The following is a 124919-nucleotide window of genomic DNA, read 5'->3' on the forward strand; positions in this document are numbered from 1 at the left end:
AGCCTTCCGAGACTTTTTTTTAAATTTCTTTTTATTGAGTTTCTCTTAAAAAAACCAAAAGAAAAAAAAAACAAGTCAACAAATTCAAAAGAAATATCCATACATAGCACAAAAATAACATCCATTACAGTTCTTTGTCTTCTTCCTTGAATTTTTATATCTTTAGATATTTAAACCTTTCCTCTACACACCCATTGACCTCCTTCCCTCCCGATTTCGGGCTTCTTAATAAAAATTCTTTCTTTTTTCTGCAGCTATTAATTGTTAATGGTTTACGCGTCGTAAGACTTATATCAAACCTGCGATAGTTTTTAGGTCTCTATAGTTTCCTTCAATGTATACCATAAATTTATTCCAGTCACTAATAAACTTTGTATTTTTTTGGTTTCTGATTTTTTGTGTCATTTTTGCTAAATCAACATATTCATATAATTTTGTTTGCCAATCTCTGATCGTTGGGGTATTTGGACTTTTCCAATTTTGTGCAATTAATATTCTAGCAGCGGCTGTGGCATATTGGAATAATGTCTTATCTTCTTTTTTGATTTCATCCCCAATTATTCCCAGTAAGAAGGCCTCTGGTCTTTTAGGGAAGGTATATTTAAATATGTTTTTTAACTCATTATAAATAAGTTCCCAGAACTTCTTCATTATTTCGCAGGTCCACCACATATGGTAGAAATTGCCTTCTTTGATTTTACACTTCCAGCAAGCCTTATTTCCTGTTTTGTACATTTTCCCTAGTTTTGCCGGTGTGATGTACCACCTATACATCATTTTTTCCAAATTTTCTCTGAGTAGGACACATGCCGTGAATTTCATTCCACTAGTCCATAATTTCAACCACTTATCCCAAGTCCATTGCCCATTTTGTCATGACCTCCTTTATTTCTTCATCTTTAGTGTCCCAATCTAATAATATGTTATACATTTTAGATAATAACTTGGATTTACCTTCAACTATTTCTATCTGGAATTTAGATTTTTTCTCGTTTATCCCTACTTTTTTGTCTTCCATACTGCGTTTATTTGATGAAATTGCAGCCAGCCTGTTAATTTGTCTTTCAACTCCTCATATGTTCTCAATTTCCATCCACTCGCTGATCTTATCAGTAGGTCTTCATATGTCAGTCTTTCTCCTTCCATATTTGCTTTTTTGGTTGTTAAAATATCAATTGGTGATAACCACCAGGGTGCTTTCCATTCCAGAAGTTTTTTATTTTTTTCCCAAACTTCATATAGTGGCCCTCTAATAATGTGGTTTGAAAAACCTTTATGTACCTTTTCTTTATTTAGCCACAAATAGGCATGCCAACCGAATCTGTTGTTGAAGCCTTCTGAGTCTAACAGATCGGTGTCTTCCAAATTAATCCAATCTCTGATCCAGCAGAGGCAGGAGGCCTCAAAGTATAATTTCAGATTGGGTACCGAGAATCCCCCTCTTTCTTTCCAATCTGTAAATAATTTGAATCTAATTCTCGGTCTTTTCCCTTGCCATATAAATTTCGAAAGAGTTTTTTGCCAATCTTTAAACATTGAGGAACCTCTAATCACTGGGATGTTTTGGAACAAAAATATAATTCTTGGGAGTATGTTCATTGCCGCCATCCTTCCCGCGCACGAAAGTTTTACTCTGTTCCACGTATCTAGATCTTTTTTAATCTCCTTCCATGTTGTGGAATAATTATCCTGAATTAAATTTATGTTTTTTGTGGTTGGTGAAGACTCTTCTAGGAACAAAAAAGGAAGGGAAAGGTTTAAAGAAGGTGTGCAATCCACTAGGAAACTTCCTGTTTTGGATAGTAGACGCCTCCTCTGTGATTCGGTACTTTGCAAGGATTATAGGACTTGCTGCAACATAATGATTTGCAAAGATTTGATGCCAATTGTTTTGACAATCCCAGCATCAGAACGGCTTTTAAAATGTAAGCTGGGTTGTTTAGAACACGATTTGTGGGTGTGTTTCTGGGCTACAGAAGCCTTTGTCCCAGACAGCCAGAATGGCTGATGGGAGTTGAGATAGCCCAACAATCTCTGACCTACAGCTTTAAAGTTTAAGCCAGTGCTGTCCAAACTTTTTTCAAAGAGGGCCAGATTTCATGAAGTGAAGGGCCGTGGAGCTGACCAAAGTTGTTGACCTTTTTTGAGGATTGGAGTTTGGTATTTTTAGGATTTTACCCCAGGAAATAAACTGCCACAGAGGTTGGATTAAACCGACCAATGAGCCACATCAGGCCCCCGGAACAGACTTTGGACATGCCTGGCTTAAGCATTTCACTAAATATCTATTTGCCTAGAAGACTATACCAGCTCTGTAGTTGCACTTGGGACCAGTTTTTTGTGGTTAGCCAAATTCCCAAATATTTTATTTTTTTTGCCACCTTGATTCCATTCTGTATCTCCAGTTTTTCTCTTTCATCTTTTCCCAAATTTTTAGTCAACATTTTTGTCTTTAATTTGTTTAATTTAAAACCGGATAGTTTGCCATATTCTTCTAATATCTCCAAGGCCTTACTAACACTTTTCTGCGGTTCTTCTAGGGATAATAATAATAATAATAATAATAATAATAATTTATTATTTATACCCCACCCATCTGGCTGGGTTTCCCCAGCCACTCTGGGCGGCTTCCAAAAGAATATTAAAATACTGTGATACATTAAACATTAAAAGCTTCCCTAAACAGGGCTGCCTTCAGATGTCTTCTAAAAGTCTGGTAGTTGTTGTTCTCTTTGACATCTGGTGGGAGAGCATTCCACAGGGAGGGCGTCACTACCGAGAAGGCCCTCTGCCTGGTTCCCTGTAACTTGGCTTCTCGCAATGAGGGAACTGCCAGAAGGCCCTCGGTGCTGGACCTCAGTGTCCGGGTAGAACAATGGGGGTGGAGACGCTCCTTCAGGTATACTGGACCAAGGCCGTTTAGGGCTTTAAAGGTCAGCACCAACACTTTGAATTGTGCTCGGAAACGTACTGGGAGCCAATGTAGGTTTTTCAAGACCGGTGTTATATGGTCTCGGCGGCCGCTCCCAGTCACCAGTCTGGCTGCTGCGTTCTGGATTAGTTGTAGTTTCACCAGATCACCAGATCATCTGTGTATGCTTTTAGTTTGTATTCCTTCGTTCCAACTTTGATCCCTCGAATCTCTGGTGTTGCTCTTATTTTGTTCGTAACTACCTCTAATACCATAATGAATAAAAGCGGGGATAGAGGGCATCCCTGTCTTGTTCCTTTTTCAATTTTGAATGAATTTGTTAGATTATTGTTTATAATCAGTTTAGCAGATTGGTTCGAATAAATCGATTTTATTACTTCCATAAATTCGCCCTCTAGCCCTGCTTTCTCCATACTTTTTAATAGGAACAGCCATGAGACGTTGTCGAATGCCTTCTCTGCATCGATGAAAATCAGCACCGCAGGTACCTCATTCTTACACTCCAGATATTCAATGATGTTTATGATATGCCTTACATTGTCTTTGAGTAACCTATTTGGGAGGAATCCTGCTTGATCTTTATGTATTAAATTTACTAGGGATTTTTTGAGTCTGTTTGCCATCGCCTCTGCGAAAATTGTATAATCGTTGTTTAATAGTGATATAGGTCTATAGTTTTTGATATTTAATTTATCCGTGTCCGGTTTAGGGATCATCGTAATGTGGGCCTCTTTCCATGTCTCTGGTATCCTACCTCCTCTTAATATATTGTTTATGATGTCACATAGCACTGGCGTTAGTTTTCTAATACTTTATAATATTTAGCTGACAGTCCATCCGGTCCCGGGGCTTTCCCTGGTTTCATCTTCCTTATCGCATCCTGGATCTCTTCTGCTTTTATAGGTTTATTTAATTGAGTTCTTTCTTCCTCTGTTATGGTCTTCCCACTGTAGTCTTCTAAATATTCTTCTATCCGGGTTATCTCTTCGTCTTCCTTTTTGTACAATTTCTCATAAAATTTGAGGAAATTTTCCTTTATTTCTTTTGGATATTCTATCAATTGTTCTTCTATTTTTATCTTATTCATTGCATTTTGTTTTTGCCTTTTTCGCAGTTGCCAAGCTAATAGTTTACCTGTTTTGTTAGCTGATTCAAAATATTTTTGTTTCATTAACTTAATTTTCCATTCAATTTCTTGACTTGTTAGCATTGAATACTGTGTTTGTAACATTTTTATTATTTGTATGTTTTGTTCATCTTTCGGGTTTTTTATTATTTTTTTCTCACATTCTCTTAGCTGACTAAGGATTTCCTCTTTCTTTTGTTCTCTTACTTTCCTCTTATAGCTATTTTGCTGAATAAGAAACCCTCTTAGACCGCCTTGCTGGCATCCCAGACTACATCTACACTTCTTTATTGAGATTCAGACTGAAATAGTCTTTTTAAGGTTGCTTTGGCCTTTTCAATAACATCTTCACTCTCTAATAAATATTCATTCATTCTCCATCTGAACCCGCCCTGTGATACACCTTTTATTTCGAAAACTATTGAATTATGATCAGAGAGGGTTCTAGGTTGGATTTCGCACTTTGAAGTTCTTAATGTGAGTTCTCTTGAGACCCAGATTTGATCAATTCTGCCCCAGCTCTTATGTGGCTCTGAAAAGAAGGTGAATTGCTTCTCTATTGGGTGTTTGTATCTCCAGATGTCTACTAAATCTAAATTTTCCTCCAGATTGTTAAAGGATATTGGCAGTTTCCCTTGATTACATTTTTTATTTTCTGATTGTCTATCATTTTCTGGTGCCGGCACTCCATTGAAGTCTCCCAATAATATTGTCTTGTTACACTCTAGCTCTAGTAATATTAGTTCCAGTTTCTTAAAGAACTCCAATTTATTCAGGTTCGGGGCATATATGTTTATCACATTAAGTTTTTCACCCTGGAAGTTAATTTGTACCCCCAAAATCCTTCCTTCATCGTCTTTGCAGATTAATTTGGGTTCCCATTTTTCTTTGACATATATCGCTACCCCTCTTTTTTTCCTCAATAGAATTTATAAACTCAACCCCTAATTTTTTATCAGAATATGTTTATGCTTTTTAGTCACGTGTGTCTCCTGTATACAGATTAAATCAAGATTCTTTCTTTTCAAAACATTAACGATTTTATTCCTTTTGGTTTTTTCATTCAAACCGTTCACATTCCATGACAAAATTTTCAGATTCATTATTGTATTTACTTTCCAATCTACAAATAACGAATAATTTAGATTTGAGTGGTTTTGTTTTCTGTATCCTCTTCCTCTTCTTCTTCTTCTTCTTCCGCTGCTCCCTCTTCCTCTTCCTCTACTTCTTCCCTTCCTTTATCTTCCTGTTCTTTTCCTTTCTCCTTTTTCCTTCTTCTCTCCTCTGGGTCTCCGTTTCTTCCTCCATATCTCTCCTCTACTTTTCCAAGATCTTTCTCATATCTACGCAGAAATTTCCTCACTTCTTGGGTCTCAGTAATTCTGAATCTTTTTTCTTTATAGAAAAAGGAGATCCCCTCAGGGAACTCCCATCTATGTTGCATACCATTGTTTTTTAACACACTTACTAGCTGTTTGTAACCTTCTCTTTTGCGTAGGAGTCTAGTTGGTATCTCTTTAAAGATGATGATTGGTCTGCCTTCGATGATTAATTTATTTTGATAACTTGTTCTTAATATCATATTTTTCATCTCCATCGAATTAAATATAACTAGGCAATCTCCTGGAACTTTTTTTTTATTTTACTTGTTTAGACCTTATTTTTATTCTAAAGGCATTTTCCATCATATAGGCAACCTCCTCTTCTTTCAGTTCTAACCATTTCGCTAGCTCTTTAGTCATTTTTTCTTTAATATTCTCATTTGTTTCTTCTCCTACTCCTCTAAATTTTAAATTTAGCTGCTTCTGTTTCATTTCAATCATCGCTAAATTATCCAAAACTTGATCTTGATTTCTATTCAGTTCTCCTATTTCATCTTTTATACTATCTGTCTCCTTCCTTTGTTCTTTCATATCTTTTTGTATTTTTTGTTTGTTTCTTCCATGGTCTTTGACCGAACTGTCAAGTCTTTAATTTTATTTGACAGTTCTCCTACTGCTCCCTCTATTTTCTTATCTATCAACTCATACATCTCTCCTAGCATTTTCTCCACATGTATTTCACTCTGTTTGAATTCTTCCTTTATTTTTAGCCATAGGATATCTAAGTCCTTGATTTCTTCTTGTCGGGATGCTTTCCTATCTTTTTATTTTATTTTATTTTATTTTATTGTTAAAATAATTCAACATTAATACACATACAAACATACAAACATACATTTCATACAACATACCTACATACATACAACATACCTAGGGATGCTTTCCTATCTAATGGTGTTCCTCCTATCTTTTTCCCGTTTTTCCCAGACATTTTCTCCTTCTCGACTTTTTAAATTGAGTTTCTTGTAATATTTGTTCTCTCCCCTAGAGGGCGCACAATCTTAACCAGTTTTAATTAATTATCAGACAATATATTCAACAGCATTTTCTTAAACAATCTAATTCCAAAAAAAAAAATAATTTACTAATAGAAATCAAAAAAGAAACGTATAAGGTAGTTCTGTGAATATGACAAATCAGGTTGTTCTCAGTCCCTTTAGGTTCTTACAAATATACAAAGATGCTATTCATTCAAAATTAGCTTGTAGAATTTCCGACTCCAAATCTAAAGTCCCAAATATCAATTAGTTTCCCAAATCAAAATCCCAATTTATAAACTTACAATCTGAAAACTCCGAATTTAGGTAAAGTCCAAGGTAAATTCACAATTAATACAGGTTAATTCAAATTGATTCAGTAATAATCTTATTAAGAAATTATTATTTATGCAATTATAAGGGCCTTATATGAAGACTGTTAATAAAATATTAATCTTACAAGAAAGACTTTATGTAAAGTAACCATTAGAAAAATCATAAATTTAACATATATCTGACTTTGTTTTAGATAATGGCTTCCTGTTCTTTCTTTTACTTGATCTTCAGCCACTTGGTTAGCTTAATCCAATTCAAATATTTTATCAAGAGAGGGAATCCGTATTTGGAAATCGGTCTAAATAAATTTCTTCTGTATCCAGAAAGGGACAAAAAGCGCCAACACAGTCCGTAGAGAGAGAAAAATGGATGGGTAAAAAATAAAAATAAAAAATAAGCGTAGTCTCTAATGTGCGGTCTGGTAGGTTCCAAACAGTTAGGCCTCCAAAAAAAGGAAAAGGTAGAGAAGAGAGGGTTGTTTATTTTAAGTTCTAAGTTCTATGCTCTTCAGCCACTTGCTGGCTTAATCCAATATTGAGTTATGTTGAAAAGAGACGCAGAGATCCAAAATCAGTCTATCAAATGGAGGGGAGTATATACCCCAGTAATCTTAAATATACCCCTCTATGACTTAGTTCGTATATAATTCCATTTCAAAAAGCTCCAACCTTTGAGAGTCTGGGGTATTCAGAGTTTAATCCAATCAGTCAAAGAGAAAAGATAAGTATCCAAATAAAGATATGTATATAGCCCTATAAGTTCAATTCATGTAGGGTTCCAGGTGACTCAGAAAAAGGAAGTGAAGAAGAAGTCAAAAATCTAAATTCTTTGGGGGGGGGAGGTTAAAGTCCAAAGTTGAGGTTTGAAAAAAAAAGAAGCAAAAATTTACACTCCTGTTTATCAATTAGCAAGCTGTAATATAGGGGGTTTAGGATTTAAAACAAACAAACAAACAAAAAATAAGTGGAGATTATTATTTAATGTCTATTTTAAAGCCTTTGTGTTTTATTTTGTCTTCTTTCTTCTCCCCTCCTTCCCCCTTATGTTTCCGTATTAAGGATTAAGGCTTCAAAGTATTTCACTCTTTGTAACCACTCTGTTCAGATCTTTTTCTTATCTTTTAAAGCTCTCCCCAGAAAGAATACAAAGTCTCTAAAGGTCTTCTTCGTTACTTTTATATTATTTAGTTTCCTTTGCCTTGCTTAAAAGTTGCTGAGGACTTTCACTTTTCTGTTTCTACAGCGGGTGACTAATCACTTCCTTTCTTCACTCTTACGGCTATATATCCTGCGCCATTTTCACTCCGAAAAACGGGTCGGGCTCCTCAATTAAATCCTTTTACATCCAGAGTTCACTTACTGTATAATCCAAATTTTTAGCCAAGAATTATTCCAAAAACACTAAGGGTTCTGTTCTTAAAGTTACGGAGGTTTGTCGCTTTTCCAGTGGGAGCTAGAGGCATCGCAACACGGGGTCCGCAGAGCTTACCATTCGCATTTCTCAGTCCCGTCGCTCTCGAGTCCTTTTTTTAAAAAAAACCCGGAAAAAACGTCGGAACTACTCCAACGCTGCTGGACAGCTTGTCCCTCAAAGGTGTTCCCCTTGAGATTTTGGGGGTCGCAGTGCCCTTGCGTTGCCTCCAAGCCCCCGTGAGGCTCGGAAAAGCCCTTCAGCGGCTTCTCCACACTCCCTGCTGCTTGCGATCTAAACCGGAAGTCCCCACCCACCCCATTTCCATCCTGCAGGCTTCTCTTCCCGCCTTCCTAGACTTAAAAGAGCTTCTGACCCCTGTGATCTACTTTGGCACAAATAATGTAAAATGGGAATTGACCAATGCCTGCTGTTTTTAATTTAAAAATTACATACTGCTACATTCTGTCAAATTAAATGTAACTCTAAAGGCAAGCTGATAAAAAGAATAAATATAACCAAAGGAGTAAAGCAAGGATGCATCTTGGCACCCCACTTATTAAATGACCTGGCTCATCACTTTAAGGATGTAAATGGGCATCCACCGACATTATGCTAACATAAAATAAAACTGTTTTATATGCGGACAATACTACAATTCTTTCTCATACCCAGGTCGGCCTTAGAAGATTTCTGAACTTGTTTTCTTCCTTCTGCCAGATCAACTCCCTGGGAATTAATTACGAAAAATCTAAAATTATGATTTTTTTCTCAAAGTCGTCAAATTGTCAAATGGAGACTAGATAAAGTAGGTAAAATATTTCAAATACCTAGGGATATTCTACCAGTCAAATTTAAACTGGACAACACACAGATGCCGAATGATCATCCAGGCAAAATGCACCACATCTGCAGTTCTTCATTTTTTCTTCCTCAGAGGCAACCAGGTGGTCTCTGCTGCAATAAATATTTTTAATGCCAAGGTCCTTTTTCAGTTATTGTACAGCATTCCAATTTGGATACAAGCATTTAATAGAGAAGTTGAACAAATTCAAGCGACTTTTCTTCGTAAGATCCTTGGGGCCCCTAAATGCATGAGTTACTTAACCTTATGTGTTGAAACCGGTCAACATCTGATGGAAACCAAAGCATGGCTGAATACAATCAAGGCCTGGCTGAAAGTTCACTTCAGAACAACATCTAACTCCTTCTTAACCTCTGTGCTTGAAGATTTCATCTAGATGATATAGAGCAATTCAAGATAAAATTCGTAGTTTGGGCATTGCTCTCAAGAGCCTTGAAGTGTGTGACAAAAGTTACCAAATAATCAAGCAGCTGCTCTACGACCACGAAAGACAGCGCTTGTTACCTCATACTCCAAGATTCTGTTCTCCGGAGGCCTTAGGTATCACAACACCCTATGGAACCTGTGCCAAATATCTAAAGGATCTACTACTCCCCTCCTATTGAGGAGCCTTTATGCTCATGAGATTAAACGCTTTCCCTTCTGCAGTGACCAAAGGCAGATTCTCACATACTCCATATCAAGCCCGTTTGCGTGCCTGCAGCCAAGGAGTACAGTACCTGATTCAATGGACCACATTCTCTTAGATTGCTCTCTACACAGCAGACTTCGCCAACTGATGCTGAGCAAAATGTTGGACTTCCAGCCTATAACTCCGAGAAGAAGTCAAATGAGGCTTCTCCTGGCAGATCCTGGGACAAATATATCACTGCTTTAGTAGCCTCCTTTTTAGCCACAATCTTACCCGAAAGGTTTCCTAACGATTCATCCTTTTGGGGAACAGACAGGGCAAAGCAGAATATCTAAGTGCACACAATCACAGTGTGACTTTATGACCCTCAGCAACTTCACCCTTGTCCTTTTAATTATCCCAGTGACTTGAAATGTTTTATACTGTGATGCCAATAAAGGTATTTGATTTGAACAATAGCCTGATATTGGAAACAGTCCCTAGAAATCCCCATTGAAGTCTACTTAAATAGTATTTGGAATGTGGCTCTACCAGAACGCCTTACTCACCACAGAAGGGTAATTAAAGGCACTTCATGGATGGAAACCTTTGGTGGGATGCCGACTTCCTTTCTTTTCCTTTATAAATGAGACGGAAAATATTTTAATTCCACCATCATCAACACCAGAATCTCTGCGGAGAGGCTACTTGAATACATAAATAAATGTATTGCTTGTGTACTATGTACTGCATATGAAACTTAATAAGAATGTACCATTGGGCAAGGTACTGTAGTTATAGGTTGTTCTTGTATTTAAATGAAAAACAATTAAAATTATTGGGGGAGGGGTGAAAGTCGCCTTCCTATTTAGATAACTTTTTTAGCTGCAATAATGCATCAGAGTCCCTCTCTCACATACCCTCCAATATCTCTCCAATGAAAATAGGGACGTATCATCAACATCATCATGTACTTTTTTCTTTAAAATGTTTAGGGGTACTCTCAATTTCCTACTCATACAGTGGTACCTCGGGTTAAGAACTTAATTCGTTCTGGAGGTCCATTCTTAACCTGAAACTGTTCCTAACCTGAAGCACCACTTTCGCTAATGGGGCCTTCTGCTGCCGCCGTGCCACCAGAGCACGATTTCTGTTCTCATCCTGAAGCAAAGTTCTTAACCCGAGGTACTATTTCTGGGTTAGTGGAGTCTGTAACCTGAAGCGTCTGTAACCTGAGGTGCCACTGTATTGAAATACTGCCCCTCAATGAGGCCAAACTTAGATTCACAAAATGTTTAGGGGTATGCATCCCCCTGCGTCCCCCTAGAAAAAAGCACTGATGATGATGATGATACTATTTATATTGTGTCCATCTGATAGGGTTGCCCCAGCCACTCTGAGCAGCTTCCATCATATATAAAACATTAAACATTTTTTTTTTAACTCCCCTATATACAGGGCTGCCTTCAGATGGGAGTTGGCTAAGAAGAGGCAACTGTTAGTTCTACAGGTCATGGGAGCAACCTGAAGGAAGGGAAGGGAATGCAAGTCACTGCCTAGTTTTCTTGACAAGAAGCACCTGGGCAAGGAGGTTGCAGAGTTGGGGAGATTATTGCTGCTATCACTAGGGTTTGGTACTGTTTGGTAAATTAACCAATTAAATGTTGGCTGGTGGGGAGCCATTTAATCAAGGAGGGCTAAAGTAAATTGATGAGGCTGTCTCTATACTTAAATGAGGACACACTATTATCTTCTTAAGTAGATTTGGTTTAGAGAGGCACAAATACAAGATGGGTGACACCTGGCTTGAGAGCAGTACATGTGAAAAGGATCTAGGAGTCTTGGTTGACCACAAACTTGACATGAGCCAACAGTGTGATGCTGTAGCACCCTGCTTGTGGTTAACACTTAGCTGGAATGAAATATTCAACGCAGCAATAGAGAAATTAAAATAGTAATTTATTTGTCAGACAAATAAATATGAGGCACAGTGGTATATGGTTACCAAGCTCTGGCCTGGCCTCCTGCCATTCTGGCCAGCACTTATATTTCCTTAATCCAGCCCCCTTGCTCCTCCTGTGGCTGCCTCTGTCCAATCAGCCTGGTTGAAATTCCTATTGGCTATTTGCTAGAACCAATCACAGAAGATACACCCATTTCCTTCTGTCCTTTTATGGAAATCAAAAAGCTATATATTCTTCTATCTATAAATGACAAATAAGTAGTAATATATCTTACATGTGTCTCAACAAGGAATCTTAATTACCAGCTCACCTCTTGCCATCCTTGCCCTATTGCCTTCCAAAACAGATGGTTAATCTTGAATTTTTATCTTAAACATATGTCAAGGATTTTGAGTTCACATCAACATTGAGAGATCTCCTTCATTTGAAGGTTTCTAAATAAAAGGCCTGACAACCATATATCAGGAGTGCTCGATGGCGTCTCCTGTCTGGCAGGAGGCTGGTGGCTGATGGCTGACTTAATTTCAGGATAGTTACAACTCTTACAACTATATGAAATAAGAATCTAGCATTTCTTAAATCCTTTGCATAATTATATTTAAGCTAATATATTTAATACATAAATAACCTTTTAAAAGGAAAAGAAATCTTAAAAGGATCTTAGTTTAAGAAAGAAACAGCTTTAGAAAAGACTTCCCAAAAATGTTCTCTTTCTGCCAGCCAAGCCAGTTGTCTTTTTCACTGCTCTTGACCTTTTTAACCTTAGGAAGAAGATATGGCTCATTTTACTATTTATCAACCCTTAATTTGTAGGGTCAGTGTAACCTTGGCTGTCAGCCTGTAATTCCCTTTTTACGACTTTGAGAATTGTTTTCTGCTATAAATCAGGGGGCCCCCTTGTCTAGGAGAAAAACATTGCCAAGGTTCTTAGGCAGCTGCTCTTCTGCCTGGCATGAACATTTGAAAATCTTTAAGCTTTTTAAGATACAGGCCCTGATTAAACATATAAGCTTTAATAAAAATGCAGGCTTATGATTAGATGCCTCAATGCGGCAGCTAAAAAAGCCAATGCAATTCTGGGCTGCATCAATAGGAGTATAGCATCTAGATCAAGGGAAGTAATAGTGCCACTGTATTCTGCTCTGGTCAGACCTCCCCTGGAGTACTGTGTCCAGTTCTGGGCACCACAGTTCAAGAAGGACACTGACAAACTGGAACGTGTCCAGAGGAGGGCAACTAAAATGGTCAAAGGCCTGGAAACGATGCCTTATGAGGAACGGCTAAGGGAGCTGGGCATGTTTAGCCTGGAGAAGAGGAGGTTAAGGGGTGGTATGATAGCCATGTTCAAATATATAAAAGGATGTCACATAGAGGAGGGAGAAAGGTTGTTTTCTGCTGCTCCAGAGAAGCGGACACGGAGCAATGGCTCCAAACTACAAGAAAGAAGATTCCACCTAAACATTAGGAAGAACTTCCTGACAGTAAGAGCTGTTTGACAGTGGAATTTGCTGCCAAGGAGTGTGGTGGAGTCTCCTTCTTTGGAGGTCTTTAAGCAGAGGCTTGACAACCATATGTCAGGAGTGCTCTGATGGTGTTTCCTGCTTGGCAGGGGGTTGGACTCGATGGCCCTTGTGGTCTCTTCCAACTCTACGATTCTATGATTCTATGATGCACCGCACACACCCCATTTAAATAGCAATGCCCATCAACTCTGGGGGGACCTTGCCCCCTCATATATTTTATTGGGGAGCAAAGGGACCTTAGCCTCTAGGAGTTGGTTCCTACGACAGGAAAATGTTAAAGATGACTTCCCTTTTAAATGTTAAAGACGACTTCCCCAGCATCTAGCAGACAAAATGCATATGTTAAGATTTTCAGTATAATCCTATGCACTTACTCAAAAGTTAGCCCACTGTTTCCATAGTGTGCATGTGTTCAGAACTGCAGTTTTATGTGGGCAACTGGAGTGCAATTATATGCTTGTCCACTCAGAAGTAAGCCCAACTGAGCAGTTTAAAATCATTATTAAATATATATACACCCAAACACACCTGCCTGTACCCTATGTTCATTGTCAAAACACCAAGCTGAGGGCAGGTGGTATGGCAGGGATTGGAACCTGTGATTCTTCAGGCGTCTAGATTCCAGCCCCCGTCAACCCCAGCCAGCATAAGCAAGAGTCAGGGATGATGGGAGCTGGAGTCCAAGAGCATCTGGAAGCCTTCAGGTTTTCTGCCCCTAATCTCTGGTGTGCTCTTCCCATAAAACCCACCTGACACCTGTTTTTGTGGGGTGGTGGTATTGGTGCCAGAAAACCCCCCTTTTATTTCCTCAGGTTATCTCAAACATTAACTGAATTTGGTTTGATTCTGTGTTTTTAATAGTCTGTTGCTTTACAACTTCCAGATGCTGCTGTTGTATTTTCTTGACTTCATTTTATTGTAAGAAAAGGCGGCCTTCCTTTTATTCTAAGAAGGGATGGGCGTAGGACATCATACGCTTTTGTGGAAACTCTTAATATTTCAAGTATTCCCAATTTTGCTTTTTAAAATAGTTTTGGCAGTTAATTACATGGATTACTTGTTCACCTTGAATCTCTCAAGTACCGATAGAATGTTGAGAACACCCTTCATACTTTTAGTTGGGGTCATTTATCTCATTTATCTCATTGACCATTTCACATTGTCCCTTCAGGTTTCTAGCCTGTGGAAAGAAGGGTGAACAAGAGACCCTTTGACCCTCTTGTTTGCTTGACCAATGTTGTGATTTTTTTGTTCCACTTGCGGATTAGTTTATGATTTTTTTGTACTCTGTTGAACATGTTGTTATAAAATGCTGTTCACTATTTCAGGGGCCTTTGAGCTTCCAACGTGGTATGTAAATAAAATGCAATAATAATGAGTAATAAATCTGCCCTTGAATAAGATAGCTGATATAGAAAGAGTAGGTTTTAGAAAAAGGGGGGTGATAAATTGGGGTGCCTTCTAACACACTTAAAAGTTAATTATTTTCAATATAAATATAAATACAGCTGATGGCAGGCGCTGTCTGAAGAGTTTTCTCTTCATACTTGCACTGGAAGGAATTGCCGCTTCTAAGATGTTGCCTGCTGCCACACAAATATAAAGCTCTTTTAAAAAACAAAACAAAACAAAAAAGTTTTTCCTCTTCAAAACTATCATATAAAGCTACCCCCCCCCAACTTTTAAGATCTTTGTAGGCCCTGCACCCAGTGTCCCTGTCAAAGAAAGCAAGGGAGCTAATCACCAGGGGAAAAGGTCTTTTAGGTAGTGGCACCCCAGCTACAAAACAGCTTCCCTGCCACTATCCTTGTTGTCTTTTCTGTGCCATGTGAAGATATTTAAATAACTTATACAGCCTGTTTTATTTTTTATTTTTTTTTGGGGGGGTGAGTAGTTGTTGTCTTTTGCTGCATGCATGTAGCTTTTGATTTTATGGGGTAGGGGGAATTGTATTTAATTTTTAAAAATAAATTCTTTATTTTAAGGTGCCCAAAGAACTTTGTTACTGAATGGCATACAACTATGGCAGATAATGAGTCATATGAAAATATATGTAAATTTAATTAATATTTATTTGATTAAATGACAAGAGATTTCTGTGATCTGCTGTCAAGCCTACTTGAAAAAGCTATAAAAATGCTAAATATCATTATCATTTGGGCTGTCATCCAAAATGTTGGTTGATTGCTCAATTAATTAAGCCTGCATTAACATGCATATTAGAAAAATCGTGATCACATTATTCTGGGGCTCTGTCATCTGCACTGGTTTCCAGTCCAATTTTGGGCCCCATTTTGCTGGTTTTAACCATTAAAGCCATAAGCCAAGGTGGAGAACCTTCTCAGCTGAAGGTAACATTCCCTCATGGACAGGGTTACCTGTTCCGGGGTTACCTGTTCCTCTGTTGGTGCAGTGCCCTCAGGCCCCCTCCAGAACAGGTGACCCACTGAATTCCTGGGCTTGGGAGCCATCAGCCCACAGCATCTTGTCAGGATTTACCTCCAGTTGGTTTCTCATTGTGTGGCCCATCACTGCCTTCAGAGATTAAGTAGCCTCACCTGATTCCAATGAAAAGGAGAAACCGCTGGGTGTCACCTCCAAATAGCTTTGTGTAGATGTTGGAGAGCAAGATGGACCCCTACTGGGACAACTGCCAAGGAGTTGAGTAGAAGTCACCTCTAGGTTGGGGCAGAACCACCTGAAACTCTCAACCCGTACAGCGCTTGAGGAAGATACATGCTCAATGGTATGAAACCCCACTGAGAGAGCAAGGAGAAGACTCTCCCTGTCTTCCCACTGCAAGTCATCTATCAGGGTTACCAAAACTCTTTCATCAACAAACCCTTGTTTGAAGCTAGGCTGAAATGAGTCAAGGACAACCAGCTTCTGCCAAGCCGAATAGAAGCTACCTGCCCCACCCTCTCAAGGACCTTGCTGCAAACAAGATGTTAAATATTTAAGACTCGGTCATGTTTTGTGTTAATTATATAAATTAATTTCCATATTAATTTCTGGTATTGATTGATAAATTTACAAATAGATGACCAAACAGGTGATAAAATAAAACTATGAGAAAATAAAACTATTAGAACAAAACAGATAGGTTCTGAAAGTGAATAAAATATAAAAAGCAAAGGATTTGGTACCACCCACACAAGTAGCACGACATTTTTATTTATAGCCTACTGTGTTTATTATTTAATATCTTTAAAGCCTTTCCCGTATCCTAAACCATGGTTGCATGTATTTATTTTAAATTGTTGCAGATATTGAGCTTTTTTTTGTATTGGTGGGGAGATTAAACAACCAAGCAGTATGTACACGTTTTTCAACCGTTCCATGCCCACCCTTTAATCTCTCTTCCTCTGCTCCCTAATTTTCTGAAACATCCCTCCAAGACTGGCTGCATCGGAAAACTTCTTTCCAAAATTTTTGTTTTTAAAACTCTGAAAACTTATTTGAAGGGGGTAAAAAAGCTGATGGTCATAATAAAGCTTGCACCTCTCTAGGCAGTAGATGGAATTCCTTCCTTCCAATAATAAAGGAGGGAGGGAAATCTTCCACGTTTTGTGCACGGGATTCCCGAACTCCCTGGGCTGAGGTTCAACTTTTCCCTCCTCCTCTCCCCACTTTTCGTCCCCCCTTCCTCCTCCTCCTCCTCCTCGCGATGCATGGATGCGATCCTGCGCTGCCCAAGAGCGAGCGGCAATCTGTGTACATATAGATGTCTCTCTCTCTCTCTCTCTCTCTCTCTCTCTCTCCATATGTGACGCGGCCATATTTGCGGCGTGCGCTTGTCTCTGGCAGTAAACAAGCCCCAAAGTCTCGGGCAAGACAGACGGAGCGACGGACAGGCGGACGGAGCCCGAGGGAGCCGCGCCGTGGAATTCCAGGACATTTCGCCGCCTCCCCTCGCCGATGTCGCTGCTGCTGCTCGGCATGTCTTACAAGCCAAACTTGACCGCGCACATCGCGGCGGCTCCCCCCATCAGCCAAGGTAAGGCGCCAACTCCGCCGGTCCCTCTCCGGGGCTTCTCGGCGCGGCGGCTTAAGCGCACGCAGGATCGCTCCTGGGCACCGGCTGGCCTTTTGCAAGGGGGTGGGGGTGGGGTGGGGAGCGGAGCCCCGCTGGCCCCGGAGGCGAAGCGAGCGCCGCGCTGCGCCCTGGCTACCTGCGCGAGCCCCGCCGCTGCCCGCTTCCCCGCTCAGGTCAGATCCGCCGAGCTGATTCATCTCCGCCATTATGCACTTTGGGGGGCGCCGGCGGCGGGGGGCGCGGGGGGGGGGAAGACGACACCCGAGCGGGTGCAAAGTTTGGCTGGGCGGCCAAGCCCCCTCCCCCGGGCAGCCCGGACAGGCTGCGCCCCGGGAAGCCGGCAGCGGCGGCGGCGGCGGCGGCGCCTGGGCGAGGGGGACCCGGGGGCTGGGCGGGGGGGGGGAGGGGAGGGGATCAAGGAGCGGCGGGGGGAGGATCGGTCCTGACGCCTCCTCCCCCCCCTTCCCCTCCATGATCGCCTCCCTAGAGCGGCTGATTGATTCGGATCAAGGCAGGAAGCGAGGCGCGCTGCACGCCTCGGCGAGGGCCGCTGCTGGTGGCGGGGCGCAAGTGCGCGAGGAGCCGGGCGGAGGAGAGGCGCGGGCTTCGGGGAGCCGGGCACGTGCATGCGCCCCGCAAATCGTACGCTTTTTATTTATTGCTTATATATATATATCCCACCTTTTCCTCCAAGGAGCTCAGGGTTCACTGCCAACTCTCCGCGTTTAACTTCCACAACAACCCTGGGAGGTAGGCTCCCCAAGGGTCGCATCCAGTGAGCTTCTTCGTGGCTGAGTGGGGTGGAGGGGATTCGCACACTCTCACCACTACACCACACTGCCTCTGATCTCATGCACCTTCCTGAAGATGAGAGCCTTTGGAAGCGGCCTTATTGCGAATCACTATGTCTTCTGAGCGGCAGTGACTGCAGGCTGTTGGGTAGGGAATAATTTTCTCCTCATCAGCTGGTACCTGAGAGCCTCTTAACTGAAGGTGCGGCAGACGGGACCTGGGACCTGCATGCAAAACGTTTGCTGCGACCCAGGGTTCCCCCAGCTGCTTCAGTCAGCAAGCTTCATTCAGTGTGTCCATGGATTTGTGATTTAAGAGCATATTATTATTATATTGCATTTCGCTGTGTTACAATTTGAATTGCTAGGACAGGCCAGAAAAGCATTAAGTAGTTCACCAAAACTGTCAGCAGTTTTCAAGTGGTCCCTTTAGCAGAAAAGTTTGGGAACTGGTGCTCTGAGACGCCTTGAGAGTGGCATTCTGCAAGGCAGGCTCCCTGCTTGTTGAGTGTGCCCTTCAAGAGACGTGTGCATCTCTGACTGATGGGCATTGCCCCAGGTGAAACTTCATTGTCACCAATATCTACTTCAGTGCATGTTCTCACATCCAGCTGCCTGTTGTGACCAAGTGATGTTCATGGATGTGTAAACTGTCCCTTAAACAAGACTTTACTGTTTAGAAAAGCTGGGTGTTTTGACCTTAATCATCTTATCAGTTAAACCTGTCATTTGTGTGAAGAGAGAGCCTGGGTTGTTTTCAGTGTTAGTCATACTCCTAGTAGTCCCATTGAAATGAATAAACATTACAAAGATCCATTAATTTCACTGGGTCCGCTTTTGAGTAGAACTTCATTGGAGAAAACCCTGTGTTTCACTTTCACTTTTGTTTCTACTGTTTTACTTTATTTTGCCTTTCTCTTCCACATCTTCCCCTTCCACAAAAAAAAAAAGTTTCCTTCGGTTTAACTTTGCCTCTTGCAAACTGCAGAAAATTCTCTGTGTTTTACAATACTTATATCCAGTGCTATTTTTCTGGAGAAAAAGGTGCTGGAACTCACCTCATTCTCTTAGAATGGTAATGGCGACCACCTGAGAGGTGCTGGAAATTCCTGCTGAAAAAAAGCCGTGCTTATATACCACTTGAATAAAACACACAGAACATGCAGAATACACACAGAACACACAGAATAAAACACACAGAACCCTGATCTTTGTTTTTAAACAATACAGAATGTCTTTTACACATGGCTCTGGTTGATTGATCTTGAGTTTCCAGCAAAAGACAAAGTAAATACAGCAGGCCTAAAATTTCCCGACTCCTGGTTTAGCATACTTGAGTCCTGAAAGACTCTCACAACAGCTTTTCCAAAGATCCTCACACTAAAAATTGCGTTTGCGGCTGCTATTGGGAACAGAAATAGTGTGGTGTCTCTATGGCTTATTCATGTGGGATTTCCAACCTCTGCTTACTAGGCAGCAGAGTCCCCTGAAGTCCTTTGAGGCAAGGCGGGGGGCAGCTGAGCTGTGGAAGCTGCTTCATGAGGGCAAATGGGTCACTGCCCCACCAGCCTTGTATCTCCCTGCAGTTAGAATCCTAGAATTGTATAGTTGGCAGGGTCCACTGCCAGTCAGCTTCCTCAGCAGGGAAGAAGGTGGGCAGAAACCTAGAACCAGTTGGCTCTGCCCCTCCTTGGCTTCACCCTCCTGTCGGTTCCCCCCCTTCTGCGCTGCTGGTCCCAGGGGGGGTCTGGCCATCACTCCAGCTGGAAGCTCTTCAGGCCGAGAGAGAGGCAAGCCTGCTTTTGCTGGGAATTGTCAGGCAACCGCTCCCACTGAGATCCTCTGAGGCAAGTGTAATTATTTCTGTGGTCATCCAGACTTTAAAGAGAAATTGCTCCAATCATAAGCAAAGGGGTGGGGGAAGTGTATGCAAAGTTGCTCCGGGGGACATCTTGGTGGACAATTTCCATTTGCCTCCATTTCTTGGCTGCTGCCTGAGAGTCTTGTCATTGGAGAGGCTGAGGATTGGACCTGGGGCTTTCTGTGCGGAAAGCCTGTTCTCTGCCCCGGAGCCCGGGTCCCCTGGCCTGGCCTGGCAGCGCTCTCTGCCATGCACAGCTCAGCCCTCTGCATGGGGACTCAGAAGTAAGTTCCGCTGTGTGGGCAAAACCAGGCAGGTTCAGCAGAGTTTCTACGATAACCAGATCCCCTGTCAGATGCAGATTTTTGTGACTGAAAGAGGACCCTGAGAATGAATATCTGCCTCAAATTGCCATTTGGGATTTCCTCTGTCGCTCTGTCTCCAAGGCTAAATTGGTCTGGCGTTTTGGTGTTCCTACAACTCTGAGGCAAATTAGGATTGGAGAGAGTGGTGGGCCTGTGACACGCAGTGAGCTTTACGGCTGAGTTGGCATCTGAGTCACATTCCCCTGAAGTCTGAGTCCACTATTCCACCTCTCTTTCCAAAGCAAGCGGAATCGCTTTTTGAAGCATGTCCTTGAAGGCACGTGTGGAGAACCTTTGTCCCTCCCGGTGTTGCTGCAGCTCCCACCATCCCTGGCCATTGGCCATGCTTGCTGGGCTGATGGAACTTGTAGTTCATCAGCAACTGGAGGGCCAAACAGTCCCCACACCCGCTGTGAGGCAGTGGGTCAGGACTTGCCAATAGGCCTAAATGCCACAACCTGCCCACTTGCCCACAGCTTTTTGGCTGGAGCTGTGCCAACACCAGCAACTCCTTCCATGCTGAGGAAAGGTGGTCAAGAGACAGAGAGGCTTAGGGGGAGACTGAGGGAAAAGGGCCAGAGGAGGTGTTGAAGGAAATTAGGAAGTGAGAGAAAACACTAGTATTTAATAATAATAATAATAATAATAATAATAATAATAATGCCACCTTGGCTGTTATTTAGCCACCCTTGGCCTGAAGGTCCGAGGGTGGGTCTCAGCAATTTAAGATACAACATCAAAAACAGTTTAGAACAAATTGCAATCGCAAGAATAGGATGGAGTCAAATACATAAGGAATTGAAAAGAGAACAAGAGGGGGAAACTCTAATAGAAGAAATGAATGAATGGAAAAGGTGAGGAAGGTGGAAAGACTGACAGTTTTTTTGAAGAGGAGGGAATAACTTACAAGTTGAGTGTGAAAGGAAAATGGGAGAAGAAATTATAGGACATGGGTAAAAAATACTTTGAGAGGTGTGGGGTGGGTGGGAAGGGGAAAATATAAAAGAAAAGCTGCTCCATTTACTGCCTCTGGCTCAGAAAAATCTGCTCAAAACTGAGGTTGGGTTGTCACAGTAGCTCCAAAGCAAGTGTTTTTGAAGAAAAAGCAGTGGCAAAGAATTTACCAATTTCCAAAGATGGATTGGGTATCTGTAGAAAATTCTATCGGTAGTCGCCAGGGCACGGCTTGATTAGCCCTGCCCTCCATGTGCCAGCATCTTGTGACTGCTGTTTTCAGCTCTCTTAAGTGGGCCCTGGAGGTAGAAAGTTTGCAGACCCCTCTGCTTCAAGGTTTAAGCTGTCCTGTTGAAATTAATAATTGGGACTATCTATTGTTGTAGCAGAAACTTAGACTTTGGTTTCTTAAAGCAAATGCTGCTGATTAAAGAGTTGTTTGAGCACATTTGAAAATTAATTTGTAGTTCTCTCTCTTTCACTCACTCTGTGTGTCTAGTTGTTTGTTTACTATGCATTTGAACACCCCTTAAGATACCATAACCAAATGTTGCATGTTGGCTCCTAAGATCAACCTGCAGGTTTTCACCCATGTTTGGATTCAGCTGGACACCGTTTTGAATCAAGATGGTTGACCGAACATTTTCAGTCTGCACTGATTTGAACCAGTGATGTCCAAAGGGACCAGGCAGACGGCCTTCTCGGTAGTCGCGCCCTCCCTGTCGAACACCCTCCCTTCATGCGTCGTCCTGGTAATTTGCAATGGGTTTTGTGCAGGAGAACGTCCTGACGGGTTGTGCCCTTCAAGACCCCTTGTCTGAGCCTTGTGTGTTCGTATGCTCGGAGCCTTGGATTCGCAAATGTTTTTCTTCAGATGCCTCATTTTGGCTTTGGAGCTTCTAAATAGGACCCCTTACAGTGAGCAGAAGCAACATTTTATGTCTTTAAAAAAAACACACCTAAATCTGAGTGGAAACAAGGTATTTGGAGAGAAGATGTGTGGTGGCAACAGAGTCTCTTGGGCGTCAGTGGAAGCCTGTTTTTAATTCCGGTTTCTTGTGTAGGGATGCTGGTTTGGTTGCCCATCTATCCCCCCGCCCCCAGCAAAACATTTGCTTTTGTCCTGTGTTTTGGACAGAAGAATAATTGTGATGTTTTAGATGTGCTTGGAGCATGGGACATCCTGCAAGAGTTGACCGAGGCAACTGGAACCAGTCGCTCCCCAAATCTCTTATGCTCTTTAACGAAACCTGATAATATAATAATTGCATTGTTATTGAAGGCCCTTCCACAACCATTTCTAGGGATGCTCAGCCTGTCCCCATTTCACCTGTACTGCTTCTTTGTGCCTCATCCATTCTATAGAGAAACTCTTTAGGTGGAATTGGGGAGGGGGGAAGGGAAGTAAAGAGCACTCATCAGTTTCCAAAATGGTTTCTCTGTCTGCTTTGTACACCAGCCCTTCCTCTCGCTAAGCGCTAATGCCAGCACCCTGGCGTAAGGCCAAGGGAGTTAGACAAAGGAGCCCTGGCAATTGAATATCTCGGATTCTCAGTGATATGACTGCAAATGCTCCCTGTCTCTGATTAGGCAGCTTGGCTTGAGCGTTCAGGGCTGGAGGGGGGCCTCTCTCAGCCATCCAAATGAAATACTACCCCCCCTTAACACACACACACACACACACACACACCCCAGATTCAGACCTGTAAACTCTAACTTTGCTTGCAGATGTGAAGGCAGATTTCGCTTTTTAAATGTAGCAGGAATTAAGAATGATTGCTGTGGCTTCCCTTACTCTCTTAGCCTGAAAAAGGCTGAAGGAAGAATGGTTTCCTGGTCAAATTTCTGCCTGTTGTGCTAATATTAAAGACACAGGATTTCTGGTTTTCGGGGGGGGGGGGACTTAACCCCAACCCCTTCTTCTAGCCAAATGTGTGGGAAATCCAAAGCCAATAATCATCAGCTGTGACCCACCCACTGCTGTGGGGCTGGAAAGATTTGAAGGCCACTGTAGGCTCAGTAATGTCTTTTCTCTCCTCTACCCCTGTGTCATCGTGCATCTACCAGTAAGTGTCCTTATGCATTCCAGGTGGCTATGATGTGTGTGAGGGGGGGAGGCTTTTAAAGGGCTTTTTTGCTGCTGTTAATTACCCACTTAACTTTGATTTCCCCATCAATTAGGAAGCAGAGAGAAGGCAGCTCCCAAGCTCTGCAGAAGGGAACATTTACTATACTGATGTGTATAACCTCTCTTAGGAGTGTCCCCATTGGACCTTGATGTATGCTCACCCCCCTGCCCCCCCCATTGGTTGCCCATCACTCTGGCAAAGTTCCTCATTAACACCAGTTTGAGGTGCCAACATTTAAAAAAATCCTGCTCCTGTGGCTTTATAAACAGCCCAGCATATGGAAATTAAGTGGGGCTTTTCTTGGCAGGGAGCAAAACAATGGAGAGGCAGAATTTGTCTGTATCGGGCTGCTGTTGAAGGCACTTCAACAGCATCAACACTTAACAGTAAAAAGAAATAAAAGCTGGCAACTTCAATACCAGTTCTTTTCCTTCTCTTCATGGTTCCCCTGCAAGAATAGCCACTTTTCGTTCTGGCAGGACTCCTGAGCCTTAGGGGGAGAAATGCAGCAGGCAGACCCTTTTCCATTGCTACACTGCAGTTGTTTGATAGTAAGCAACACCTGTGGAATATATCTTTCATATTATTTTCTTAAGTCACATTGAGTCATGCGCATTTGTATAAATAAAGCATCTAGCAAATTTCTTGCCTTGGTCATGGCCTGGATGAAGCTCAATCCAGATAAGACTGAGGCGCTGCTAGTTGGTGGTTCCCTAGACCAGATGGCGGAGAGGTGGTCTGCTCTTGATGGGGTAACACTGGTTCTGAAGGAGTTGGGTACACAGCTTGGAGGTCCTCCTGGATCCTTTGCTGTCACTTGAGGCTCAGGCAGCCTTGATGGCACGGAGTGTCTTCTGTCAGCTTTGACTGATGGCCCAGCTGTACCCTTATCCAGACAGGGACAGCCTAACTTCTGTTGTCTATACTGTGGTAACTTCTAGGTTAGATAACTGCAATGCCTTTTAAGTAGGGCTGCCTCTGAAGATGGTTCAGAAACCATCTGGTGCAGAATTCAGTGGCCAGGTTGCTCACCGGGCCGGACGGTTTCAACATCTAATGCCAATGCTGGCCCAAATGCACTGGCTGCCATTTAGTTTCCTGGTCCAATTCAAAGTGCTGGTTTTGATCTATAAATCCCTAAGCAGCTCAGGACCATAACACCTCAAGGCCTGCCTCTCCCCATATGAACCGACCTGGACCCTGCAACCATCCTCCGAGGCCCTTCTTTGTGTGCCTTCCCTACAAGAGGTCTGGAGGGTGGTAACAAATGAACAGGCCTTTCCTGTGGTGGCTCCTCATTTGTGGAAATCTCCCTGAGGAGGCTCATCTGGCGCCTTCACTACATATATTTAGACGCCAGGTGAAAACATTTCTCTATGACCAGGTGTTCGGCTAATTAACATTCTATGGTTCTTAAAAATGTGTTTGTGGGAGAGAGGAGTTGTGGTTTGTTTCTGTTTTATGATGTATTTTGTGTTGATAAACCTGTGATCTTCAGATGAAGGGTGGTATACAAAAGATACTATTACTATTAATGCTACTGCTACCAATGTAATACATGCCCTGGGAACTTATGGTGAAGGACAGGTAATTAACAATAATAATTTGCCAGTCATGTGGCTGTTAATAGCACAGGAACCCTATCAAAAAAGAGAGTGGAAATTCTAGCTGGAAGCCACTAACTATGCTGCCTGCCCAAATTATTTATTTATTAGTTTTATATACCTTACCTTTGCCTAAGGTATATTTCCGTGGACGCGGATTCCCCACTGGAATGAACTGACTGGTGCACCTGGCGAGGGGAGTGGGCTCCTGTCCTCCCTCTCCACCTTGGCCCCCTTGCTCAAGAGGGGTTTGTTTTGTTCCTCCCAGCAGTAGATTTGGACATGCTTCATTCTGGATTGCTTGGGACAGAGTGCCGGCTGGCTTCTGGGTCTTGTACCAAGTAGCCAGGGGCAAGTGGGGGTGGGGCTCCTGCACGTTTAATAGGCAGCTACACCAGCGGAAATTCCCAACTACAATTTAGGTAGTTGTAAGTTGCCAACTTTTAAATGCTTGCTGAAACCTTTTCTATTCCTCCAGGCTTAAGCACGCAGATGAGAGGTCTACGGATGTTTGTTTTTCATTTCTCTTTGCTTTTAACTTTTTTTGATTTTATTGTCTGGCTTCATGTTTTTATATTGTTGTAAACTGCTACGATATATTTTTATGATACAGTTGTATATTATTTTTAATGATATTTTGTATTTTATGGTTATGGATATTGTTTATGTATTTTGTTACGCAAATCACTTGCTATGGATCTTTCAGATAGTAAAGCGGTCTATAAATGGAAACAGCACCAATAATAAGAGAGCAATGCCCCAGTGTATGGGATGTTAGGCTTCCCTCTGGTAGTACTTCTGGTGGGGGACGCGTCATTCTCCTTCTGGGGTGGTTTGTCCACCAGTGGTCCCCACTCTGCACTCAGCTCTCACCTGTAGCTCCTGGAAGCTGTCAATATGCAACAGCTGCCACAGCCCAGGAATGGCTTTGACTGGTTTGCTAAACCAGGCCAGGTTAGCTGATGCGTCACAAACCCTCAGTGAATTAGGGACTTCTCTGCATGCAAAGACAGACTCTGGCGGATTGAGTGGACAAGACCAATAGTGGGTCCAACCATGGGCGTAGCAAAAGGGGGGGGGCAACTACCTCCCTCTAAATCAAATCAATAATAATAATACTTAACTAAGTGACCAATTGTGTCGCAGATAGCTTGGTTCTGCCCCCCTAACATTGATGCTGCCCACCCTAATATGAATCCTGGCTACACCCAGGTCCAACAGTCAAGAAGGTGGTTTCTGCACATGCTGTAGTGTAGAGAAAAATGAGGGTTTGTCCACCGGGATGGTGCCTTGTATGCCTCCTTCCAGCACCTCCTGCAACCAAGCTGGTGCCAAATGTCTGGCTTTCCTTTCCTTTGGACCACATCAGTGAGACCCGAGTGTGTGTGTGTCTTGTTGTCTGGGCAGCCTGCGACCTCCACATACTGCCCAGGTTTGTTCCCCCAGGAGGTTGCTTTGGTGCCGCTGATATAGCCGTTTGCTTTGATTCCTGGAGGCGCAGTGCATTGTCTCGAGACAGACAGATGTCAAAAACAACAGTGCCCCTGAGCTATGACCATTCTATGAAAGGAACATAGGAAACTGCCTTAAGTCAGACCATTGGTTCCTCTCGTTCAGTGTGGTCTCTGCTGTGTGGCAGCAGCTTGCCAGAACTTCAGGCTGGGTTCTCTCCCAGCCTTTGCTGGGGCCTTCTGCATGCAAAGGATCAGGAGTAGCTGATGCTCGTTGGGACTGGTGGGGCAGAAGGTGGTGAGCTTAAATGGTAGGCAGCACCTGAGCAAATGCAGGCACAGGCAATTCATGCTACCTTTGTCCACGGGGGGGGGGGGGCTCCTTTTCCCTGCTGAGTTCTGCAAGGGCAGCGCTGAGGCTGATGAGACAGCAGCCGACAGGGAATGCCAGTGCCAGCCCCCCCCCCAAAGACTAGCTGTAAGGAGGAAGGCAAGCAGGTGGGGGCTGGGTGAGGGCAGACTGCCACCGAGCGAGGGGCCCTTCGCTAGAGCAAAGCCAAGCCCATGCTATGCCTTTGACTGCAGTTGGCAATTCACTGCCAGAAACCACCCCAAATCTGCCTCGGGACCTCCTACCATACCTTGCTGCTTTCCAAAGCTGGCCACATCTCGGAGCAGGGTTGCCCTTTAAAAGTTTGGCCTGGATTTGATGTCCTTTTTGGGGTGCAGGAACCCTTTCAAGATCCGGGGCTTTCAAAGCAAGCATGGCTATGTTTTTCTTTCCTTCCTTCCTTCCTTCCTTCCACCCTCCCACCCGCACCCTCCATCTGAGCTGAGCTGGCACAGCGACTAATGCGGCCATCTGCACTGTGCAAGGAGGGCTGGCACCGCAGCCAAGTCCAAAACGCTCCTTTTGTTCTCGGGGCCTGCTGCTGCGGTGCTGATAAGGCGCACTCTGTGTTGGCCACTATGTCTTACTACGTCTTCGAGGCAGACGGCAAAGGATCAGGTAAAGGCACCCAAGGTTACCCAGTGGCTTGGCATTGGGGGGGGAGCTTTGGGGGACAGGGACGCTGGCTTAAACTCATCAGCAGCCTCTAGGGCAAGCTTAGGTGCACTATGGGGGAAGACGGCCCCAGGAGATGGTGCAGGGGGAGGAGATGTCGTGCCAGTCCGGTTGGAGATCCTCAGGGCCTCCCTTCTCACCGTGTGGCCTCCCCCACCCCACATGTTTCCTGAACATTGCATGTTGCGCTCTGTTTTACAAAGGGAAGGGGCCTTAGCTCCTTATTGGTGAAGAGTACAGTGGTACCTTGGATTACACACACTTCAGGTTACAGACTCCGCTAACCCAGAAATAGTACCTCGAGTTAAGAACTTTGCTTCAGGATGAGAACAGAAATTGTGTGGTGGCGGCGGGAGACCCTATTAGCTAAAGTGGTACCTCAGGTTAAGAACAGTTTCAGGTTAAGAACGGACCTCCAGAACGAATTAAGTTCTTAACCCAAGGTACCACTGTATCTGCTTTGTCTGCAGAAGGTCGGGGGTTCAATCCCCAGCCTCTCTTGGTGGGGAGATCTGCTGACCATCAGCATGGCTAAGACTGAGTTAGACAGACCAGTGGTCTGTTTTGGTCTTCATGTGTGTTGCTGAACAACAGGCTACCTATATGGGCACACCTCTCCAACAAATGGCTGGTGTTCTCCATTTTGGCAGCACTCATTGGCAGTCTAGGGGAAGGGCTATCCTGGCCAGGTGAGGAGTTTTGCAGTGATAGATCAGGGGATAGCGAAGCAGCACCCAGTCTGGGACACAGATGCCAAGGCTACAAATAACGTTTTATTTATTCCCATCCACTTCCCTTTCCCCTTCTGCTCCTACAAGAGACCAGCATTTCTGACAAAGGCCTATTAACCTTGCCACATCAGTTAAATAAAAAAACGGTTATTTTTATACCACATATAGACTTTAGGTGAGCTGTTCACTTGTTGGACTCGGTCTCTCCATCTGCAATATGGGGAGAATAATGGTGACCTACTTTACAGGGTTCCTGTTAGGATGTCCAATATAATCTATGTGAAGAACTCTGAGCGCTTGGGAAAAGTTTTCATAGACAGCAAATGTCAATGTGTTACGATTGCCATGGTGTCTCGTGCTTCTACTGATCAGGACAATGTGGCGTTTATTTTTACCACTGCATTAGCATAGCTGGCAACTATTAGCGGAATGAGGAAGATAGGTACTGACCTTTCAAAACCAGAATGTTTAACCTGCTAGTTTTGTATCTTACTCAACATTTGGTAATCATTCTCACTTTGTACGTTTTCTTTTTCCAAAGCTGGGAACGTCCACTCTCCTTCCACAAGCATGGCAGGCTCAGGGCAATACAGACAGCTTATAAATGACTACGGACCCCCATCTCTAGGTTACACACAAGGAGTGCAGGTAAAAACTTCCAACATTCTGGGCTGCCAGCAGTGTGTCTCTTATGCCATTAATTCATTCATTTATTTTGTTTTTTTGTTTGTTTTTTTAAAATATATTTTATTAAGGGTTTTCTTGTTTTACAGTGTAAGTGTAATGCCTCGTATTTTTCCCCCCCGTGTAACATTTTTACAAATCCATTTCATTTGTTGAGGCATTAGGGGGAGAAGAAAAAAGAAAATAAAATAAAAAGAAAGGAGGGTGGAGGGAGGGGAGATGGATGGGGGTGGGGTGGGGTAGCGGTGTTTCTATTATGCTTAATGTATGTAGTTTGGTGTCAGCGTGCTTGTGTTGTTCACTTGTGTTCCTTTGGTGGTGAGAGAGGTTGGGGTTGGCCTAGGATGTGATTGTTTGTTTGTGATTGGCTGTGGTGATCTTTGTTTTCGCATGTGAGTGAGGTGGGTGGGTGTTTTGGGTCAAGTTAGCCATATTGATTTGTATGTTGTTGGTGGATTATTGTCATTGTCCTGTTGGGCTGTGTATGTGATAAAGGGGAGCCATATTGGGGTGAAGGTGTCTTCTTCTGTTTGTCCCCGTGTCAGTTTCAGTTTATTAGTTAATTTTTCTAGTAGGGCTGTTTCCCATACTATTTGGTACCATTGGTCCATGCTTACTCCTGACAGGTCTCTCCAGTGTCTGGTTATGGTGTTTCTGGCTGCTGAAAGTAGGTGGGTTATGAGTTCTTTGTGGTGTAAATGGGCATTGTTGTCTTGGAAGATGTTTAGTAGGGCCAATTCTGGGGTGAAGTCTAATACTTGCTTTGTTATTTTACATATTTCTTGTATGGCTGTTGTCCAGAATAGTTGGATTTTGGGACACTCCCACCACATGTGAAGGTATGTCCCTGTGGAGGTGCACCCTCTCCAGCATTTTGGTGAGGTTCCTGGGTGTATTAGCGCTAGTTTCCTTGGTGTTAGGTACCACCTGTAGGTGAGTTTCAGTGTGAGTTCTTTTCTTTTCGTTGATATGGATTTAAAGGGGGGTTTGGACCACATTCTGGTCCATTGAGTGGGGTTAATCTCATAGCCTATATCATTCTCCCATTGTTTTTTGATTGCGTCTAGGGGATTTGCGGGATTTTGGAGTAGTATTTTGTATATTGCGGATACCGTCCCTTTACCATTTCCCTTTGTTGTTAGGAGGAGGTTTTCAAAGGTTGTCAGGGGCCTAGTTGCTGCTGATTTTACTGATGGGTTGTTTAAGAGGGCATGTAGTTAACCAGGGCATTTGGGTGTTGTCAGAGCTGCCTCCAGGTCCCAGCTCACAGAGGACCAACGCTAGGCTGTAGTTATGTACAAAAGTCTTTATTGAGGTTCAGTTTCCATTTTAAAGCCGCAGCGCGCAGCTCTACGTCTCGACCTTAGACCGGCGAAGTCCCGTCTGAGTCTCCGCCCCTTCCACACCAGTTTAAGACTCTCGCTTTGCTCCACCTCTTCCTAAGTTCCTTTCTCCTCTGGGCCCTCCTGCCCGCTAGGGTTTCATCCTTCCTGGACTCCTCTGACGCTGACCCTGATGATTCTTCCCCCTCCTTCCGGCGGGCTTTAGGACCTGGTTCCCTATCCGGGCTACCTTCTGTGCCGCTCGCCTGTACATTTGAACTTGGCGCGCGCGCCCAGCCTGCAACTTTCCTCTTGACCGTTCCCTCGCTCTCCGATGGAGGCGTGGCCAACCCTGACTCATCTTCTCTCGCTGGTGGTGCATATGTGGGCTCTGATACCTGGGACTCCTCCCCCCCACTACGCTCTGGTGGGGAAGCTGGTCCTGATTTCCAACTGCTGCTCTGGGAGTCCCCGCTGGCCCCTTGCTTCTGGGGTGTCCCCCTTGGGTCCCCCCTTGCCCTGGCCATAGGCGCCCCCTTCTGAGAATCTTCCGATTCGCTGGAGAGGCTCATGGAATCTCTCGGGCTGCTGTCATCTTCTCCTACGCTGCCCTCGGATTGCTCCCCCTCGCTCTCCATCTCCTCTCCTCCCTGCGCTCCCGCTGAGTCCCTGACAGGTGTCTTCTAGTTTGTCTTGTATTTCTTGTGTTGACAAGGGTTTGTTATTTTTATAAAAGTCTATTAGGCGATATAAGCCTTTGGTTCGCCAGGCTTTTATCTGGAGGTTTTGTGCTGCATGGTGGAATAATTCATTCATTTATGAATGAGTTCCCTTGAAACATCCCCACGGGTTTGACAATAAAAAACATATATAAGGACAATTACAAATCCGACAGAAACAGACTGGGATAAGAACCTCATTTGAAAAGACTTGTTGAAAAAAAGGGAAGTTGTCTATATTTTTAATTTATATACGTACACCACATAGCGTTCCAAAATAGTAGTTTGCAAAATATAAAAACAGAGTGACAGAAAAGTTAAAATATAAATGTCCCCAATTAAAACAGTGCAGCAATTAAAATCTGTAGATGGGCTGAGAAATCGAGGAAATGCCTGTGTAAGTCAACAAACTGGTCGTGATGTCACTTAATAGATTAAATTTAAGTGGATGGATTAAAATAAATATTACAGTTTCCAAACAGAAGTGATATTGACCAAATTCAGCACTGAGTGACTATGTGATTCAGGTACATAGCGTTTTTGCTGTGGGTGTGGCATCTAAGGGTTCATGTTTATTTGTTAACAAGCTTGTTTTTCACAAGCGTCGACTCTACTTTTAACCTGCTCGCCTCAATGATGGCATTAATAAATATTGCAGCTTTCACGTTCAAGTTGCTTTAAAGGCTCAATGCTCACTATTTGGGGCTTCCCTCGGGCTTGATCCGGAAGCTGCAGCTAGTGCAGAATGCTTCAGCACGGCTGCTGTCACGAATGAGACCCTGTCTGCATAGAACCCCTCTGCTCAGGGATCTGCATTAGTTGTCCATTTCCCATCTGCTACCCAGACAAGCTCAGTGTGTTGTTATTAGCATATTAAGCCCTCAACAACCTGGGAACCAGTTTACTCGCAGGGTCGCCTGACCCCTTACATGCCCACTCAACTGCTTTGATATGTGGAACTGGAACACCTGTAAGAAATAGTTATCTTTGGGGGGGGGGTGTTACACATTGTAACTCCTAGCCTGTCAACACCAGACGGACGTCTGATTGAAACCTTTTTGTTTAGGCAAGCCAATGCAGATGGCTGTGGGCAGGGGGGTTGGACTAGATGACATTCGGGGTCCCTTCCCACTCTAATATTCTATGTGAAATGTTGATGTCTTTCTTCTTTTTAGCTACTATTGATTTTAATGATCTTTTAAATATTTTAAAGGTCCCATTTTTAACTGTTTTTATTGATAATGTTAATTTTGTAAGCTACTTAATAGGATTTTTACAATCAAGCAATATATGTTTTTTTAAAGTACAGTAAATAAAATAATGAGGGGAAAACCCTCCCATCCCAATATAGCCTGCACTAAACAGCCACTTTTAGACTGCAATTCTATGCATGCTTTCCCAAGAGTAATCCCCACTAATCAGAGCATGTGTAGGATTGCACTGTCACCCTGCAATTAATGAATTGATTAATTTGAGCTTTATTGTGGTGTGTTGGTTATTGTGACTTGCTCTGCTCTAATTCAGACCCCATCTCTTTCTGCTGCCAGGGAACAAGTAGCAGTCAAGTACCACAGAGCAAATATGCAGAACTCTTGGCCATCATAGAAGAATTAGGAAAAGAAATCAGGCCTACATATGCTGGAAGTAAAAGTGCCATGGAAAGGCTAAAACGAGGTAATGAAGCTAATACTGAAATATTTTAAGCCATATTATTTACACTAAATCACTTGACTTAAGGACCTAGTCCACAAGATTATGAGGAAAAGGTCAAAAAACACAGTATCTGATAAAGGTTTATTAATAAGAGTGGTCCAGGTTGGGCTTCTAGTGGCCCAGGAGCTCCCACTTTAAGCCAGTGTAGAAACGAAAACGCCACCTAGTCCCACCCAAAGAGAAGGCCACCCACTTCTAACCTGTGCAATTCATACCAAGAGCATATGAAGTAATATATGACTTTTAACGTATAGGCGCCGTGGGTTAAACCACAGAGCCTAGGACATGCCAATCAGAAGGTTGGCGGTTCGAATCCCCACAACAGGATAAACTCCTGTTGCTCAGTCCCTGCTCCTGCCCACCTAGCAGTTCGAAAGCATGAAGTGCAAGTAGATAAATAGGTACCGCTCTGGTAGGAAGGTAAACAGCGTTTCCGTGCGCTGCTCTGGTTCGCCAGAAGCGGCTTAGTCATGCTGGCCACATGACCCGGAAGCTGTTTGCCAGCTCCCTCAGCCAATAAAGCAAGATGAGTGCCGCAACCCCAGAGCCAGCCATGACTGGACCTAATGGTCAGGGGTCCCTTTACCATGACGAAGACTGTTTGTTCTGATACCTGGCAACTCCTCCCAGCCCCAGGCAGCATAGCCAATGATCAGGGCTCATGAGAGTTGCAGTTCAGCAACATTTGGATGGCACCATCTTGGAGACACCTGGATTAATGGGTTGCTATGCGCCTGTTTCCCCTGGCCACCTAGAAACATGCTTTGCCCCTCTCCAAAAGTATTTAAAATTAAACTTTCTTCCTTACAAAAAATGCTGCAATGGTCACTGAACCGCTTCAGAAAAAGGAGGAAATATATAACTCAAAAGCATGCTCCACCAAGGAAGTTCTCCTGCAAATGTCCCAGTGAAATGAAAAAGCAGCTATACCTTCATATGAAACTGTCAAAAAGTCAGTGCCTCCCAAACTGTATACAGTTCTTAAACCAAGGCACACGTTCCCTAATGAGGCCTCCTGCCGCCAGTGCCCTTCCACCGTTTGGATTCCGTTCTTAGACCGAGGTAAAGTTCGCAAAGCGGGACACTTCTTCCAGTTTTGCAGAGTTCGTAAACCAAATTGTTCGTAAACAGGAGTGTTCTTAAACTGAGGTACCACTGTATTGCTTTTGTAAAAGTAAACACAAGCAGACTTTATGTTACTTATTTTGCAGGCATCATTCACGCCAGAGGACTAGTTCGAGAGTGTTTGGCAGAGACTGAGCGCAATGCAAGATCCTAGCATCTCTTCCCATGGCTGCAAGATTTTTCCACCTCTTATGAAAAAGGGACACCAGTTCCTTTGGAGACTACAGAAGGCATTCAGAGAGATCCCTTAATTTGACTCTATCACTCCCCCCCCCACTGCCATTTCCAAGAATGTGGGCCGCAATCCAAAGTAGCACTTGGGAGGCAACCAAGGGCTTGTGTGCCCAGTGGAAAGTTTGAATCCCCCCAACTAATACATCCACCCTGTGCCATACTTCAAACAGCTTCTGAAATGCCGCTTGGTTTCAAAAGCAGCTCACCATCCAGCATGGGGGGCACTGGTTTGAGAAAGTCCAAAGGTCCCCTTGGGTGGATAAAACATGTGCTGTCTTTTTTTCTTCTGGATCCTGGCCATAGTCAAGAAGATTATCCTTCCTCTCATTTAAAGTGGAGTTTGCAGTATTTCATTTGAAGCATTCCCTGAATTAGCTGAAATTTTTTATTTAAAAACAACTGCATTCCTCTCTCTTAATTCTCTGTTCTGCCTCAGGTTGCTCCTTCAACTAACAGTGTTCCCCACATCCAGTGGTTTTCAAACTGCATTCTAGGAAAGGTCTATGACTCCTTAGCTTTCTAGGGACTTCTCAGTAACATTATCAGTAATGTTGGACACGCTCCCCTGAAAAGGGAGCTCCTCTGCTGCCGCCTGTGTAATGTAAAAGGAGCGCTGGTTATGTTCTAGGTTATGTGGGGCATTGGCAAAGCTAAGCAGCTCCAGACATCACACCCCATGGATTGGGTGTACGCACCCCAGAGTCCTCTGCAGTGCAGCAGACTTCCTATGGCAAACGCTCAGCCTTTGCAGAACAGCAGAGAAGTAAAGGGCTCCTTGAAAGCAAAATTTGAAAACAGCTGCCTTAATCCTCAAAGCATTCATTTGGCTTCACCACTAAACCATTTCTTACCAGACTCCTTTAAATTTCAGTACAGATATTGTTTCTTATTTCACCATCTGACAGCCTAATTTCTAATTTGGTGCACGCACCATAAATTCTGTTCAAAAATTATCCCCACTCCCCACCATTTTGCATGATTGTTAGTGTTTCCATTAAAAGTGCATGAGTTCTACAAAAAGACTATTCTAACCTGTCACAGGCCCCAAAAGCAACTCTATTCCCCCAGATTTAAATTGTAACTTTGCCAAAAAAAAAAAAAGAATTCCAAATAAGTGACTAAAACTGTTATTTGCATCTTTGTATGTATTTATTACTTGACGTAATAAAGCTTATTTTCATTAACAATTTGGTACTGTTAAGCAGCAGAGGCCCAATTACTCAAAAGCATTAAAGCGTAGAATTATTGGAACACCTGAGAGATCCCTCAGAAAATCCAGCATAGGAACTTGGTGATGTGGAAGCATAAAGGATAAAAATAAGGTAAGCAAGCATGATGGGGGAATTACCCCTTACACCATTCTGAACATGCAATATCCAGTGACATCACACAGACCCATTGAGCTCAGTGAACTTCATTGGTCTATAAAAGAGCTTTCCAAACTGTGTCACAACACGTTAGTGTGTTGGCTGCAAAGTGTAGGTGTGTTGCACAAATGCTCTTATAAGGGGTTGGTTTGGCTGTCAGTTTGCTAGTAAAAGTGAATTACCCTGTTGCGAAATATGCATGTCTAAAAAGTTTGTCACCAACATGCAAAGATTGAAAAGCTCTGGTCTATGACATAGTTGGTGGTCAGCCGGTACTACTCATGGGTTCCCGTTTCCCTCCAAATCCACTTTCCAGCATTGTCAACTGTTGCTTTAAAGAGATGGAGGCTTCTGCTGGTGGGTGTTCAACCTTCCTGACTGACGACCTCTACCTGACCAGAGTGTATGCAACCACCCAAAAACTCTGAGGAATGCTGGAAGAAGTGGGCAGAAGCCACCTTGACACTTTCACTTGAGCTGAGAAGCCTTAGCGGAACTGGCTTTCCTTATACATTATATAGAGCAGAGGTGGAAAATTGGGGACACTCCAGCTACAGCTAAAAGGGTGAAGGGACTACAGTTCCCTTCACCCTTTTCCATTGGACCTTGATGAACAGGGCTGATTGGAGCCCAACAAAATATGGAGGGCCACATCCTTGCCTTGGAGGGTTCCACTGGCCCCATAAAGTGCCACCACCATTTGCCAGGAAAGGGAGTTGCTGCTCTGTTCTCTGCTGTGTTTAGGACATCAGTTATCCAGAGTGAGATTCAAGGTCAGCAGCAGCTGACAAAAAGGGACCACTGTTCTAGCATGTCCCTATAGTGAAGCATCATTCCACCTTGGTTGAAAGCAACTTTCAGCTTGAGGTTTTTAGTTTTAGTTCAGCATCCATACTTGCTTGTTCCCTTGTCTCTGCCACCCACTGGACATCCACTCCAGCACTGTTGAGGCAAAGCAGAACATTTATGGAGGGCACATACGGCCTTCCAGATGTTGTCAGACTCCAACCCTCTTCAGCCTCTTCCAGCAAGGCCAATGATTGGGGTTGATGGGAAAAGAAGTCCAGAAGAAGAAGAAGAAGAGGAGTTTGGATTTGATATCCTGCTTTATCACTACCCGAAGGAGTCTCAAAGCGGCTCACATTCTCCTTTCCCTTCCTCCCCCACAACAAACACTCTGTGAGGTGAGTGGGGCTGAGAGACTTCAGAGAAGTGTGACTGGCCCAAGGTCACTCAGCAGCTGCATGTGGAGGAGCGGGGAATCAAACCCGGTTCCCCAGATTACGAGCCCACCGCTCTTAACCACTACACCACGCTGGCCACTAGAGCATTACAGGTTCTCCATCCCTGCTGTAGTGCTTGAGATTAATGCCTCACTGCTATATTCTGCAGGCGGCAAAGTAAGAGATCCAGCTAATCCTGGGCTAGGCCACTCTTTTTCAACCTTGGGTTCTCAGCTGTTGTTGAACTACAACTTCCATCATCCCTGATCACTGGCTAAGATGGCTGGGGATGATGGGAAAACGGGGGCTCCCAACACACATACACCTGAGAACTCAAGGTTGAAGAACACAGGGTTAGACACCACATACTTGGTGGCTTTGCCACTCCACTGCATGCCATGCTGTTCTAGTTTTATGGCTCTGCTTGGGCATCGTGCAGTTCTCATTTTGCATGCCTTGTGCCGAATGCTGACACAATGCTGGGAACACGCCACACCCGCTGCTTCATGGCTGCAGAGTAGAGTGGCCAGCACATGCATGGCCTATTTTGGGTAATGACCTGATGACAGAGGATAGGGCAGGGCTTGCAGCTAAGCGTTGCTTGTCCGCAACCACAAAACCACTGATGTGTTATTACCGAAAGGCAACTGGGCACCAATTCCTGAAAGTGTGGACAGGAAGTCTCCCTACTCCTGCCTTAGAACAAGGGGCATCCATCTGGTTCCATCTGGAACATGTTTGATGCAGTAACTTCTTAAGAGTGAGGCAAGGTTGGTTTGTAGGCTCAATTGCTGGTTACCGCAAAGGTAGAAAAGCTCTTTTCCATCTGAAACGATGGAATGATGAACATCTACAAACGTCACAGTGTACCATCACTTGCATTTTTGCCTCTGAACTGCAAGCAGTTTTTCTCACAATTCTAAAAAACCACAACCAGGCAAGTGTCCCCCTCCCAGGCACACCAAATTGGACCAAAACCCACAACTGCCCAATCCTGTTTATTTATCCTCTAATGCTTGCATTTCTTTCAAGTGCCTTTTCCTTTCAAGATTTTCTTTTGCTCGCCTCTTCTTCTCTTGCTTTTTCTTCTGAAATTCCTGTTTCTCCTTAACAACATCACTGGTTTCACCTTTGTAGAAAACATCGACTTTCTCCTGGAGGATCTCTCTAGCTTTTTTACGGTTCTGCTCCAATGATCTTGTCTGATGGCACTAGAAGGAGGGCGGGGAGAAAAAATAATTTGCTTAGGGGATTGGAGCCAGCCCCACCCTGAAAGTTAGAAATGCTATTGCAGGCCTGGTGATACAGAACTACTTTGTCTGGGAAAGAGAATTCTCAGAGAAGGAAGCAGATGAGAAGGCTAGAGAGGCACAAAAGGACTCTAGAAGCTTGAAAGAGGATTTATGGAGCCATCCCTATGTGGCTGTAGGATGCTGGAAGGTGGCAGAAGTCTTGTAGATGAGTGGAAGGAAAGGCAAGGGCTAGAGACATAAAGGCAGTACAATGGACCAAGCCTCACTGTTCTCCATGTTTATGCACTTTTGGCAGCTCCTGACGGTGGGGGAGATGCAAACCATTAAAATAAGCTAGGATTGTGACGTGGCCACTGCCCCCCAAGTGCAAGCTGGAAAAGGATGGGGCTGCTTAGCTATTTTCTCTCTGGTGCGGCAAAGTGCCCAGGTGAAATCACCTCAGTGATTTCACCCCATCTTGTAGCGCTGTGGTAGGAAGCAGGGTTTTGAACATTGCGATGTACCACCAGATCACAACGTTTGCCTGGTGATACATTGCAGTGTTGAAAACCTGACACTGCCCACCCCTACTCTACTGATGAAATGGCAGTTCAGTCTCCGCCTGTTGAAAGGTGCCTTTGTCATCTGTTTCCTACCTCACAGAAACATGATTTCAAGAGCTACCTATAGACTCTTGGTGGATGCACCACATGCTGACAATTCCTTTGGATTAGACTCCCAAAACGGCTTTTCTCATGAATCTGACTGGAGATAGCCAACATGGTGCTCACCAGATGTTTTGGATTACATTTCCCAGGATCGCTGCAACATCACTGTCAGGGAAGACTGCTTTGAGGTTATTTCTACAATCAAGTGATACACAAATTTTATGAAAATGGAATTGTTGTCCAAAATGTATGGAGGGCACCATGTTAGTTATCCCTGCTCTACCCATTCTAGCTGATGTGACCTGGATGCTACACATGGGGCTTCTCAGGAATGTGAAGAACGCACACCTCAGCCTTATTGGCCCATATGCCTATCCAACAGTATATAGTTTTTCGTGGTATGAAAGCTTCCTGGCTGATCACCTGAACACAACTCTCACTCCAGTGGACAAGCTTTTTACAAACCTCTGTTGTACTAAACACTATTACGTGAAGCAGAAAACTAGTGAAACTTGCCACAGAAGCAGACGTGGAGCAAAGTCAAGCAACTCACCTTGACTACAATTCCTGAAGGAAGATGTTTCAGGACCACACAGTTACTGGTTTTATTGGTTGCTTGGCCTCCGGGTCCAGAGCCACGGACAAACTGCTCTTCTAGGTCAGCCTCATGTAGAGGAAGGAGGTCTCTGAAGCTCTTCTTTCCCACTTCAAGGAGCAACGGTCTGGGCCACCAAGGCATTAAAAAACGCGACTTCCACCAAAGCCTTGATGCCAGAGGGAAACCACTTAGTCCATTCAATGTGTTTGTCAAGAGCGGTAAACTTGAGGGAGGCATAGAAAACTCTGGAGATGAGGACTCCTAATTTAAACAATAGGAGAGAAGCCAAGAAAATACTCATAAGTAACTGTCAGTATATCTGGCCCTAACATTCAGTGGAACATAAGAAGCAGCATTATACTGAGTGAGACCATTGGTCTATCTAGCTCAGTACTGTCTTCACTGACTGGCAGAGGCTCTCCATGATTTCAGGCAGGGTTCTTGCCCAGCCCTATCTGAAGCTGCCAGGGATTGACCCTGTGACCATGAGGGCACAAAGCAGTTGCTTACTATTCAGCCACAGCCTTTTGTACACATGCACTTTATGGTGCTGTGCTTTTGGTGGTGGAGGATGGGACCCATTTTTCTTTTCTCAGACTACACCACTGCAGTGTGGAATACAAGCTGTCTGTTTTCATTGACTCTGCTGACTTCACATTACATTCCAGGGTAGAGGAGAGGACTTAACTGTCAAAAGAAATGATATCCTGTCTGATAATTTAATCCCACCCATGACACCACACAACACCAACATCTCATATGATGTGGGTAGGGCTGGGATATAGTTGCTATCCTTCCTTTGAGCCTTCTCCACCCCTGAACTCTCTCCCTCTCCCAGTCCCCAAACTGAAATATCATCTTGCTACTAAACAGTACAGGGTGCTTTTCCAACTTCTGGCTGAAGTTAATCTTTTCATGGAAAAAAAGAGAGGAGTAAAAAAACTGGCCATGGTCTTTTTCTGTTACTCAGACAAGTGGCAATTAACCTTTCCAGCTTGATGTCTCTTTTTCTGAGAACAAAGCCACTCTATGATTAAGGGAGCAAGACTAACAGCCTGATTCTAACACCTGCCACATCTGAACACTCACCTGGCCACTGTGCCAGCACACAAATTGTGGAATGTGGCCTTGGAAGTATTTATCCACAGGTACTCCAATCTTCACATGATCAAATTGAAAGGCTTCGGGGTCAAGATAATGCTGCTACACACACATTATTAGGAACCTTTTGCTTTATTTGAGCGATTTATCCAACTCTGTTTTATGTATATTGGACCAATTGTAAATCATTTATTTGCTTAAATTAAAAACACAAACTGAAAGGACTTCCATTTCTGTAGAGGAAGACCAAACAGGTTTCTGCTCACAGTACCCCTTAGCAATTGCTATTCCAAAGGGTACAGAAAAACCAAATATTTTCAATGAGCCAAAATGCTCACTTGGTGGCACCAGAAACCAAGAGATAGGGGAGGAAGTAAATGCTTCCTTGCAAAACCAGAATTGTAATTATTATAAAATTACAGGGCTATAGAAATCACCAATATCACTACTGATTTGTCTGGACAAATTCCAAGCAATAGTCAGAAGTGGAAAACACATCTTCACCCAGAAGAGCACTGATTATACAGATAAGTAGGAGGTCATGCTGCAGCTGCTGGTCACATGTTCCATGATGGCACTGCCCTGGAATGCTTAACCCTGAACTGGTCTGTGGGCAAACAGGCGCTTCATTTTGCTAAAATGATTCTAAATATATGCCTTTTGAGTTTCCAGCTTAAATATGTCTGGATTTGGCAAAAGTAATAAAACAGTTTTCAAAGAAAGTGATCAGGCAACGGGAATAAAGCAGCTCTTTGCTCTTCCTTAGGACTGCCAGGCTGCAACTTGGTCTACGAAGTAACTTTATGTTCCCTGACAATGCAGTGAAAACAGATTCAACCCTTTTTCTTCCACCAAATCCTTCCCCTACCCCAACCTTTGCTAGCACAGTACCTTTCACAGGGGATGCTGGAGAATTCTGACCAAAAAGAAATGGAAACAGGAGTTGCCAATCATTTGCCCCATCCAGCACACAAATCAATCCAGTGAATATTATTCACTGTTGTTGTTGCTTTGACTATACAAACAATATGCAACTGATTACTCCCCTCTCCATTTGCATGGATATGTAACTTACATCATCAGTTACTTAAGTTATGTAATTTTGCTACAGTGGACAGCAAGATGAAGAATGTGGGTTTTGGTGGAAGATAAGCTGCAGTGCAACAGAAACAGCGCTGCTTGCAATGAATAAAGGGTGAAATAGAAAACAATGCCTTACAGCTCTACTATCCAGATGTCTTGGACTACAACTCCCATTAGACTGAGCCAGGTAGTGATTGTAGTCTGTAACATCTGAAAAGCGCTATGATGGCAAAGGCTACCTATACAAGCTGAATACTGCAGGAGGGAAGTCTTCTTGTGCTTAGGTCCTGCATGTGGGTTTGTCACTGTGAGATGGTGAATTAGATGGGGCACTGGCCTGATCCAACAGGCTCCTCTTATGTTCTTATTCTGTTGTCCAGTCCCTCCCATGTCAACTGTAATAAATAATGTGACAGGCAGGTGAGGGAGTAGATAACAAGAACTGAAAGGAGAGAGGGCAGGAGATCATATTGCTTTTTCATTTCTCAGTGCATTTGGAAATTTAAATACATAGTGCAGGTTTCTTCCTCCTCTTACCATCCACAGTATTAAATTAATAGGGCAAGTAATCCCAGTAACTTTAAACTGAATTCCAGGATACTGCCAAGAAATAAGTAGTGGGTGGAAGAAAGAAAAGCTTAGCCAAAAATGGAATATAGTTGATTCAGCTTTTTTAAAAAGAAGCAGCAGCAGCAGCCAAAATAGGTTACTGAAGTCAAACAATGGAATAATGAGATTTGATAAATAATGGTACTGAGTTTTTTAAATAAATATATACCGTACCTTCCAGTTTAAGAAGGCAATTAAAAAACAAAAAACGTTAAAGTACACCTCCCTTCTAAGGTTTCACTGATGCCAGCATCTGTTAATGATATTCTGCTCTCTCCTGCCCCCAAGATACCAGCAGAGCATTTCCAATTTGAAGGCTCCATTCCAGAGCAACACCATCATAGAACAGAATGTGTCCACCAGCCACAAAACTCCAGCTTCTCTGTTCAAGAAATGCGGTCTTCCAGATGATGATGCATTTCTGATGCCAATTTAAACAATTAAAAATAAAATAAAAAATGAAGCAATGAACAAAACATACCCCCTCAAGCATTTTGTTTGAAATGAAGTACGCTGCTTTGAAGTCACGTTCCCCACTGCTCATCTTCCCATCCACCCACCCCAATTCACTCTGTGCTGAAGTCACAATCCACTGCTGGCCACATCAGTTGCCAGGGGAAAAGGCTGTATCAGGATTTCCTCTGTAGGACCTCCTAGGAAGACTGCAAGGCATTGCAACCAAATGCTAGATTAAACACAGGTTGGCCACCATTCATCATGGCAAGAGTGAGTAGATGTTGCTATACTTTTGTGTCTGGGTTTTCTGGGTTATACTTTTGTGTCTGGGCTCTGCAAGCAGCTGGGCAGCTGCCAGGGGAAAATACAAACTTGTCTGTTGACCCTTCCAGCCTAATGCTGCACTAGTAGCCCAATTGCTCCCAGTCTCCCTTGATGTCCTGGTGACATGGTTTCCATGGTGCAAATCTAAGGCAGCTGTCAATTTTAAGGGTTTGGTTTCTAAGTCAAAAGGCAACAGGCACCCTGCCTGTCATGTTCCTGCCTCTGTTTTATAAGTGGAAGACTCCAGGCTACATGCTGTAGGTGCAACAAGAAGACTCCTGGGCTCCATTCTTGGCTCTGGATGTACTTGGGCAGCAAGACTCTGGGTTGCAATCCCAGCTCCACATCTGAGGTGAGGATGCAGCAGAACTTCTATATTCCACCCTTGACACACAAGAGACAGGGTAGGACTCCTGTTTTTGTGGGCTGGGAGGCAGTCAGTACTCCTGGGGCTTAAAGGTGATTGCAGGGGAAGAGGATTCATTGACTTTGTAGTTTTTGCGGGAAGAACAGAAAAGCTCTTCGTTTTGGAGATGAGGGTGGGAAGAGGGAGAAAGAGTGCTGGGTCCTGGGCTTTACAAATGATGCACTGTGGAGGAAAGGCTCCTCGATGGTGCTGGGCACAGAAAGCGAGGGGTCTTTTTTTGGAGGGGTGAGAAGTTTGAGAGCCAGGGGGCGCAGTGGTTGGAGCAGACTTTCTCAATCTCTGGTCCCCAGACGTGGTTGGACTACAACTCCCATCATTCCAGACTGCTGACCCTTCTCATTAGGGATGATGGGAATTGTAGCCCAACAACATCTGGGTACCCAAGATCGAGAAAGTCTGGGCTGGTGTGTCAGACGAGGACCTCACAGACCCAACTTCAAACCCCCCCTCAAGCATGAAGCTCCCGGAATGATCTTGGGCCAGTCGCTGACCTACCTCACAGGCTTGTTGTGGTGATTAAAGGAAGGCGGGAAGAATTATGTGCTCGTCTCGTTGAGCTCCAAGTACAAAAGGGTGGGCTATAAATGCAAAAAATACATGCCTAAGGTTCGGGCTCCTGGGTCCTCCTTGGGGAAGGGCTGCTGGATTCCGGTTTTGTAGGGGAGGGGAGGTTTGGGGGCGGGGGCGCAGGACTCCTGGATTTCTTCTGCAACTGAGTGAAAGGCCTCTCAATCGATGGCCGAGGTGGGGACCGGGAACCCTGCCCGTTGCACTTTCACCTAGGCTGGAGGAAAAGCAGAAAAGCGCTCCGCTAACGCTCTTCCCCTTCATGGATCATTGCCTTGCCGTGGCGAAGGGGCTTGAATAACTCGGAGAAGCTATGAGTTATGCCGTGCAGGGCCACCCAAGATGGACAGGTCATAGTGGAGAGTTTTGACCAAACGTGATCCACCTGGAGCAGGAACCGGCAAGCCACTCCAGTATCCCTGCCAAGAAAACTCCATGGACAAAGACAAAAGGCATATAAAAGTTATGACGCTGGAAGATGAGCCCCTCAGGGTGGAAGGCGTCCAACGTGCTACTGAGGAAGAGTGGAGGACACGTACAAGTAGATTCAGAGCTGATGAAGCAGCTGGGCCAAGCCGAAAGGACGCTCAGTTGCGGATATGCCTGGAAGCGAAAGGAAAGTTCAATGCTGTAAAGAAAAATATTGCATTGGAACCTGGAATGTAAGAACCATGAACCTTGGTAAGTTGGATGTGGTCAAAAACGAGATGGCAAAAATAAATATTGACATCCTGGGCATCAGTGAACTAAAATGGATGGGAATGGGCGAATTCAGTTCAGATGACCATCATATCTACTACTGTGGGCAAGAATCCCGTAAAAGAAATGGAGTGGCCCTCATAGTCAACAAAAGAGTGGCAAAAGCTGTATTGGGATGCAATCTCAAAAATGATAGAATGATCTCGATACGAATCCAAGGCAGACCTTTTAACATCACAGTAATCAAGTTTATGCACCAACCACTGGTGCTGAAGAAACTGAAATTGACCAATTCTATGAAGACTTACAACACCTTATAGAATTGACACCAAAGAAGGATGTTCTTCTCATTATAGGGGATTGGAATGCTAAAGTAGGGAGTCAAGAGATAAAATGAACAACTGGCAAGTTTGGCCTTGGAGAAAATGAAGCAGGGCAAAGGCTAATAGAGTTTTGCCAAGAGAACAAGCTGGTCATCACAAACACTCTTTTCCAACAACACAAGAGACGACTCTACACATGGACATCACCAGATGGGCAGCATCGAAATCAGATTGATTATATTCTCTGCAGCCAAAGATGGAGAAGCTCTATACACTCAGCAAAAACAAGACCTGGAGCGGACTGTGGCTCAGATCATCAGCTTCTTATAGCAAAATTCAAGCTTAAACAGAAGAAAGTAGGAAAAACCACTGGGCCGGTAAGATACAATCTAAGTCAAATCCCTTATGAATACACAGTGGAAGTGAGGAACAGGTTTAAGGAGTTAGATTTGGTGGACAGAGTGCCTGAAGAACTATGGATGGAGGCTCGCAACATTATACAGGAGGCAGCAACGAAAACCATTCCAATGAAAAGGAAATGCAAGAAAGCAAAGTAGCTGTCCAATGAGGCCTTACAATTAGCGGGAGAGAGAAGGCAAGCAAAATGCGAGGGAGATAGTGAAAGATACAGGAAATTGAATGCAGATTTCCAAAAAAATAGCAAGGAGAGACAAGAAGGCCTTCTTAAATGAGCAATGCAAAGATATAGAGAAAAACAACAGAATGGGAAGAACCAGAGATCTGTTCAAGAAAATCGGAGAAGTGAAAGGAACATTTCGTACAAAGATTACCATAATAAAGGACAAAAGTGGTAAGGACCTAACAGAAGCAGAAGACATCAAGAAGAGGTGGCAAGAATACACAGAGGAATTATACCAGAAAGATATGGATGTCTCATACACCCCAGATAGTGTGGTTGCTGACCTTGAGCCAGACATCCTGGAGAGTGAAGTCAAATGGGCCTTAGAAAGCACTGCTAATAACAAGGCCAGTGGAAGTGATGGTATTCCAGCTGAACTATTTAAAATTTAAAAGGATGATGCTGTTAAGATACTACACTCAATATGCCAGCAAGTTTGGAAAACTCAGCAGTGGCCAGAGGATTGGAGAAGATCAGTCTACATCCCAATCCCAAAGAAGGGCAGTGCCAAAGAATGCTCCAACTACCTCACAACTGCACTCATTTCACACACTAGCAATTCTACAAGGCAGGCTCAAGCAGTATGTGGACCGAGAACTCCCAGAAGTGCAAGCTGGATTTAGAAGAGGCAGAGGAACCAGAGACCAAATTGCAAACATGCACTGGATTATGGAGAAGGCTAGAGAGTTCCAGAAAGACTTCTACTTCTGCTTCATTGACTATGCAAAAGCCTTTGACTATGTCGACCACAGCAAACTATGGCAAGTTCTTAAAGAAATGGGAGTGCCTGATCACCTCATCTGTCTCCTGAGAAATCTCTATGTGGGACAAGAAGCTACAGTTAGAACTGGATATGGAACAACTGATTGGTTCAAAATTGGGAAAGGAGTACGGTAAGGCTGTATATTGTCTCCCTGCTTATTTACCTTATATGCAGAATTCATCACGCGAAAGGCTGGGCTGGATGAATCCCAAGCCGGAATTAAGATTGCCGGAAGAAATATCAACAACCTCAGATATGCAGATGACACAACCTTGATGGCAGAAAGTGAGGAGGAATTAAAGAACCTCTTAATGAGGGTGAAAGAGGAGAGCGCAAAATATGGTCTGAAGCTCAACATCAAGAAAACGAAGATCATGGCCACTGGTCCCATCACCTCCTGGCAAATAGAAGGGGAAGAAATGGAGGCAGTGAGAGATTTTACTTTCTTGGGCTCCATGATCACTGCAGATGGTGACAGCAGCCACGAAATTAAAAGACGCCTGCTTCTTGGGAGAAAGGCGATGGCAAACCTAGACAGCATCTTAAAAAGCAGAGACATCACCTTGCCAACAAAGGTCTGTATGGTTAAAGCTATGGTTTTCCCAGTAGTGATGTATGGAAGTGAGAGCTGGACCATAAAGAAGGCTGATCGCCGAAGAATGGATGCTTTTGAATTCTGGTGCTGGAGGAGACTCTTGAGAGTCCCATGGACTGCAAGAAGATCAAACCTCTCCATTCTGAAGGAAATCAGCCCTGAGTGCTCACTGGAAGGACAGATAGTGAAGCTGAGGCTCCAGTACTTTGGCCACCGCATGAGAAGAGAAGACTCCCTGGAGAAGACCCTGATGTTGGGAAAGATGGAGGGCACAAGGAGAAGGGGGCGACAGAGGACGAGATGGTTGGATAGTGTTTTCGAGGTTACCAGCATGAGGGAGGCAGTGGAGGACAGGAGGGCCTGGCGTTCTCTGGTCCAGGGGGTCACGAAGAGTCGGACATGACCAAACAACAACAACGCCTCTTACCTACTGCGGGACGGGTCAGCTCGCCTGAGAGAAGAAGGCCCCAGCCTGTCTGCGCATGCGCCGCCGTGTATTTACTTCACTGACTCCGAGGGAGAGAAAGAGAGCGCCCCCGCCCGCCACTCCATGAAGGAAAGCCAATCACAGAGCACGACCCGTTACGCGACGGGCCTTTCCCCTTGCCACCGCGCTAGCGTAGCCTGGAGTCAGCCGAGCTGCGCCAGCCCGCTGCCCGCACCACCCAATGGCAGCGAAGCTCCCATTCCACGCCCCTCCGCTCCCGCCCCCGTTGTTGGGTAGCCAATCGCATCCCGCGTCCCACCCCGGCGCGCGGCTCGGAGCAGCCAATAACCGCCCGGGTGAAGCCGCCTCGCGAGCCTCTTGCGTCTGCTTTGAAAAAGCTTCGAATCTCAACCGCCAACCCTGAGGGGAGGGGGTCGAGGGGAAGGAGCCCGCCGCGGTCGCCGTTGTTTACAGCCTGACGTCTCTCTCTCTCTCTCTGAGGTGGGGGAAGGAAGAAACGCGGGAGCCGCTGTTTTTCTCCCCCCGCCCCCCGACTAGGCCAGCGATTCGAAATGCAGGTAAGCGACCGGATGTTTCTGGAATATAACGGCTGTTGGCCTTTTGACGGGGGCGGGTTTGGCCAGGGCCTTCGGACGAGCCCTCGGGCTGCAGAGCGGCGCTCCAGCTAGCCAATCAACGCCTGGCCTCGCTCGTCAACATTCCAGAGCCAGCCAATCAGGACGCAGGAAGGTTGGGCTGCAGAAGTGGGAGATCTTCGCGAAGTGGGTCTGGCGGAAGCCTCGGGGCGAGGGGGCGCGCGCGTGTAATAGGAAGAGCGAGGCGGCGCGGGTTCGAGTCCTCTCTCGGCTCAGCCTCCGACTCGCGCTGGGTCAGTTGGAGCCAGTTGCTGCCTCAGCACTGCCTGCCTCGCAGGGTTCTGGAGAGGAGGGTCGAAGGGGAAATAAACAACTTGACGGGAAAAGGGGGCGGGATTCAACTCCTGAGCTCTTTGATGAGAGGATATGTGAGTTTAATAATAATAATAACACAGTAATAATAATAATATAATATAGTGTAGATGGAGAGGAAGGTTGCTTTTTAATAATAATAATAATAATATTTTTTTATTTATACCCCGCCCTCCCCAGCCAAGGCCGGGCTCAGAGCGGCTTGCAAGCAATAATAAAAACAAGATGAATGATTACAAACTTAAAAACAAAAATAAAATACAACACCTTTTTAAATGCTCCTATTGTTTTTGTTTTCATGCTTTCTAGTTCTTTATCTTATGCAAGATCATCCCTATATGCTATGTTGTAACTAAGCCGAAAGTATGTACTGTATACAGTAATAAGTGAAACGATCATTTATTCTTCTGTTGGTCCCTGCTTCCCTTTCCCACTGCCTTCCCCCTTTTGCTTCTGATATCTATTTTTATATGATAAGGCCTTTTGGGGTAGGAAATAGTGATGACTGTTCTTTCTACGGTGTCCTGTATGTGGATGGCAGTATATACATATTCAATATAAGTTGCTTGCATTAGAGCCATTAGAGGGAAAAGGGCAAGATAAGATGGAAGCAGCAGTAATTATAAAATGCCTCAAATGTGATGTGCTGTGATAGTTAAAAACAATGAACTTTGTGAGTAGGGACATGCGTTCTTTTAAAAAATTGATTTAAAGACAGAAAGGGGGAAGTGGAAGCAAAAAAACAGCGTCGTCCTTAAAAATGCATTTATTGAAGGATCAGTAGGGTCTGAAATGCACTGGATCAATAAATACAATAAGGATAAAAAAATAAGGATTGAAGGAAAGTACTGATACTGCAGGAATGTTAAAGGAGCATGTTTAATAATACTTTAACTGCTTTAGATTTTTCAGAGCACTTCCTGTAGATTGTATCTTAACCTATGCAATAGGAGTGGGGGACTTGGGGGGGCCTAAAATATTTTTATTGAACTTTAGTTTTTATCAGCCCCAGCCAGCATAGCCAGTGGTCAGGGATGATGAGACGTAGTTTAACATATAGAGTCCACTCCACTGCTTTTTTCCCTGGAGGTAAATTGTACGCAGTACCAGCACCTTTTTTTTCCAAGAAGAAAAGCACTGGAAGCCGCAACTACCTTATAAAGAAGATCAATACTTTTCTCTCCATATTGTAAATGGGAATCTGTGACCTACGGCCATTTCTTTGTAATGACTGAGGGGAAGTTTGAGCAGGGACCTTTCTTCCATTTGTGCAGTTTGATGGTTGATTCAGAAGTTAGCTGCTCTGAATTCAATGGAATTTGCTCCCAAATCAGTATGAATTGGATTGCGGGCTCAATTTTTAACTGCTGTTATACACTCAAGCCACTTTTAGAAAATCGGCTCTGCTCATATGCCTTCAACAGCTTTCTCACTGGTAGAAATTAAGCAGGTAAAGATTTTGCTGTTGGCATGATGGAAGAAAAACAACTTTGTCTAACTTCAGTCTGCTAAGTCTTTCCATGTATCTTTTGCAGGTAAATAAGTGAAGGCAAAGCACCACTGTCCTCCCCCTCTTATGCCAGTGCTTACCACAAATTTATTTTATTATTTATTAATTACATTTCTATTCCATTTTTCTCCAAGGAGCTCAAGGCAACATACAAGTTTCCCCCACTCCATTTTATCCTTTCAACAACCCCGTGAGGTAAGTTAGGCTAAGAGAGTGACTAGCCCAAGGTCACCCAGCAAGCTTAATCACTAACTGGATATTTCAGTGTGATTCCCATCAGTCTTAGTGATATCCTAACCCCTTCGCCAACTGGATGTGATGGTAGGTGATAGCTAGGAAATCTGGAAGACGGTGAAAGAATGACAGTTAAATCTTAGTGTAAATTAAACAGATGGAAACAACACATATGAGAGAATTACTTGTACCTGATCCTAACTGCTTTGTTCAGAACTAAGGTTGCAGCCCTAAGTCCCATTGCACTTATTAGGACTTTCTTCTGAGTTTCTTCTGTTTTCTGTCCAGCTTCTCTGACTCATGCAAGACTGGCAGGGCTCTGAATCTGGTGGTTCTTTTGCTTTCTCCATCCCCTTTTTCTCCATTTTTCTATTAAATTGACCTCACATTAGAACCATGCTGGAATAATGCATTGGCTTATTTCCAAGTAATCATGAATGGCACAGATTTGTAGGGCTGGAACCCAGTCTTTAGAGTTTTAGTTTACTGAATCATCTAATTTTAAATTTGGAGGTGTGTGAATTTATTTCTGAACTAGTAAGCATACTTGCTTTGATTTTAAATGCTGCAGGCGTTATAGCAAATAGCATCTTTGTAAAGGCATTCCTCCTGTGTGAGAGAAAAGAGAATGCCACTTTCACCACAGTACTTGCCATTTGCAGTTTTTATAACCACATATATTAAGAATAAGTTTTTTTAATAAAAAATTTTGCCCAATGAATTGGGGGCACCTATTTAATCAATTAAGGTTTTTAAAAAATGAGTTAAATTAACCAATCAGTTGATTAAATATGACAGTCATAATTGTTTATTACTTTACTTGTTTTTTAAACATTTTTTTCAAGTTTTTTTTCAACTGCCTTGTGTGTGTCTCTGCATCCCTTCTGGCATGACCCTTCGAGAAGCTAGATCCAGCTCAAGGGGCTGCTGGTTACTAGTCCCTAATCCTGTGGACTAAGTGGCTGGAGTTTGGGGTTGATTTTTGAAGGGAAATTTTGCAGTAAAGAAAATGGATAAGTGGAGGAGCAGACAAACAGAAGGATGGTAGCTAGAGGAGAAGCCAAAGGCTTAGGTAGAGAAAATGTAGGGATGTGATCATTTCTTTGGCTGGTAACCTGGTTCCTTTGCCATAAGTGGTTATTTCTTATAAGAAGGGGTGTTTGTACCTGAGTGATTTATCATTCTTCTCCCCTTCTTCATTGGGATAGGAAGCTTTTTATCCATTTCAATCACCCTGTTGTTTGCATTGCATTTGATAAACAGTTGTATTATATATTACATTTCTAATCTTTGTTAGGACTTTTGAAACTTTTTGTGCAAGAGGCATAACTTTACCTTTATATTTATACAAGGGTTGCCAACTTTTTTGGACCAGTGCACATGCAGTGCACAACTTTTGAAAGAGTTCTCTTGGTGCCAGTCACAAAATGGCTGCTGATTAGGGGGTATGACAAAAACATAAAATCAGAGAGCACAGTAATAGTAAAGCTTTTTCCCCACTAGAGAAAGCTTAACCTGTTGAATTTCTGCCTATAACCCCATATTGTTAAAGTCAGTTGTTTAGGGCTTTAAAAATCAGTGCAAGTAACTTGAAGTGGGCCTAGGAGACATTTGGCAACCAGTTTACGATTTGCTTTTATAGTTTAATTTCTTGGCTAATCTTGTGTTCAACTATCATTGCATTGGTTTAGCTAGATTTTTGAAGGGAAATGTTATGTTTGCAGTATGGTGAGAAACTGAGGATGTAGCACAAATAATTAATGCACACAGAATTGAGGAAGGGAAGAAGTAGGTCAGCCATTATGTGCTGGAAAATGGTTAATTCCTGCTTTCTCAATGTGGTGTCTTAACCTCTAAGGATTCTTCTTTGTTGTTGATGTGGCATTCATGTATTCAGCTACATTGGTAGATTGACGGAAGTGACAGGGAATTTGGTTAGAATGTTGTGGATATCCATGATGGGTAGAATTGTTTTATTGTGCTTAGAAAACGTTTGTTTAAATAAATGATTTTCCCAGGAGATGTTGACTGGTCATGAGCATATAGCAGGTGTTGATGTGCATGTGGTGTAGTAGGAAGAGTGGATGAGGCTCAAATCAAAATAGAGTAATTAACTGTTTTAGGGGACTTTTTAGAACTGTTTCTTAGCTTCATCTATGACATGGGAATTTTCAGCTGAATTGCTGAAGTCACTTTTTTTGATGAAAACAATCAACTACTCAGTTTTGACTGGCGTGTGTAGGAAAATGTGGAACAATTGTTTGGATTCAGCCAAGTAACAACTTGATTTCTGAAGCTTTGAAGATGCTAGTTTCAAGCCTAGATTCTGAAAGCACCTTAATGAAGTTGGACTGGTAAATAGTTGCCATGATTTTGAACACTGAATGTTAATGTACCTTCTTTTCCTTCCTTCTTTTTGAAGTGGGTGTGTCATGTATTTTTCTTTTTCTTTTTGAAAGGATAACCACATGCTTTGCAAGCATGAGATATGGAAAACCTGGACTTGGTGAAAATTGATCAAGAGGCTGCTTCTGTAGACACCAATACGAGAGATGATCAGAACTCTGTTGGCTGTGATGTCAGTAATAACAGGTAAATGTGATGGGCTGATTTTTTTTCAAATAGAGTAGAAAGGCACTCTAGCATAAACAGTCATTTCAGCAAAAAGTGCAACACTCAGTGCAACTTAATATATTTTTCTATGTATAAGATGATTTTTTGTTTAAGAAATTAGTCAAAAATGAACAGATGATGAATGCACAGGAGTTTAAAAAAGCACCACTTACCTTCCTGTGGCTGCCGTGAAGAAGCTGCTGGAACAACCAGTCATTTCACTAAACCACTTCTGCCAACCAATGCATGCACCTCAGCTAACCATTACTGCCACTGCTGATGTTTAAATATACGGTAGTAAATATACCGGTCCTCAGTTGTGTAGCTAGGCGGGAGTGGGGGTGCCACTGGGCGTACCTGGGCCTCAGGGTGGAACTGTCTGTCCCGTGTGCTCGGCTTAACAACTTTGAATATTTTATTAAATATCAAAGTTCTGTTTGATGTTTAAAATACTGATTTCTTAATTTTGGGTTCAAAAAAGTAGGGGTCGTCTTATGCATGGGGGCATATTTATACTCGGAAAAATATCGTATGTGTCAGTCATCAAGAAAAACGTCTTTTGGTATGGAGGCTGATCTTGGAGGCAAGTTGCATATTTTTGTTAAAAGATCATCAGTTTTATATTTGAGTTCTTTAAGAACACTCAAGTGGATGCTATCCAGGCCTGGTAATTTGTCAATTCTTAAATTGGTCAGTAAGGCCTAGAACTCACATCTCTTGTCACCATAATTTGTCTTAGATGCCCTTTCCAAGGAGGTTAGTTTAGGTACAGAGATCTGCCCTATATTTTCTGCTGTGAAGAATTGGAGCGGTGTGTGAGGGAAAACTCAATGGGAAGAGATCTTCTTAAGTAGCTCTGTCTCATGAATTTCATTGGAATGTGTGTGTCCCTAGTTATGTCTGAACCACACTGGTCTCACTAAAGACTAGTTTGCTAATGAAGCCACACGATTGGATATTAATAGTATAGTAATTGTACATTTTGAGTGCTATACACTCATTCGCATTGATCAGACAGTTATTTGACAACTTTCTTGTCAAGGTTGGGAAATTCTTTACCTCTTTGTAGGTGTTTCCTGTGGTCTGTTCTTTTTTGTTTTCAGCACAAAGCAGCTATGCTGCTAGCATAATACTATAGAGACGGCTTTGTCTGGCATTTGGCGTAATAAATAATTCACTTTTTTTTTCCTCAGCGCCAGCAGTCCCTTCTCAAACCCAAATGACATCTCCAGTTTCTCAGGGAAAACCATCCCTCCAGTAATACATTGTGATGTTGGTCCTCTGTCTTCCTTCATGCAAAACGCTCAACGGAATAGTGACTCAGAACTATTGAAAAACTGTGAGGTAAGTAACGTTTTTTCTCAGTGATCAAGAATATTTAAACATTAAAAGAAATCTTACAAAAGCATCGTGTTATGAAAAATTGTAAGAGTGTATACTGTGATTGTAGGGGGGAAGTATATAATTCTATTAATTACACAATCTCCAGGACTGGTATGAATCTCACATTAAAGCATAGTTTTTTTAAAAAAATAAGTTTTAATGTGAACGCAAAGCATGCTAGTGCACACTGCTCAAAACCCCTGCCCCTGCCGTTGCACTCCCAGGAAATAAGCCAGACTCTAGCTTGTTGTGATGTCCAATGCTTGAAGTTTTCCCCTCCAAACACACTCAAGGTCTGTTCTCCTTTCCCCCCCTCTTTTTTTCCTTTTTAAAAAATTTATTCATTTTTCTTTTTCATTCATTACACATCATTTATTCATAACATTTACTATGCATTCCTTCCTCTCTCCCCTCCTAGGCTTCCCCCAACTTCTGCTTCTGGTTTGTTTCTCTTTTTACCCACTTTGCTGCCTCTTAAAAGAAAAGGCTACTAATAACATATTTATACAAAAACATCAAACCTAAAAACATAAAAATAACAATGAATGCACCATATTATTTCTCTATCTTCTACACATTTTCTAATACTAACAATGTGAATGTTTATTTAAATCCTGCCATCAAGTCTATAGACTTTCTTTGTTTCTGCAAGTACAATATAAATGGTTCCCATTCTTTTTCAAAGTCACCATTGTCTTTTTCTCTTAATCTGTCTGTCATTTTTGCCAGTTCTGCATAGTTCATCAACTTCTCTTGCCATTGTTCTTTAGTTGGTATTTCTCCAGTCTTCCAATTCTGTGCGATCAACATTCTCACTGCTGTAGTAGCATACATAAATAAAGTCCTCTTTTATTTCGGTATATCTTGGCCTAAAATAGAAGGCTTCTGGTTTTTTTACAAAAGTTATTTTCAACATTTTCTTCAATTCATCATTTCCCAATAAGCTTTTACCTTTTTACAATCCCACCACATATGATAAAACATGCCTTCTGCTTCACACCTCCAGCACTCTTTCTTTTCATTTTTATACATTTTTGCCAATTTAACCAGTGATATATACCATATATACATCATTTTCATATAATTCTCTCTCAATAATATGCAATATGTAAATTTCAAATTTACTTTTCACAATTTTATCCAGTCCTGTATCCTGTTATGGCCTATATCTTGCACCCATTTGATCATTACCGATTTTACTTCTTCATACTTTGTTTCCCATTCCAAGAGAATATTATATGCCTTTTTCAATAATTTTGTGTTTTCTTCTATCACTTCCTTTTGGAATTTGGAAACTGAATATGAGAAGCCTTTTTTTATTATCATCCTTAAATATATCCTTTAATTGTCTATGATGCAGCCAGCTTTGTAGATGTTCTTTTATTTCATCATATTCTTTCAATTTTAAGTTTCCCTCTTGTTCAATCAGCAGCACTCTCTATCTCTCAGCTGATGGAGAACTCAAGGTCTGTTCTCAACTTGTCGCTTCTACCGGTAATTTACTTAGGGAGAAACAAACCGTTAGCCAAGGTTTGAACTTCTCAACAAGCCAGACTCTAACTTGTTTCCTAGCAGTGCAGAGAGGGAGGAATAGGCTGAGAATTTTTCAGCAGCATGCAATAGCATGCTGCATATTCACCGTTAAACCATGGTTTGTTTTTAATTGGGGAACCTCCAGTCCACAGGCCCAATTAGACTTGTAAGGCCATTTTGGCTGACCCGGTTAACCTACACATGAAGTGGCTGGGTTGCAGACACCACTGATTGTCAGGGCTTCCATAGCTCCGTACACAGTCCTAGACAGCATGAGAGATTTCATTGTCTGCTTCTCCTATGCTAGATGTAAAACAAAAATGGAAGAAAATGTGTTTTTCATCTTTTTTCTTTTAATTCATATTTAATAGATCAGGTGGCTGCGATTGTTCCAGCTGGTGGAGAAGCAATGCCAAGAACAAATAGTTGCCCAGCAAAAAGTGTTCTATCATCAGATCCATGTAAGTATTTTGGTTTGCTTGACTGTTTTAAATTGAAGCAGTTTCTCAGTAGTGTGAGGTTGGTGTCATTACAGAGGCAAAGACAGCTGTTAGTGATGTGAATGCTTCTTCCTGTGCTTTCCTAGTACATAAGATGCATCACATGTCCTAAGCTGGCAGAGATGTGTGTGCATAGGTACAGATAAAAATGTTTACAAATGTAACAGCTTTGTGTACAAGCACATACACTCCTGTCAGCCTAGGATACTATTTCATACACCTGTTGAAATTATCTCTCTTTGAAAGTTTTTATTGCAATATATTTGCTAGTATCTTGAAGTTAGTCAGCCTGATTATTGCACCGTAGAAAATATTCTTGCTTTCTGGTGCATGGGGTTAGCAGTCAATTTTTTTGCAACCATTTTCCTCTCCACTGTGGACCACAGTTCTTCACTTTTTCATTGCTTCTGATTTTTTTGCCCTTAAGCTAGGGGGAAGTGTGAGCCCCACCTGGTGCACTTTTTAGGCTAATACATGAAGCATTTGATGGCTGTCTTCTGGACCATAATTGTGATCCCGCTTTAACTGCTTAACTGTACATAGTTCTAGGTGTCAGCAGGTTTGTATGTTTGTTTGTGTGTGTGCGTGCTCGTGCGTGTACGCGGTAGAGAAGTGAATAACTCTTATTCATTTTTGGTGTACTATAAAGAGTTCTTGGTAGCTTAGCCTTGACTTTTTTAAAGAAGGAAAGTGATAATGTGCTTTTGAATTTGCAGTATTCTGAGAGACCAAATGCATGCTTTTGCCACCATGTGGCATATATAAAGGAATATTTTGTCCTTTACAGTCCTGAATTAAATTTTCTCATCTTGCTATCCCATAATTGCAGGGCATCAGGAGTACAGATCTAGAATAGCTGAGTAGGATGAACTGAGTCTTTAACAGCAGAATAAGAGTTCAACTAAATGCCTTTTGGAGAGGTCCTGTTCAAGAGCAGTGGTACGTCTCCAGCCTCAACTCTCTCATTAGCTATTTAGGGCCATATGGAGCTTAGCATGGTATAGCAGCCATTCTAATAATGGCTACAAAAGTAGTTCAATTCCTAGGTAACAATTATTTAGACATATGCTCTGCGCTGAACTGAAGACATGTTTCAGCAAACTGTCTTGCTATCTGGGTGACCAGATGCTTGGGATATTTCTACATTTCTTTACTATAATATGTGAAAACTGTTACTTGGCATAAATAATATCTTTTTCTCTTAAGTTCAAATTCTCCCTCATGCCTATTTCACAATGAAGTCAGCATATATGAGTCACTTTCCGTATGTGAAAACCGATATTTGATACATTTAATAGATGTTTCAGTACATTTTTAATATTTATACCCTTTTGGTTACTGTTTTTCCCTTCCATTTCCTGATGGTCCTCTGCACTAATAGTAACCAACAGCTCCTGAAACAAATAACAAAGAGGTATTGTTCTTTTTCATTCTTTTTCCGTCCTTCCTGTTTCCTTCCTCCTTACTTTCTTTTTGTCTTGCATCTTTTTTCATCCATGTTGTTATTTCTTCTCTGTGTTAGGCGTCTACGATCATGTGTTGCTATGGAGAGGCCTGATGGCTCACTGAAGGGTGCTTGCCAGGGTTGCTGGTTTTCAAAACTAACCTGGTGGAAGCGCCGCTGGTGCACAAAGTTTGCCTGATCAACACTTGGCATTTCTTATGCAGATTCATTGAAGTTGTTGTGTGTAATTCTGAAAAGTGTTGGTCACACCTGAACACTATTTCTTAGGATGAGAGACTGGTTCTGTATTTTGATTTTTCTGGAAGATAGAAATGTTCTCATTATTCGTGGCCTTACAGAAACATGTTGGTTACACGTGGCAATCATGCTATATATTAGGCTGAAAACTTAATGGTTGTATTTGCATTTGGCTAATTCCCATGAAGATATGTTTTGTTTTTGGCAATGAGTCCACAAAACCTCATATTAAAATTGAACATTTTTTTGCTAGGTCTGGTCCAGAAATGTTTTAAAAGATGAGCACCTTCACTTCTTCTAAGCATTCTATTTTGAAGAATAAATGCAACCATAACTATGCCTGGTGTGGAATATGCTTAATTAAAATTAATGGGTCTTCATTCCGAATTTAGAGACACAATACACATATACCAATCATTGGTCCTGAGCAAACCAGTGATTTTATTAAACAAGTAATTCCAATTGGAGGTTTGTAGCTGCTATTTGTCTGCTTGGGGAGGTAGAGATAGCTGGGGGAAAGGGGTAGAGATTGGGAATAAGAATTGTGGATATTTTAAGTACTATACATGGATTTTGAGGCAGGCTAGCAGGAAAAGCAAATTAGGAGTGGTTAGTGGCATTGCGTCTCTCCAGAATTGCCCATGGATGTGCTATGAGTATCACTGGAAAAGCTGGCTTCCATGGCTTTAAAACTTTACTAATTTTATTTATTAGGTCAACTTTGCAGGGTGAGTAACAATTATTTCTGGACATGAAGGTTTCCTTGTTTCATTTAAAGTTGTATGAGATGGACTCTTCCGCTCTCCATTGGTTTCTGGTACTTACCTTTAATATAGTCTTAACCAAGCAACACTGAATGTGCACACGCATGTGTTTTAATGGCAAAAGTGGAACAACTCAGGGTGTTCATTTGTATCCCATAACACATTTCTGCATGTTACGTCTGTAGCTTGGTCTTGTGGAAGTTAAGGTTAAAATAACCCTTGTGTGCAATTTCCACAATGATTTCCAATTTTTATTTTAAATCACATCTTTTTATTTGTAGCGCATACAGAATGAAATCAAACACTTGATGAAGCTGCAAAGCCAGAATGTGTGTTTGTGCAAGAAACAAACATCTCAGGTCAAATTGGTGAACAGTTCCTCTTCATTAGAAAGTCAAATGGGGTTGCAGTCTGAAACCTTTGAAGAAAATGAGCTCTTTACCAGTCATCTCAAAACCAGTGATCATGAGAGTCATCTGGAAGCTTCGGCCATGCCTCCGGAGTGCCTCACGAATAGTGTTTCAATGAGCAGTGGCTATGGCACATGTTCTGCCGCAGAACTGAGTCCTAGCAAATATAAAGACATTCAGACGTGCATGGAAGACCCAGAGGAGATTACCAAAGAAAAGGAAGGTGCCTCACCAGTGCCAGAAAGTCTAGTTACAGCCAGTATTCAGAACACAAGAGAATATACGCAAACAGGTGTAGAACATTGTCCATCACTGAAAAAAGATGATAAAGGTTTTTCTGATGAATTTGAGCATAAGATCGGCGAAGGTCATTGTGGAAAAACAAACTGGTAAGTGGCCAATCTTGGAGTCATTAGGTTTATATTTAGAGTTGGTAAGGTTTTAGTATGTCTACTTAGCTTTTAACACAGGCAGTACTGTTTGGAAAGGTAGTTTCACTACTTGCCTATATATGCCACTCAGCATGCAATTGAGTTTGCTTACGTTAAAATCTATGATACATTCCTTGCGTTTGTGATACCTGATATACTATCACTGATGTAATGAGGGTGTCTATATTTAAAAATCTTGCTTATTCCCAGGGAAATTTTCAGGCTTATTATTATTATTATTATTATTATTATTATTTTGTTAAGTAGGCAGAAATGTTCCTGGCACTTCACATTCCTGGTAGGTGTGTGGTATCTTGCTATTCTGCATTGAAAGTCTACGAGGAGAGAGGTGTTAAAATAACAGGAAGCTTCTTTTTGTTGAGTGAGACCACTGATCTACCTAGGTTAACAGCGTCTATTCTACACTGATTGGCAATGTGTCTCCAGGGTTTCAGATGGGTCTTTACCAGCCTTACCTGGAGGTGCCAAAGACTGAACCCAGGCCTTTCTGCAGGCAAAATATGTACTCTGCTACTGAGCTACAGTCTCCCCATTTATTTTATTTCATAAAATTTATACACCACTTGATTACAAAAACCTCAAAATGGTTTACAAAAAGTTAAAACAATAAAATCAAGAAAAAAATAAACAGTACATTAAAATATTAAAACATATTTAAATCACCTCAACTTTCTAAGTATCTGGATCTGAATGTTTTCAGCAGGAAGCGTACAGTAAAGACTGTATCCCTGCTTGATATAGGTAGGGAGTTCCAAAGTGGTGTTGCTGCCACACAAAATGATTGAGTTCTTACAAATGTGAAATAGTATAGCCTGCTTCAGTCTAGCACTTTCTTCAAACAGTTTCATCCTCTAAAGCTTTAGAAGTAGCCCAAGACTGGATTGTGGAGGTTTAAAGACGAAAGGAACTTACTTATATGTACACCCTGAAGTCTGAGAGGACCTGGCTGAAAAGCAGCTGCTTCAGCTGTAAACTATATAGCAAAGAGAGCATGTTCTGGGTGTGCTTAGCCCTCAGAATTCTTGAGATGAAATATACATTCTGTTGTGAATGAACTGAAATGTGACAATTACATGCTGTCAACCAGATAGTTTAGTATATGCAGTCTGATGACTTTTTTTAAATGGACAGAATGGCATTATGCCTTCACCTGCACATTATTTCCAAGGAAACAGTGATGGGGACATGTGATTGTTCATTACAGTGGTGCCCCGCAAGATGAACGCCTCGCAAGACGGAAAACCCGCTAGACGAAAGGGTTTTCCGTTTTGGAGGCGCTTCGCAAAACGAATTTCCCTATGGGCTTGCTTTGCAAGACGAAAATGTATTGCGAGTTCCTGCGGGGTTTTTCCCCTCCCCCCCCTTTTCCTAAGCCGCTAAGCCGCTTATCAGCTGATCCGCTAAAAGCCGCTAATCCGCTAAGCTGTCAATGGGCTTGCTTCGCAAGACGAAAAAACCGCTATACGAAGAGCCTCACGGAATGGATTAATTTCGTCTTGCGAGGCACCACTGTAATTCTATGAAAAAGAAAGAAATTACTAAGCTGACTCATAAGGTCATTATTCTTTATTCATATTTTTTTCTATGGCACTTGAGAAAACATCAATTGCATATATACTTGCTTCATTTTAAGCTCTCCTGGTACAGATAACTTAACTGCTGAATGTGGCAACCTATCCTTTTGATGCTAAAAAGTGGATGTGTGCTCCTAGGATTTGAATGTTCCGCTTGCTAGACCCATTGGATAACTGCCTGATATGACTGAAAGTCCAAATAGGAGGGAAGCGTAAGCTGCAGACTCTAAACATGTTTAAAATGGGCTCTATATGATGTGGTCTTTTAAATACTAGAACTCCAGGTCCTCCAATGAAACTGATTCTCGGTAGGCTCAAGACAGGCGAAAGAAAGTGCTGCTTTGCACAGGGTATTATTAATCTTTAGAAATTTGCAGTGGCAAGATGTGGCGATGGCCACTAGCTGCAAATAGCGTTTTAAAGAAGATTAGGCCAATTCCTGGAGGATAGTTGTATCAGTGGCAATTTAGTCATCATAGATTAAAAAACGAGTCAGTGTTGGAGGGCAGTAGGGCACTGTGAGGGGAGGAGCGATTGCCCTCCTGGTCTTTTTATGGCCCTTCTCCAAGGCATCTGACTGGCCATTGTTAGAACGTCATCCTTGTCTATATAGCCTTAACCTTCAAGCCTTCTCTTCTATGCTTAAGAAATAAGAATATTCAGTGGCCTCATTCACACATCCTGATAAACCATAGTTAACTGTTTATTGTGAATGCACTGGCCCTGACCTCATAGCTCCTCTCTGCTCACACTGGAAGGAAGCAAACCATGATGCCTTGCTCTCAACAACAAAAATTCTGTAACTGATGTTTGCTCTTGGCTTTGTTAGTTGGAAGAAGACATACTCATTGGTTTGAACATAACACTAAGCAAGGAGGAGACAAGCAGCTTCAACAATCTAATCTTTCAGACACAGACTTCAGACCTTTTCATTTCCCTAATTCTTTTCTGAATGAGTCTCCTGATTATCTTCTAGTGTTGTGCCATTATTTTATCTGGATTGTTTTTGATTTATATTTTATATTTATATTTGGTTTTCTTCAAACTGATATTTATAGCATGGTGAAGTTTCTAAAACACATACACTTGTGTTTGTGTGTGTGCATGTCTTCACTATGAGGCTTAGAGTTTGGGATGCAATTAGTGGGACTTCTGATATTTTTCTACTGATCAGCAGACCTCCCTTGTGACATACTGCTTTTGCTCCCTTTAGTTGGGATTGCTACATGGCATGGAAGACTATTTTTATTCAAAAAACAAAAATCCAAAGGCTCCCTTGGTTAAGGTGGAGCTAGTCATTTGTACTTTGGATCTGACCATTGTTTTTTTGAGTCTTTTTACTCATATTCTGCAAGTTCTGTAAGTGTTTCAGTATAGTTAGTTTTTTACAGTTGCCCAGAAATTTGAGCTACTGCAGGGTTTGAGTTGCATCATCTCTTCATTTTGGTACAGATCTTATTTTAAATAAATTACAGGATGTCCTGTTGTAGACTCCAGGGAACAATTGCTTTCTTGCCAATATTATTTGTTGAAAACCATTCGGGGTGGGGGAGTTTGTCCAGTCTCCCCTGCACAAGGCCATAGTACCTTACAGGCTGTAGCATGAAATAGATCTAAAATAAATGTTGCTGGGGCAAACACGTTTCTTTCTCTTTTTCTATTTCCCTTATTGTAGTAAATCTTTAACATCATGGGCTCAAAAGTTAAAGCAAAACCAGCTGAAAAGAACAAATGTGGAGGAAGGGGATATGCATTCTGTGCAAGTAAAAGAGCACTCACAGACTGTAACATTGGAGAATGTAAGTGGACCACCATTCCACCTAAACCCCTTCATTGGAATAGTAAATGTATATAGGATTGAGCTACATTTTCTTTCTGGGATCCAAAGAGCTACATTTAGATGTGGCCAAATATATGTGCACATGCCCAACAGTAACCCGCTTTTATCAGTTTTTGAACAGCATTGAGATTCCTCTCCTCACCTGTTCCTTATTTCAAACTGGTTTTGAAATCCCCACCACTTTCATGTGACGAGTTACAGTTCACCTGAGCTTCTCTGTAACAAATACAATAGGATTTAATATAATATATGCTCTTAGTGAACATAAGAAGAGTCTCCTGGATCAGGCCAGTGGCCCATCCAGTCTAGCATTCTATTCTCAAGCATGGCTAGCCCTCTCCTCCATGAATTTGTCTAATCCTTGTTTAAAGCCATCACTGCCTCCTGGGAGTAAGGTCATAGACCTCAGTGAGAACTTTGGTTAAATGGCTATAGACAATCGCTTGTAAAATAATTTTTCAATATTTTGTAGTTGATGCTGACTTTTTCTTTTTACTTGATATAATTTAGGTAACTTTTTAATTGGTCTATAAATCATTGTGTCCCCCCTTTTGTGGAATTGTAGACTAATCCTACTGCAGCTGTTCCATCATCATCTTACACTTTTTACCTCAATGAACAAAACGGAAGCCAAATGTCTTTCAGTTCTGGTACTTCAGGTATAGTTAATTGCTTTCTATTTTGCTTTTGTTGTTACTATTTCAAAATTGCAACTAAATGTAAATTGTGTTGTGACCGATTTTGTGTCTGTTTCTCCTTATTTTTGGTGACTCTGTATGTTGCAGTTTGGTAAGATTAAGAACACAGTCCCAAAAATAAACCCTATACCAGGGGTTGTCAACCTGCTAGGTGGGCGGAAGGGGGTTCTACAACACAAGCTGAATCCTCCTTCCATCAAGCACTGGTGGGTGGTAAGGAAATTTTACCATAAAGAAAGATGCATTAGTGGACAGTAGGTATAAAAGCATTGACTACCCTTGCCCTATACAGTCAGCTTGTAACTTGTGCATTTATAATTTAATAATTTCAACTTTATGCTGTTGATGGCTGGCTGGTTGAAATGGCACAAATTAAAGCACAGATAACGGAGAACGTTTTGCTCAGGGTTTTCCTGGGAACATCCCAGAGCCCTGTAAGCAAGGTGGAGAGCATGAAGGTGGGAAGAAGACCTGTTTGGTGTGCTGGCTGTGGAAGATAAGGTTGCTTGCATGGGGGCAGTTCCACGGAGATGGTTTGACTAGACGTCCTTTTGCATATATGTGCCATCTCTGGAACAAAAGCCCCACGCAAGGTGCAAGTTGACTGTACCCACTTACCCAGCAGCAAGCACCCTTGAACTAGGTGGGATGTACTTCTGAACAGATATGTATAGGATTGTACTGTAAGGCACTATGCTGCTATTTTTCTGCTTTTAATAAATATCAATATGATAAACAATGTTGTTCTCTTGAAAGTCCCCTTGTAAGAGCTTGGCCTGATTTTGGTTTTAATAATAAAAACTTTACCCCTTAAACATTGGGAAAGAAGCATATCTCCTACTATATCTGCCAGGGATTGACATAATTTGGTCCATAGTAACTGTGATTAAGCTAACATATGACAAATGTATACATATAAATCAGCATAACAGGTTTATGGGGAAATGGGTATTTTTTTGTAATGTTCTTGAATTTTCAATGATAATGTTCAATCTTATGCTTCTTTCAACTTGCTGTAATAGTATTTCTTTATGCTATTTGTTTTTGGTTTATTTTGTTTATAAATAAAATACACACTGGGTTGTAAAACACCTGAATCCATTGATTCAAGTCCTATCTTCCAGAGCAGAAGAATACAAGCTTGCTCCATGTGACAGCCTCTTTACCAGGCTCAACATACACAGTTCCCTCAGCCATTCCTCATAAGGCTTGGTTTCCTGACCCTTCATCATCTTGGTGGCCCTCCTCTGCACACCTTCCAAATAGTAAAACTGGCAAACGACTTTATTTTGCCCCAAGCACAATAAGCTTGGGAGAGTAGGATCAGAGAAAAAACCTGAAGAATGCCAATTGTTTTTAAAATGTAATCCTTTTATTATAGAATTTATGCCCCATTTTCATAGCAAACGGCTTTGATGTTGCTTCTCATGTTGCAAATGTCAGTGAAAAGTGCAAGGAGGCCAACTGTTTTTTATTCAGATTCAATGAACTAGTGTTGCTGTTTAAATCAGGATAAGGAAGGACTGATTTAGATGGAGATAATGTTGAAATATGGTTAAGGACAAATATTCTCATTACATTCTCAGCACTAGTTTCCCCAGAGTTCTCTGCAATATTAATACATTATCTTTAGCATTATTTCATGTCAAACCCTATTACTGCTAAAGCTCTGAAGCATAACATTTCAGACATGAGTTTTTCATAATGTTGCGAATTTGCACCCGTAATGTGAAAATCAAAAAAAGTAATGTCAGGCTTCACAGCTCTTTTCTATACAGAAGTAAACTTTGATGTATAAACTTTGACTCGATGGCCCTTGTGGTCTCTTCCAACTCTATGATTCCATTTCAGGATTGACATACTGGAAACTAGATGAGAAGGAAACGTACCATACTTTGCCTGAGAACTTCAGAAATGAATTTAGTGCGTTTGCAACAAAGATGTCCTCGGACCAGGTATCTTTTGTGTAGTGTTTGCTTTAGTAGTTTAATGGATGTTAGAATGCTTTTCCCCTGTTCAGCCACTGTTGCTGTTTGGATCGGTTGGCAGGCATTTGCTGCACAGCCAGTTTATTTAGGGGAGCTGAGAAACAGGCCCCTTTTCTCTCTCCTATTGCTTTAAGGATCTAGGGCACGGGTGTCAAACACAAGGCCCGCGGGCCGAATCCAGCCCGCCAGACCTCGTCATGTGGCCCGTGTACCCGGCGGCGGCTGCCAGCCTTCACCTTTTATTCCCGCTTTTTTTTTTTTACACAAGAAAGCCGCCTCTTCAGCGCATGCGCGGCAGCCTACAAGCCAGAGAACGTCTGCCCTCTAGCGGCGCTGGCCGTTCTACACAGGAAACCTCCACTTTACATGCATTCAGGAAACCTCCACCGGCCCTTTGAGGGTGACCAAACTGCTGATGCGGCCCCCGATGAATTTGAGTTTGACACCCCTGATCTAGGGCATTTGAGAAAGTGGACCGTTGTTCAAGTGGTTGTGGATGGGTGGGTTTGAATTATCTGCTGCAGGGTTAAGGATTGTTTTCAGTAAGAGACATTTGACTCAGGCCCAAAGGCAGGATAAATACAAAAGACTAGGGCCCTGTGGGACTTGACATCTTTCCGCAAGGCCTGCAAGACAGAGGCCTTTGGCCAAGGCACAGTCTGACCCCCCTCCTTTGGTAATCCTCTAGCCCAATGGTTGCCATTAATTTGATTTTGAATTGATTTTAAAATGAATTGATTTTAGAGTGCTGTGTTACTTTTATTGTTAGCCGCTCTGAGTCCGGCTGGGGAGAGTGGAATATAAATAAAATATTATTATTAAAAAGCAAATGGCTATGGTTCATAATTGGGTTCATTAGCTGTTGCTATTTTCTTGGACAGCCTTAATGATCCTGTCTGTTTCTAGCAGTTAACACAGGAACAGTTTTTGTGTGCTTTCTTAGCCACCTCCTGAAGCTTTTATTTAGTGTTCATAACTGATAGGTTCTGATAAATGTGACTAATCATTTTATTATTTTTTACTCAGAACTGCCATAGGAGTTGGAAAATAAAAATGGATATACTTGTGTAGAGTGACTAGGGAGGTGAATGAAGGGGAATGAGAGAGGAGAACTATCCATGTAGCAACTCAGGAGTGTTGAAAAAGGTGGCAGGGAGACAATACAGGACAGGAGAAGGCGAGACATGGCCTTAGCAAAAGGGTTTCAAGACCTTCAGGGCTCATTTAAAATGAATATACAGTGGTGCCTCGCAAGACGAAAAGAATCCGTTCCGCGAGTCTCTTCGTCTAGCGGTTTTTTCGTCTTGCGAAGCAAGCCCATTGACGGCTTAGCGGCTTAGCGGATCAGCTGATAAGCGGCTTAGCGGCTTAGAAAAAGGGGGGAAAGGGAAAAAAAGTCGGAAAAACTCGCAAGACATTCTGTCTTGCGAAGCAAGCCCTTAGGGAAATTCGTTTTGCGAAGCGCCTCCAAAACGGAAAACCCTTTTGTCTAGCGGGTTTTCCGTCTTGCGAGGCGTTCGTCTTGCGGGGCACCACTGTATTGTCTCCAGTAGCTCTTGTGCCAAGCTTCTAATTCTAATTCTTTGCTATAAGTTTGCTGTTGCAAATTGTATCTGTTGACAGAAATGGATGGTTTCTGAAGTTCTGTTTCATGAGACTTTGATGCACCTTTCTTAAAAACTAAGCAAATCTATGATAAAAAGAGGCAGAAAACATGAAAGGAAATGCTTTCAAATAATTGAATTCTGGCTACAGCAGATAATAATAGCTGACCTTTAAAAAATTCTGAAGGCCTTGTCATTTCTGTGATTTAAAGTATTATTATGTTTACCTAGATGGATAAATTTCAGTGCTAAGAAAAGAGTCATAATTTCCCTTTTTCCCTTTTCAGCCAATCATGCCTTGGAACAGTGGTTTTCACTTAGCAGTTTGCTTCTGTCATTCTAATCCTGCATATATGGAAAAGGAATAAATAAAATAAATAGCAAGTGTAGGATGGCTGGTCCATATCAGGACGGGGGTGGGGGTGGAGATTATTACATCTTTTCTATACCCCCGAGGACTTATTCCAGATCAGTCTCCCCTTTGCCTCCCATTTACTTCAAGAATTGTATGAATGGCTTTTTAAATTACATGATCAGTGCCTCCTTTGGTTTGGCCCTGTTTAAAGTTATGCTTGCCTCTTCTTGATTTATTATCACTCCTTGTTTTTAAAAAGAAACTATACAACAAGTACTTGAGTTGCTGAGCTCTGCTTTCCTTTTGAGCAGAATTTGCTGCACTATCAACCAAAAGCATTATGTACCCTTTTTTAAAAAAAACCCCCAGATAAAATAGGAGAAAACTGCTTTTGCTAAAACTGAATGAAACTGGCCTGAACCAGGGATCCTTGACATTTACATATGCTCCATGCCTGTAGCTAGACTTTTTGTAGGGGATTGGGCTGGAGGAATATGAAAGTACCAAGGAGTGGGGCATCGTAAGTCAATACAAAACAATAGAAACCTGATTGTGGGGGGCCCTTATGTTGTACTGTTGATTGATTGATTACAGCAATCCAAGCAAATCAAAGTATCCTTGCACTTACTGTCCAGAACACTAGGAGGCAGAAACAGTTTTATGTCTTACTAAGAATCGAGGTAGAATCTGCTTTTTTGTACATCTCCATAAATGAAAGGGCTACAGCAGAAGTAGCCAACGTTGTGCCCTTCAGTTGTTGTTGGGATTCCTAGCTCCAGCCCCAGGCAACATGGCCTAATTGTCAGGGATGATGGGAGCTGTAGTCCAGCAATATCCAGAAGGTGTTATGTGAGCTACTCCTAGGCTATAGGTTTATTCCCTTTATTTATTTATTAAAGTTGACAGTTCCAGGAAAGGTCTTGGAAAATTTCCAAGATTTTATTCAGCTTTTAGAGTATTTTTTTAAATTGCTCACTGATGTGCTTGCTACCCTGGGCACCTTCAGTGGGAAAGACAGAATATAAACTGAAATAATAATAATAATAATAATAATAATAATAATAATAATAATAATTTTATCATTAATTTACAACAGCCCACCCCTTTTTTGGCTATGTTCTCATAGAATTACTGTGGGCACATACTTTCCCATTTCCCTAAAGTAGGAGGAGCCTACTCATGGCCCTAAAGGTACCGGTAAGTCATAATCAGAAATAAATAATGGTTTACCTTGAACAAGCAGCATGCTAGGGCCAACACCTCAATTGTGCCTACTTTGTGTCTCCTTTTATTGCATGAGAAAAGAAACTATGAAGTGACTAGCTTAGCATTGTGTACGATCCCTTATTCTTGGTTTGTTAGGAAACTAACTTAAGTGAGCGTTCACACGTAACAGTAAGCCAGGCCCTCTGCGGCTTGTTTCCACTCTTTGAAAGGGGGGGAGTAAAGCAGGCACGATTGAGCAGCATGCATTAGTATGCTGCTTGTTCATGGTAAACCAAGATTTATTTCAGACTTTGATTTAACATCATATGTATCTAGAGCTGTTGGTATGAATGGGCAGGCACATAAAATAGCTGTGTGTGTGTGTTTAGGTTTGCAATTGATTGTTCTTAAAGGTTTTTAATGTAAGTTGCTTTGAGTCACTTTGTGAGAAAAGCACATGACAAATACAGCAACAATAAATTAATAATTATTATATTAATAACATAACAATAATACTTTAGACCGCACATTGGAACTTGAATTGGCACTACTGTGTTCACTTCCCCTTCCCCTTCCCCAAATGTTTAAGTTCACTTTGGCATCTTTGCATTAAATATGATGGGTGTTTGGTATTATTTTAAACAAATCTTAATTACTTTATTTTTTTTTTAGTTGTCTTCTGGTGATGAGATGAAGCCATCATCCTTAAAGGAAATTTATCATAAGAAACAAAGGGAATGTAAACAGTTTGTAGACTGGAACCTTTCCCCCTCACAATCAACTCACCCTCCTGAGGTAATTGTTTGTATTTCAGCGCCATATGTTGGATTGGAAGCCTTCCATGCTTCCTCACACTTAAGATTCTCTCTCTCTCTCTCTCTCTCTGCGTGTGTGTGTGTGTGTGTGTGTGTGTGTATGTATGTATGTATGTATGTATATAAAGATATCACCCTTTTCTTTGACAAAACTCATCTGTTCCAGACTCCAAAATATAGTGAAGTACTCCCTTGACACAAGCCCAATAATTAGATCTTTGCAAAGTGTATACATACCTAACGTATTTTTCGCTCCATAAGGCACACCTACTTTTTTTGGGGGGGGGGGAATTCAAGGGAAAAAAATATGCGGCTCTTGGGGGCTTTTGCGGGAGGTGGGGGAAGTGAGAGAGCCTCGCTCTGTCCCTTCCCCCATCTCCCGCAAAATCCAGGGATAGTCTTGCGAAGCCTCCTCGGCAGCGGGATGAAGGCTCCCCGCTGCCCTGCGGAGGCTTTGCGGGCTACCCCAGAGCTGCTCAGGAGCTTGTCGGGGCTGGCGGGGGAAGCCCGGGTTTTCCCCAGCCCCAAAGAGCAGGTCAGGGATGGCAGGGGAAGCCCGGCCCCCTCCCCCCAGCCCCAGGGACCACACATTCGGCCCCTAAGACGCACAGACATTTCCCCTTAGATTTTAAGAGGGGGAAAGTGCGTCTTATGGAGCGAAACATACGGTATACACACACACATACACCCCTGTGCTATTGATCACAAAATCAGATGGTTCTTTGTTCCTTATTAAATCAGGAACACACAACAATGGGGGGGGGCGTTGTCAATAATTTCACCTTCCACACTTAACAAAACATGGCAAGAAATGAGCAGCTTAACTTTCAAGCAGAAGCTGCAAGCTTAAATGCAGCTCACAGATTTAAGTAACTAACATTGTTCTCTCCCGAGCTATGCACATACTATTATGAAATTACAGCTGTAACTTATCTCTTAAAAATTTCAAAAGCTTCCTGTTTTTTATATCAAAATGAAAGCTGCTTCACCAGATGGTTGACCGCAGATATTTTTCAATTCTAATCACTGTGATCTTTGTTTCCCAGATCCTGACCCTCGACCCAACATTGCACATGAAACCTGGCCATCAGAATCCAGGACCGCCTCCGCCCTCCTACGGGACACATGACAGGGTTATGTTTTCTCCAGACTCTATGGCAGATCCTCCTTTTTTCATGCATTCAGACTCCGATTCATTGTCTCACATAAGCACAGTAACATCACCTCTGTCTCCTGGGTCTCCAAAATACACTCTGAGTGCAACAGCTTTGCACAGTGACCCCTGGAATACTTGCATGTTCCAGAATGAAACTAACGCCAGCAGTTCTTGTCATCCAAGCAATGAGTTCTTAAACACCGAAGAGGATGACAACTTGACACTCACGCCATCTTCAGCTGCCCACTCCCAGCCTCCATCTGCCAGTAATAGTTTGCCGGAATACAATATTTCAGTGACATGCATGGAAGATCCTGTGGTATTCTCCAAGTAAGGCTGATGTCAGTAAGAATGTTGACCTTTAAATAAGCATTGCAGTATTCAGTACAGTGGTACCTCGGGTTACATATGCTTCAAGTTATATACGCTTCAGGTTACAGACTCCGCTAACCCAGAAATAGTACCTTGGGTTAAGAACTTTTCTTCAGGATGAGAACAGAAATCGTGCTCCGGCGGCGTGGCAGCAGCAGGAGGCCCCATTAGCTAAAGTGGTGCTTCAGGTTAAGAACGGACCTCCGGAACAAATTAAGTACTTAACTCGAGGCACCACTGTAATTTGAAATGTCTGCTTACTTTCCTTTCCTGAAGCCTTCCTTTGAGTTAAATGAAAATACTAAGCATTATTACAGGCCTGAAAGCAGTCACTTCTGGCGGCCTGGGATGAGTTTGAATTGGAGTCAGGTGACCAGGCCACAAAACCTGGCGAAACTTTCTTTAGAGATCAAATATTATAGTAAACATTTGGGGGGGGGGCTAGAAAACATGTAGCTTATCTATTTTTCTACATTTATATTCAACTGTTCTTCCATCATGGAACCCCAAGTGGCATACTTGTGGTTCACAGGAGGTCTCATGACGTCTTTCTGCAAAGTGCTAAAGTCTTATGTGCCTTCAGACCACGCCCGGTAACTTATTCTAAATTTATTTGCAAGGCTTGAGTTTCAGTTTTGTGGAAAGTGACTAACTTGGATTCAGGCTGGATTATGTCATTTGAGGAGATCTTAGACTAAGGACCAGACTAGACATGATGCCAACAGACCTGCCTGTTTAGAACACAGGGAAACGTGGACAAAGGGAGCTGAGCTATGTCCCTTCTGGATACTTGGAACTTACTTGGGGAGTTAAACTGGGAGGAGGTGGGTTAGCACTCGTCATCTGTGCCACCTTTTTGCTCTAAACACCACTCACTCCCCTATCTATTTTACACATGATTGGGCAGACCTGGATTTAAATGAACAAGTCTTCTGCTATCATGCCTGTTTTAACCAATTAAAAAAGCACACCTACCACCCTGCAGGTGAGCTACACCTTAAAAATATATGTAAGAATGGCTCAGAATGTTCATAATCAAAAGCAGCCTAGGGAACTGCAATTTTGAGTGGAAATTGGGGGTGCATTGCCTTTTCCTCACTGGCTGTCATTCCTCAGAACCCTCACAAGGTATTTTTCCCAATAGTGATTTTCAGATTGCAGTTTTTTCTTAAGTAGCAACCTCCCCGGGCTGTCTTTCAGATTTATTTTTTTATTAGAATATATTTTGCCCCGATTCACCAAACGTTTGCAGCAAGGGAAGCCCAGTTGAAGTGTCTTTTGCTTACAGACTACAAGAAAACTTCAAAATACTTTGTATTGTACTTCAAAGAAGGAAATGCATTTGCTTCAATTGAAAGCTTTGCTACTTAGCAGAAAAAGCAGTATCTGTGCAATTGGAAATACAGGCTGTTCTTTTTACTGAGACTTGCAGTCTCAATTTGTGCAGTGTGTGGTTCAATCCCAGGTTCAATCTCCAGCATTTTTAGATAGAGCTGGACGAAAGCCCTGGCTAAAATCCTGGAGAGCCGCTTGCAGACAGTGTAGAGAATACTGAACTAGATGCACCAGTTGGTCTGACATCTTCCTATGACATGGCAGATTTGCTTTTTATGTAGCAGGACTCTTTCTTTGGTTCTTATGCATAGGAAAAAGAAAGAAATAAACTCTTGGTTTGTGACTACCATTCTTACATGAAAAATCTGAGAACCAGAGACTAGAAATTGAAGCATTTGGTTTTGCTTTATATTGTCATTGGATTGCACAGATATTCCAGCCGTGGTACTTAATTTGGAGAGTTAGTTCAGAATGTCTGAGCTTGAACGAGACTCTGGCTTGTTTGCCTTGAACAGTAGAGCTTCCCACATCTTCGGCTATATCAAGATGCTTTTTAACTTCTCTTTTTCAAAAAAGGCTTGCCATGTACCATGGGGACACTACTGTTCAAGAAACACTCATCAAAGCTTCTGTATTCAGAACTAGTTGTACACATGCCCTGTTACACAAGTGCTTTGGTGGGGAAAATCACTTGGCATCTGTTTGTGGAGGCAAATTTCAGTAGCTGTAGTTCACCATCTGTGGAAAACACGTGCCAGGATGGTCATTTTCTGTCTCTAAAAAATAGTGTTGCAAATGCATTATGACATATTTTTAATCTTAAAAAACAGGATTAGGCAGAATTTGAGAGAAAAACATGCCCGGCATATTGCTGATCTACGAGCTTATTATGATTCAGAAATTCAAAGCTTAAAACAGCAGCTGGAGGCAAGCCATAAACCTCATTCAGAAGACTTTGAGAAGATCAATCAAAATCTTACTGACAGGTAATAGAGCTGCTTGGAACAATGTGCATACTTCTCAGCCCCCCCCCCTCTCTGTGTGTGTGTGTGTCTGTCTGTCTGTCTCTCTGTCTCCGTCTCCTTTCAAAATTGTTGTTTCCTGGAGCAACTCTTTCTGTATATTGCTTCCTTCACTTTTAAGATCTAGGGCACAGATATTGATGGCTACATGAAAATACATAATGTGGAATCTTTGAGATGCCCGTTAATTAGGGGTGAGTTTTAGACAGAGAAAAGAGATAAATGCTGTTATTCACATACAGAATTCCTCTAGCACGAATCTTCAAGGTAACTTGTTTATGCTGCTTAGCTGGAAGTGGAACTATTTCTTCAATGTTTGTTGTACATGCCACTTTTGAAAAGAAGACTATTGTAGCTTTAGAAACTAGCTATACAGTGCTTGGGTTCAAATCATTTTCAAATGCAGTTTTGGTCACACTCTCATAGCCTAGTTAGGCAACTCAGCTAAAAATACTGAAAAATCTTGTTTTCATTTCTATCATTTTCATGGCTTTATTTTCATTTTTAGATGTGACCACTTACAGGCAGCATTGGATAAAGCTAATAATCGCATGAGAGCACTTGAAGATAAAAATAGCACTCTGGAAACAGAAGTGGTAAGTGCATGTCATGAGTCAAATTGAGCTCAGTTATATAGAAAGATTACCAAGTGAGACGATACAAGTCTGATCTGTCAGCCCTCTGAGCTGTATGTTTTTATGCTGGAACTTGGGAGTCCTTATCTGGCACAAGTCAGCAGTTCTTGTAGAGATGCCTCCTTTCCCTGGGGACTCCTTGATTCCCTACTAGAATCCTAGTTATTAGGTTTGGCTTTAAATAAATAAATAAATAATCAGTCAGTCAATCTTGCCTTTCACCAGAAAGCTTCTTATTTGCAATATAAGCACTAAAATATAATTGATAATAAACCTTAATACAACCCATTACGACTTAAAGTGTGGATAATTTTATTATTTCTAAAGCACTTAATGTTTTTCTAGGTGCTGTATAAAGACTAAAAATGGCCCAGGCCCCAGACTTTCATTCTAAAAGGTTTGATAGAAAAGAAAAGCAATACAGTGGTACCTCGGGTTACAGACGCTTCAGGTTACAGACTCTGCTAACCCAGAAATAGTACCTCAGGTTAAGAACTTTGCTTCAGAATGAGAACAGAAATAGCACAGTGGTGGCACAGCCGCAGCGGGAGGCCCCATTAGCTAAAGTGGTACCTCAGGTTAAGAACAGTTTCAGGTTAAGAACGGACCTCCAGAATGAATTAAGTTCTTAACCCGAGGTACCACTGTATGGGGAGGGAAGAGAAGAAACAAGTAGAATGAAAATGCAACTATTTCTTAATGCCCATGTGGAATAGCAACTCAGGAGATTTTCCTGGGAGAGGAACCCAATGGTTGTTGGTCCCAGCTGACCCACCATGGTACATAGAGGGAGGACTGCAGTGTCTCCTTGTGGCGCCTGTGAGCTTACATGTGGGAAAAAACAGGGACACAGCTCTGTTGGGCCCTGTGTGAGCTCTCTGCAGACGATGTATCTACCCTCTACTGGATCAGGTCTGTTAGTATGTTGTGTTTATATCCACTGCATGTTAACTGGTATCTCTCCTAAAGCTTGCAAGCAATAATAAAAATGAGAACATGTTTTGTCTGAATCTTATATCTTGTGTCTCAAAACATTATATTCCTTAGCTTTGGTTCTCCTTCTGTTTTCAAAGTAGGCTTCTGTTTTCTGTTTATGCGTGTACCTGTCTGATACTTGGTCTTCTTTTGTTTCAGACAGACTGGAAAGAGCGCTTCTGTGCTGTCAGCAATACCACCAAGGCCTTGCAGGAACGTATTGAAGAAATGCGCACCAGTGGTAAAGAGAAAGATAACACCATCAGCCGCCTGAAGAGGAGGCTTAAAGATCTAGAAGAAGCATTTGAAAAAGCCTACAAGCTCTCAGATAATAAAGATGCCAAGTTAAAGGAAGAAAATAAAATGTTCCAAAATGTAGGTTGGAAAAAACAGGGTAACTTGGATGCTTGAGTAAATTCAGCTGAGCAATCCATTTGTGAGGTCAGATGAGAGCCCCACTGTAATCAAGCAGCTGCTTGAATGAACCTCTAATTGAGATGATATTCCTGGAACTTTGTAATAGGAACCACTTTCTGGACACTGCAGATTTGGCTAGCCCTTAATGGAAATGTCTCCTTACTTGTATTACAATTGTCTCTACTAAAACAATAGTACCTTTGTGGTACGCAGCTTTTAACAAAGAAATTGTGACTTCTAAAGGCATTGGGAGAAGCATTTTTTTATTCTGTTTAATTCCAGATGGCTAAGTGTTGATATTCAGCAGCTGGGGAGGCAGATCTTTGGTGTCTCTGCCTACTCAGTTTCTTTTCTGTCTCTAGCAGCTAAATAGATGTGCTGTCTTAGTTCACACTCTGTATTTCTGGTATTTCTAAACTAATTTTAGGTTCCTCCTTGGGGTATTTTTTTTTTTTTAGAACAACTAGGGGTAGGCTGAAATTCATCAAAAAGTTGAGGGAATTTGTTTCAATTCTGTTTTGTTGGACATGCCTGATAATGGAAGTGAGTAAAGCTTAGTAGGTTATCTGTATAGCTCTGCAGTTGTTGAAATCTGTAGTCTTGAGGAATTTTCTCTAATGTTAGAGGGGAGCAGATCATTAGTATTCATATTCACCACAAAGGTAACATCCTTGCCTATTTGAACATTTGCTGTTATTTTTAGGAGGGCAGCGTTCTTGCCCAAGCGTCTTGATCCTATCCACCCAAAACATTTTCTTTCTATGATGTCTGTTTCAAAGTATAATCACTAACTGAGGGAGGAAAATGTAATTACTTTTATTTCTTTGTAGCTTTTAGGAGAATATGAATCCCTTGGGAAGGAGCATGAAAGAGTAAAGGTGAGAAGCAAATTCACTTGGTACCAAATTTTTATTCTATGGAATTTTCTGTCTATTTAAATAGAGAGGACCAAAAGCTGGAGGGTTTTTCAAGGGCTGAAGTCTTATGCAGGGAAGTCTGTTTGGAAGAAAGCCTTACTGAGTTCAGTGGGATGTACACTCTCTAGATTATTGCCTTAAATTCATAAGGGACATCTTCCAGATGTGCATTGTACTCTCAACAGAAACTGACACATTAAGGAGGGAGGGTGAATTATTATTTTTTACTCCTCAGAATTCAGCCTTTCTGCAAGACATTTTAACTATATCAGAAATGATAACTACCCAGTGGTCACTAATCCAGCCATAAATAGAATTTGTTGTGCACCAAGCTTCTTATTCATTTAGCCATATTGTGCAGATTATAGCGTCTCTCAGCTGAGAGAGCAGCAGGGAGCTAGATAGGCCTGCCCTGAAGGTGCTTAGCACCAGAGAATCATTTAGGAAGACAGATTGCTTCAGCAAGTGAACATGGCTGCATGTAGGAAGCCAGAAAGAAAGAAAGGCCCAAGATGATCTGCTGGTCTGCAGCAATCCTGACAGAGTACAAGTATGAAGATTAATTATTGATAAGTGACAATGAAGCAAAACATACGCTGAACTTACTCCAGAGGAAGCTCAAGCCAAATTGGATTGATGCCCCTATAAATGGTGTAATCTTTCAAGATTAGTAGAGAGACCAGTTCTGTATTTGCTTTATACTTTATGCACGCTTAGCATGTGACCTTTTCTGCCTCCCTACAGGATACCTTAAACATCACTGAGAACAAATTGTTGGATGCACAAACTCAGATTTCTGATTTGAAAAGGTAAATGTGCCATTTAATCCTGTGTGAGGGGAAATGTTACTTCTTCAAATAATGTTGTAAAAATTTCAAAATCACCTTAACAGATTGGAGAACTGGGCCCAAGCTAACAATGAATTTCAGCAGGGACAAATGTAAGGCAGGAAGAACCAGATGCACAAATATAAGATGGCGAACACTTGGCTTGCCTGTAATATACGTGAAAAGCATCTAGGGGTTTGGGTGGACCACAAGCTTAACATGAGCCAACAGTTTGTTGCAGGAGCAAAAAGAACTAATGCTGTTCTAGGCTGCATCAACAGAAGTCTAGTGTCCAGATCAAGGGACGTAATAGTACCACTCTATTCTGCCTTAGTCAGACCACACCTGGATAACTCTGCATTTCTGGGTGCCACAATTTAAGAAGGCTATTGAAAAGCTGGAACGTTTACAGAGGAGGGCAACCAAGATCGTCGGGGTCTGGAAACCAAACCTTATGAGGAATTGTTGAGGGAGTTGGATATGTTGAGCCTGGAAAATAGGAAACTGAGGAGTATGATAACCATCTTCAAATATCTGGTGGGCTGTCAGATGGCAGATGGATCAAGCTTGTTTTCTCATGCTCTGGAGAGTAGGACTTGATCCAGTGGCTTCAAGTTACTAGAAAGGAGATTCTGACTAAATATCAGGAAGAACTTTCTGGTGGTAAGAGCTGTTTGACAGTGGAACAGACTGCCCCAGAAGGTGGTGAACTCTCCTTCCTTGGAGGTTTTTAAGCAGAGGTTGGAAGGCCATCTGTCATGGATGCTTTAGTTGAGATTTTTTACATTGCAGGGGGTTGGGGTCCCTTACAATTCTATGATTTATTTATTCATTTGCAGCATTCATACCATGCAACATATTTAAACTACTATGTAGCTCTTCTCAGAAGTAAACCCCACAGTTTTGTGGTACTTGCACATAGAATTGCAGCTCAAATTGTGTACAACACTTTGTTCTTTTTGACTGTTTAAAAAAGTGTGTGGAAGTCCAATGACACTTTGGTGGTGATTTCAAAACTTTGAGTTTCCTGGTCCAGGCACAACAAATGTGTGAGAACGTCAGCAGCTGCCTTGCGCTGAGTCAGACCAGCTTATAAAATGTCTGCATTGACAGTGATTGGCAGAGTTGTTGGAGCAAACTTATTTTATGCCATTGTTTCTGAATATATTTTTGCTTCCATTATAGAACTGTCTCAAAACTTGAAGCTCAGATCAAGCAGTTAGAACATGAAAACTTGCTCAAATTTCGTCATTTTGCAGACAGTCACTTCAGAACATCCTATGCCAAGTAAGCAAATAATAAATATGACCTTGTGAGAAAGTAAAGGATACGTGTCTTACAAAACTGTGATTTTTGAGACGGATAAACGTAGCTATTAGTCAGTTTTCCTTGATACAGAATAATCACAACAAAACAGATGCATAATAAAGCATTAATAAGAGGCTTTCTGGATATAGCAAGATCCCCACTGACTTACTGCAATTATCGATTTTCAGTAATGTAGCAATGATACTATGTGTTCTTGCTGTATGTACAGTAGTCTGATTGTCTGTTGTGTGAACCATGCAAGATCATCTTGAGCAGGCGTTGTTTCAGCCAGGGAAGACTCTCGGACAGGGTTAAGTGATATTTTTCAGCCCAATGGTCACATTTATTATTAGTATTATTTATTGAGGGGACGCAGGTGGCGCTGTGGGTTAAAGCCTCAGCGCCTAGGACTTGCCGATCAAAAGGTCGGCGGTTTGAATCCCTGCGGCGGGGTGCGCTCCCGCTGCTCGGTCCCAGCGCCTGCCAACCTAGCAGTTCGAAAGCACCTCCGGGTGCAAGTAGATAAATAGGGACCACTTACTAGTGGGAAGGTAAACGGCGTTTCCGTGTGCAGCTGGCCAGAGCAGCGATGTCACGCTGGCCACGTGACCCGGAAGTGTCTCCTTTACCTTTTATTATTTATTGAATTTATATACCCCCCTATACCCCGGGGGTCTCAGGGTGGTTCACAGAATAAAATCAATATATAAAACCACAAAATACATAATAAAAATAAAAACAACAACTCAATAGCCCCCCTCCCAAAAAACCCCCACATTATTATTACTGTTTATTCCACTCCTGGAGAAACCACTTGGGGGGGGACGGGGACCAAGGGCAAAAGCAGATGGATCAATGGATGTTGTGACTACATTTTGGAATAGTGGCCTACATTCTAGCCATGTAAACGCCAGAGGCTTCAGCATACGCCCACCCCATCTCTTTCCAGGCCAGCAAGAGGCATGGAGAGGTGCCCTTAATGAGGTGCCCTTAGCAGGTACTGCTGATAGCTTCACAAGAGGCAGGAGTTCAAAGAGGGCACAGACTACAGCCAGTGAGGAGTGTGGCCTGGAGAAGGCTAGAGGCTATGAAGCTGCCTTTGATCCCTGGGCTTGAAGTTCCCACCCCACCACAGCTCTAGGGGTAACAAGTACTTCTCTAAAAATGTTTTCTCTCCTACCCCACAGAACTCAGCCCCCAAACAATAATTTTAATGAATTACAGTAAATCAGTTCTCAAACTATCTCTGAAAGTTCTTTACTTCAACTTTTGGATGTTGACTATTCTTCAGATAGTCTCAGACCTGGTTGGTATGCTTGCCACCCAGCAATATTTCATTTCGGTCTTAATACACTACCTGCGAACCTCTGGTGTATAAATTATTATGTCAGTACAAATAAAACACTTGCTCCTTACATCAACTCTTTAGTCCCCCAAATGAATTATTCTAACATTCTGGCTTAAGTTTAATAATACTTGGCTAAAATGATAGAGCATTTACTAAAATTGGTGCCTTCAGAATGTCTATTGGTAAATAAATTCTGCATTTCCCTATAAAGAAATTCTGCTGATTTTTGCATCTTAAGACTTCTTTATATGGACCTTTCATATTGTGCTTAACAGTGACTGCCATGAAGGGTGGTATGTAGAGGGCTAGTTTAAAAAAGAAAATGAGATTGTCCCAAACCTCTAGGAAAGTGAAAGGACTGAAATATCTCACAAAGTAGTGCAGGAATGGCTCAGAGAGGGCAGCAGGAGTAGTGTGTGCCCTCAGAAAAATGTCCCTGGGACAGTCTCCCCAGCAGCCCCCGCCATGCTCCACCCCTGTGACTGTTTGACCTTCCTATAGATTTCTCCCACTTGAATTTAGTTACTGTGTACTTTCCAAAGTGGCTTCCTAAAGCTGTTTTCCTCAGCTAGCTCTGTGAGGGTGTGGGAATGATCATAATAATTTTGGCTAGTAAAATGCTGTACTGTACGAGAAATGAAACATGAGCTTTCCGTTAATTCTCAAGTTTTCTGTCTAGAAGCAAGCTAGCAAGCTCTGATGTGAGCAGAAGGAAATGGTTGATACCAGGATCAGAGTATTCAATCTTCACAGGCCAGCCGTTAGAAGCCCAAGAGAGCTCCAAAGATAATCGTTTGGAAGAAACATACACTTCTTGCAGGTAGGGTGACTTTGAATGCTAAATTGGCAAATAATCTCTTCCCCAAGGAGAGGACTCTGTTAGCATAAGGAGAGCTCTTCCACTGGTGGCTCATCCTAATCCATCACTCATGGGCTTTGTATCAGGGAGGAGATATAAAATGAGCCTGCTGTGACTTCGTTGCAGTTAGGTGGGAATTCATTTTCTGTGCCCTTTTGTCCCTTTGTCTCCCTTGTATGCCGTGGGTTGGATCCAGACTGAGTTTATTTTATTTATTTAAAATACTTATAATCCACCCTTTACCTGACGTGGAAATACATTTACAACAGCAGTGACAGAAATTCAAATAATCCAGTACATCTCCCTTCACTCCAAAATCCTCCAAAATCCTAAGTGGATAGAATTGAATTAGCTGTGCCTCTGATTTCAATGGAACGCAGCAGAAAAACCATAACCATGTTGATTTTATTAGGGCTTACTGCTAGGTAAATTGGACTAGAATTGCAGCCTTAGTGTGGCTCCAACCCCAAGTATTTAAATTGGTGCTTATGAAATTTCTTCATCCTTTGAGTGCAACACTTTTGACATGTCATCAACATGATTACAGCCCCTGCTGAACATGTGTCATCCCACTGTATGTTTCTAGATACCATACACCTCCAGAAAAGGATTCTTCCCCAGATCCGTCGCTGACAAGTGAAATTTCAAAAAAAGAAACGCAAGTCACAGAAACGCCCATCATAAAAGCCTTTAAAGAACTTGAAGGAAGGAAGACGTTGAAAAACTGGGCCACTCAGACAGAGAAAGAGGAAGCAGCTGCTCCTACAAGTAAGTCACCTTGAATTCTCCTTGGTTTCCTCAGTCCTAGGGTTTTGCTGCTACTTCTTTCTTCCCAGGGATTAGAATAAGCCTGGCTCAGTCTTTAAAGGACAGAGAGCTGCGATGTAATATGCAAGAACAGCAGAGCATCTATCTGTATGCAGAAGGGCCCAGGCTCAGTCCTCTGCCTCTCCAGATAGGCCTGGGAATGTCTGTCTGAAACTATGGCGAGCCACTGCCAGTTGGTGTCGACAATACTAAGCTAGATGGACCCAGTCATTCAACTGTCTTAAGGAAGCTAGCCTTATAAAATTAGCTGGTCTTGTTAATAAGAGGAGAAGGCAGGAGAGGGATCAAAAAGTGAGTTGTATGAGGTTGCTAGATAAGCCAGATAAAAGCCAGCTTTTTAACTCATAAATGAGATGCAAGCTCTTGTGTGCCTAAAACATAGGATGTGTAGTGGTGGGTGTTCAGTTTTCCTGAGTCTTCTCCCCCTAGCAAAACTCCTCAGACCTTTTCTAAGAAACCCCTGGTGCCGTTCCTTCAGCTTATTCTGGATCACTCATTCTTTGGCACGTTCTCCAGAAGTAGGGAGGTCTTGAGAACCCATAGCACAGGACTCATACATGTTTTTTCAGTGAGCTTTTGAACTTTTTCTTGCTTTCAGTAATGTGTTATGATTCCCCTCCAATTTGAAAGTATCTTCCAAGTTTGTTTAATTTTTGAAATTGGTTTGATTATCTTTGTCTTGTTAGTTTTAATTTTCTTAAGCTGATTTGGGAACACTCCATTATTATTTTTTTTCTAGGGGGAAAGCAGGACGGGAAATCCTAAGAAAAATAAAGCCACTTTCTTGCATTGCTTGTATATTTCAGAAGCAACCACTCGACGTCCCACTGTTGGATTTGATGAAACAGCTCTCAGTGCCAGCCGGTCCCCAGAGAAAGGCAAAGACCAACTCAGACACAAAAGATACAGCTCACCTAATGGTCAGAGGTCCTCATCTCTTCCACCTTCAAACAGGAAGTCAAACACTCCAAGTAGGAATTGCAGCTGCAGGCTGCCCAGCTTATAATTAGGGTGTACAGAGCCATCTTACTTAAAGTGATGTTAAGTCTTTCATAGCTCCATGGCTTCTGTTTTTACTGTGCCCTTGCTATTGTAGAAGATGTCTTATTCTGCTGCTCTTGTTCTTTTAAATTCTGCTGCTCTTGAACTTTCAAGGAGTGGCAAAGGTTTTGTTTTTAAATCCTGTAAATAAAGGGAGCAGGAAGGTGCTTTGATATTTAACGACTGCTCCCACACGACCTTGATTAATCCAGCTAACCTTAAAATGAACTACGCTGAGGGTGGGGGGAGCAGCAAGGTTGCCCCACAGTAAATTACCAGGAAGTCCATTTCCACAGCAACCCCTTCCTCCATGTACTTTTTTAGCAGCTGGAGGGGGCTACTAATACACCTCTCGGGAGATGGAATTGGACCATAGGCTTCCAGCTCCCTACCATAGCATACTATTTAAGCAGAAGGTATTGTGGGAAAATGCTTGAATAACATGTTTTTTGGCAAAGGCAACAGGAGCATAATATTATTACAAAGCATCAGATGCTTGTTCTAAGACATAACTAAATTCTAATAAGCTATTTCTCTTGGCAGCAAGGAGAGAGATAATGTTGACTCCAGTTGCTGTGACCTACAGCCCAAAGCGGTCTCCAAAAGAGAACCTGTCTCCAGGATTTAGCCACTTGCTCAACAAAACTGAGAACATGGTGACAAGGTAACTGTCTGCCAATACTCATTTAAGGGCTGTAGGGGAGAGAGTTGGGTTTGTGTGGTGTTAAAAATATTTTCACAATCTGCACAAATAGTTGTATAAAACAAACCACAGGAGCAGCAAAAAAAACCACAGAAGCTTCTGCATCCCTGGATGGACACAATGGACAGGCTGCTTTCTTGAACCTGTGTGTCAGTAACGATGATGGAGGATGGAATGACCCTATGTTTTGGAGATAGGAGGAGGAGTAACCCTTTGGGAGGACAGCCACCTCCATTGTAGGAAAATGCACGAAACAATTGCTGTTACATTACTCTGTTGTTGTCCCTGACTCAGCAAGCTTTGGATATAGCTTATACTGCCTGTCCACCTGTGACTTGCATTTACTGGATTGGAGCAATTGCCATTCAAGTAAGAATTTTGCACAAGCAGACCTTAGTCTTATTTCTCAAGCTCACATTTAGTTGTTTTTCTTTCTTCCTTTTTTAACTGACCAGAAATGGCCTTTGGAATCCTTCCATTTAGCCATTTCCTGTGACCACAAGGGGTAAATCTCACCAGGACTCAGTGATGTGGAAACTGAGAAATATTTTACAAGTGGTTTTGTGTCTTTTCTCCCTAAAATACTAGATTTGATATTCTGCTTGATGAGTTGGAAACTGCTCCCACACCTACATCGCAATACAGCAATCCAAGGAAAAGGCTCCAGTTTCGCTCAATAGGTGATACTGAAGGTAAAACTTCACAGTAGCTAGGATTCTGTTCCTTGGAATAAATATTCTTTTGCATTTCCAACCCCTGCCTCTTTGCAGCTGTACCCACAGATGCTGCCTAGAAGTATAAAAATTGATAGTTGTTTTTGCTGTTAACATCAGACATAATCAAGAGAACTATAAATATAAGAATGGTCTACTTACCTCTGGATGTAACAGGTCTCCAAGTGGGTTGTGTTGCCTACCCTGCAGCTCAGAGGCAGGAAATGCCCAAAACTTCCATAAAATACTTTTCTGCTCTTGAGGTTCAGTTCATTTGCTGTCTCAGCTTGGAGCAACATCCTGTTTGGAGTCTCTCTCCTTCAGTCTGTTTCTGTGGATTTTGGCACTTTTCTCTGTCTGTTTATATGGTTACATGAGTCAGATCATGGCAATTGGTTTTAAAATTTCACTGAATTGTAAGTTTAAACATGCACACATGTAATGTCTGTTTTTAACAACTCTTGAACCATAACAATAGAGATTAACATTTTTAAATGCTGTAAGATCAAACCCAGAAGTAACTCTCTTCACTTACTATACTTAGAAATAATAATTCACACACACACACACACACACACACACACACACACATAAATTCATCTTTATAAAATTCTACTGTTTAAATTTTTCCGAGATTAAATTAAATTGACAAAACCTGTGGCACTAATTGCATTTTGGGGCTCCTGTTTTAATTAATCTCTGCCGCTCTTATCTGTTTTGTATAATGACAGGTGTACTTCTAGAGTAATAAAGGCTTTTGAATTTACATCAGTCATGTTTTATGTTCTTCAGGATTAAATATATAGGGTTGGACCCAGAGTAAATTAATTGCACAGTTCTAGGCCTGGGCGATGTATCGATTACCCAGGACTGATATGAGGGCCAGACCATGATGACTGCTTCACTTGGCAGTATATTGTGGGTGAAACCACATTTGCTGAGTGCCACCAGCACGTGAGGGAGAAACAAGCTACAGCCAGGCACTGGTGGCAGAGCGGCTCAGGAGCAGTGGCCGTTTCACCCGCAATATACGGCCAGGTGAAGCAGCCATCGCCTCTGGCCCTCATACTGCCGAGGGAGGAACAAGCTACATCATCTGGGGCCGATATAGCTTGTTCCTGCCTCAGTTGCTTGTGTGGGCAGGCGGCTGCTTTAAACTTCTCCGTTCAGGGGTGCCTGGCTGCTTGCCCCTCAGCGGAGAAGTGTAGCAGAACCCCCACTTTGCCTCTGGCTTGCGTGAGCCGAGGCAGAATGAGGGCTCCGTTACACTTGTGGGAGCCCTGCGAACAGAGCCTGTCAGTTGTAAGTCCCATTGAATTCAGTGGGGCTTACTCCCTGGTAACCAGGATTAGGACTGCAGCTTTAGTCTGGACCCAGCTCTACAGTAGGTAATATTTTATTTATTTATTTATTTATTTATTTATTTATTTATTTATTTATTTATTTATTTATCATGTTTGTGTGTTGACTTTTTTTTGGTTAGTTACTCAGTTCAGAGGTGCTATAATTTGCCTTGAGTCCGTGGCATAGCATTGGAGAGAAATCAAAGAGGCTCTTTGGAAACATGCATCCAAAATCATTTATTGGATTGTTTCTTTTTTGCTGGTGATTTGACTCTCAGAAGATGCTACATGCTCCAAAAGACTTTGCCACATGCCATGGAGCTGACTAAATTTGAAGTGTCTGAGACCTTCTTGAGGGCTTTGCTGAAGTTAGAAGTTGTTCATGTTCAATTTTTTCTTGCTTGTCCAATATATTCTATGTACTAATAATTTTTCCATGAAGAGCTTAAAATCTGATTTCTGCTCTTTTCTTTTTGGTGGTGGATCAGAACTGGAGCATGTTGGCCCTGGCAAAGGCAGCCGTGCCAAGCCTTCCTCTTCCACAGATTCTTTGCATGCAGGAGCAAAGAGAGGTATGGCAGGGCGAACGTGGGAAGACGAGAGCTCTGTGCATACAAGCCTGTCTTCAGCAGCACCAGCACCTTATGAGACGGAGTTCAAATACATGTCAAGGATTAAGACATTGACCGAAACAGAGAGACTCTTTGATGAGCTCACACAGGAAAAGCAGCAGGTAGAAACCAAGTGCTTTGACTTCCTACATTGCTTGTTAAAGTTCTGTGTTTTGGAAAAATGTCTACCACTGCAGTACCTGTCTTTAAGGTACTGTATATTAATATTCAGTATCAGAAACTTCATCCAAGGCAGTATGTCTCTGAATTCCAGTAGCTGGGAATTGCAAGTGAGGAGAGCACTGCTGCTCTCGGGTCCTGTTTGCGAGCTTCCCAGAGGCATCTGGTTGGCTGCTGTGATTACAGTGTGTTATGTTAGGTGGGCCTTTGGCCTCATCCATGACTTCTGTTCTGATATTCTTATCTCACAGCATGGTCTTAAATGCCTACTAAGCAAAATACATGGTCTCAGCAGAATTCATTCTTGCTCAAGGAAAAGGAGGCAAATATGTTAAACTTGGTTATCTGTTTTTTAAGCCGGGTTACGGTTTCACCCATGCCAAATAAACTTGGCTTGCCTCAACCAAGAATGAAGTGTGGCAATGCCCTCTTCTAATTTGAGTAGTGTCAATGTGGGCAAGCCTATGTTTGCTGCGATGTCACTTGGATTTGTTCTGTGCCCTCTCCACCCCTCTACCCCAGTATATCTTGATTTGTATGAATGACAACAGGATTGTAGCCAAAACACAGTCACTGAGAAACAAGAGGAAAGTTTGATGTATGCTTGGGGAAACCCCTAGGCTTGCAGATAAGGGGCAACCCTCCGCAAAATAATTGCCCAGTAAGGTCTGAGCTACAAACCATAGAGTGGCTTTTGGAAAAAGGAAAGCAGAATTGAGGGGCAGGAAGAGGAATGGGAAGCCTTTACCCTGCTTGGCTGAATTAACTGGCTATGACCCTGAACAGAACCTGGGCTGATGCAAAGCAGCACTTCTTGTTTCAAGCCATCCAGTGGTTGTATCTATTTCAAAACTGTCTTTTGGGGTAATAAAACTTCAAATGGGAAGTGAAATGAGATATCCAGATGTGGGCATATCTGTTAACACAACCCAGGATGGTACTATCCTAAGATCTGTTGAGCTGGAAAAGTAGTTTGTGGCTTCCTTGCAGATGAAATTCCAAGGTAGTTTTATTCCGACTCTTGTAGCTTTCATAATTTTCACTTGCATTTATTTTGTTTTCCCAGATTGAGTCCCAGCTGAGTCGAATACCTTGTGCTGGAGGGAGAATGACTCTGCAGGCAAGACTAAATCAGGTTTAAATTCTCATGTTGAAATCCTGATGGGGAGGGGGAAAGTTGAATCTTGCGTGGAACTGAAAACTATAGTAAAAGCGTATTTCCCTTCTCTCTTCTAAGCATGTGCCTCATTTGGGAGTTCTAATGTTTGACTTCCATGTGGGAATGAACCACTGCAGATTTATTTTTATATTTGTCTCAAGCACAGTTGAAGGATGTCCCCTTTATGAGGGATATTTGCCACTGCAGAATCTTACAAACTAAATGAAGAACAATTTGGAGGTGGTTGGGATTCTCACATTTCCCCAAATTGTACCAATGGGCAGCAAAATTTCTAAATGGGTTGTTCTTGTGGGGTAAAGAGTACATACAGTTTCCAATTTGGAAGAGCTGGGTTTTGCCTTTTCCTGGTCTTTAATGTGTGTGTTTGAATATTTTGTTTAGGAAGCCTTGGAAGATCGCTTGGAAAGGGTCAATAGAGAATTGGGCTCAATCCGCATGATCCTGAAGAGATTTCATGTTTTACGTACCTCTGCAAATATTTGAGATGTCTCTGTTTAAATTTAGATATCCTTTTGTTTGCACTAAAAGTATAATAATTATGCACTCTGAAAATGCAAATTGTTTTGTATCTTTTGTAAGCCCTGTGCAGCAGTTTTGCAATCATGTTACCCTTTACACACTATTTTGTATTGAGCCACATATATTTTAAAACCTATTTTTGTTACACCTGAAGGGATCAATCTGTCAATTCTGTATTTTGCTACTTTTGAAGAAGTGTTAATAGTTTTTTTGAAACCTTGAACATGAATTCTTTATAAGAACAGGAGCAGCTTATTTTCAAAATGTGATCATGCTGAAATCGATTTTGTGGTGCAGCAGGCTCACTGTTTTCATAGAGCTTTGTAGCCTGTCTTGCAAAGTAGGTTACAATGAAGTATTGAATTTTTATTTATGCTAAACATGATGCACACATAGCTTCTTGTTGTGAAGTGAATGCTACACCAATGCTACACACCTTGTAGTTCGGAAATTGCATATCCTTTCTTCAACTTCTTGCTCAATTGCAGCACAGTATTTTCCACAGCTGCACAAGTCCAGTTTGCAAATGTCAGTTTAAATAACAGTATGCACAGCAAGGGGTTTTAGAAAGGCAAAAATAATGTTTCTCTTTTTTAAAAGAGTTTTTATTTTGCATGTTTTGTCACTGAAATATTAATTAAAACTGAATTGTCTAAAATGAAGTTGTCTGTCATTTGTGGGGGGTGGATCTCAGTGGAAACATTACTGGAGGGGGGGACTTTTATTTCTGGCTACTTGGGGTGGCTCCACAAAGCATGAAGACCTTTGCATGATCAAGTTTTTTATCATTACCCACCAAAAGAGAAAGTATGCAGCTCCTTGCTCATCAGCAACTATGGGCAAAAGCGCCTAAGCCATTAAGCCATTAAGAGGCTTCTCTGGCCCTGATAGCAACCATATGGTTGCTATCTTTCTAGCAGTTTGTGTCCCTTGGCACTTTTGCTTTCCTTCTCTCTCCCTCCAATAGTCAAGGCACCCAGTGAAGCAGCATATAGGGCTGCATCTGTAATTAAGCGATTGTTATTTATAGAACTTAGCAAATTAGCCTACTCCACTCCACAGATCTGTCATAGTCTAAAATGCAGAACCCTGCTGTTTCCCTTGAATCTTTCTTTTATTGATTCTTCTTTAAGTCAGTTGGAAAAGTAAGTCATTGGCACACCCCCACACACCTTCTATATTTTCCAATTAAAGACTCCACCTGGAATCATTTAGAAATAATTATTGCTATAATCATTTAAATAGAAGATCCCACAAAGGCCTCTCTTCCTTGATAAAATGTTCTACGGTAGCAGGTGCTGCTAACAGCATTTCTGAATTGGTCGTCATAAAATTTAACGAAGTGTGTCCCCAAGTACACTTGATATTGTTTCTTCCCCTCCCTGCTGCCTTCGCCATCTTAGCAGCACCATTTGGAGACACTGAAATACACGCTACATCCCCTTAGGCTGTAATCCTGAGCATACTGGACTCTCTGGAGTGAACATGTCCAAGTGGGTGCTTGAACTCTTCTAAATGTTAGTTTGACTCGTGTGATATTTGGAGGTATAAGGTTTAAACTTCCATCACCTCTGACCATTAGCTATGCTGGCTAGGACTGATGGTAGTTGTGGACTGGGAGTGTTTTTCTTTTCTTGATTTGAGAGCCAATGTGGTAGCGGTTAGATTGTCAGGCTAGAACATGGGGGACCGGTGTTGAATCGCCATGAGCCAATCACTCACTCAGCCTAGCTTGCCTCACAGGGTTGTGGGGATTAAGTGAGAATAGGGAGAACCACGTAAGCCACCTTGAGCTCCTTGGAGAAAAGATGGGATATAAATGCAATAAAGAAGAGGAAGCTTTGCATGTGTGAATGACCCATTTGCTGGAATTGAATATAAATTCACCGTCCAGTCATGCTTCCTCTGAGCCTTCTCTGCTAGGAAGCTCTGACCTGGTAGGATAGCAGAGTAATGCAGCGGTCCTGAGTCCATGTGAGAAAGGGATAAATCAAGTCCAAAAGACAGATCGGTTCTTATCTTTAGAAGAGTTTATTTACAAGCCATAAATCAGTCTCTCCATCGGAAACCTCCGCCATTCCAAAGGCATTCCTCCTTCCGTGCTTCCCAAAAGCACGCTTCCCAAAAGCACACAGACACAGCCTGTCTGTTGAGCTGTGTCTCTCAGCGTCTCTGGGTAGAACTGAAAGTAACTCTCACAGACAAAGCCTGTGACGTAAAGCCCTGCTTCCGGCCCCTCCCAGATGCAGGGCACCACTGAGTTTTAACCCTGTCTGTTCCAAACTCCACACCCCCTCTTGTCCTGCATCTGGGGACAATAGCCAACAATGCTTTCCCCATACACAAACCCTCACAGAACTCCTTGTGCTTCTGGAAGGTTAATGGTTTTGTGAAACCATCAGCGAGGTTCTTGGTTGAGGGACAGTATTTCAGAGCAACTAGCCCCTCACGAACGCTCTGACACACATTTTGAAAACGTATGTCCAAATGTTTGGTCCTCGCCTTGAATTGCCCTGTCTCAGCCAATTTAAGGCACAGTTGATTGTCTTCATGCACCACAACGGGCAGACAATTTTCTCCACAGATTTCCTCGACCAAACACACATAGAACTCCAACTCTCTGCAAGCATCTGATAGCGCACTGAACTCAGCTTCAGTAGACGAAAGCGCTATGAGACTTTGCTTCCGGGACCTCCACCCAATTACTGAGTCCCCAAACTTCACCACTAGACCTGACACTGATTTGCGATCTTCAAGGTTAGCCCAATCCGAGTCCACCCAAGCAGTCAGCTTGACATCTCCTTGAGCTGACAACCTAAGACAAAAGTCTTTGATATCTTGCAGGTAACGCAGCACCCGCTTTATACCATTCCAGGCCTGCACACTAGGACTTGAGGCCTCTCTACTGAGCAGATTGACAGCAAACGCTATATCTGGTCTGCTCCACTGTGACAGATATAACAGACTACCCAGAGCTGACTGAAAGAGCTCAGTGTTTTCGAACACCACATGTTCTACTTGCTGACACTCCTTTACAAAACCAGCCTCCATGGGTGATCTGGCACCTGCACACTCAGACATCCTGAACTTCTCAAGCAACTGTTCAAGCTTACCTTTCTGGCAAAGCAAGAAGCTTCCATCACTTGCTTTTGTGATCTGCACGCCCAAATAGGATTTGACATCTCCAAGCTGCTTCACTTGAACCGCTCTCCAAGCTCTCTAGCAAACTTCTCCACCTGTTTACCTGTCTGTGCCATGATCAAAAGGTCGTCAACAAACACCTGGATCACTTCCTGTTTTAAGCCTGACTCTTTAATGTAAAGACAACTGTCTGCAAGGGATCTCTTAAAACCTAGCTCTTCTAAGGCTTCATGTAGGCACATATTCCAATTCCTGGCAGATTGACGTAATCCATAGATGGATTTGTGCAACCACCACACAACGCCTGGCTCACTGACTTCAAACCCTGGAGGAGGAAGCATGTACAACTCCTCCTTGAGATCTGAGTTCAGATAGGCAACATCTACATCAAAATGGTTCACCTTCCAACCTCTCTGTGCTGCTATCGCCAAAAGCATTCTCAGAGTTTCTGCTCTCGAGGTTGGCGAATATACCTCTGTGAAATGGATACCCTTTTTCTGTGTGAACCCTCGGGCTACTAATCTCGCTTTATACTGTGGTTCTCCTGCTTCTGTGGATTTCAAACGATAAATCCATCTGCAGCTAACAGCTTTTTCGCCCATTGGCAACTTCGTGAGAGAGAACAGCTAATTATTGCAGAACTGTCATGTGACCTTAAACATGACTTTCAGGTGTGTCCTCTACCCCCAAATCAACTGAGCAGTGAGTGGCTGAAGTAATGCATGTGCATATATGAACTGGTCCAAACTTTAGCTCACACACCAGAAGAACACATTCTTCATCAGTGGAAGAAAGATGGAAGTTCTTTATATCTCACCACTGTGTTGGGCTTTCCCCATATATAATGCACATCTGCAAATCCATTGGGAAGAGAGCCAGTGTGGTGTAGTGGTTAAGAGTGGTAGTCTCGTAATCTGGGGAACCGGGTTCATGTCTCCGCTCCTCCACATGCAGCTGCTGGGTGACCTTGGGCCAGTCACACTTCTCGGAAGTCTCACAGCCCCACTCACCTCACAGAGTGTTTGTTGTGGGGGAGGAAGGGAAAGGAGAATGTGAGCCGCTTTGAGGCTCCTTCGGGTAGTGATAAGGCTGGATATCAAATCCAAACTTTTCTTCCAATTTCAGAGGATGGTGGCTCAAGGGAGCAGGTTTGAACACCAAGGACACTTGTAAGAGTGCTCCCCGTCCCTCTGCTGTATTATCAACCAGGCTGGAGACCTTGCCTTCTCAAGTGAAAGAATCCATAACATTTTGGCACCATCAATCTCAGTACAAGCAGGTTCCTGCTATTTGTTTACTCTGTGCCTATTTCTAAGGTTATCATGGACAAAAGGCAGCTGCTAAGAAGAGCCCATCTAAACTCAGCATCCTCTTCTCATTGTGACCAATCAAATTCCCCAATGGGGAGCCTGCAAGCAGGACCTGAGGGGGGCTCTAAAGCAGCTAGATTATTTTGCATTATTTCCTTCTCAAGACAAATGCTCCCGCTGACCCTTTCTGCTGAGCAAACTACCTCTCCATTGCACACAAGTCCTGCATACCCATGTGGGTTCAGACACACCTTGTAATGTTTCCTGTCGAGTTTGCGCTTGCATCCCTAAGTGAATTAATGCTTTATAATAGCACCCAAAGCAAAACAACCAGCGAAACAACTAACGTTAGATTGTGAACCGCCTTTGAGATTTATAAATGAAAAGCAAAAGACACTTTAACAGTAAATTACAAAAATATCTATGAACTGGAAATGGAAAACTGATGCACAGATCCCTCCGGACATCTTGGAGATGCTTGTGGCAAAGGTTACCCAAACCTTGCTAAGGGAGGCCAATGGCATCAATTAAGTGCCAGCGGCTGTGTTCACACTTTAGTCTGAGCCTGGGTGCTATAGATGTGCAGCAGAGAGGCAAGTCACAAGTGTAGGCCTGTCTCTGTCCCCAGTGGAGCGCTTTCATACATTATAAATACATACAGTTAATGTAAATTGTTATTTATTTTTCTCCTTGGAGACTTGGCACAAATCAGCCAAATGTTTTCATTTGTCTTCAAAAATCAGCTGTGTAACTTTTTCTTCCAGCCTTCCACCAGCACCACAAATAAGCGATATTTTATTAATTACTTTTGATGCAATCCACTGGCCATTTTGTGGTGGTTCACTTGCTTTGGTGATCCGCTGGTGCTGGATAGGGCACTGAGGGCAGCCCTGCTCAATCCGACCATCTAGTCCAGCATCAAACTCCTGCAGTGGCCAACTAGGGAAGCCCACAAGCAGAACAGTTTTTTTTGTTTATTATATTTCTATCCCACCATTCCTCCAAGGAGCTCAAAGTAGCCCACACAGTTCACCCTTTTGCCCACATCCTGTGAAGTGGGTTAGGTCTTTGGCTAATTAAACAGTCTCTTAAGCTGTGGGGTATTGTTTTTGTTTCTTACTATGTTATGCATTTTTATGTTTTATCCTGTGATCCTTGAATTAAGAGTAGTATAGAAATTTTCTAAATAGTAATACTAGTAATAGGCTGAGGGAGCTTGCCTTGCCCAGTGTCACCCAGTGAGCATGCTGGCTGTGCAGGGATTTGTCTCAAAGTGATGTTTTGATTCTGACAGGTAGCCGCCTCCCTCTTTGGGCTTGCTGTTGGTGGATTTATTAGGTTGACTGGCCAAACCCAGAATACTCAATGGATCCTCATCATCCTGGAAAAAAGTGGCAAGCAGGCTGCCAAAGGATTCTGTCCTGTGCCCATCGGACAAAGAAATTGAGGGGGTGCTCATGAACTCTACAAGTGACACCAAACTGGAAGGGGTACCTAATGCCACAGAAGACAGAATAGGGATTCAGGCTGACCTCAACAGGGTCCCCTCCAGCTCTACAATACTATGATTCTATGATCCTGGGTCTCCTGGTCCTAGTCCAACACATTAACCCAGCCTTTTTCAACCTTGGGTCCCGAAAAGTTGTTGAGCTACAACTCTCATCATCCCTAGTGAGAAGGGCCAACAGTGATTGAAGTTGTAGTTCAACAACTTTTGGGGACCCGAAGCTGAGAAACCTAACCAGTTCACCAGGCTGCAATTCCCAGCAACTAACATTCTGAGGCTATCTCCATCGCCACTGAGACTAGTAGCCGCTGTTAGCTTCCATGAATTTGTCTAATCCCTTTTGACGTTGTCCAAGTTCGTAGTTCTCGCTATATGCCACTTGAACCGTTAGGGCATAATTTAGCTGATTTGAAGGCATGGAACTCACTTCCCTGGCTAATTCTGGGATTATAGGTAAGGTAAGTGAGCATTCACACTGCTGCTTAGCCCATCTTTTCATTTGAGGCTTCCAGACCCAGCTCTACTTCTCAGCCAGTTGGCAATAATGATTATTTCAGGAAAGGTGCATGTAAAATGAACCCAAGTGGAACAAAGCAAGGGTGGGAGATGCAGTTTTCAAAACAACAAGAAATGTGATTGTTTTTTAAAGCCACATGTTTGCCACTAAATATGGGAGAGTTGTCAGAGATGGGGCAACCGTGACCCTCAAGTTAGTGCTGGACTCCAATTCCCATCAGCCCCATCCAACTTGACTAGCTGCCATGGATGATGGGAGCAGTAGTCCAGCAACATCCGGACTGCACCACATTGGCCTATTGTATTCTGAGCTCTGAAAGACAACCAGACACACACAATGCAACAGGCCGATAGCAAAGATATGTTATTAGAGAAAAGCACAATTGCATGAATTCCAGTTGGCAGGCATGGGGAAGTCAGCACATAAATAATAGCCAGCCCTGCCCTGATTTCTGTTGTGCTATTAAAATTCCATTTCAGAAACCTTTGTCTCTGAGGAATCTCTCTCTGGATTGGTCTCCATTCCTTGTCATCTTGTTTTTATTGTGGCCTCATTCGCTCAGTTCTGCAGCCAAGCCAATCTTCCTTGGGTAATTGATATGCCCATTGCTTCTCAATTTCAGATACCAGTTTCCATTACCTCTCCCTTCCCGTCATTCCAGGCCTAAATTTACCTCCATCACACACTCCTTGTAGCAAACTCTTTGCCTTTTATTCCAGTAATTCAAGAAGCTTAGTCACAAAATCTCATAGGGGTTTCACACCAGCTGATGTATACCCTCTCCACTTGGTTCTGCTCAGGCCTTGCACACAGGCAGAGGAAGGGACTGAGCACTTGTCCCTGGCAAATCATATGACGAGCACAGTCTATGCTAATTAAAATAAGGAATAAATATTCCAGGTTTTAAACCTGTTACCCTTCGTGTGTGTGAGGGAATGTAAAAAAAAACACACCTGGAAATAACAGGACACCTTTGTGAAACAAATTCTGTTTTGATTTTAATGTCCACAATAAACTGCCTGTAGCAGAGGAGAAAGTAAAACAACAACTTTCCTGAGGGCTACGCTCTGAAGGTCAAGTTAGACAAATTGCCATTCCCTCACTTAGCAATTGCTTGCATGGCTTTAAAAAAAATATTTTTTTTAGGAAATAGGTATAGAGGGATCCAAACTGGGACCCGACATGTCAGGAGAATAAAGGCCTTTATGCTTTTGTTTCCTTATCCAGATCAGGAACCCACACCTGTTATCTGTGATGGCATAAAAGTTCACATGCCTATCAATGAAAGCTTTTTATTTGAATTTAGATAGTGGGACAAGCATGGGGGGGAACAAAGGGTTAAGCCACCCCCCCTCCCAAAACAAATATGCAGCATACATGTAAGTAAATTAAAAAAATGACAAAAATCAAACCATTTAACAAACACATAATAAATTCAGTATTTATTTATTTTATTTTATTTTAAAAAACCCTAATCTAGGTTTAAGTACAGGCATCTCCCCACTTGTGCATGACTGCCCTACACATGTGGCACTGGCAAATGAATAATTCAACTCTCACCTGAAATGACGGGAGAGAGCTGGAAAGTCCTCATGGCTCGCGAGGAGGTCGGGTGACAGGCCCTAGGGTACCCAGGGAGCTTCATGGCTGAGGGGGAGCTGAACCCAGGTCTCTCAGGTCCCTAGCCCAATGCTCTAACCACTACAAAAAACTGGTTACAATTTTGGAAGCCATGCCCTGGTGCAGAATTAAGCCTCACTTCCCAAGTGGCTTCTGGAATAAAGCTGCACCCTCTACCCAGAAGCCCTTGTGGTTATAGAGCAATCTCCGAGGGGCTGATCGATCACAGCAAATGCCTACATTTTGCAAACACAACAAAGCAAACAAATAAATTAACTTGCCTGGACAAGACCTCACTTCACACTAAGTTAAGAAAAAAACAATTAAATGAAAAGGATCATCCACTCTACCCCAAACCACCCAGCAGCTGATGTCCTCTCTAAGCTGCCCTTTTGCATTTTCTCTAATTCGCTACATTATCCCCTGAGAAATCCAGTTTGATGTGTTAATTAACTGGACCAGACTTCTGGAAACCTTTTGTGCCATTCCTTGAGTCCCAATTTTCACCCACCGATGTGTTTCCAGGCTGTGTGGATGATTGGGTGGCAGGGGCCTCAATGTACCCATTGCGTTTTCTTTCCTTTTTGCCCAGCAGCTGAGTTGTCTGAATTAGCTTGAGGAATGAGTGGCTCACAAGGCCCTGGCAGGCTCTGCCGTACGAACCCGAAGCCAACCTGATGGCTTAAAGGTAAACTCTGCCGGAGCAATTCTTAAAACATGTCTTCCCACGATGGGAATCTGTATTCTAAAACAAATCACCATTTCATAGAATAGAATCATAGAATCATAGAGTTGGAAGAGACCACAAGGGCCATCGAGTCCAATCCCCTGCCAAGCAGGAAACACCATCAGAGCACTCCTGACATATGGTTGTCAAGCCTCTGCTTAAAGACCTCCAAAGAAGGAGACTCCACCACACTCCTTGGCAGCAAATTCCACTGTCGAACAGCTCTTACTGTCAGGAAGTTCTTCCTAATGTTTAGGTGGAATCTTTTTTCTTGTAGTTTGGAACCATTGCTCCGTGTCCGCGTCTCTGCAGCAGCAGAAAACAACCTTTCTCCCTCCTCTATGTGTCATCCTTTTATATATTTGAACATGGCTATCATATCACCCCTTAACCTCCTCTTCTCCAGGCTAAACATGCCCAGCTCCCTTAGCCGTTCCTCATAAGGCATCGTTTCCAGGCCTTTGACCATTTTGGTTGCCCTCTCTGGACACGTTCCAGTTTGTCAGTGTCCTTCTTGAACTGTGGTGCCCAGAACTGGACACAGTACTCCAGGTGAGGTCTGACCAGAGCAGAATACAGTGGCACTATTACTTCCCTTGATCTAGATGCTATACTCCTATTGATGCAGCCCAGAATTGCATTGGCTTTTTTAGCTGCTGCGTCACACTGTTGGATCATGTCAAGTTTGTGGTCAACCAAGACTCCTAGATCCTTTTCACATGTACTGCTCTCAAGCCAGGTGTCACCCATCTTGTATTTGTGCCATTTATTAGACAAACCAGGGGATAGAGTTTAGAATACCAGCGGCATGCATAGGCTTTTTAACCCAGGGAAGAATGAGGAGAAGGGGATAAACTGGATTGTAATGTCTTCATGCTCTTTCTTGCTGCACTAAAATTGGGCACCTTACAACTGAATTTGCTGCTACGGGGGCAGAGAGCAGACATGCTCAAGGCATTTGCTGATGATGCGGTGATATCCGTACCTTGGGTTTTAGAACAAATTTATGAATTCGGAGAGGGAGCAGGTTTCAGACTTAATAAAAATGGTACAACTCCAACCAAAGAAGAGTAGCAGACAAAACTGATGAACCACGCTGAGATGGCAAAGCGTACAGGAAGAATTAGAAGCCAGGAAGAGGTCTTTAATAAAGAATGGGGGAAGTTTATAATCTATTTGAAAAGCTATTGTAAACAATTACATACATAGATAGGATTGACAGAAAACTTGTAGTAAAAACTTGAACTATGGATTGACAAAGTACTTATAAAAATAAAGTTATGAGATGCAGAGGGGGAATCATGAAATTAAGATCCACAATGCGGGGGGGGGGGGGGAGAGTCAAAAGGGATTATTTATTTATCTATTTAATTAACTTATGTAAAATAGAAAATGCAAAAAAAAAAATTTTTTAATGAATTTGCTCCTATGAGCATCTTATGAAAAGTGCAGCAAGGAGTTGGATGCACAAGGCCATATTGTCCAAAGAAGAAGAAGAAGAGTTTGGATTTGATATCCCGCCTTTCACTCCCTTTAAGGAGTCTCAAAGCGGCTAACAATCTCCTTTCCCTTCCTCCCCCACAACAAACACTCTGTGAGGTGAGTGGGGCTGAGAGACTTCAGAGAAGTGTGACTAGCCCAAGGTCACCCAGCAGCTGCATGTGGAGGAGCGGGGAATCGAACCCGGTTCACCAGATTACGAGACTACCGCTCTTAACCACTACACCACACTGGCTCTACACCACAAAGACCCTCCCAAACTTGGAGATGCCCAGAGCCACTGGGTCTGCCTGTCATGTGCATGGGGAGGGGGCTGTGAGGCTCAACAAGGCCCACCGTCAGCGTGGGGAGGCCTGGTAGGGCCCACCACAGCTGCAAAGAGGCCTGGCAGGGCCCCTCAGCCCCAGCCCCACATATTTTGGTGCCTATGGAGATTACCTAGTTGTGATTAAGCCCACAAGGGAAAAGGCAATCTGTTTCCCACAACGTATTTAAACCGGCCCCAAGAACAATATTTAAAAAACAATTTCGCCATGACTGGGGAGGGATGGTAACATGGATGGTGATAGAACCAGAATACAAAAAGCACTTAAGAACTCCACCACACACAGTGCCTCGCTCTTTTTCACCTTACTCTCCTCAAAGAGTTGCTCTTACCAAAGTTCCACCAAGTCGTCCAGTGGGCGGACGTGTCACAATGGAGGACATGCCACGGGTACTTTAGCCGCCTTGCTCCACCATGGGCATTGATCTTATTTTTATTCATAGGGATTGAGCAGTTTTGTTTTATTTTTAAATGTTATCGGCCATCCTTCCTCCAGTGCCAGTGTCCAGTCATAAAAATTAGGGGTAATGGAACAACATAATAAAGACATGAAGTATTGAGGTGAAGCAGAGACCACGCCATCCCTGGGCAAATAACATTTTGTAACCTGGAACTGGAAAGATTGTCGGGCAGCTGGACAGTTTTGTCTCCTTGTTGCAGAAGCAGCAATCCCTACAACCAAAGGAAACTTCCTGCCTGCCCCCAATTTGCCTCTTGCAGGGTAGATGGGTGAGATGTTTGCTGGCTTGAACACTCATAGCCAAGATATGGCGGGCTTCTCCTCCCCTGTCCTCTGTGGGTGTTGCTGTACAGTAGCTGAGGTTATCATAGTCTACCTCTACAGCTTCACATGGAAAGAAGGTGCCCTGCTCTTCATCGTCCCCAAATGAGACTCTCCATGGGAAGCACACTGAGCATTAATGTCAAAGTCAGGTATTTTCTTAGATTTGCACATGCAACACTTATGCATGATTTGGTTATTTTTATAAATGCATGCTCATTGTGCAAAGGATGTATCTTCACTTTTAGATATGCAGAAGGATTTCACTGCAACCTAAAAGGAGCCACAGGTTTCTGTTCAGTGTTTCACTTTCTTCACGTGTGTTTATGGAAAGGACAGAAGACAACCCCTCTCTTGCACACTTTTCAACATGGTGGAGTCACCAAGGGAAAGCAACTTCCGGCCTAGACAAAGACTACAGGAGCAAGACTTCACCCTCAGACCTCTTCAGCCCCACTTTCTTTCAGGTTCTGCCTTGTGTATTCCACCAATAAACAACCACCTTTCCTTAGCCTGCAATAATAATAATAAGAAGAGTTTGGATTTGATATCCCGCTTTATCACTACCCGAAGGAGTCTCAAAACGGCTAACATTCTCATTTCCCTTCCTCTCCCACAACAAACACTCTGTGAGGTGAGTGGGGCTGAGAGACTTCAGAGAAGTGTGACTGGCCCAAGGTCACCCAGCAGCTGCATGTGGAGGAGCGGAGACGCGAACCCGGTTCACCAGATTACGAGACTACCGCTCTTAACCACTACACCAAGCTGGCTCTCAAGTGAATGATAATTTTCTTTATGTTTCAATAGTGCTCCTACCAAAGCACATCAATATATGAGTTTAATTCAGCTAAGTTCTGCTCAGAGTGGATACATTACAATTAATGGATCTAAGTGAGTCATGCCCACTAATTTAAATGGGTCTACTCTGAAGTGAACATGTTGGCTACAACCCTAAGGGACTATTAACCTTTTAGACTTTATTCATCCAAAATGCAACAGCCAAATTACTTGGGGGGGGGGGTCCATTTGGATGTAATATAACCCCTATTTTAAAACAGGTGTACTGTTTGCCAGTTCATTTCCAGACCCATTTCCAGCTGCTCATGTTGGAGCTTATCTGAAGTTGCTTCCTGCCTTTGGACCCTTTCAGGTGCCAGGATTGGCAGAGGAGGCCCTCTTTGGTTGTTCGGCTGCCTCAGAAATTCATGGGAGAGGGCCTTCTCTGTGGTGGCCCCTACTTCAAACCACGAGTGCCCCAAATGCAAATTAATTAATTACAATTATTTATCAGGGTGTGCAAGTGACCAGTACATTCACCTTGTATCTGTAAGCCTTTGGAAGCCGTCTGATCTGTTTCAGACCTGATCTGTGTTCTCATTCATTATTTCGGTCTGATTTGTTAAATCTAAAGCTGTGTTTCCTCCGCATCAACTGCAATGGGGAATCTAAAATTGCCCATTTTCTTTTCTTTGCTAAATTTCAGTCACATCCATCCAAAGGTTTTCAGGCAGGAATCCCTCTGCCAATTCCTTTTTAAAGGACATTTCTCTAACTTTTCAATTTTTCTTCCAGACTTACCGGTAGATGCAAACTGCAGACATGGTCACCCCTTCTGATGACAGCCAGTTTCAGAAAAATGTGGGTGAAGAATCAGTTTGAAAACTTGACACTTGCGAGATGCATCTCTGGGTAATAAAACTGCCAAGTCCAGATAAATAGGTCCAAGGCCTATTTGCCACAGGTGACTTTACCTGTGCTTTAATGGAAGTGTCTAAGCCCTGAAACACCTTGTTGGGGGCTTTCTGTAGGCTGCTACAGGTTTATAAACTTACTGCCTGCTTGGGCTCTGCTGGAGTGGAACATCAACACACACACACACACACACACACACACACACACACTGCATTAATTGCCCTCCTCTCTGCTGCATCCTAAACCACTCCTACCCCCCCCCCCCCGCCACCAACATAGTGAGCTGGGCATAAGTGGGTACAGGGGTAGGATTGCAGCCCCTCCTACTTAATGGTTAGTGCTCTGGTTGTTCATATTGGGTTTTATAAGTACAGTTAGAACAGGTAATGCAAATAAACAGACTGCCCAGCCTGGTGTCATTCACAGATGACAAGGTGTAACACATTAGGTTTACTGTGGCATCTTCGCCACTTAGGGTTCATCATCTACGGTCAGTGCTTGTATGTTAGTTTACAAACAAAATTAAAAGAAGGAAAACAGCAAAACCAAGAGTTAACATTCAACTGTTGTAGAATCAGATAACCTTGATGTTTCTGATTTAGTTCTAACACATTGTCTGGCCTATAACAGTCTTCTGGTTTGCTTTGCTTTTTATGCTTTTTAACTTTTCCAATGCAGTGAGGAATTGTTAACTGCACAATTGATTTAAGATGAGCAGTTTTAACAATAAAAACTTTGCACATAGAAAAGTATTCCTTCAGTTGCGTTGCATCCATTGCACTGTCCACGGTTTTGCCTATAATTCGAATAAAATACTGCTCCGCATGTTTTGTTTTCGTACTCTTGGCAGCCGCCGTAATAACCTGCAGCCGGGAGGGCTCCCTTCCACCCGCCCGCCCGCCCGCTTTGCCAGCAAGGGGCGCGCGCGCGCCGCTCTCTTCCCCGCAGCCCCGCGGCGCCCGGTGCGGGAATGTGCGCAAAGGAGAAGGAAGTAGCAGCCGCTGCCGCCGCCGCCGCCGCGCCGGAGCTGTCAGCGCGCTCCCTGCTGCTCTTGCCGCCCCGGAGCAGGAGCCGGAGCAGGAGGAGGAGGAGGGCCGCCGCCAGGCGCCCCCCGGCCAGCCCCAGAAGAAGAAGGCGGCGGCGGCTCGCCCTCCTGCCGCTCTTTGCATGGAGCTGGCCCCCGCCGGATAGAGAGGGAGCCTGCCAGCCCGAGCCGCGCGCGCGCCCCGGAGGGAGCCGGCAGCCGGCTGGTGCGCCGCCCGGGAAGGCAGAGCAGGCCGGCCAGCCGCGAAGGTGAAGGACGCGATGCCCCGGCGCCGAGGTGAGGGGGAGCCCGGAGGGGGGCTGGGGGGGCCGGGGGACGGGGGGCCGGGGCGCCGCCCACCCCCTCTGTCTTTTGCCGAAGCGAGGGCGGGGGAGGAAAGACACGCGCCCGCTGCTCGCTTGGAGGAGGAGCGTTCTCACGTGACGCTGGAAAGGAAAAGAAGAAAAGGTAGGCGGGGGGGGGGGCAGCCCGCCCACGGGGCGCCTTGCGGTGCCTCGGAAAAGCTTCGAGAAAGGGTTTCGTGGCAGCGGCGCGCAGGAACTGGAGCGCCGTCCAGCTGCCTCTGTCGTCTTCCAGGCGGCTGCCCTGATGCGCCCGTGCCAGGTGCGCCGGGGGAAACCAGAAAGGGAATCGCCGGGTGAATCCAATAGGATGTAGCTGCGGGAATGGCTGGCAGCAGGAAAGGGTCATGTGGAGGAACTTGAGTTTTTGTGGCAGGGAGTTCCAAGGACCCTGGGATAGAAAAATGAAAGAAGCACAAATCCATCTTTAGTGGGGTTTAAAGGTAAAGGTAAAGGTACCCCTGCCCGTACAGGCCAGTCTTGACAGACTCTGGGGTTGTGCGCCCATCTCACTTAAGAGGCCAGGGGCCAGCGCTGTCCGGAGACACTTCCGGGTCACGTGGCCAGCGTGACATCGCTGCTCTGGCGAGCCAGAGCCGCACACGGAAACGCCGTTTACCTTCCCGCTGGTAAGCGGTCCCTATTTATCTACTTGCACCCGGGGGTGCTTTCGAACTGCTAGGTTGGCAGGCGCTGGGACCGAGCAGCGGGAGCGCACCCCGCCGCAGGGATTCAAACCGCCGACCTTTCGATCGGCAAGTCCTAGGCGCTGAGGCTTTAACCCACAGCGCCACCTGCGTCCCTTAGTGGGGGTTAGGTGAGCTGAAAATTTCCCCTATTTAGCAACCAATATGTGCCCCTTTGGCACCTGAGGCAGACCCCAAAATGGTACCCCCCTACCCGCCAGGTAAGAAAGAGGGAAAATCTACATCAAAAACAAGAGCAAAAGAAAGATCTACATTGGGATCTGCTGCCTTTGTGGACCCTGCAAAATGAGGGGGTCACCTCACCTTGCCTCATGGGGAGGCTGGCCCTGAATAAAGATCCACATTGGAATCTGCTGTCTCTCTGCATTTTGCTGCTTGAGGCAGCTACCTCAGCTCAGTGGCGTAGCGTGGGTTGTCAGCACCCGGGGCAAGGGAAGTAATTTGCGCCCCCTAACCCGTGGATTTGCGCCCCCTAACCCCCAGATGTTGCGCCCGGTGCGGCCGGCCCCCCTGCACCCCCCACGCTACGCCACTGCCTCAGCTTGCCTCATAGGTGGGCTGGCCATGCATAGGAAGCCACCTCCTGCCAGGCCAGCTGCTCAGTCAAAGAAGGGCCATTTCCATCCCTTCTTCTTGGTATTTTAACCGTAGTTTCCGGGGTTTGAACCTGGAATGTAAGCAGATGCTCTGGTCTCTTGAGTTCTGGCCTTGCATGTGAATGAACCACTGTAAAGGTAAAGGTAAAGGGACCCCTGACCATTAGGTCCAGTCGTAGCCGACTCTGGGGTTGTGGCGCTCATCTCGCTTTAATTGCCAAGGGAGCCAGCGTACGGCTTCCAGGTCATGTGGCCAGCATGACTAAGGCGCTTCTGGTAAACCAGAGCAGCACATGGAAATGCCATTTACCTTTCCGCTGGAGCGGTACCTATTTATCTACTTGCACTTTGACGTGCTTTTGAACTGCTAGGTTGGCAGGAGCAACGGGAGCTCACCCCGTCGCAGGGATTCGAACCGCCGACCTTCTGATCGGCAAGTCAGTAGTACCATAGACTAATATTGCTACTGTTTTGGAAAGCAAGTAAAAGCAATCCCTTTCTGACTTTATTAGATTGTTATTTATTATAGTTATATCCCACCATTTCTCCAAGGAGCTCTAGTTAGTGTATGTGGTTCTCTTCCTCCTCATTTTTATTCTTTCTCAGACTTGGGTCTCCAGCTGTTGTTGGACTACAACTCCCATCAATCCCTAGCTGGTGTGACCAGCGGTCAGGGATGATGGGAGTTGTAGTCCAACAACAGCTGGAGACCCAAGTCTGAGAAACAACAACCTTATGAAGTAGGTCTGCCAGGTTATAGTGCAGCCGTCTAGCCCCTACGCCACACTGTTGGTGATCTATATACACACAGAGTATGTGTGCAGAAGCCTGCCAGTTTGTTCTCTGACAGCTGGGGGTACGGGAAATGTTAAGAAGCTGGTAAAAATGAAGAGGAAATTAACAGGAAGGAAGGAACTCTGATGGAATACAGTATTGGGAGGCGCACAAAATGAGGCCCAGAGGCCTTTCACAGTGGAACTGATTCAAGCATCAGCCACTAGGCATTTGGTAACTGAGCGAAGTATGCGAGTGAAATGGACCCTGGTTTCTGTAGGATGGTCTTAGGTGCAGAATGGACACACTAAGGCATTTAAAGCACATTCTTTCCCTCAAAAGATTCTGGGCACTGTCGTTTAGCCCTCACAGAGTTCCCAATTCCCAGCAATACTGAACAAACTGTGGTGTACATAATTCTTTGGGGGGGGGGGAGAGTGTGCTTCAGGTGGAGTGGATGATGCTGTCATATAGCCAGGAAATGTTGCTCTTTGGGGAGCAAACTACAACTCCCAGGATTCCTTGGGGGGAGCCATGTGCTTTAAGTAGCATTATATCTGCTTTAAATTTATGGTGTGGGTGTGATTTACAGTTCATTTCTTTATTTTAAAATCATTTATATACTGCCGTTCCTCTCTAAGGAGATCATTCTAGCATGCACTGAAAACAGTAAAGCTTTATAAATGAACAGTAGGTAACACCAAAGCTAGCATAGTAGCTAAAATATTGAGGAGGGCTCAAAAGGGTTCTTTAAAAAGAAAAGCCTTAACTCCCTCCCCCCCCCCCCCACAACCCCCTCAGCCCCACAAGTAGTACTGGCTGGGGCTGGTGGGAGTTGTGAAGTCTGTAATAGAACAACAACATTGTAGATTTAGACCACATTGACGCCATATATTGAAAGCACTTTAAACAGAAATGGCTCCCCCCAAAGAATCCTGGGAGCTGCACTTTGCTAAGAGTGCTGAGAGGAGACCCTTCACAGAACTACAATTCCCAGAGCTCCCTGTGAAGAGGGATTGGCTGTTATATCATTCTAGAAATTGTAGCTCAGGGAGAGGAATAGGGGTCTCCTAACAACTCTGAGCACCTTTAAGAAACTACATCTCCCAGAATTCTTTGGGGAGAAGGCATGACGGTCTAAAGTGGCACCATAGTTGTGGATGTGGCCCCAGCTGACAAATTAACCAGTTAACCAACTAAAAACTCATCCAACAAATCGGACTAGCTTTTTGTGAAATGAAACGAAAGGGCCACAGGAGGAGAGCTCTGCATCTTTGTGGCAGAAGGTCCCTAATTCAGTCCCAGCATCTTGAGGTAGGGCTCTGTGCCAGAAACCTGGATTGCTGCTGCCACTCGGACTGGGTACAGATGATGTGTTCAAGGTGCAAAGCACATCCTTTTCCTCGAAGAATTCTGGGCACTGTCGTTCGTTAATGGTTCCTGGGAACTGTAACTCCCAGAGCAGTAGACGACAATGCCCAGAAATAATTGAGGGAAAGAATGTCTTTTGAATACATAGGCGTAGCAAAGAGGGGGCGGGGGGCAGCTTCCCCCCCTAAATTAGTCAATAAAAATACATAGCTAATTGGGGTTCTGTGTCTGCCCCCCGCAACAAAAACCCTGGCTATGCCCATGCTTGAATATGCTTTAAAGGTGTGCTGTGCTGTTGTAAGAGAATCAGGGTCAGAGAGGGGAATAAAGGGAAATGACCTTACCAATATTAATTATATATAGTATGCCCAGTATCAGCAATACTGAGCAAGATGGATCAAGAATCAGATCCTGCTTAAGGCAGCTTATTAACCCAGTACTTCCTGATTCCCAGTTAATCTTTTTAAAAAGGTTGTGCCATAAAGATGCCTTAGATGTATAATTGAAAATGCAAACTGCAAAGATCAGTTAGGGCAGGGGTCTGCAACCTTTAAGACAAAAAGAGCCACTTGGACCCGTTTCCGAAGAAAAAAAAAACGGGGAGCCGCAAAACCATTGCGACATTTAAAACAAATATATCTCCGGAGCCGTGATCTGACAGCGGGCGGGAAGGTGACGTCGGGACGGTGCGTGACTAGCGCACGCACCGCCCCCATGTGACGTCACAGCCAGTACAGCGCCTGCCACAGTGGGAAGTGTCAGGGCGCACAATGCGCCTCCTCCCCTCGCTAGTATCCGCCCTGGAGCCGCAGCAAAGGTGTAAAAGAGCCACATGCGGCTCCGGAGCCGCGGGTTGCTGACCCCTGAGTTAGGGACAAACATACCTTTTGCAAACATCTGCTGATAGTGAATCATGGATGGTCACATCTGCACCTTACATTTAAAGCACACGCCTTCCCCACAAAAGTCTTGGGAACTGTAGTTTGTTTAAGGCTACTGGGAATTATGAAATTGGGTGAACTATGGTTCCCAGGCTTTTTTGCAGGGAACCCTTGACTGTTAAAGTGGTAGAAGTATGCTGTAAGTGTGTGGTGTGTGACTTTTGTATCCCTCTGCACAGTGTGTTTTCAAGATTACAAACCCAGGTTTGCCCAGTGTCATGTGTGAACTGGGTCTTAAGTTTGCTGCGCTGCACACTGAAGAACAACTGAGAAGCAAAGTAAGAACAAGTCGAGTGGCTGTCTTGTCTCTTTCCTTGTTTTGTATGGAGTTGCATAACTCCAGGTTTATTTCTGTTGTTGTTCATTTTCTCCCTTGTGTTGCATACTGCTCACTTTATGGTTCTTTCCACTAAATTCATGATTCTTAACCTTGCCCTGAGGGGAAGTGTGAGGCAGTGATAGATCCAGTGCTGTTTCCCTTTTTGTTTATTCCTAAACTCGTTTGCCCCTATAAGACTCCTTTCTTATTTATGCAGTGGAAACAAAGGAGGCTTCATGGGTTGCTAAGAGACGCTCTCCCAGGGTAACTGGCCACCAATTCTTGTGTTAATGATAACTTCTGGGCCCACTTCAGCACCTCCTTCTAGGACAATGGGTAGCCCTTCAGAGCTCTGCTTGCCTCTTCGAAATCTTCTGGGCGCCCTTGGCTTTTCTGGCAGGGTGAAAAACCACATGACAACTGTCAGGTGTGGGATACCTGTAGGGCTCTTTTGGAATTTCATACCTGGGTCGGATAAGAGTGTCAGACTGAGGAAATCCTCCCAGTTCATAGAAACAAAGACTTGTAGAATTGGAAGGGACCTTGAGGGTCATCTAGTCCAACCCCCGTGATGCAGGAATCTCAGCTAAAGCATGCATGACAGATGGCCATCCAACCTCAACTTTGGGGTTTCACATTGTGCTGTAGAGCAACTCACACTCCCTTTTTTCTCAGCCTGACCTGCCTCACAGGGCTGTTGTGATGATAAAGCCCTACGTTATGCTCAGAAAAGGGAGGTATACCATTGTGAATAAGTGAATCATTGGGTCCTGTGTCTTCCTCATGTGCAGCCCATCGTTTTCTCTCATCCAAGGCTGCTGTTAATAATAATAATATTTTTTTATTTATACCCTGCCCATCTGGCTCGGTTTCCCCAGCCACTCTGGGCAGCTTACAGCATATATAAAACACAATAAAACATCAAACATTAAGCGTGTAAACTCTGTCCCAGGTTTTAATGGGAAGCAGTGTTGGGGAAAACAATTAATTCCTGGATGCCAAGATCCAAGTTTGGGGAAGTGCTCTTTGGTGAAAGAACTCCAGCAGAGATTCAAAATCACAAAACATGCAGCAGATAAAGCATGCACATATAGGCTGTTAAACCTTAAATGTGCCCTTTAAAGTTCCTACCAAAGTTTCCCACTTCCCCTAGCATAGAAAGATACCATAATCTGGTAATTTAAGAATTGTTTACTTACAAACTCTCCAAAGGTCAGAGTCATGTGCTTTTCCATACAGAATCATAGACTTGGAGAGTTGGAAGGGACCCCGAGGGTCATCTAGTCCAGCCCACTTCAATGCAGGAATCTTTGCCAAACATGGGGCTCAAACCCCCTGCTCTACCAACCATCACAGATGGTTGCACAGGCTGTAAAGTGTACCTTGGTTACAAAATGGTTCAAGTTCCTAAACTATTGGTATAGGAGAATGTTCATTTCACACTCTGTTCTTGTCTGGAAAAAGAGGCTGGTTAAAGCCATGCAGCTGAGCTGGAGCAACCATCCCCGAACTCCTCACACACCAAATTATCAGGTAGACTGAAGGAAGCCAAGACTTGATTGCCTATTTTCTCCCAAGGTGAGGGAAAGTGACATAGCTAAGTCTGGCAGGACAGCTTCCTCTATGGTTTTAACCCCTTCGTGCATTAATTCGACTTAAGCATGTTGGTTATATGAGGCCAATTATCCCACAAGCAGTACAGTAACACTCTTTAATAAATAACAAATAATATTGCCTACTGAGACTGCTAGTGGCTCTTCAAGGGGGAGGTCCCCACCTCCCACCCTCTCATGCTTTATTGCCTGGAGATGCCAGTGATTGAACCTGCATGCAAAAAAAAGTATGTGCTCCACCCCCAAGTTAAGGCCTGAGTCCAGCTAAGGGCAGGTTTACAAGTACACAAGCGATGATTCACAACTGAATGTGTGAACAGACATCTGTTGAAAAGCCTTTGTATTTGGAGAGATACAAAAGTTCTGCTGGTGTTGTTTAATATGAGATAAGAGCATAAGGAGAGCCCACCTGGATCAGAGCGAAGGCCAGTCTCGTACAGCATCTTGTTTCCTGCAGTGGTCAAGCGGATGCCCTGCGAAGGCCACAAGGAGAGCCTGAAGGCGAGGGCACTCTTCTGGCAGTGCCCCCCCAGCAACTGATAGATTTAGAGAATACCAATTCTGATTCATCTAGCAGGCTTCTGCCAGCATTGCTTGGGGGTTCTATGAATCCAGTGCAGTTTTGAAATCAGCAGTTAAAAGCAGTGCAGTTTTGAAAGGGTGAGACTACCCTCTTGATTAAAAATGGCATCCAGATGTATCCAAACATAGACGAAAACCTGCTCAGGAGGTTGGTCTCAGGAGCTATTATGCAAAAGTTGCTTAGGATACCTTAAGGTGTCCAGTTCACAGAGAACAAACAGCTTTCCAAAAAGATATAGTTGATATTTTAGTAAAGCTCCAGGCACATATGAACCTTAGCAGTGGCGTAGTGTGGGGGGTGCAGGGGGGGCCGGCCGCACCGGGCGCAACATCTGGGGGGGGCGCGTTCGCCGCCTCCGGAGTCGCCAAAGAGCCTCGGGTGCAAGCTGTAGCAGAGCCCCATGTCTCGCGGAACCGACGAGCTGTGCGCACGTCCGGACTGAAGGCGTCCGGCAGGCAGGCAGCCCCTCCTCACAGCCCCGCCGCCGCCGCTGCTGCAGCTGCTGGGCCATGTTGCATTTTCCTCGCCTCTCTGCCCTCCTCCTCCTCCGGGCAAGCGGTGTCGTTTGGGCAGCAGCGCCAGCGGCAACTCGCCTCAGATCACCTGACACGGACCCGCCGCCGCCGCCGTGGCTACCTTACCGTAAATACCCCAGCCCAGGCAACAGCAAGAAGAAGCTGGCAGCGGCGGCAGGTTAGGGTTAGGGGCGCAAATTACTTGCCTTGCCCCGGGTGCTGACAACCCACGCTACGCCGCTGGGCCTTAGTACAGTGGTACCTCGGGTTACAGACGCTTCAGGTTGCAGACTCCGCTAACCCAGAAATAGTACCTTGGGTTAAGAACTTTGCTTCAGGATGAGAACAGAAATCGTGCGGTGGCGGCAGCGGGAGGCCCCATTAGCTAAAGTGGTGCCTCAGGTTAAGAACAGTTTTAGGTTAAGAACGGACCTCCAGAACAAATTAAATTCTTAACCCGAGGTGCCACTGTACCTTTAAATTCTGAGTGTGAAACAAAAATTAAGAATCAGTTGTGTGTCTGGAGGGCTGGTTCTGCTAATTTCTGCTAATTCTATTTAAGATTTTATAACTAACTTTTAAAATAAATGGCCAGCTGATGCCAGCCTTAATGAATGTATATATGTGTATGTAAGACTTTTATTTGGGAATAAAAATATTTTTGCAATTTTTTAGCACTTGCTCTAATGGTCTGTGGTTGCTTTTGTGGACGTTTTGAATGTCATCCAGCAACAGCTGTTCATTCATGACAACTTATTTTAAGTGGCAACTTGTTTCCCCCCTCCCCTCTACCTGTGTTTGACAATTAAGAACTGTGTTGTGAAACAGATCTCTTTAATGAAGAGGAAAAACCTGGAACGTGTGCCATGGCGCTGAGGCTGTATTTACAGGAAACATTGTGGGTTTGTTACCCTAAGGTTAGGCATCACGTAGATGGCAATTTAAGTGCCCAGGGCGTGTTGAAACGAGGCTTTAAACAAATTAATCTGCATTATCATGGATGCCTTAAGATTTGTTCATAAGCAGTTTATTATCTTTCTGCTTTGGGCTGTGCTGCAATATGGGAGTTTTTTAATTCGTAGATGTGGGTGATTTAATATTTGTATATTTTGTAGATACATGTGAATGATTAAATATTTGTATCTTGCAGTTCTGTTGATTTTTTCCTACCACTTGAAGATAATAATAATAATAACCACATTTTTTAAGATTAACTCCCTTCTAACCACATACACCACCTAAAAACTAATCATTTGCTGAAATATAGACTCCCATGGGTTTTTAAAATTTATGTTCCATGCCTAGCAAGAATCTGTGAGTTATTTTTTAAAAATTAATTTATGGATTGTATGAATTCATAATTTATGAAAATGTGTGTACAAACATGTAAAAACAGTTAAACTAGTGCAAAAAATTGTTGAAGAGACGTTTAAAAACAATACAAAATGAACAACTAAGGCAGAGATCTTTTCAAAAAGTTTTCAAAACAAAAATGCCTTCAGTTGTTCCTTGAAAGTATGCCTAGCTGGTGTCTGTCATATCTCAAAATGAACGATTTACTGGGAATACATGACATAAGGTGGTCTCTCAAGCAAACCGCTGTGTTGTTTAAGATATGGGATTGATTTAGGTAACAGCCAGTATTTCTGTGTTCAGAAATCAGGGTGAAGCATTGCTTCTTTGTCCCAGAGTCTTAGAGGTCTGCAGCCAGAGCTGTTTAACAGCCAACCTTTCTTACCAGGGAACTCTGGGAATTGTAGCTCTGTGAGGGGAAGGGGGCCTCTTAGCAAACTACAGATCCCAGGATTCTTTGGGGAAAGCCATTAAGGTGGTATGATGGGGTCTAAAAGTGATCTTCCTGCTACCTAATGTCCTTTCTTGGCTTCTTTTTTGCTCATCCCACATCAATTCCTGCTGTGTAGCATCTTGCTTGATGAAAAGATCTGGAGAACTTGAAAACTTACCAATATCTTTTGACACTTTGGTTGGTCCCAGTGAAGGTATTGCCCCGTTGTGGATTTTGAATTTGAAGAAAAGTCAGCTGCGGTTGGGCACAAATGTCAACTTCTGTTTCTCTCAGTTTCTTATTCCCCCCCCCCAAACTTAAGTTTTATTCTCCACATTTCTACATCGGTTTTTGATTTTTTAAAGTGTTTCTCATGAAAATTAATCAGCATTTTAATGAAAATTTCTGATAATACCCACATTTTTAATGCAACTTTGCTTAATTGGCAAAGTTTTGTGTGCAATTTGCCCCACCATAATGCCTTTTTGTATGCTATTTTCACTTATATGCATACTTTCCCATCATATCTGCATTTTTGTTTACATCATTTGCTTAGATAGGTACAGTACAAAATTTAGATAAGTTCAATTTTTGAAGCTGCATTTTGGTTTGCATATTGTTTCAGGAAGTGAGAATTAGGTAGGTTTGCATTAATATGTGAGCTGAATCTCTCCCCTTTCCCTACACTTGTCTTCATAAGACCATAAAACACGTTATAAGCAAAATAAAAATAGCACCATGAATTTCAGCTGCTCAGTTAAGATCATCCCGGGCAAAAACAGCTCAGGAATGCTGTGCTGCATGTTACAAAACTCCGAGAAAAGAGGCTTATGGAAATAAGGTTAAGAAATTATGAATTTATGTGTTTGTTTTTATGTTTTTTCTGTTGTGTTTGTTAAAAAATTGGAAAATTAATAAAAATTTATTATTAAAAAAAAGGAATGCTGTGCTGCATGTTACAAAACTTCAGTTTTCCAGTTGGCGTGATAATACTGTGATAAATTCATACCAGCCAAGCGCCCCATTTTAAGTGGGACAGCCCCACTTTCTCAAACCAGAGCGCCCTGATTTCATGTGGCAGGTGGGCAAGGGTGCGAGGGAAGTGGGAAGATGGGTGGAGAGCGGAGATCAGGCGGGTGGGATGGTGTGTGTGTGTGCCCCCCACTTTGCATACCCTCAACATTTCGGGAGGGAAAATTCCATAGCCCCATTACTCAGAACGTAGCAATAGACTTCTTATCAGATCTTCATGTAACAGTCTTTGCTTTTTAAATATTACATAAAGTTGAAGGGTCCTAATCCCTCCTTCCCCCTTACCTTCAAGGTGGAGCTGCACACACACCTGTGAACAGCAACAACTTTTTTTTGGTGTCACACGAATTTCAGATTCATTTTGGGTTTTTCTTTCATGGTGTGTTTTCATGTGTTCACTGAAGCTGTACATCTAACAGCCGAAACGTTTGCTGTGATTTTTTTGGCCATCTGGTATGTGGGAGTTCTTAGTCGTTTTCCTAATTTTAGGCCGTTGGCAACTGCCTGAAAAGTTGGGGCAATTTAGTATTCAACCATGGAGAAGTTCTTTTAAAAAAGAGAGGAAAAGAAAGTTGGGCTTGAAAGTCTCATAGGGAGTGGACAGGTTAGGAAATGGTGCTTTAGCCGTCTTGTGACTGGGGAAGCCATCAAAATGATGGGACATTTGTACGTCTAATTGAACTAACAGAACAATTTCTCCCTTGCTTAAAATTTTTCTAACACCACTTTTCACATGCTGGTTGCCTTCTTCATTTAAATTTAAGTCATTTCGTTTGCAGTAAGCCCTGTCGAGCATGATGGGAGTTACTTCTGAGTAAAGATTCACAGGGATCGTTCTGTTAGTCTGTGTAAAATCTCCTCATCCTCACCTGACGAATGAAGCGGCATCTCCATTGTTGCTGCTTTCGTTGTTTGGTGAAAACACACCTCTTACTTTTAGGATTCACTCCGATCCTCTGATTGTACATTGTTTTAAACAATTTTAATATTATATTGTTCTAACCTGCCCTGGGAACTTAAAGTGAAGGGTGGGTAAGAAATCTAATAAATACATTATAATTTACTGCATTCTGAGGTTTTTTCTTCATAACCTGTTCCTTTCTCTAGTCTGATGAAGTGTCAGTTAATTCAAAAATCTGCTCACTTATTTGTGAATATTTATCTAGTTCTAATAAATGTATTAACTTGCTGTTACTTTTGGATATAATTTTTTTCTTATGGGTTAACCTCCCATTTTCTGTGCATAGAGGTGGTGAAAATGAGCAGGTATAGACAGGCAGACAACACTGACATGAAGTTTAGCAGTGCTATATATATATAAAAGGAGTTTAAAACCTCCCCCCCTCCGCCGCATTTTGAAACCTAATTTGCCGAAAGTTTGAGGATCAAATTTTCCCCCTCTCAAAAGCCACCAGGAGCACCCACAATTTATATTTTATGGAAAGAATTTAAGATATGTTTGCTTCAACAAACTTTCACAACTGGAGGGAAAGAGAGATTTTTCCTTTGTTTTTCTTTTATGCTTGTAAATTACCTTGTGACTTAATATGAAAGAAGATTAACAAATTAATAAATTAAATAATAATAATGTGCACAACGGCATCACAATGGCATTTTCAGGGGACGGGGGATATTACAGCCACCAAGAAGGACTCCACAGAGAGCAGCCATTTTTGCCTGCAGGGACAGAGACCCTGGACAGCTGCTTCCAGCCAGTGCAGACAATACTAAGCCAGATGGTTTGACTTGGTATAAGACAGACTCTCTATTTTCCTATTTTGTATTTTATGTTTTGTCTCTCATGCTGGCCTGGAGGAACACAATTTTCTCCAGCAAAGAGTATTGCCAAGTACCCCTCATGGTCCCTCTCTGTGTACCCATCAAGCCCTTAGGGGAGGCTGTGTGTGCTTTTCTCCTCCTTGTAAACTGGTTGCAATATCTGTATCTGCAAATGACCTCTTTTCTGGGCTGCGTTATGGTGCATACCCGCTGTTCTGTTCCTCGCTCCAGCAGGGCGTCGCATTGTTTGCTCTCCAGTTTCCAGTAATTATTTTGTACAAGAAACAATACCGCAAAATAGTTCTTCAGAAGCCACAGCTTCGTTTATAACCATCCTTTTTATAGGGAGCTGACGGTGGGAGGGAGAAATTCAGTTTGCTTCCCTTGCTGGGAAACTTTTAAACTTTTAGTATTAGGAACATTCCTGTGCCTTATTGAAATGGCTTTTGCTAACATCATGTTCCTTTATAACTGCCCAGCCTGTCCCCATTTACTACATCTGGCTTACCCAATTGAGCAGACTGCTTAAATACAGTTATTGCAATGGAGAATGTTGTTGAGTTACATTAAGTGTAGAGAATGTCGGCTATCTCTGTGTGTAGCTTGATGTGCTAATGAACTCTACTGATGTGTCTCTGGCTGTTTCAAAGTTTAGCATTCATCCTGATCTGTTTGCAGGGAGGTTAGATGATATGTCAAAGCAAGAGTTACTCTACACTTTTTAGTACATTTTATTGATTGCAAAAAGCCTGTGATTTGGGGGGAGTGGATATATTCCACGACTCCCAGTCAACAGCCTTTGAAATTAGCCAGGTGCCAGGCGTGTTTTGCGACTGGCTTGGGTCCAATTGTGACCATGTGTAGATTGACAGCTGACATCTCCATCTGGCTGGCCCCTTCAGCTTTCTTAAGCAGGTAAGCAGAAGAGCTTATTTAATTGCATTTATATCCCACCTTTTTCTTCAAGGAGTACCTGGTTCACCCCACCTTCTCAGTTAATCTCTGTGAGGTAGGTTAAGAGACTGTGACTGGTCACCCAATGAGCTTCATGACTGAGTGTCTGATACTCTAATCACTACACCACACTGGCTTCCTAGAGTACTTCTGCTATGGGGCAACTATATAAATTAAGAAGATAAATAAATAAGGAAAAAACAAAATGTCACTTAGAGAAGGATCTGAAATATTTTGCTTGAAACTTGAATTTGTTTTACTCTGGGTTGTTTTATGTTTTAATGTGGTGCTAATGACTTTGAGATTTTATCTTTAAAATATAAAGTAGTATAGAAATGAAACAAATAAAAATAGATCCCATTGCGGGGGAAAGGCACCCAGGCATTCTGTTGTGGTGACAGTAAGCCAGGTTTAAGGTGCCATTTGGCATTTAGCTTATATATCTAAGTTTCTAACACTGCCAGTCAACTATAATTGCACAACCTGAATTTTCCAGTGTGTGATGGAATCAAACCCCCAAGGAGCAATAGTCCTGAATGGTTGTTGGGTGTTTTGTACAGGGCACCTCCACCTGCTTGGCTCTGAGCTGGAGAAGAACCACTTGCTGGTGAGAATGGACCCAGCAGAAGATTCAGAAGTTGAGTTTTGTGGCTGGTTGGCCTTTTGGAGGTTGCTGGGTTGCTGATGCATGCTGTTTGCTTTTGTGAGAACTGATGGTACTATAAAGACAAGCATTACCTAGAATCATAGAATCATAGAGTTGGAAGAGACCACAAGGGCCATCGAGTCCAACCCCCTGCCAAGCAGGAAACACCATCAGAGCACTCCTGACATATGGTTGTCAAGCCTCTGCTTAAAGACCTCCAAAGAAGGAGACTCCACCACACTCCTTGGCAGCAAATTCCACTGTCGAACAGCTCTTACTGTCAGGAAGTTCTTCCTAATGTTTAGGTGGAATCTTCTTTCTTGTAGTTTGGAACCATTGCTCCGTGTCCGCTTCTCTGGAGCAGCAGAAAACAACCTTTCTCCCTCCTCTATGTGACATCCTTTTATATATTTGAACATGTTCGGATGTTTGCTTGTCTTACTCCTCTGTGCACCATTCTGCATATTTATTTATAAAATTGACCAGCATGGTAAGCCTCCATTCTTGCAAGTGAATGGACCCTGTAAAAGACTGCCTTTGGAACATCCCACCACTTGAGGAAATGGGGAGTCCTGAGACAATATGCTTCAGATTTGTACAGTCTGGATCTGGTGACTCGGGCTGCACAGAGCGGGGGCATTCCGGAGACCAAATCGAGCAACATGGTGCGTGATGACCTCCCTTTTGTAGTTTTGAACTCATGTTATGTTTGGACAGCTGTGCTCAGAAATGGTTGTGACGTTGCTGGAAGAATTCATGTCAACAGACAGTAGACCTCCAGGGCACATCCTGTGGCCAGCCCTGGAGGCAACCTGGGAGAAAAAGCGGGTTATCTGCCTCCCCAGGAAGCTGCTGCTGTTGCTGCGCTCATTGTAGGAAGCCAGCCCTGTGCATGCAGACTGTGTGACTTGCATGTGCCAAAGAAACATGCTGGATTGTCGTAAGAGCCCAAGAAATGTTTTCCTTGAAATTGCAAGTACAGGAGATGCATTCAAACAGATTCTTTCTCAAATCAGTTTATTAATTCTGGGAGAAATTCACAGCGGTCAACCTCTACGGACACTGATTCAGTGGTACTCCTAAAGATGGAGGTTCCATTTATCATTCACAATCAATGGCAGATAATAGCCAAATTCTCCATTAATTTCCCTAATGGCCAGTCACCACATCTTGTGGCAGTGAGTTTCAACAGTTAACCGATAAGTGCTTCCTTCTGACTGCTGTTTATCTCATAGACAAGAGAAGTAGAAAAACATCTTTCTGTCCTGGTGGTTTCCAAACTTTCCCCCCAATTACTGAGGGTCATGTTGGACCAGATACTGATTTTTCTGCCTTCTGTAGCAATTGTCACGCACTGTGCTAGATGCTGTATGATTTTTAATTGGTTTTCTTTGCTTCCTTTATTTCTTATATTGCATTTTATTGTATTACAATTTGAATTTCACAGAATTGTAATACAGTAAAAAAGAAAAAAGAAAAAAGGAACAGAAAATACAATTAGAAATCAGTATAAGTATTTAATGCAGGCACAGTTTGGGTTCTTTTCTCTATCTATCTTCTTTGAAACCATGCAAGATCTATAACATCTACATTTGGGCCATCTTTATTTTTAAAAAGCTTAAGCTTCCACAAATGAATGAAGGCCTATGCGTTGCACGAAGAACCTCCAATATCTCGATCCTCTTTGGCTGCAGCCCTCTTCTAGTCTAAACTGTTGTGTTGGTTTGGAGCAGGCAGTGCTGTCCCAGGGAAAGTGGGGCTGGTTGGTGCATTTGACGAGGACGACATCTGAGTAATTGGAATTCCATTTGGAAGTGGGGGTTCCATTTGGCAGGCAACGGAGCAACCATTATAATTTGTGATTGCCACTGTGTGCTGTCCCTGCCCCCCCCCCAACCTAATTTTGTCCTCCCAGCCAGGTTGCAGCATTGCATCCTTTGCTTATCTGTGCCCCCACCCTCGCTGGCCTTCCTTTCCCAGGAGGCTAATTTGGGAAGCACTGGAGAGGAAGGTATTCAAGTCATTAGGAGACCATTTAAACCCCAGGATGTGTCACAAGGTCCTTTAATTCCATTATGGGCCTTAACAAAGGGTAACGGGAGGACTTGGCTTTGTATTTTGCATTAAGGCTGTGCCAAGCTCACAGGTCAGCTTACAGCCATGCGCCTTTTAAAATGTTTAGTCATCATTGGAAAATCTGGTTTCGGGCTTCAGGCCTGCTGGTGAGTCACACGCTTGTTGGATGATGTACGTCTACGCTCATGAGCAGCGCTGCTTTCTTAGAGCAGCTGGCAGTGTTGCTGTTACATCTGTCTTAATCTTCCTGGGACAAAACAGCTCCCCCCCCCATGTAATTACTTCCCATTTGGGCTCTGCAGCAATTCCAACATTATGGGGTGAAGAAACAGTTGCATGGGCAGTAAGAAATGCATTGATTCTTTAAAGTCTCCTGTGAGCCTAAGTTGCTGAGATGAGGCTGGCACACACCTCTGGCTTGCGCTCAAGTCAGGCTCTGGTTTGGGTCTGACTGGATCCTTCAACCACTCCTGGCGTGGAGGTGCAGCAGATTTGCCTTCCTTCAGAAGAGAGATGCCCAGAACAGTGACTCTCACAGAGTTACGGTTGGTGAGTTCCACTGCGGAGATGTGAATCATACTTTCCCACTCTAAACGAAGAACCCTTTCAAGTATCTTAATGAAGCTTGCCTACCATATTAATGCAAAGAAATAAAAAAGGTCCCTTAGCTACTCAAAATTTGGCAAACACTCGAGAGAGACTGACTGGGACGTTTTGTCATCTGTAGCAGAAAAGTCAAATGGCGCCAATGAAATGGCTTCATAAATTATATAGTGAGAATTGTTCAACTAAATAGTGGGCAATTACCTGCTGTTGAATGGGATCCAAGTATTGCCACGGCTGAGTCGAGCTGCCTTGTTCTGCCTGATGTTAAGACTTGCTCTAGAAACGCTGCTTAATAGTTAAAGAGCAATAAGGCCCCCACGATTTGGCTGGCACCTGAGCCTCTCTCAGATCTGTGGCCAAACATGGAGGGGAAAAATTGATGTTGTTTGCATTTTAATGAGAAAATGTAAGTGTCACACTTCTTGAACCAATATGCAAACCAAAGCACAACTATCCTTCAAGATTTGCACTCTCCAACCAAACAATGTGCACAAAAAATAGGGGAAAGCATTCACTAAAGGCATATGTTAGTGAAAATACCATAAGAGAATTTTGCTCATAAAATTTTTGCTCATAAAAATGTGTTATGTTAGTGAAAATACCATAAGAAAAAATTGCTCATAAAAATGTGCTAGTCAGAACACCATACAAAAATGCTAGAAGAAATTAGTGCTGAAATGCTGATGAATTTGGATAAGGATGTTAAAAAAATAAAAAGTAAATTTATGTGGAAATGTGAACCGAATTTAAGGTTGGGAAAATGAGAAGTACTGTACAGAGAAGTGAAATTGATGGCTTCATCTCTCCCTTGGTATTAACTTGACCTTCTACTGACTCTTGGCTCCTTCCTATCCTTGGGGAAGAATGTGTTAGACCTTCAAACAAATAATACAATAATTTTAATATTTCCTTTCCAGAGAGGGAAAAACAGTTGTTCCTTATGGTTCTCTGGCCTGACAACCAAATGGGCTCAGGTCAGCATTGTCATTTCCTTGCTTACCCTGCTCTGCGCCAGAAGGCCTAACAGCGGTTAAACAGGCAGAAATCCAATGGTTAGAGATAATGGGGATGCATTGGTGCTGCAGGAAGCTTTGCCTGTTGGATTGCTGCCTGCAATAAAGACACAAGCACACTGCCTGGAAGGAGAGGGGCAAATGGATGAGGTCTCAAACTCTTTCTGAAGTAGAAGTTGTCTTTCTCTTGGAAGTCTTTTTGCTTTTATGCCATTCCAGGTAAAAAATAATACACTGTGTATATTTTTAAGTACCCTCATTTTAGAAAGAACTGACACAATATGGAATCGTTTTCTCTGTGTGGGTGGCTTACTTATCTCAATGTTACATTTTTGTTCCATCTTCTCTCCTTCCACCCTTCTTTCATATAAATAGGCGATGTTGCGTGTTTGTTGCAGATAAAATCGAAATCCAAATATTTTCTGTCTTCTGACTATCTCTTGAGCTGACAACCCATTGTGGGTGTCTCCTTTATTTATTTCAAAAGCTTTTAAGTGAGTGCTGTAGGCTTTTCTTTGGTGTTCTTCCATTTTCAGGTAGATGCAACAAAGCTCAGGGCTTTTAGGCTGTGACTTCAAATGTTTCTCTAGGTCTTTATCTTGCCCGTCTTTGCAAGTTGCTTAGGGTGCTCAGCGTGGCTCCCCAAGCTGCCTGTTTTTTCGTCACCTTTGAGGTGGGTTAAGCTGAGAGGTGTTGATTGGCTCAAGGTTGCCCAGTGAGTTTCATGGCTGAGTGAGGATTTAGACCTGCGCCTTCCTGGGAACTGACCCCTGAAGCCAGTTTGATGTCATGGAGATAATGATTCCTTGGCAGGGCAAAATGTCACGTCACAGAGCCAGACAGGGATGATAACAGTCAAAATGCCCTCTTCTGGAAAAGGTCCATGGGGTTGGATCCAGACTTCGCTTTCCGTGGGTGGACCCAACCCTTCAGAAAAGTGTAGGAGTGGCACTGGGGACTGCGGGAAGGTGGAATTTGCAAAAGTCACTTCCGCCCATCTGTCAGCAGTAGTGTCCCATGAGCTGAGAAATCATCCTATATTCTAATTCTAAGTTGCTAGCATGGCAGCCTTGTTAGCAGACTCATAGCAACCCCAAAGTCTGCAGAAGTACCAAAATATTTAGGGGAAACTAAGGGGAGGTGGGAACTCCCCCTCCAAATTAGCCCACAGCAAATTGAGTATGCTCAGTGTCCAGCCTCAGAATACTGGTTTTTTGCTGGGAGTGGAATGAAGTATTGGGATCCCTCAATAGGGCTGCCCTGCACGGCAACATTTTGTGGCAGCTTCAACTTGCTATAGCTATATAATGTTCTCTGGCTGGACAGCTTGTCCCAGCTGTTGAATATTGTCTGTGCAAGTATATAACATATGTACTTTAGCTACTGAAAGTTGAACACAATTAATGGTTTTACTAAAAATGGTCATTTGTTACGAGCACAACGTTACTTGCATGTGTGCGTAACAACATTAATTATAGATCTAAAAGTACACAGAGATTGTACTTTTTACACTACCTGCCAACGAAGGCTACTGTTATGTGCAACTCCTGAAGTCATTCCAGTCCACAAAAGCTTATGCTGTAATAAATTTTCTTAGGACTTCGGGTGCTGCAGGAGTCTATATGTCTTCTTTTTATAGCTGGGTGCTGTTATTCTCACGTCTTGCTTGCAGCCTTCCTTAGGCCATAGGTGCCAACTCTATGGGGCTGAGGACAGCTCAGCCCCTCCCCCCATATGCAGGGCTGAGCCCCTCCGATCTTAAGGGACGAGGACACACCAGGTCTCCCCCACTGGGCTATCCTGCGGTGGCAGAGGGCCTCGTCATGCCTACCCACTGTGGCAGCCTTGTGGCCTCCTCCCGATACATGTGCCGTCACACATGTGTGTCGCACGCATGATGTCATGCACATGTGACAAGCCAATACACACCCCCAATGTCAAGTGGAACTTGGCACCTCGGCCTTAGGTACCTGGTTGGCCACTGTGAGAAAAGGATGCCGTTGGCCAATGTTGTTGATCTCTCTCTCTCTCTCTCTCTCTCTCTCTTGCAAAAAAATAAAAATAAAAAATAGAGACCTCTGCCCTCAAGGATCTTACAGCCTAAAATCCAAAACAGGTGAGACCACACAGAGGAAGTTCAGGAAGGTGGAGGAGGCAGAGTGAAGGGGTGGAGAAAAGAAATATTTTCATTTATTTCAGTGGCATGTACCTACAGTAGGCCTCATCTGCACCCTAAAGCAGTGTCATACCACTTTAAACGGCCAAACATCTTCACCTCAATGTATGTGAGTCAGCTGGCTGATCCTGAGGACAAGGCCGTTAATTTTCCAGAACCAGTATACTTCTTTCATCTCAAATGTGAGTTGCTGATAGGCACATGCCAAGCTTCACCCCGGCATAATTTATTTCAGGTGCGTAATGTAATCCTTCTCTATTTTCAGGCCTTTTCTTCTTCTCCTTTCCGTGAACAGGATTCCAGATCCTTAAGCTTGAACATGGGGGAAATCTGCCTGCCCAGCACAAACACTTTATTCATTTTAGGCAATGCAGCGGCTGGAGCGTGTTCCGCGGTTGTTTTTGATTTTTCAAAGTGTATTATTTTTAAATGTAGTTGTTTTGCTTTGTGGAGCCGTCGCATACTGTAGGCGTGGTTCTTAAAAATAGCAGCAGTGCCATGCTCTCTGCTGCAAGTCGTGTAGCCTGCCTTTAAGAGAGCTTTGTTCCCCGTTCCTTAATGCCACACGTTCCTGTGCCTGAATCGTTCTTTTATTGCTTTGCTTACAGAGCCACTGCTTTTGTCCGAAAGGTTTTAGGGGGCTATGTCAACCCAATCCAGCTATGTCCTTTGTGTGAGTGCATGTTTACTTTAAAAGGTAACTTAACTGCTGATCTTCCTTTCCTTCTCAAGCTAGATGTAGATTGATTTCTTTTTTTAAAAGAAGTCTCTGATCAGTTAACTTTTCCTGCAGCATTGCATTTCGAAGCTTATCTTTGCAACACGTACGGACTCAAAGCTTCTTTGTGAAAGGAAAAATTGAGTTTCTGGTTCTCCAGAATTCTAGACCAAATTATACACGAATTGTGGATTTCACTTACCCTAGGGGTGGGGAACCTGGCACCCTCCAGATGTTGTTGAACGCCCAACCCCTGGTATGGCCAGTAGTCAGGGATTATGGTAGTCCAAAAACATCTGGATGTCCATAGGTTCCCTGCACCTGCTGTGAGGTGCCAGAAGACTCTTTGTTTTCTTGCAAAAGACTGACATGGCTACTCTTTTGAGGGGGCCCACTGACAAGAACTCTCTAGACTTGCTTCAGTGGGGAGTAGACTCCCTGAGGCAGGTCTTGCCCCAGGACCCTCCAAAATGTGGAACTGAAAGGGAGCAATGAGACTGAATCAACAGCCACAACCCTGGTGTTGTATTCCGTCTCCCAGCTACACGGGTGTCTGAGGAGAGAAGCCAAGGTGTTATGGTCCTGCTTGCATGCTTCCCACAAACATTTGGTTGGCCACTGTGAGAACAGGATGCTGGACTAGATGGGCCAGGTGAGCCAGATCTTATACCTGATACACCTGACAGCAATCCTGTTCTGTCTCCTTGCAGGTAGGGGCATACTTGGGCTGTTCAAATTAAAAATCAATAAAGGTACAAAAGGCAGAGCTGATGCTAGGAGAGCTGGCGTTTATCACGCCATGATCAATTAGCACCGTCCTCCAGCTGCTTCTGAAGTCCCGTCTAGTCGACGGAGGTGTTGAGCTACATTTATTGGTTGCTGTTCCATGGAAGCATCAAAATGTTGTTTCCGAAGCATTTATTTCTATGCCAGTGTGTTGAAGATAATACTTTCCACATCAGCTTGTCTGCTGAAGAACTGCATGTCTGTAAAGAAGTCCAGGGCTGCACCCCCCCATACATTTAAAGCACACTCACCCCCAATAATATTGGGAACCCCTAACAGAGCTTCAATTTCCGGCTTAACAAACTATGTTTCCCTTAACAAACTATAGTTCCCCGTATTCTTTCTTTTTGGGAGCGTCCTTTAATTGTATAGTGTTTCTGCAGTCTGGGGCATCTCCCAATGAAAAGCATCGGGCTCCGGGGGAGGGGGGAGGCCGCTGTCTGAGGCCCTGAAGAGCCACCTGCCAGGCAGGTAGTCTGAACTGGTAGATGGCATTTTATTGCGCCCCTCATACAACAAGTGCCCATTGTATGCAAGGCAGTGGCTGTGGGGTTGGGTGAATCTCTAAGTTGTGGTTTCTCATTTTTCTGTTTTCAGTTCAGTTCCCTACAATTCCAGATCAACTTGTGGATTTTTTTTAAAGTCATCAGGAACACTCATCAAATATACATGTTTGTATGAAGTTTTACCTAATATACACATTTTTGCTGAACAGTTTCCCCTAACAATGCATTTTTATCGTTTTCACTAATGCAGTACATGTATATGCACACTTTACCCAAGGATCTGCATTTTTTTTACACATTACTTGACTGGAGAACTGTGTCATGAAATTAGAAGTGCAGATTTTGAGAGATGGCTGGGTTTCGATTCACATACTGTTTTGGAAAGTATGAATTAGGTTGCTTTTAAATGTGAACTGAATTGAACCTCCCCCATCCCTGTCTGGGGGTCCTGTCTGTTCCTTCTTTACCCAGCTGTGGCACAGATGTTGAATATCTAGGTGCCCTGGGTGATTTTGGGTGGATAATGAATTCAGTGGAAATTGAACTGGGGGTGTGTTACTGGAGTAGAATATTGATTTGGGGGAATTAATGGTATTAAACTTGCTTTAGAAGTGACTGGGAGTAATAGAAGGGGAATTGAAATGATTTTGAGTTGGATCTATTGGAAATAAATTGGGGGTAAATGAATTAAAGAGAATCTGAATTGGGGAAGGGGGGCTCAAATCGGAGAAATTATCTGAGTGATTTGGATGAGTTTTATCATAGTTAATCTGTAATGTTTCCTTATTGCAGTAAGTCTCCAAAGCTCTCAGCAAACGCCTCAAGCCCACACTTGTCAAAGAAAAAAGTACTACATCGTCTGCACATAATAAAATCTGCAGGGGTTTGTTGACAGACTAGGGTAGTGAGTGTGTTTCACTGGTAGGCTTCCTGCCAAATAATTTATGTAAAAATTGAAGAGAGTAGGGGTAAGGACACATCACTGTTTCACTCCATTGAGAAGAGGGACAGAGTGGGATACATGGCCTTTTCTATTCCATTTCACCCACAATCAAGTGATTGGATGAGAAATCATTTGGGTTGCCTTTTGACACATTTGATGTCTTACTCAACATCTATACATAGACACCTGTACATATTAGCAAATTTTATGCAGATTTGACTCTGCTTGCCTGCATGAGCTTAGAGAGTGTAACTAGGACATTCCTCAGCACTTCTGTGGTCTGCTTTTCATGAGGAGAAAATAAGAGGCCTGTTGGCTCAGGCCAGCATCCTCTTCTCACAGAGGCCAACCAGATGCTCTCAGGGAACCCACAAGCAGGACCCAAGTGCAACAGCAGCACCCTCCTGCTAGGACTTGGAGATATATCAGTACATATATCATCCAAAACCAGTTTGAAGTCCATTTTGTGATACTGGTTTCATAATTTTGACCTGACAATAGATTGTGAATCATGATGTATGTG

General features: G+C 43.1%; 3 protein-coding genes across 17 annotated transcripts; 2 read left to right on the top strand and 1 right to left on the bottom strand.

The window, feature by feature from the left end:
• The first annotated feature begins 16757 nt into the window (after positions 1-16757).
• On the top strand, positions 16758-35097 carry CDK2AP1 (cyclin dependent kinase 2 associated protein 1). 5 transcript variants are annotated; one of them, XR_013833808.1, is made up of 5 exons: positions 26596-27325; positions 28655-28761; positions 32386-32512; positions 33763-34062; positions 34109-35097. XR_013833808.1 is itself a non-coding variant. In XM_079957307.1 (4 exons), the coding sequence occupies exons 1-4, from the start codon at positions 17044-17046 to the stop codon at positions 33828-33830; spliced, it is 381 nt and encodes a 126-aa protein (XP_079813433.1). In that variant the 5' UTR covers positions 16758-17043; the 3' UTR covers positions 33831-35097. The 5 variants fall into 5 exon arrangements, 4 of the variants coding, with proteins under 4 accessions (XP_079813433.1, XP_079813432.1, XP_079813434.1 ...); XM_079957307.1 differs by lacking the exon at positions 26596-27325 and adding an exon at positions 16758-17122 and having other exon boundaries at positions 33763-35097; XM_079957306.1 differs by lacking the exon at positions 26596-27325 and adding an exon at positions 17983-18100 and having other exon boundaries at positions 33763-35097.
• A 2388-nt stretch (positions 35098-37485) lies between these two features.
• MTRFR (mitochondrial translation release factor in rescue) lies at positions 37486-47136 on the bottom strand. Of its 3 annotated transcripts, none has more exons than XM_079957270.1 (3): positions 47013-47136; positions 38954-39259; positions 37486-37711 (listed from the first exon to the last, which is right to left on the bottom strand). In XM_079957270.1, the coding sequence occupies exons 2-3, from the start codon at positions 39233-39235 to the stop codon at positions 37499-37501; spliced, it is 495 nt and encodes a 164-aa protein (XP_079813396.1). In that variant the 5' UTR covers positions 39236-39259; positions 47013-47136; the 3' UTR covers positions 37486-37498. The 3 variants fall into 3 exon arrangements, with proteins under 3 accessions (XP_079813396.1, XP_079813397.1, XP_079813395.1); XM_079957271.1 differs by lacking the exon at positions 47013-47136 and adding an exon at positions 43494-43694; XM_079957269.1 differs by lacking the exon at positions 47013-47136 and adding an exon at positions 42273-42374.
• MPHOSPH9 (M-phase phosphoprotein 9) lies at positions 42406-88108 on the top strand. 9 transcript variants are annotated; one of them, XM_079956483.1, is made up of 25 exons: positions 42406-42517; positions 49625-49685; positions 52184-52316; positions 53531-53681; positions 55625-55714; positions 58501-59018; positions 62331-62454; positions 63061-63154; positions 65045-65148; positions 69019-69141; positions 70208-70647; positions 72855-73010; positions 73555-73642; positions 74816-75031; positions 75904-75951; positions 76735-76799; positions 78003-78104; positions 80141-80293; positions 80919-81100; positions 81967-82131; positions 82745-82865; positions 83493-83596; positions 85449-85693; positions 86818-86886; positions 87313-88108. In XM_079956483.1, the coding sequence occupies exons 3-25, from the start codon at positions 52213-52215 to the stop codon at positions 87412-87414; spliced, it is 3564 nt and encodes a 1187-aa protein (XP_079812609.1). In that variant the 5' UTR covers positions 42406-42517; positions 49625-49685; positions 52184-52212; the 3' UTR covers positions 87415-88108. The 9 variants fall into 9 exon arrangements, with proteins under 9 accessions (XP_079812609.1, XP_079812608.1, XP_079812613.1 ...); XM_079956482.1 differs by lacking the exon at positions 42406-42517 and adding an exon at positions 42806-42923; XM_079956487.1 differs by lacking the exon at positions 42406-42517 and adding an exon at positions 47310-47590 and having other exon boundaries at positions 86818-86871.
• The last annotated feature ends 36811 nt before the right edge of the window (positions 88109-124919 follow it).

Source organism: Podarcis cretensis, assembly GCF_951804945.1.
Source record: "Podarcis cretensis genome assembly, chromosome: 16".
Lineage (NCBI taxonomy): Eukaryota > Metazoa > Chordata > Lepidosauria > Squamata > Lacertidae > Podarcis > Podarcis cretensis.

Bases quoted from the DNA above. Each gene is read 5' to 3' on its own strand.
- CDK2AP1 (XM_079957305.1), top strand. From the start codon at position 27,169: ATGCGGCCATCTGCACTGTGCAAGGAGGGCTGGCACCGCAGCCAAGTC. The intron at 28,762-32,385 runs GTAAAAACTTCC...TTCTGCTGCCAG, and splicing joins GTTACACACAAGGAGTGCAG to GGAACAAGTAGCAGTCAAGT. The intron at 32,513-33,762 runs GTAATGAAGCTA...CTTATTTTGCAG, and splicing joins CATGGAAAGGCTAAAACGAG to GCATCATTCACGCCAGAGGA.
- MTRFR (XM_079957269.1), bottom strand. From the start codon at position 42,335: ATGAGCAGTGGGGAACGTGACTTCAAAGCAGCGTACTTCATTTCAAAC. The intron at 39,260-42,272 runs GTATGTTTTGTT...TGTTTAAATTAG, and splicing joins CAAACAAAATGCTTGAGGGG to GAGTCCTCATCTCCAGAGTT. The intron at 37,712-38,953 runs GTGAGTTGCTTG...CCCTCCTTCTAG, and splicing joins CTTCAGGAATTGTAGTCAAG to TGCCATCAGACAAGATCATT.
- MPHOSPH9 (XM_079956483.1), top strand. From the start codon at position 52,213: ATGGAAAACCTGGACTTGGTGAAAATTGATCAAGAGGCTGCTTCTGTA. The intron at 59,019-62,330 runs GTAAGTGGCCAA...CCCTTATTGTAG, and splicing joins CATTGTGGAAAAACAAACTG to TAAATCTTTAACATCATGGG. The intron at 65,149-69,018 runs GTATCTTTTGTG...TTTTTTTTTTAG, and splicing joins CAAAGATGTCCTCGGACCAG to TTGTCTTCTGGTGATGAGAT.